The sequence below is a fragment of the Notolepis coatsorum genome (genome assembly GCF_963971535.1).
Source record: "Notolepis coatsorum genome assembly, chromosome: 5".
NCBI classification, from domain to species: Eukaryota; Metazoa; Chordata; class Actinopteri; order Aulopiformes; family Paralepididae; genus Notolepis; species Notolepis coatsorum.
The window spans coordinates 55,423,567-55,567,745 of NC_140169.1; the positions used below are offsets into that span (position 1 = coordinate 55,423,567).

The 144,179-nt window shown below is 44.5% G+C and overlaps 2 protein-coding genes across 2 annotated transcripts; both read left to right on the plus strand.

Annotated features, from left to right (window-relative positions):
- Positions 1-51,463: 51,463 nt before the first annotated feature.
- LOC311229088 (uncharacterized protein) lies at positions 51,464-119,551 on the plus strand. The gene is made up of 16 exons (XM_084315097.1): positions 51,464-51,546; positions 81,980-82,086; positions 95,859-97,509; positions 97,709-97,882; positions 106,911-107,084; positions 107,384-107,557; positions 108,458-108,631; positions 109,791-109,964; positions 112,976-113,149; positions 113,272-113,445; positions 113,531-113,577; positions 113,880-114,504; positions 114,625-114,798; positions 116,780-116,953; positions 117,039-117,085; positions 117,388-119,551. Exons 2-16 carry the CDS (start codon positions 82,044-82,046, stop codon positions 117,921-117,923), a joined length of 4,515 nt encoding a protein of 1,504 aa, XP_084171223.1. The 5' UTR covers positions 51,464-51,546; positions 81,980-82,043; the 3' UTR covers positions 117,924-119,551.
- A 22,826-nt stretch (positions 119,552-142,377) lies between these two features.
- LOC311228198 (rho-related GTP-binding protein RhoG-like) lies at positions 142,378-142,970 on the plus strand (the record flags this gene model as incomplete). Its single annotated transcript, XM_084314109.1, has 1 exon — positions 142,378-142,970. The coding sequence occupies exon 1, from the start codon at positions 142,392-142,394 to the stop codon at positions 142,968-142,970; it is 579 nt and encodes a 192-aa protein (XP_084170235.1). The 5' UTR covers positions 142,378-142,391.
- Between the last annotated feature and the right edge of the window lie 1,209 nt (positions 142,971-144,179).

Here is a 144,179-nt window from a genome sequence, read left to right on the forward strand (position 1 = left end):
TGTTAAATGTTAGATGGGCCAAACACCATGGAAATATGTATCGTCCAGGTTTAGTTGTTTGCCTTAAAGTTCTTAGTGAGGTTCCAGTTTTTCACAAAATCCACCGTGTTGTTCTTAAAGATGAGAGGTTACTGTTGTTTACATTTGCACTACAAACCGTGTCTCTGGATGACCATTTTTATGCATTTAAAGTTGTGTGTACTACAGATGGACCTCATGTAGTTGATGTCAAAGAGCTTTTGTTTTACAAAGCATTCGATATACAGATGTCATACAGTGATGACGATTCAAGCTCATTTATTGTTCCATACTGTTTCCTGTGATTTTAAAAAGGAAAAGAGAAAATCACTAAGCTCTTGAACTATTGCACTGGGGATGAACACTATTAGTTTTCTTTTATTTCTTTGGGGTGAACAGATGCTGCTGTCACTTTATATAGAGGCCAAAATGTAATTGATCGATTACTCTCCCCATGAAGCCTTAATTGAAGTCATGGTGATTTCTTTTTGTTGCATTCCTGAGCCAATAATTTGATGACTGGCTTGAATTATTGGCTCAGGAATGCGACAAACAAACAAATCTCCATGAATTCAAGGATTCATGGGGTGTGTAATTGGTAGATTTCTTTTTTTGGGTGAGCTATCCCTTTTTAAAAGGGTGTACAGATGCTGCTGTCACTTTACAGAGGCCAAAATGTAATTGATCGATTACTCTCCCCATGAAGCCTTAATTGAAGTCATGGTGATTTCTTTTTGTTGCATTCCTGAGCCAATAATTTGATGACTGGCTTGAATTATTGGCTCAGGAATGCGACAAACAAACAAATCTCCATGAATTCAAGGATTCATGGGGTGTGTAATTGGTAGATTTCTTTTTTTGGGTGAGCTATCCCTTTTTAAAAGGGTGTACAGATGCTGCTGTCACTTTACAGAGGCCAAAATGTAATTGATCGATTACTCTCCCCATGAAGCCTTAATTGAAGTCATGGTGATTTCTTTTTGTTGCATTCCTGAGCCAATAATTTGATGACTGGCTTGAATTATTGGCTCAGGAATGCGACAAACAAACAAATCTCCATGAATTCAAGGATTCATGGGGTGTGTAATTGGTAGATTTCTTTTTTTGGGTGAGCTATCCCTTTTTAAAAGGGTGTACAGATGCTGCTGTCACTTTACAGAGGCCAAAATGTAATTGATCGATTACTCTCCCCATGAAGCCTTAATTGAAGTCATGGTGATTTCTTTTTGTTGCATTCCTGAGCCAATAATTTGATGACTGGCTTGAATTATTGGCTCAGGAATGCGACAAACAAACAAATCTCCATGAATTCAAGGATTCATGGGGTGTGTAATTGGTAGATTTCTTTTTTTGGGTGAGCTATCCCTTTTTAAAAGGGTGCAGATGCTGCTGTCACTTTACAGAGGCCAAAATGTAATTGTCTTTTATTTATGACCTTTTTTCTATCGATTACTCTCCCCATGAAGCCTTGAAGTCATGGTGATTTTTGTATATAATGGAGTTGTTTGCAGAGGGGCTCACTGAATCTAACAATCACGTAGACATATACCAAGTGTGATTAGCAAGAGAGGAATGTTTGTGACAAGTGTAATGTAAAAAGATTAGGAAGGATCCACACCAAGCAAGTTCTTCCTCAGACGTGTTTTTTTTTTTTTTTTACTATGTTACATTACATTGGGCGTATAGAAACAAAGATCATTTCAAAGTACAAACATATACAGTACCTGTGTGACATTTTGGATGAGGCTAGGCTCCATGTTAATAAGCAACTTGGGGTGAACAAATCTCCAACACACCCATGTCTGGTTTCTTTAACTGAAACGCCTCCTTGTCGACTTCAGTGTTTTAAGTCATCATAGACCTTTAAGTCCAAGGTACTAGGAATTTCAAATTTCTTGGCAACTGAAAACAAAGATTGCACAAGCTTATTGATGAATCTTATTTTATTAATGACCTTTTTTTCTTTCTATCGATCGCCCCTTGAAGTCATGATTCTCACACGCTGTTGTAAAACTGTTTGCATCCCAACTGAAACGCCTCCTTGTCGACTTCAGTGTTTTAAGTCATCATAGACCTTTAAGTCCAAGGTACTAGGAATTTCAAATTTCTTGGCAACTGAAAACAAAGATTGCACAAGCTTATATTGATGAATCTTATTTTATTAATTTTTTTTTCTATCGATTGCCCCTTGAAGTCATGATTCTCACACGCTGTTGTAAAACTGTTTGCATCCCAAAGGATATGCCTGCATGTTGCAAATAAAAGTGCATTGTTAAATACTGATTTCTGCTTTGCCCCCGTTTATTTTAAATGTATTATTCCAGAGTAAATTATTATTTAATTCTATATTGAGTGAAATATGATATTCTATATTGAGTGAAATCTATTCTATATTGAGTGAACTACAACTCCATATTGAGGGAATTACAACTCTATATTGATTAAAATACCACTCTATATTGAGTGAAATATGATATTCTATATCGAGTGAAATCTATTCTATATTGAGTGAACTACAACTCCATATTGAGGGAATTACAACTCTATATTGATTAAAATACCACTCTATATTGAGTGAAATATGATATTCTATATCGAGTGAAATCTATTCTATATTGAGTGAACTACAACTCCATATTGAGGGAATTACAACTCTATATTGATTAAAATACCACTCTATATTGAGTGAAATATAACTTTAAGTATCTCTATATTGAGTGAAATATAACTTAAAATATCTCTATATTGAGTGAAATATAACTCTATTGAGTGAAAATATAACTCTATATTGATTAAAATACCACTCTATATTGAGTGAAATATAACTTAAAATATCTCTATATTGAGTGAAAAATAACTCTATAGATGTTAGAGTTGTTTTTACTTTATGCTAAATGGAGTAAGTTGGTATTTTGTAGAGTTAAATGTTAACACTAAATGGAGTAGAAATAACTCTGAAGATTTAACTCTGTGACAAGAGTCATTTTCACTCTATCTGGAGTCGGAGCCAATACTGTCTTTTTGGGAGTAAAATTTTACTCAATTTGAGTAAATTTGACTCTGCGAATTTTCCTGTGCAGCTGCTGCTCTGACTGTACCTGGCTGTAATATATTTAGAGCGACCTGAAGGGAGATGGGGAGGTGTGATGTTTTATGTTAAAGAGAACATCCACTGTACCCAGCCAGATCCACTTTTCAGATGAGGAATTCGAGTGTCTTTCCAAATGTCCTTTACCCTCCTAGGGCTGTACCGACCACCAGACTCCAGGGCCCTCATTCATCAACGTGGACGTAGAACTTGACCTACTTCCACACGTAAGCACGGAATGTAGAACTAGCGTACGCACAGGGAAGTCGGCATTCATCACACGTGCGTACGCAGGCTCTATGGTCCTCCGTGTTGATGAATACCACTTTGTTCTACCGTCAATGCTCGTGCATGATTATCCATATATGGTCATGAAAATGAGGAAACACCCCCCATGGGATGTGAAATAATGGACGGACCCGAGCGGAACCCTGAGAAACTCCTCGAAGATTGTTCACTGCTGTCGAACCAAGAAGACACTATCGCGTATTGTGGGATAAATAAAAGGCGGACTCGTAAACGGTGATGTCAGATATCAACGGCTCCCTAAGACCATTGCTGCAATTCTGCCTGGACAGCTCAAAATACTAATAAAGACCGTTCGTTGACCACTGTTTGGCGTTGGTTGTGTGTCATTATAACCGTGCTGTAATATGAATGCCTTTATTAGTTGTGTTCGATTGGCTATATGATTTTTAGATGCATCTATTTTGTTGTCGGCTAATAAAGACCGCGCTGGAATATGACTGCCTTTTCCCGTGTTGTTTGATTAATACCCCAGGGATTAAAGTTCTCCTCAATTTGATTCCAAATCGCGATGGATCTCCCGTCAATCTTCTACCTGCTGCATATGATTTCTAGAGGCATACTACAATCTATTTTGATGTCAGTATTGGGTAGCCTATATAAACAATATAATACGAGAGCATATACAAGAACAATAAATCTCACTGCATGTATGATAGCCTGCCTTTCAATACATGAACTTGAATTCCATCATGTCTGTGTGCGGGTCACTGCGGGAACTCACACGGCTGTTGTCACAATGTAAATAAGAACGTGCACTGAAAAGTTACAGTATGTAGTTGGTTGATCATTTGTATGACAGTCAGTAAACCCTTGCAAAAAGTATCCGTTTCATTTAATGAATTGAAAACATTCAGCATCGCCTTCCTCCCGGCATCCAGCAATAACATGTATCAGGTAAATGCGCATCGCAACATTGACTGAGTGGAATCCCTTTCTATTCACATAACTGCATTTGTGATGGAGCTTTGACAGCTACAGTAACAGTCTATTGGTCGATCCATCTCCAATATCACGATGGACCGTGCCGCGGTGGCAAAGACCCGAGGGTGGAGAGGATCTTGAATGAATTCCATCATCATATATATATGTTGTGTGTCTGTCCACTATGTTTGTTACTTTGTTATTCCCCCCCCCCTATCTATGTAAAGCGACCTTGGGTCTCTTGAAAGGCGCTATATAAAATGAAGCTATTATTATTATTGTTATTATTATCACATCTGAGCGGGAGCTCACAAATAGACTGTTAGTCTCAGTGAAGTTTCAACGGAGGTCATCTATTCTAACCAACAAATTGAAGTAGAAAGCATTTCGTGACCAATCTTATTTGGAAACATGAAACACAAAATAATTAGCTTTTTATTTGAAACAATATTCAATCGCGTTTGGAGGTTGGTGTTTTGCGTCTGCCCCCCCCCGTGCCAAACAAGCAGGCCAACCTCTTGTTCGTGTGTGAGCCCGTTATAATTACACTACTGTCGCTATTTTATAATGAACTATAATGAATTACGGGTCATACAGAAGTTGAACACTAATGCACGGAAGCTTATTTCCGCCTTGAAACTAATGCAGAACTGAGGAGCGCTTATGCCGTAGTAACAATGTTCTACCACTGGGCGTCAGCTAAGTGTGCTCCGAGCTGTGCGTACACATAAGCACGGAGTCAAGTTCAAGTTGAAATTGATGAATCCCACTCTTTGCTTAGAAATGGTCGTACGCACAGGTTAAGCACAAATCTGTGCGTAAGTCGGGTTGATGAATGAGGGCCCAGAGCTATATTTTCTGACCAGCTGAACACCATATTTAGAGAGTTCAACTTTGATAAAGAACTACTTTTGATGGGAGATTTCAACATAAACTGGGAAGATAAACGTGGTAGAAAAGCCCTCAAACAAACGAAATTCAATTTTGTTCAGATGATTAAAGGGCCAACTAGGATAAGACTCAAATCGACCTAGTGTTTAGTAACAAGCCAGAGAGGATTACTAAATCATTACATTTAGTCACTGGCCTATCTGACCTTAACGCTTGTATCTAGAAAACTGTCTAAGAATCGATTTAATCTGACTACCACCAGAAGCAGACCAGGCATCTCTTTTTATTGGCATAATCAATGAAGCAAATGGAAACAGTAAGCTTATTTGGGATCATATTGTAATAGAAAGTGGGTTACACCACAAGCAGGAGAAACTGCTAGTTAGCAGGGGAAGCTGCTGTTTGTCAAAGCCCTTAAATAATCAAATGCACAACCTGGGGTACAAAAGGTAACAATCTTTATTGGATGGTTAGCATAAATAATGAGACCAAAGTCTATTTATTTATTTTATTAAGCCCAATAAACTAGCTTTAGAGCACACCACTAACCACGGCACGCTAACACCCTCTACAAGAGACACTGTACACCAAACAATGCACACAATCAACCAGCTCTGCAACCGACCATCACTGGTCCAACGTGAACACGGGGGACCACCTCCTGGTACTAGTTACCCCTCCCTCTCTGCTTTCCCCCCGTCACCCTCCAATTCGTTAACATGTAACAGGCCTGAAATATACCTGGAAAGAATATTCCTTTCCCACATCTTGAACGATAGATACACGATGTCAAATGGGCCATAGTATTGCATATATAGCTATACTATTTAAATAATTATAGCCCTGTAAACAAGGTGAGCGACTCGCACCGTTTACAGTGCTGGCGTCAGCTGCTAAGGATGAGGCTAATCCCCGGCGGTCAATGTGTTACGAGACCTACCTCAGGTTTAGCAGCCTGATGGCCTGGGAATAAAAGCTTCTTCTGAGTCTTTCTGTGCTCGCCTTAAGACTCCGGTATCGCTTGCCTGACCGCAGCAGTTCAAAGAGGCAGTTGTTCGGGTGGCTGGAGTCCTTTATGATTCTCTTAGCCTTCCCCCTGCACCGCTTGTTGTAAATGTTCTGGAGGGTGGGAAGCCCCCCTCCAATTGTGCGTTCGGCTGAACGTGTCACTCATTGTAGTCTGCTACGGTCTTGTGCAGTGCTATTCCCAAACCAGGAGGTGATGTTGCCAGTCAGGATGCTCTCTATTGTACATGAGTAGAAGTTCCTAAGGATCTTCTGACTGACTTGGAACTTCCTTAGGCGCCTGAGGAAGTAGAGGCGTTGTCGTGCCTTCTTCACAACACTGTCAATGTGTGTGGTCCATGTCAAGTCCTCGGATATGTGGGCTCCGAGGTACTTGAAACTGTTCACTCTCTCAACCGGTGCCCCGTCGATGCTGAGGGGGCTGTAGTCCTTGACCCCCGACCTCCTGAAGTCCACAATCATCTCTTTTGTTTAGCTGACGTTCAGGGAGAGGCAGTTCTCCTGACACCACTGTGACAGATTCTCTACCTCTTCCAGGTAGGCCCTCTCGTCGTTGGCAGAGATCAGGCCCACCACTACTGTGTCATCAGCAAATTTGATGATTGTGTTGTTGTTCCGCTGTGCCACGCAGTCATGTGTGTACAGGGAGTAGAGGAGGGGGCTCAGAACACAGCCCTGGGGGGCCCCCATGTTGAGCGTGATGGATGAGGAGGTGCAGTTGCCTGCTCTTGCCACCTGGGGTCTGCCCGTCAGGAAGTCCAAGACCCACTGGCAGAGTCATAGTTCAAGCCCAGGTCCCTGAGCTTGGCTATGAGTTTGGAGGGGACTATGGTATTGAATGCTGAGCTGTAGTCGATGACAGCATTCTCACATAGTTCCCCTGCCTCTTGTCCAGGTGTGATGCTGCCGTGTGCAGCACATGGGCTATGGCGTCCTCCGTGGACCTGTTGGGGCGATATGCAAATTGCAGGGGGTCCAGGTCGATGGGGAGGGAGGAACAGATGTAGCCCTTTACTAGCTTCTCATAATTATGAGATAATTATGAGAGTTTTGTTTGTTATGCAGATCAGAAATAAATGATGGATTCATTGTATACAGCCAAACGGATGGATCAAACTATTTATTATGTGCACGTAGACTATGCTATTCCCGGAGTGGAAGTGGCAAGTAAGAAATACAAAATTGTTTGTAAATTACCACTATACACTCCATGTCCATAGCCTAACCTTAACACTCCATGTCCATAACCTAACCTTAACACTCCATGTCCATAACCTAACCTTAACACTCCTTGTCCATAACCTAACCTTAACACTCCTTGTCCATAACTTAACCTTAACACTCCTTGTCCATAACCTAACCTTAACACTCCTTGTCCATAACTTAACCTTAACACTCCTTGTACATAGCCTAACCTTAACACTCCATGTCCATAGCCTAACCTTAACACTCCTTGTCCATAGCCTAACCTTAACACTCCTTGTCCATAGCCTAACCTTAACACTCCTTGTCCATAACCTAACCTTAACACTCCTTGTCCATAACCTAACCTTAACACTCCTTGTCCATAACCTAACCTTAACACTCCTTGTCCATAACCTAACCTTAACACTCCTTGTCCATAGCCTAACCTTAACACTCCTTGTCCATAACATAACATTAACACTCCTTGTCCATAACATAACATTAACACTCCTTGTCCATAGCCTAACCTTAACACTCCATGTCCATAGCCTAACCTTAACACTCCATGTCCATAGCCTAACCTTAACACTCCTTGTCCATAACCTAACCTTAACACTCCTTGTCCATAGCCTAACCTTAACACTCCATGTCCATAGCCTAACCTTAACACTCCTTGTCCATAGCCTAACCTTAACACTCCTTGTCCATAACTTAACCTTAACACTCCTTGTCCATAACCTAACCTTAACAGTCCTTGTCCATAACCTAACCTTAACACTCCTTGTCCATAGCCTAACCTTAACACTCAATGTCCATAACTTAACCTTAACACTCCTTGTCCATAGCCTAACCTTAACATTCCATGTCCATAGCCTAACCTTAACACTCCTTGTCCATAACCTAACCTTAACACTCCTTGTCCATAGCCTAACCTTAACACTCCTTGTCCATAACCTAACCTTAACACTCCTTGTCCATAGCCTAACCTTAACACTCAATGTCCATAACTTAACCTTAACACTCCTTGTCCATAACCTAACCTTAACACTCCATGTCCATAGCCTAACCTTAACACTCCTTGTCCATAACCTAACCTTAACACTCCTTGTCCATAACCTAACCTTAACACTCCTTGTCCATAGCCTAACCTTAACACTCAATGTCCATAACTTAACCTTAACACTCCTTGTCCATAGCCTAACCTTAACACTCCTTGTCCATAACCTAACCTTAACACTCCTTGTCCATAACTTAACCTTAACACTCCTTGTCCATAACTTAACCTTAACACTCCTTGTCCATAGCCTAACCTTAACACTCCTTGACCATAGCCTAACCTTAACACTCCTTGTCCATAACTTAACCTTAACACTCCTTGTCCATAGCCTAACCTTAACACTCCTTGTCCATAACCTAACCTTAACACTCCTTGTCCATAGCCTAACCTTAACACTCCTTGTCCATAACCTAACCTTAACACTCCTTGTCCATAGCCTAACCTTAACACTCCTTGTAGCCTAACCTTAACACTCCTTGTCCATAGCCTAACCTTAACACTCCATGTCCATAACCTAACCTTAACACTCCATGTCCATAGCCTAACCTTAACACTCCATGTCCATAGCCTAACCTTAACACTCCTTGTCCATAACCTAACCTTAACACTCCTTGTCCATAACCTAACCTTAACACTCCTTGTCCATAGCCTAACCTTAACACTCAATGTCCATAACTTAACCTTAACACTCCTTGTCCATAGCCTAACCTTAACACTCCTTGACCATAGCCTAACCATAACACTCCTTGTCCATAGCCTAACCTTAACACTCCTTGTCCATAACCTAACCTTAACACTCCTTGTCCATAACTTAACCTTAACACTCCTTGTCCATAACTTAACCTTAACACTCCTTGTCCATAACCTAACCTTAACACTCCTTGTCCATAGCCTAACCTTAACACTCCTTGTCCATAACTTAACCTTAACACTCCTTGTCCATAGCCTAACCTTAACACTCCTTGTCCATAACCTAACCTTAACACTCCTTGTCCATAACCTAACATTAACACTCCTTGTCTATAACCTAACCTTAACACTCCTTGTCCATAGCCTAACCTTAACACTCCTTGTCCATAACCTAACCTTAACACTCCTTGTCCATAGCCTAACCTTAACACTCCTTGTCCATAACCTAACCATAACACTCCTTGTCCATAGCCTAACCTTAACACTCCTTGTAGCCTAACCTTAACACTCCTTGTCCATAGCCTAACCTTAACACTCCATGTCCATAACCTAACCTTAACACTCCATGTCCATAGCCTAACCTTAACACTCCATGTCCATAGCCTAACCATAGCCTAACAAGGAAAACGTCAATAGAAGCTACAAAAATGATAACATGTTGACTAGGAGATCTGTGGCCACCACCAGCGTCCATCAACAAGGTCCTCTGTGTCTCCAGTTACAATGTCCACTCTTCAGTTGTGTGATGGCTGAGATGTGTGTCCTGCATGGTGTTTACCGTTCTTCTACTGGATACAGAGAAACACTACAAGACAAGTCCCATCCATAGGTCCCATCACATGCTTGAGTTGTGTTGAAAATGGAATCCAATAATGAGTGCTACAGTGACACCTATTGGTGTGGAGATGTTATAGCCAGGCTATTGGTGCAGCATAGTGATAGGATTTTATCCCAGGGACCATCTGAGAAGACTGTAGTTAGATGTGATTCTGTCCAGAATTAGTCCATAACCGTCTGTACTGTAGGGCAGATAACAGCGTGAGTGAATCCTATACGATCTTAATCGTCATTCATTGGGATTAATTTCTAGTGAATGAAATTATAGTGAAATTAAACTACTTTGTTGGGGACCCCATGGAACCCTCGGACGCCATCTTGAGAAGCTGTAAAACACACAAACAAGCAACACTCTATACTAACACCAGCCAGGAAGGATGTGGTCTGTTACGCCCCCTGAATACTGACACCAGCCAGGATGTGGTCTGTTACGACCCCTGAATACTGACACCAGCGAGGTCTGTTACGACCCCTGAATACTGACACCAGCGAGGTCTGTTACGACCCCTGAATACTGACACCAGCGAGGTCTGTTACGACCCCTGAATACTGACACCAGCGAGGTCTGTTACGACCCCTGAATACTGACACCAGCGAGGTCTGTTACGACCCCTGAATACTGACACCAGTGAGGTCTGTTATGACCCCTGAATACTGACACCAGCAAGGTCTGTTACGACCCCTGAATACTGACACCAGTGAGGTCTGTTACGACCCCTGAATACTGACACCAGCGAGGTCTGTTACGACCCCTGAATACTGACACCAGCGAGGTCTGTTACGACCCCTGAATACTGACACCAGCGAGGTCTGTTACGACCCCTGAATACTGACACCAGTGAGGTCTGTTACGACCACTGAATACTGACATCAGTGAGCTCTGTTATAACCCCTGAATACTGAAGGTTTTGTACCTCTGTCTGCATTTGTACCTCACTGTTTACTCATTTTTACTCATTGTTCTTAGGTTGTACTTTAGATTGTATATTGTATTGTATATTCCTCTTTTACTTACTTTTTAACTTAGTTTTTTACTGTATTAAGCACACTCTCAGGGGCTCATACAGAACCAAGCATTTCACCGTAAAGTACATGTATTTTATTGTGACAAATAATAAACAAACTTGAACTTGACACCAGCGAGGTCTGTTACGACCCCTGAATACTGACACCAGCCATTGGTCATCCAATTCGGTAGGTGGCGCTGTCGCGAAAAAACTATGGCATCCTGGGCTGCAGCCACACGCTACGTTCCCTTGGTTGAAAAGAACCCGATGGTTGGTGACGTCACCTCAGTATCAGCCAATAGGGTCCAGCTGCAGCCCCGGAGATTGTTCTCTCACGGGCAACTTCCGCCAGCCACACAACATTTCTGCCGCTGACAGGACAATGCGCTGATTGGCGGAAAGTACGGAAGTATCTCGAAGTACGTCTGACGTTTCTCTACGTCCGTTAGCGAACGTTAATTGAACGTCAAAAGCAAGTACGTCTGCGCTGACGTGCAGTTGTTGAGTGATTGATTGAAGAGTTCCTTGTTCCATGAGAGGGGGGGGGGGGGGGCTTGTATTGATCAGGTTAGTAGATATTGTACCGATCAGGTATTACAGATCATATCCGCATGAAATAAACTAAAATGTTAAAACCCATTTAGACTGTTTCTCATTCCTGTACTGTTGTTTATACTCTGCTCCTGTGTTGTAACCCAACCCCCTCCAATGTACAGTAAATTACCAAGTATGGTTTTGTCAATATTCCAATGTACAGTTTTGCTTGTACAGTTGTACAGTGTCCCCCACCCACCCCTCCTACCCTACCCGACCCCCCCCCCCCCCCAACCACCTCCAATGTACAGTCCCCCCCCCCCCCCCCACCTACCCAACCTCCTCCAATGTACAGTTTCTACGTCAAATGTATATACTCTCTTTTCTGGACTCTTTTTGTATCACAAACAATACTGTATTTGCAAATCTGGTATGTCATAAATGTATAGATGTAGCAGTACTGTCTATCTGTATGTCGTGTATGTCATATATGTTATGATGAATTGAAAATGGGGGACCCTGATGTAAACAAGATGAAAGTCTTTCTCTGGATTGAAAATGGGGGACCCTGATGTAAAGAAGACGAAAGTCTTTCTCTGGTCTGCATACCCTTAACAATTGTGTGTATTGAGCCGTACTGTATTGTACCCATTCTGCAATCTGTTAATACAATTTTCATCCAATCAATCACTTGTGCGGTTCCTACATTGTATAGGAAATTAAATTAAGAAAATAAACATTTAAACAACTGTGTCTTTATTGTATTATTTATTACTGTATTGTATGGGCAGGAAAGGAGGAAATAAATCATCATCAACTGAAAATAAACAAACATGTCAAACAAAAAAAGGTTACAACTGACACTTATTATTAATATACAAATATTTTAAAAGAACCATTTCAACCCCCATTTACTTTACCAAACCAATCAATAATATGTAGAAATTATAAAGAAAGAATAATGATTAGAAATAATTCTACAGAATACAAATCTTAATATGAACATGATGTGGTGTAGGGGCAACATAATGCTATTCCTTCAACACCTCGTTCACCACTGAACAAATAGGTTACTGGTGCATATCAGACACATAATGCTATTCCTTCAACACCTCATTCACCACAACTATAGTATTATTATATGGTCCAAAATGGTCTCCCTTCCTTCATTTGTTTGTTGATCCTCCGGTCAAATTCCTCCACCTCACTGAAACAATACAAAAGGACAACATAATACATTTTATTTATATAGCACTTTATTAGAAGTCATCTCGAATTGCTTCACAAAAGATACATGCATAATGTACTATAATTATGTGACCTGTACCTCTATGTCTTCTACTACCTGTACCTCCCCTCCCCCCTCCCCATGCTGCTGAATTTATCTTATCTTATGAATGCAAGGTAATAATAAGGCTTACCTTGTAATTGCATTTCTCCATCTTTGTTTGCTGCGTGCTAACTAACTGCATCTGCTTTTGACGTTCAATTAACGTTCGCTAACATAGAGAAACGTCAGACGTACTTCGAGATACGTCAGACGTACTTCGAGATACTTCCGTACTTTCCGCCAATCAGCGCATTGTCCTGTCAGCGGCAGAAATGTCGTGTGGCTGGCGGAAGTTGCCCGTGAGAGAACAATCTCCGGGGCTGCAGCTGGAGGCTACTCATATCAGCGCTTCCTCCAGTGAGTCTCTTGGCTGCTGCCTCCTCTGTGCTGCTCATGTCCTCTAGTGGGACCGACATGTGAGCCCCGTCCTCCTGGTGATGGAGGCTCGTCAGGTAGTGACTGACATGTGTTTTCTAGCTGCATGTAGAGAGTGTTTGAGGGAAGTTCTCCGCTCTTTCCAATAGGGGGTATCTGCAGAGCCGCAGAGCCAGGCTGGACGCCTATTGCTTAATAACAGCGGAGCAGTGCTGCCGTTGCTTCCGCGTTTTCCCTGATTGGCTGCGACACGCCCCGCGGCAGGCGCGGCAACCGCAGAGTGGAGCGGCAGAGCAGCGGAGCGGCAGAGCTTGCGGCATTATGTAACCGCCCTAATCCGCCATGATTTTCATTCGAAGCTCAGCTCACCTGGCAGCGCAGCGGTCCTGCGGTCCGTTGTTGACAAGTTCGAATCCCATACATTTTTTTTTAACGTGTATTCTTTCGCCGGTTAAGGTTAGGCATGGTTAAGGTTAAGGTTAGGCATTGTTTCGGAGTTGGTTAAGGTTAGAACGGTTACACTTTTAGTGCCACTCACGAGATTTCTCTGGTTTTTTTTATAGGTGGTTGCATGCCACTCACGAGATTTCTCGGAATTATTATTATTTTTTTTTGCGATCTGAAAAATTATTGCATCACCCGAGCCTACCCGAGTATAGCCGAGGGGCGCCGGCGATCACTGTGGAAAAAAGCGCCCCCTGTCGTCTCCCAGATGACATAAGTGATTTTGGAATGGACTCAATGAAAATTAATGGGGAAAAAAATCCGGTACTCCACATTTTCCAGTTCACTGATCCAGCCGGGGTTACTAGAGTTCATTCTGGAGCCTCAGATCCCCGCGGATCATGGAGTTCTACTGTATCGCGTTGGATCCATACACGTTTTTTTTGATAAAATGTTTTATTATTAATTACATGAAACAGGACAACACAATAACCACAGTAACAAAAAACATAACTTCACAGGAGAATAACAAACAATAATAATACAGAATAATAAATTATAAAGACAAAAAGAAAAAGAAACAGCGTCCAACCTATCAAATATAGATGGCTACTTCAATAACAAAAAGGGTCTTCAAAACATGGCAACCTTCCCCACCTTTACAAAGTGGAGTGACTTAAAAGATTGTTTATGAGAGTGTTGCCGCAGATTTACTGTAGATAGCCTAGGTCCCTTACACACGTTCAAGACTGCCAAACTCGCCGAAGGTAAAGTGTAAGAAGAAAGAAATTCTTCCTCCAAGTTGGTTGACAGGTCAATCAGTCTGCCAATATTAGTCCCTTGGGGAGATGGCATGTGAATTGACATATAGCGCAGAATAGCTAAATACCAACCCCCCCTAAAATCCCCCCAGTCAAAGTTAAGAAGGACAAGACAAAAACCAAGACAGACAAGACATTTCCTCCTCCCCCTCCCCAGAGACCGCCGGACCCCCCCGATCAAGCGCCCCAACCCCGCTCAGCCGCACACTGCGGTCTTTACCTTCTCAGCTGCTGCGAACCACAGGTCAATTCCAGCCTGCCCTACCCCAATCACCCGGGCTGTGGATATCTCAAGATAAATCACATCCAATAGAGTTAGGGACCAGTTAATCATTGTAAGCTTCTCAGGCTCCTTCCATCTCATTGCTATCAGCTTCTTCGCTGCTGTGACGCCCGCTAGGACAACCCTTTTCAGTTGTACGGAAGCGGGTAGTGTCGTTATATCGTTCAGGAGTAGCGTAACAGCTGTGAATGGGATAGTTAAGCCACACAGATCTGAAAGTTTGTCCGTTATTGACCTCCAGAAGCGGGCCACTGGTGGGCAATCCCAATACATATGCATATAAGTGCCTGTGGCCTTTTGAGAGCACAAAGTGCACCGAGAGTCGGTTATCAGTCCCATAGCATATAGCTTCCTAGGTGTAAGATAGGTCCTATGAATATAATTAAAATTAATTTGCTGGTGATTGGGGTTGCGGGAAGATAATGCCACATTTGCCCAAACATCATCCCAGTCAAACTCGGGGTCCAACTCCGGGATATCCACACGCCAGATTGTATCCAATGATACATTTTTATACGTGGATTGAATTAAGAGCGTATAAAAGTCGGAGACAAACCCTCTGGATGTCGTCCTGTCCACTATGAGCCTGAGGAAGGGGTGTGGGTGCAAGGCTTGAGCCCACGGTACGCCATGCGCCCTCAGCGCTGACCTTAGTTGAAGGTAAAGAAAGAAGGACTCGCCGGGAAGATCATAAAATTCTCTTAAGTCCTGAAACGCACGGAGGCCGTTCTTATCATAAATATCCTCCAGAGTATGCACTCCCCTCCTTTGCCATTGAGGAATATTAACCGGCTTGTGTCCAACAAGTAATTGCTGGTTATTAAAAATTGGAGAGTCCAGGTGCCAAGGGCATTTAACCCCACACGACCTCTGTACATTACGCCACGTTTGGATCACGTGAGTTATGATCGGTCCATACCTCAGCCGGCATTTCGAAATAGAGACAGTGGAGTACACTACATCCTGCAATCTTAGCGGAGATACCGCCACCGCTTCTAAGGAGCGCCACGATACAGCCTCTACAGGGTCTAGCCAGCACATCAGAGGTCTCAGTGAAAAGGACCAGAAATAAAGTTTAAAATCAGGGATTGCGAGGCCCCCATCTTGTTTTCTACGTTGAGTAGTAGCCCTTTTGATTCTCGGGCGTTTGTTATTCCAGATAAACTTAGATACCATCGATTGTACCTTGCGCCAGTGGTCTATTGGAGGGGGCAGGGGGAGCATTGAGCTAATAAAATTTATCCTAGGCAGGATGTTCATTTTGATTATGGAAGTCCGGGCTTGTAAGGAGTTAGGAAGGGACGACCACCTGTCTAGATCCTGGCGTATTTTATCATAAGTACCCGTGAAGTTGTACTTAGTAGTTTGGTTCAGCGTGGGGAATATCTCTATGCCCAAGTATTTAAAATGTTCTACTATGGGGATATCAGCTGGTAGTCGTACCGCCTTGGCCAGTTCATTAAGAGGTAGGCAGGCTGATTTGTTCCAGTTAATCTTAAAGCCTGACAATTTACCAAAGTCGTCGATTATCCTCAATAATTTTGTGGCCGACCGGGAGGGGTCGTCCATGAAAATCAGCAGGTCATCCGCATAGAGAGCAACTTTGTGTGGAGTATTATTGACCATTATGGGGACGATGTCCTCCGATTGCCTAATAAATTGGGCCAAAGGTTCGAGGGAAAGCGCGAACAGTCCTGGGCTCAGAGGGCAACCCTGTCTAGAAGATCTGGAGACTGGAAAGAGTGTGGAACAGTTTTTGCCTGTCAGTATCATCGCAGACGGCGAGGCATACAGGACTTTAATCATATGAATAAAACTCTTTCCAAGACCCATGACCTCAAGTACCTTCCACAGGTATGACCACTCAAGTCTGTCAAACGCCTTCATGGCATCCAAAGACAGAACTGTGGATGGAGTTGTATTGTCTTTACTGTTATCGATTACATGCAACAGCCTCCTAAGATTATCTGCAGCCAGACGCCCCGGGATAAAACCAGTTTGATCGCAGTGTACCAATACAGACATAAATCTCTGCAGGCGACGGGCCAGCACCTTGGCAAACACCTTTAAATCGGCCCCGAGAAGACTCAAGGGTCTATAGCTACCACAATCATTGGGATCTTTGTCCTTCTTGAGAAGTAAAGAAATCAACGCCATATTGACATCTCTTGAGAACTCCCCTTGTTCGATAGCGTAATTGATCATATCGAGCATCAATGGACCCAGTTGGTCCCAGAAAGCTAAATACACTTCGGGTGGAATACCATCCCAGCCTGGTGCCTTACCCCTCTGCATTTCAACAATCGTCTCCCTCAATTCTACGAGAGTAATCGGTCTCCCCAGTTCCTTGGCCTCTTCCTCAGAAATGTGGGGTATCTCAAGCCCGCCAATGAACGATTCAAATTTAGAGTCATCAAGATTACCCTCTGAGCTATATAACTGTGAGTAAAACTCTTTAAAAGTGTCATTGATCTTTTTCGAATCAGTAGTGACTGCACCCTGGCTCGTCCTAATCGAGGGGATATCCGAGAAATGATCATTTGAGCGTATTTTCATTGCCAATAGATGGCTAGGTCTGGAGCCGTGAAAATAGTAATTTTGTCTTGTCCTATGTATCAAGAACTCAGACTGTTGTTTAAGTATGGAGTTTATTTCTTTTTTGACTATCTTACGTTGTGTGTTTAGTCGTTCATTATAGTTAGTTTGCAAGGATGCGTATAGGTCCGCATATAATGATTCCAGTCCTTCTAGCTTTTTTGACCGGGATTTTCGCAAATTGGAGGCAAATAGTGTGACATGACCCCTGATAAATCCTTTCAATGCGTTCCACAGGACCCTAGGGTCTTCTACTGTGCCAACGTTGATCTGCAAAAATTCAGCTAGTTTACTCCTGAACTCAGAACAGAAGTCATCGTTCTTTAGCAAGGTCGAATTAAAACGCCATCTGGGAGCTCTTGCGGAGAGCCTGCCAAAGGTTGCCGTAAGGAAAATCCCCTTGTGGTCTGAGAGAGCCAAGGGAACCAATGAGACATCGAAACTATCAAACATATTAGGGGACGCGAATGCATAGTCAATTCGAGAGAAGCTTTTGTGTCTGGCTGACAGGTGAGAGTAATCTTTGAGGGTGGGGTTGCATAAGCGCCAAAGGTCTGTGAGCCCCGTGTCTTTGGCCCACATCCTAAGGGCCTTAGAGGCCCGTTTTTGGTCGCTCGTTTCAGAGGGCCCGGACCTATCCATCTCTGCATCCCAGCACGCATTAAAATCGCCACCCACAATGAGAGCGTATCCATTAAGTTCCAACATATTCTTCGTGATTGTATTATAGAACGCTGAATCAAATGTGTTAGGAGCATACAATGCTATTATAGCCATCTTCCTATGCAAGAATTCAACTTTTGCTATAGTAATCCTTCCCTCTGTGTCTTGTAACTATGACTACTCCTTTCGTCTTATCATCGGCTGAGGATGAGGAGATAACGTGATATTGCCGATTTGCCAGTCTTGACACGTCACCTACCAATAAATGCGTCTCACTAAGGAGAGCAAGGTCAATATTTCTCCTCTTCAATAGCCAAAGGACACTGGCACGCTTGTGTGGGGCGTTAAGCCCTCCTGCGTTCCAAATTAAAATATTCAATTTAGCCATGGTCGAGCTTGTATAAATGCGTAGAGAACATACCAGTGCAGCCAGGCTGAGTACAGAGGCGCTGATCCCGGCGGGCCCGGACGGTCAATCCCAGGAGTTCAGAGGAGGAACAATTACACACATATAAGACAACAGTACATAAAACACATAAAAATACCACCCCAGCTACAACCCCCCCTCCTTCTACTCTAAACCCTAACCCACCCGTCCTATTATAAGCCCCCCTATACCCACTCTCCAATCCCCACCCTAGCGTTGGATCCATACACGTATCGATTTTTTCGAATGGTGATCAGGAATTGGAATATACCAGTTGGATACCATCTGATGTCAGGTAAGGACTCTATGTTATCAGTGGTAGGATAATCAGAGTAAGTTTGATGAAGTTATAAGCTGTTTTGTGAAATGTCTTCTTTTGGTTTCACTGTAAAAGTCTGTGAGGAAATCAACGGAGCGATTATCAGTGCGCGGCCGTAATGTGCGTGCGTGCATGTATAATATTGATCATCTAGCGTTTATTTTAAAACGATTCATAAAAAGGCCGACGAATATCAACGTTGTGGAATATTCCACTAAAAGACGATTTTCATAGAATGCTCCAGAATGAGCTGTTTTTTATATCAAAACGGGGGCTTTTCTAACTGCTCTGAAACGGCAACGACGCGATAAAAAAACAATCTGCCTTCACAGCACTGACTGGAAAATAGTCTTTGATAATGCGATGGGCAGATTAGACACATAGCCATAATTTAAAACATAGATTAGGCGATATTAACGTTAACATTGGCGCCGATGGTGGCATTCAAGCGGTAAAATGGAAAACCAGGCGTGGCGCTGAAAGTGTTAAGGTTAGAGTTTGTCTTAGAGAATGGCAATATTCTTTCTATGGTTAAGGTTAAGGTTAGGCATGGTTAAGGTTAAGGTTAAGGTTAGGCATTGTTTCGGAGTTGGTTAAGGTTAGAACGGTTAAGTTTAGGCGCTGTTAAGGAGCTGGTTAAGGTTAGCGTTTGTCTTAGAGAATGGCAATAGACAGCCTATTTCCGCACTGCCGCTCTCCCGCGTTGCCGCGGTCACATGGTCAAATTGTCACATTCTTGCACTCCTCCGCTGTTAGAAAGCAACACGCAGGCTGGACGGGTTGGAGGCAGGGCTTCGTGGTCTGGACAAGTATTAGTGGTCTGGACAAGGGTTAGGGTTAGGGTTAGGGTTAGGGTTGATTGATTGATTGATTGCAGAATGGGTACAGTACAGTACAGCTCAATACATACAATTGTTAAGAGGATGCAGACCTGAGAAAGACTTTCGTCTTGTTTCCATCAGGGTCCCCCATTTTCAATTCATCATATGACACACACGACATACAGATAGACAGTACTGCTACATCTATACATTTATGACATACCAGATTTTCAAATACAGTACTGTTTGTGATACTAAAAAAATCCAGAAAAAGATTGTATTTACATTTGACATAGAAACTGTGCATTGGAGGAGGTTGGGTAGGTGGGGTGGGGCTGTACATTGGAGGTGGGGGGGGGGGGGGTTGGGTAGGGGACACACACACTGTACATTGGAATACTGACATACATTTGACATAGAAACTGTACATTGGAGGAGGTTGGGTAGGTGGGGTGGGGTTGGGTGGGGCTGTACATTGGAGGTGGGGGGGGGGGGGGGTTGGGTACATTGGAATAATGACAAAGCCATGCTAGTTTACATAGATCCCCCATTTTCAACTTACCTTCCCCCATTTTCAACTTAACTTTCGTCTTGTTTACATAGGTACATACATAGACAGTAATGTTACATCTAGACATTTATGACATACCAGATCTAGTAATAATAGAGTAAACTTGTACATAGACAGTACTGCTACATCTTTTTTTTTTTTTTTTTTTTTTATTATTGCAAAACAAAAATTATTAAAAGTCAGTACTCAACACATAATGCATAATGAAACTAACAGACAAGGTGGCTAAAATGATATGCAAGTACAGAAACAGAAAACCAAAAAAAAAGTCTATAATAATATTTTAACGTATATAGTGTATATCCAACGAAATTACCAATTATACAAATGCCTTATACAGGATATACCCCTAATACCTATTTTCTAAAACCCTACACACATATGCTCCAGCTCGAACCCCCCCCTCCCGCACCCCTCCTTGGATAGTACCTCCATTATCCCTCACTCTAACCAGACACTACCATTATAAGCTAGCTTTTATTCTCTCCACCACTTCTAACCACATTGACATTTTGGATTCGTTGAGACCCAGAATTCTTGCTGTAGATATTTCTTGATAAATCACATCGAGATATGTAAGAGACCAAACCTTCCTGCACATTTTTTCCGGTTGAAACCAGCGTGATGCGATCAGTTTTTTAGCTACTGTGATACCCGATAAAACCAATCTCTTTAGCTGTGGATTTACTGCAAACTCAAAAACATCATTTAGTACTGCTACATCTAGACATTTATGACATACCAGATCTAGTAATAATAGAGTAAACTTAACTTTCGTCTCAGTAACAATGTTCATAAAGTGTTGAGTGCTACAGTGTAGGTTAGTTTATTAGGACAAGTGCATGACAGTAAGGTTAGTTAGGGTTAGATCTTTTTTATTCAGATAATGGTTGAAGAAGTGAGTCTTTAGTCGACGGCGAAATAATAGAGTAAACTTAACTTTTGTCTCGTTTACATAGGTACATAGACAGTAATGTTACATCTAGACATTTATGATTAGCCGCCGCTTTTATCGAAAGCGACTTACAAGTTCTGTACGACAAGCCATCAGGAAGGGCACAACTCTATCAGCTGAGTAACAATGTTCATAAAGTGTTGAGTGCTACAGTGTAGGTTAGTTTATTAGGACAAGTGCATGACAGTAAGGTTAGTTAGGGTTAGATTTTTTTTATTTAGATAATGGTTGAAGTAGTGAGTCTTTAGTCGACGGCGAAAGATTGGACGGGTTTCAAAAAATGGACTCTTTATACTCTCACGTGCTCCAGTCCACACGCATGCGCATACACATTGCACACTCCAACACATAGCGAGAGAGCCCCCCCCCCCCCCCCTCCCATCCGCAATACTTGTCCAGACCACTAATACTTGTCCAGACCACGAAGCCCCGCCTCCAACCCATCCAGCCTGGCTCTGCGGCTCTGCAGATACCCCCTACTCTGCTTCTTTGAAGTGAAGAGTTTTATCGCCGGCCACTGAAGTGTTATCGAGACAATGAAGACAACGAGTTGCAGACTGGACTCAAGTTTACTTGGTTGACATAGCGACGCTCATACAACTGGTGCACTCTCATATATCGTCCGGGTTGCACACTGGCATTATATGGTACCTACTGCATATCACTACATCCCCCCCTGTTTAGCAGCATCGCCCCATATAATTAGCGGAACACTCTTATGTCAATAGTCCACTGAAATCACATCACCAAGTGCAAATCCTCCCCCTTATTTAGGTTTACATTCACCCCCCAATACCATAATGATAACAAAGCACCAGAGTCCCCATGATGACCCAGCCTTGTGCTCCTGGTGTTGTTCTGGCCCTCTGTAGTGGGCATCTTCCGTGCAATAATGTGTGCTCAGGTCACATAGTCTTTGTAAAAATCTGGTCTGTTCACAACCCTCCCACATCTTGTGCGTCTTGGTCCTGGGCTATTGGGCACCTGTGTAGTACAGGGTGACATCGTAGGTGTTTCCGGTGGGTCACTCTGCATTGTAGGTGTTTCCGGTGGGCCCTCGTGGGTGTCCTCTTGAAGCTGTGGCACAACAAAGTGTGTCTGTGTTGGACTTCTCTGCATCTGTGGGATGTATAGCTCACGCAGGTGGCTCCTGCACCGCCTGACCTGGTTGCCATTTGGTGTTTGTACAACATAGCTTCTTGGCTCATTGCATTTTTGTACAATGATAGCTGGATGCCATGCATCACCATATGGGGCGATGCTGCTGTCTGTGGTAACTCCTGGAGGCCTGTTGTCTGTCCTGTCTTTGTGGTGGTGGGGGAGACTTGCTTCTTTGGCTTTGACCGAAGCGTTGTTGTCCCTGCCGCCTGCTTTTCCTGCAGCACTTTGCCCAGTGGCCTCTGGTACCACAGGCAGAGCATTCATCGTTGAATGCAGGACATTGACAGGGTTTATGGCTCCTGCCACAGTTTTGGCATATTCGCCCTCTGTCCACTGCATGTATTTTCTCACCATGTGACATACCCAGTTGGTGTAACTGTTCATTGCCTGCTGATAGGGCTTCATATTTCCGCCCCTCTTGTAGCACCTCTTGTAGAGGATGGCCTTTGGGTTTGCTGTACAGGTCATTCCTCAGAGCATCGTGTGGTGTGCTGGCAATGATCAGCTCCATTAAACGTTCATTGAGCTCTTCATCAATAAACTGGCATTTTTTAGCTAAGGTCCTGGCTCTGGTCACAAAATCATCAATGCTTTCGTCTGTTTTTTGTCTATATTGCATTAATTGGAGCCTATGGATTCTAAAGTTAACATTCAATTTTAACTGACCTTCATAGAATTCCCATAGTTTGGCTGGCTTTTTCTTGTCAGCCTCACTGAGCCCACTAGCATTCAGCCGTTTCAGTCCTTCATCTCCAATGCCACGACATATTTTTCGTGCCTGTTTAGCATCGTCCTCTATTTCCTCATCTTCCAGGTAAAGAGACATTTTTTGTTTAAACAATGAAATAGCCTCACCCTGATCCGGGTCGGCCCAATTCATTGTTGGCAAATGTGATGCCATGACGTCCTCTTATTTGGGTTGCGCTTCCAGCGTGTGGACTGCTGCTGTCAGTTGTCAGCTGTCAGATTGCTTCATTAGCGCCGAGTTAGCGCTGCCGCTGACGGAGTGACGGGTTTCCTACGTCAGGGTGACCAGGTGTCCCCCTTTTGGTTGTACTGTCCCACCATTTGACCAAATGTCCAGCGTCCCTCATATTGAGAGGATGTCCCTCTTTTCGAAGCCAAAAAAAACATGTGTCTAAAAGCCCCTCCCTACAGACAGTAAACGTAGCAACCCGCCTCTTGTCCACACACATTGCTCTGATTGGTTATAGTACTTTAGCGCGCTGCTTGCCTGCTTGTGACGTGACTGAGACTGAGTCGTGACGCTACCTCATATCGCAAATCTGATTGGTCAAAAAAAACACAACAACATTACAAGCAAACTAGTTCAAGATGGAAAGCAGTAAAAATAAACGGACCTGCAGTTACAACCAAGACTGGTGTAGCAGAGTGAAGTTGTTATGCTAGATCATGGACAGAAATTTTTATCTTTCATCTTAAATAAGTAGGTCAAGACGGAAACACTCTTATTTTGAAGGAACAAAGTGGACCGAGCTCACTCGAGTGTTTTGGAGGGGTGTCTTGGTTATTAGTTTATATTAATTTCCTCATATTGAGTTACTGATTCTCCAAACGAAATCCCTTTTGGTCTTTTATAATGGGTTTAGAGAGGATAGGTCATCTTTCCAGTTGAGTATTTGTTGTATTGTAAATACTTTAAATAATGTAAATAATGGTTTAGCCGGTTCGACGGCAAGAGAAACGCCGGCGGAAGTGATCTGCCTCTTTGAGTTTAACGTGAAGGAGAACGGAGGTATGCACTTTCGGTTACCTAATAATTGGTTGAATTGCTAGGTATAAATTGTAAAATTGATTTATGTTTTGGTTTTGGTACTGAAATCGTCCTGTGTGTGATGACATTAATTCGCCCTGTGTAAAACAGCCACAGTACCGTTGTGTGCTAACTAGTATTCTGTTAACAATAACAGGTGGATTCCACCGGCTATGACGGTAGCTCACCACCATCTTGTTGTGCTGTTTTTGGTTCGATAACAGGTATGAACCGTTGTTTTTGTATTTCGGTTTAATTAATGCTTACACACTGTCTTTCATTTCATATTATTTCATATGTTTTTGCTGAGTTTGACTTGTATTGAGTTACATGTATTTGGTAGTAGCCAACAATTGCTGTAACTGTGGATGGCGCACTGTTTTGAGTGTGCGTGACGCTCTTTGAGTTTAGCGTGAAGGAGAACGGAGGTGGATTCCACCGGCTATGACGGTAGCTCACCACCATCTTGTTGTGCTGTTTTTGGTTCGATAACAGATCACCAATAAAACCAGATGTCAATTGAGTACCGTTGTCGGAGTCTACTTCTACACAACACCAGACACAACGCAGATTGGATCACGCTACAAACTGGTGCCGAGACAACCCGGATCAACTGGTCAGCGGAAGCCGACCACCAGTGTTGCTGGAGAGACGTGGAGGCTTCATGTGCGGCCTGGACGCGTGGAGGCTGCCGGCGCGGCCTGGTCACGTGGACGCTGCATTCGCAGTCTGTTCCTGAGGAGGCTGGAGAGCACTGAATCCTTTGAAAAAGATATGGTCTCTCATCAAGTTTATTGATTTTGAGTGTGTTACCTAAAACAAGTAACGGTAAAAGTACCATTTGATACTGAAAATGACTTTGAACATAGGAAACACTCCTACAGGGAGCTTGACTGTGGGGAGAGGGAGAGGGGCTCTAATGTACACACCGGTTATGCAGTCTACTCCGGCGAGTCCAGGTTTTTCAGGTCCCTCTAGTCCTGGAAGGGAGAGTGTAGAGGGTCCCTCTGAGAGAAATGCCCCACCTTTAATTTTCACCCCGGTTGTTCCCTCACCTGGTGAAATGAACAACACTAGTGTTGAAACATCCCCCAGCCAAATGGCCAATTTGATTAAATCCATTGGGTCAGAAATAGGGGAAGCTATTAGAATGACGTTAATGCAGAACACAACCTCGGGGACTTCACCTGCATTAGCTTCTCAAAATCCTCAACAAATGTTCCAACCTGACCAATGTGGGAATACCGTGATTAGGCCTGTCACGATAACACATTTTGCTGGGCGATTAATTGTCCCAGAAATTATTGCGATAAGTGATATTATTGCGGTTGAGAGAAATAATTTTTTTGAGAAATGTATTTCCCAAAAGTTTTCAATCAACTTTTTTTTTTACTAATATAATGATAATAGCATAATAATGCAAGGAAACCGTTTCAAAGTGCAATAAACCTTTATTTAACATTGGAAGACATTTTAAATATCCAAAATTACTACCTAACCAATCAGATATGAGGTAGCGTCAGAAGCAGAGTAAACTCGTTCCCAGTTTTATCTCCGTGAGAGCAATGATAAAACGAGCAGAGCAATGTGTGTGGACAAGAGGCGGGTTGCTACGTTTACTGTAGGAAGGGGCTTTTAGACCCATGTTTCTATTTTTTGCTTCGAAAAGAGGGACATCATCTCAATATGCGGGACGTGGGACATTAGGTAAAATGGCTGTGCAGTATACAACCAAAAGCGGGACACCTGGTCACCCTAACTGTGGCTCGCGTTTGTTTACTGTGGCTCGCGGATTATGTGATGGGCAAGCTACTTGGAAAATGTAGTAAGCTACACTACCAGTTACTCTCAATTAAAATATAGCTCAACAATAATCAAATAAACACAAATATATACTATCTCTATTGGAATGGAGACTTTTCAGCACAGGATAAACTAGGGATGGGCAAAAAAAACAGATCGATTGATCACATGATGTACTTGAGTACTCGTGGAGGAAAACGCTGTACAAAATAAACGTCTTTTCCGGTGTTTTAGACTTTGCACTTTTATTTTGAAACCCACCGACCGGAAGTATTGTTGTTATTATCCTAGCAGAACCTATGAGCGGACAACTTGTGTCGTCCGGTTCTGTGTTTTTGAGCTAATGATAAAACAAATGTTGAGATTGTTGGTGAACAACTAACTTTAGGTTAGTTTTAACGTTAGCTACTAACGTTAGATGCAGCTACTACAGGCAATCAACGATGAGGAGGAAGCGTCATAGCATCAACACTAGATCTTTAATCTTTATTTAGCAGTCCAGTTTCTCCGGGCAGTAGCGTATAGCGTTTGTTCACGCTACATCACTACTTGGGTCTAAAAATAGCTACACTACAAAGAACGCTACTTGGTTCAAAAGGAGCAACGCTACCATCACGCTACTGAGAAATGTAGTTAAGCTATGTAGCGTTGCTACTGCCCAACATACGCATGGTGCTCACAGGAGCTCCCGTGCTGTACTCTGTAGTAACGCCAGCGGCCCGCCTCCCCACACGGAGAGGTACTGGTTCCCGCCTCATTAAAACAAACACGCAAATAGCAATTAATTGCGCCCATCAAAATCATTGCATTCATTTTCATTATTGCGCGATAAATTGATTTATTGCTTATTGCAACAGGCCTAACCGTGATTGATGCATCCAAAATCAATCTTGTGTTACGTTCAGATGCAAATGCCCCACCCTATTTTAGAGGGGACAGCACAGATAAGTGCTCTGTTTTTGAGTGGGAGGAACTCATGAGGACGTATATCAGAAAGAAAAATAACTGTACTGGGGCTGAACAAGTTGAGGAGGTTATGAACAAGCTAATAGGGAGGGCCCGGGACGTTACCAAAGTATGGATGCGTAGCAACTCAACTGTCAGTGAGGTGGGTGTTATTTTTAGCATTCTGAGGCAACATTTTGGTGATATTATTCACTCAGATCTTCCATTAGCTGACTTTTATGCAGTCAAAGCATATGCAAGCAAGAATCCTCTTGACTATTGGATTAGGCTTAACAAAGCAGCAGAAGCCACAGAGCAGTGTCTTCTTAGTAAGGGGGAACCTCAGACTAGCCTGAGCCAGCATCTAGTTCTCATGTTCATCCGTAACTGCCCTGATAAGGAGTTGTCCTTAGTGTTCAAAAGTAAGCCATCTCGTGAGTGGACAGCATGTGAGGTGCAGGAACATTTGGATGAATATTTGAGAGAGCACAGAGCGAGTCGAGGTCGGTTGACACAACATGTGGTCGCCATTGAGTCATCACAGGAGAGGGTGGTTGTTAATCACGAACAAAGCGTGTCACCTATTGCTGTCAGTAGCCCAGAGTTAGAGCAGCTGTCGTCTGTATCTGAGAATAACACAATGGATAGAGTTTTGAGAGTGTTAGAAATGGCTTTAGGCAACAACACTCAGTCTGTACAAAATGGCCCCTATGTACAAAATGGCCCCTATGTACAAAATGGCCCCCATAAACAATTCCCCAAACATTCTCAAGAATGTCAGGTTTGTGGCAGTTTGGAGCACAACACTAGGACGCACTGTAGGACGCACAGGCTGTGCTTCAAGTGTCTGGGTCCAGGGCATATCGGTATCTATTGTGGGCAAACCACTCATAGACAGCCCCCTGGTCAGAGACAGACTGGTCCTCCTCAGGAAAACTAGACGGCCCCCATTCAAAGGAGGACAATGTGGGCCCCTATGGTTTTTCCTCCAATTGTAATGATGATATTCAGTCTGTATATACGTCCGTTTGTGAAGCAGCATCCAAAGACAAAACAGTAATTATGCAGAATGTGACCAGAACATCCCAAAGTGACAGTTTATTTTTCACCACTGTATTAACAGGAGACAAGGTTGAGTTACAGGGGATGTTAGATAGTGGATCCATGGCTACTTCTCTGCGTGCAGATGTGGTTCCTCGGCTGAGGGAGGCAGGAGTAGTAACAGGTGACTTGATATCTACTACCAATGTTGTTCTTGTGGGTTGTGGTGGGAAACAGACTAGTCCGGTGGGAACGTGTGAGCTGAAACTTAAGCTTTACGGTTTTGAATACATAGTACCAGTCCTGATAGTTGAGGGTCAGGTTGATGAGCTCATTATAGGCACAAATGTGATGAAGCCCTTAATCAGACAGTTCAAATCCACTGGGGCCTACTGGCGCATATTGGGAAAAGCTGAGTCACCATGTCAGGATGAAAACAGTCAGTTTATCAGGTTCATGGCCAACCTTGAGAGATGGAGGGGGGAGGAAATTCCTGACAAAGTGGGAACAGTCAAGTTGAAACAGGCCGTGACACTTGAACCTATGAGTGAGCATGTAGTGTGGGGTCGTCTCCCACCCAGGACAAAACTTTCTATGGGAAGTACGGTTATTGTTGAGCCCAGCGCCTCTCGTTGTGTGCACCGTAACATACTAGTGGGCAGGGTAGTTACACCTCTCTGGGGGGATGGGTGGCTTCCTGTCAAGATTATAAACCCGACTACCAAATCTATCACCTTGAGAAGGAATGCAAAAGTGGCTGACGTGTATCCATGCATTGCATTAGAGGATTTTGACAGTGATACGAACACGTCAGTCCACCAGAATGCCGGTAGAGTGAGTAGTGGCAGCTCTCACGGCAGTCTTACAGCTAGGAGTTGTGCTAGCAACAATGTAGTTAGGGGGAATGATAGACTGGCTAGTCTAGGGCTCCAGAACCTGTCAGTTGATGACTGTCAGGTCTCACCAGTCTGGAAAGATAGACTGACTGACCTAATTGAGAACTATGAGGATGTGTTTTCTAGACATCGGTTGGATTGTGGTGAGGCTAGTGGCTTCTGTCATCGTATCCGACTGACTGACGATCGGCCCTTTCGGTTACCATACCGGAGGCTCTCCCCCGCCCATTACCAAAAGTTGAGAGAGACTCTGAACGAGATGGAGGACAGGGAGATAATTAGGAAGTCGAGTAGCGAGTATGCATCCCCACTTGTTCTTTGTTGGAAAAAGAATGGTGATTTGAGACTGTGCACAGATTTCAGGTGGTTAAATGCTCTCACGGTGAAAGATGCACATCCCTTACCTCACCAAGCAGATGTACTTGCAGCGTTGGGAGGCAATGCCTTTTTCAGTTCTATGGATTTGACATCCGGATATTACAATGTCCCACTGCATGAGGATGATAAGAAATACACTGCTTTCTCCTCTCCTCTCGGTTTACATGAATATAACCGTATGCCCCAGGGGCTTTGTAACAGTCCAGCTACGTTCATGAGAATGATGCTCACAATCTTTGGTGATCAGAACTCACTGAGTCTTCTCTGTTACTTAGATGACCTTCTGGTCTTTGGCAAGTCTGAAGAAGAGAGCTTGCAGAGGCTGGAGATGGTATTTCAGCGTTTACGAGAACACAACCTGAAGTTGTCTCCATCTAAGTGTCAGTTTCTGAGAAAGTCACTGAAGTTTTTGGGACATATTGTTTCTCGGGAAGGGATAGCCACAGACCCTGATAAGGTGCAGGCTATAGTGGGTGTGACGGAGAGCGATATTATGGAGTCGGATGGTGTCACCCCGTCTGCCAATAAGATCCGGTCATTCTTAGGAATGGTGGTGTATTATCAACATTACATTGAGAACTGCTCTGTAGTTGCAAGACCACTGTTTCAGCTGACCACGGGTGTGAAAAAGCCACGGAGAGGCAAAGTTAAAGGGAAGAGAGCCGCCCCCCTTCGTAAGCTTAGTGCAGCAGACTGGACTGTGGAGTGTAGGGAGGCCTTTGAGGCGTTAAAAGCCGCATTGGTGGGACAAGCTCTGTTGGCTCACCCTGACTTTTCTCAGCCATTTTTATTGTCTGTAGATGCATCCACTAGTGGACTGGGAGCTGTGCTTTCACAAGTGCAGGAAGGGTGTGGCACAGCCAGGCCCATAGCTTTTGCTAGTAAATCTTTGAATCATGCTCAGTCTAAATATCCAGCTCATAGGCTTGAGTTTCTCGCCATGAAATGGGCTATACACGACAAGTTTAGCCATTGGCTGCGAGGACATACATTTACAGTGTGGACAGATAATAACCCACTTAAGTACATCCTCACAAAGCCAAAACTTGATGCATGCGAGCAGAGATGGGTGGCTAAGCTGGCACCTTTTGATTTTGACATTCAGTACATTCCTGGGCCTAAGAATACAGTAGCTGATGCACTGAGCAGGGAGCCTTTTACTCGGCCTAGGGTGATGCACAGGCTGACAAGGACCTCGTATGATGTCTTGTTGAGGGAGGCTAAAGGTTTGGAGGTGGATGACGTGCAGAACATGTTCCGTCTTACCTGTGAGGAACCAGAGGTGAGGAGGAAGGGCCTAGGGTTGTCCACCCAGAGTTCCCTTAAGGCCAGTGGTGAGGTGGGTAGTGACAGTGGGAGCATATCCCGTGAAGAGGTATCTGCTGTACTCCACACACATCGCTGTTGGGAGGATGGCGCAGCTATGAGAGCAGTCTCTCATGTGCAGCAGTTAGAAAGGTTGGTGTCCATGGGACAGAGCCCATTGCCGGTCATCACTCATGAGGAATTGTACGACAAGCAGTGCCAGGACCCTGTTACTAGTAGAGTCAAATTCTTTGTAGATAGAGGCCGCCGCCCATCTCGAAGAGAGAGAGTTCATGAGTCAAAAGAAACAAACCGCACACTGAGACAGTGGGGAAAACTCACAAACAAATTACGAGTGTTGTACCGTGTTTCAAAACACGCTGTGAGTAAGAAGAAGGTCTTTCAATATGTTGTACCGAGCGCTCTGAGAGGACAGGTGCTGAAAGGGGTACATGATGAGGCTGGTCACCAGGGCCAGCAGCGCACATTGTGGCTCACTAGACAACGTTTCTATTGGAACTCCATGGAAAAGGATGTCAAAGAATATGTGAGTCATTGTAAGAGATGTGTGCTGAGCAAAGCACCGGAGCCTGAGGCTAGAGCTCCGCTGGTATCTATAGTCACCACTGCACCGCTGGAGTTGGTGTGTATTGACTTTTGGTCGGCTGAGGATGCCAATAATAAGTCCATTGATGTGCTTGTTATAACTGACCATTTTACCAAACTAGCATGTGCTTACCCGTGTCCCAATCAATCTGCCAAGACAGTGGCCAGAGTGCTCTGGAATAATTTTTTTTCTGTTTATGGTTTTGCAGCCTGCATTCATAGCGACAGAGGGGCTAATTTTGAGAGTGCACTCATAGCAGAGATGCTTCAGATGGCAGGGGTTGAAAAATCCCATACCACGCCATACCATCCTATGGGAAATGGACAGGCAGAACGTCTAAACCGCACTTTAGGTAATATGATCCGTGCTTTGCCACCTCGTTCCAAGGTGAAATGGCCTCAGATGTTGAACACATTGACGTTTGCTTATAATTGCACGGTGCATGAGACCACAGGGCTCCCACCCTTCTTTTTGATGTTTGGTCGCACCCCAAGATTACTTGTCGATGTCATGTTTGAGAGTGTCCTTTTGGATGGAGATACGGTGGATGTGGATAAGTATGTCCAGTCACTGGAAAGGATCTGAGGGAAGCAATGGCACTTGCTCAAAAGCATGCTGAGAAGCAACAGACCAGGCAAGCTGAGGTGTATAACAGACAGTTAAAGGGACATTCGGTAGAGAAGGGGGATCGGGTCTTACTGGCAAATAAGGGGGAGCGAGGCAAGAAAAAGCTAGCTGACCGCTGGGAGAGTGCTGTCTATACTACATGTATCTGACCATTCCTTCATATCCTTCTCACTAACTCTCATGCTTAACCGAAAGGTCTTCACCCCAACTCAAACAGTCTCACTCAGACGCAACCTGCCCTCCCTATCCCCCTCCACCCTCTCCTCTGACATACTATCCGCTCTACCTTTGAGTGACACCTTCTCTGCTCTCTCCACAGAGATGGCAACCTCCACCCTCCTTTCAGCCCTTGCAACCTCCTTCGACAAGCTCTGTCCCCTCGTTGAGAAACCTGCCCGCCGTTCCCCACCCAGTCCATGGCTGACAGATCCAGTGAGAGAACAAAGACAGGTCCTGAGAGCAGCTGAAAGGAAGTATAGAAAGTCACGCCTCACTGCTGACATCGACACATATCACAACCTCTTGTTAACATTCTCCAAAACCATCACTAATGCCAAAGCTTCTTTCTTCCACCATAGGATCGAGGCCTCTGCCAAGAATCTTCGCAAACTGCATGCTACCATGTCCTCCCTCCTCACTCCCCCCCCACCCCCCCCTCCCTCATCTTTCTCTGCCGAAGACTTTGCGATCTTCTTTGAGGAAAAAGTGGAGAACATCCGCAGCTCCTTCTCCCAACCCCCACCCATTCCAAATGCTGAATCGAGAACCTCATCCTTCACTCTGTCATCTTTCTCTCCCATTACAGAAGCAGAGACCCTGACACTGGTAACGTCAAACCGTCCGACTACTTGCCAGCTGGACCAGCTACCCTCCCCACTCCTCCAGACCATAGCACCAGACATCCTCCCATTCCTAACTGCAACCATCAACTCCTCACTCAACTCGGGGGTGGTCCCCACCTCCCTAAAACAAGCCAGAGTCACGCCGCTCATAAAAAAACCAACCCTGAACCCTACCGTCATAGGCAACTACCGTCCTGTCTCTCTTCTCTCCTTCCTTTCTAAAACACTTGAACGTGCTGTATCCAACCAACTTACTGCTTATCTCTTACAGAATGACCTCCTAGACCAGACCTGGGCATTGTACGGCCCGCGTTTATGATAATAAAAAAAAATAAAAAAAGAATAAAAAAAAATATTTATTTAATTTAATTTATTTATTTATTTAAATAAAATGTGGAAATATAACAAGTGAAATGGGACACTTGATATTTTTTTTTCTTTTTTTTGCACAGTTCTGAAAACATTAAATGTTTAATATAGGCATGTAAAGTAAAAAAGGCTACAAAACTGGGACACTTTTCTTTACACAGTTCAGTGACATGTCTTGTTTATTTTTGCTATAAGATGATGTGATGTCTTTAGAAAGCTAAGAAAATCCTTGTTTCAATAGTATATGAAACTCAAAATGCCCTTTGTTATTAATGTTTCACATTTTGTTTATCATTTTGGAAATAAATTCTATTTGAATAAATTATATTTTTGAAAGCTAACCGCACCTTTTAATTGCCAAATAATAACATACACTCTTACCAGGGGTCAAAAGTTTCAAAACAATGCCATTTACTGCTTTTTATATAGAAATAAAATGTATATTATGCATAATTGAGTTTGGAATTTTGGCCCGGCCCCCCAACATATTTTCAGTTGCTCATTCGGCCCCCCGGGAAAAATAATTGCCCACCCCTGTCCTAGACCCTAATCAGTCAGGCTTCAGGACTGGTCACTCCACAGAGACAGCCCTCATTGCGGTCACAGAGGCACTTCACTTAGCAAAAGCGAAAGGCCTCTCCTCTGTCCTGATTCTCCTAGATCTATCTGCAGCCTTCGACACAGTCAACCACCAGATCCTCCTTGCGGCCCTCGCAGGAATGGGAGTGGCTGGCTCTGCGCTGACATGGCTGTCATCATACCTCAATGACCGCTCCTACCAAGTGTCATGGAGAGGGACCCTGTCGGCCACCCGCCCCCTGCGGACGGGTGTCCCCCAGGGCTCGGTTTTAGGACCCCTTCTCTTCTCCCTCTACACTAAATCACTGGGTAACATTATCACGTCTCATGGCTTCTCCTACCATTGTTATGCCGACGATACTCAACTCTTCCTCTCCTTCCCTCCCTCAGATATCCACGTCTCTGAGCGGATCTCGGCCTGTCTGTCCGACATCTCAGCCTGGATGACGTCCAACCACCTCAAACTGAACCTAAGCAAAACAGAATTGCTCCACCTGCCGGCCAAATCCTCCCCCCTAACCGACCTTTCAATCACAGTCGAGAATACAGCTGTGACTGCGTCCCCGACCGCCAAGAACCTTGGTGTTGTCCTCGACGACCAGTTGAACTTCTCTGCTCACATCGCAGCGACGACCAGAACCTGCCGATTCCTCCTGAGCAACGTCAGAAGGATACGCCCCTTCCTGACAAAAGAAGCCACCCAACTCCTCGTCCAATCAACAGTCATCTCCCGCCTCGACTACTGCAATGCACTGCTCGCTGGCCTCCCGGCCACTGCCACTAAGCCTCTTCAACTCATTCAGAACGCAGCGGCCCGCCTGATCTCAAACCTACCGAAGTCGGCCCATGTCACCCCACTTCTTAGGGACCTGCACTGGCTCCCCATTGCTGCACGAATCCGCTTCAAGGCCCTCGACCTAGCATACCGTGCGGCAAAGGGAACCGCTCCCGCCTACCTCCGGTCAATGGTCTCTAACTACACACCCTCAAGACCCCTACGCTCTGCATCTTCTGGCCGCCTCAGACCTACTCCTATCCAAGCTCCGGGAGGGTCATCAAAGAGAAGTCGCCTATTCTCAGTCCTTGCCCCACAATGGTGGAATGAACTACCCACCCCAGTTAGGACAGCCGAATCACGTCCAATCTTTCGCCGTCGACTAAAGACGCACTTCTTCAACCATTATCTGAATTAAAAAAAAAAAAAAAAAAAACAATAAAAAAATCTAACCCTAACTAACCGTACTGTCATGCACTTGTCCTAATAAACTAACCTACACTGTAGCACTCAACACTTTGATGAACATTGTTGCTCAGCTGATAGAGTTGTGCCCTTCCTGATGGCTTGTCGTACAGAACTTGTAAGTCGCTTTGGATAAAAGCGTCAGCTAAATGACTAAATGTAAATGTAAATGTAAATGTATACTGTAGTGTGTAAAAACAATGTGCTGAACATATACAGTATCCGTCATCCTGTCACAGGGAGGATTAAGACTGTTCATAGGAATTTGATTATGCCCGTCAATTTCCTGCCTCTGCCGTCATGGGATGAGCCAGAGATTGAGGTGTCTATTCCTGGCACTGTTCCGAGTGAGGAAATGACAGATGATTCTGATCAGGATGAGCTGAGAACTGCCCGGTGGGTTGCTCATCTTCCTGAGTCCAGTGTGGAGGGGGTAGTAGATACCATGACAGGGACGGGTATATCAGAGCCAGCAGAGGTGCAGCTGGGAAGTATGGGTAGTGATCAACATCATAGAATTACACTTGAGACACATAATGGTGGGGAGCAGGAGTGTAAACTGAAGAAGCCACGCCATTTTTGGATGGAGGGACCAGATGCAGATGTTGAATCAGAGGAGTCATACTCTGTAATTGTTTATCAGGATAGTGATCAGTCGTCAGACACGACGACTGTGGAATCAGGCACTGAGGACATGATGGCTCCGGGGAAGGCCCCCTGTAGTTCATCCTTACTTGTTCCAGTGTGTGAACCTGAGTCGGCCATTGTCACTGTCATACCGAGTGTAGTTGGGGTACCTCAAGGGGTTTACACTAGGCTGGGGAGGTTCATCAGGCCAGTTAACAGGCTCATTCAGACAATGGCTGTACAAAGAGTCAGGGCTCTGCTGTCATCTTAAAAGATGACACAATTTTTTTTTTTTTTTTTTTAGTGATTCTTTTTATTAATAATTTTTTTTCTTTTCTTTCTTTGATTTTGCTGTTTGATTTTCTTTGAGTCATACTGGTAGTTATGGTTGTCTATTGCATTAGACATGATTTAGTAATTTTGGTGTATTCCATGGTATAAATATGTACATGGCATGTTTTTTTCTATGGTTAGATGAGGGATTAGCTACCCTTTATTTTTCCTGATCCTTCATCGGATAGCTTTTGAGCTGGTCAACCTGTTTTCTAGGTTTGGGTTAAGGGAATACACCGAGTTACATGTGACGCGTTGACTCATTGTGATTTTTTTTTAATTTTCTATTTCTTTGGTTTATACTTGCGCTGTTGAGTTAATTGAACACTGTCCATAATCTGGCATAAAACAGTAGGGGTGAATGTAGCAGAGTGAAGTTGTTATGCTAGATCAGGGGTCGGGAACCTATGGCTCGCGAGCCATATATGGCTCTTCTGGTGACAACATATGGCTCCCAGAATTTTTTTTTTTTTTTTTTTTTAATACTTGTGATATTTCTTAATAATACTGTGTCATTTAAAAGTAAATAGAAATTTGTTTTGAAGATACAGCTAATAGTATCTGTAGATGAAGATATAGCGAGCAGAGCTGGCGAGGGAACACAAGTGGACAGAAATTAAAAATCTTCAACCTGAAGACCAGCTGATTCTTAAAACTTGGAACAAGCTTCCTGTGACATACCACACAATGCAGCGTGAGTATTGCCGTATTGACCATGTTTGGCTCTACATATGCATATGGGCAGTCATTCTCGCATATGAGGAACATTAAGACCAACCTACGCTCACGTTTAACTGATGGAAGCCTCAACGCCTGCATGAAGCTCAACCTCAGCACGTATGAACCAGATTACAAGGCCATCAGCAAAACCATGCAGCACCAGAAGTCGCATTAAAAGTAAGACATATTTAATTTATTATACGTTCAAAATACTATATGGCTCTCAATGAAATATATTTAGAAATATTTGGCTTTTATGGCTCTCCCAGTCAAAAAGGTTCCTGACCCCTGTGCTAGATCATGGACAGAAACTTTTATCTTTCATCTTAAATAAGTAGGTCAAGACGGAAACACTCTTATTTTGAAGGAACAAAGTGGACCGAGCTCACTCGAGTGTTTTGGAGGGGTGTCTTGGTTATTAGTTTATATTAATTTCCTCATATTGAGTTACTGATTCTCCAAACGAAATCCCTTTTGGTCTTATAATGGGTTTAGAGAGGATAGGTCATCTTTCCAGTTGAGTATTTGTTGTATTGTAAATACTTTAAATAATGTAAATAATGGTTTAGCCGGTTCGACGGCAAGAGAAACGCCGGCGGAAGTGATCTGCCTCTTTGAGTTTAACGTGAAGGAGAACGGAGGTATGCACTTTCGGTTACCTAATAATTGGTTGAATTGCTAGGTATAAATTGTAAAATTGATTTATGTTTTGGTTTTGGTACTGAAATCGTCCTGTGTGTGATGACATTAATTCGCCCTGTGTAAAACAGCCACAGTACCGTTGTGTGCTAACTAGTATTCTGTTAACAATAACAGGTGGATTCCACCGGCTATGACGGTAGCTCACCACCATCTTGTTGTGCTGTTTTTGGTTCGATAACAGGTATGAACCGTTGTTTTTGTATTTCGGTTTAATTAATGCTTACACACTGTCTTTCATTTCATATTATTTGTTTCATATGTTTTTGCTGAGTTTGACTTGTATTGAGTTACATGTATTTGGTAGTAGCCAACAATTGCTGTAACTGTGGATGGCGCACTGTTTTGAGTGTGCGCGACGCTCTTTGAGTTTAACGTGAAGGAGAACGGAGGTGGATTCCACCGGCTATGACGGTAGCTCACCACCATCTTGTTGTGCTGTTTTTGGTTCGATAACAGATCACCAATAAAACCAGATGTCAATTGAGTACCGTTGTCGGAGTCTACTTCTACACAACACCAGACACAACGCAGATTGGATCACGCTACACTGGCAAACGACACATGACTGGGTGAGGCAGATGGCAGGCAATCCGCAGCAGGCTTTCTGTGTTTTGTGTCATAGTTCATTTTCAATTGCGCATGGAGGAGAATACGACTTGAAGCGACACAGTGGACGTGAGCAGTGGTGCGTTATTGAAATCATCTGGGGTGACACGCACCACGTGCACGCGCGCTCCCGGCGCGTGCGCGCGCTCCCGCGAATGCGCATTTAATGTCCCCTCGCTTGGGCACAGACTAAAGACAGTGCCTAATTTGCCTCTACGAATGGAATGTAACACGTCTTCACAACAAGTTAGGTGTGAATGTGTCTGAGAACGTATTTAACACACCTGACGACCGGAGCTATTGATATGCAAATAGCGAGTGAGCTTGCACACCGTGCTACCCCGTCCCATGAACAACGCATGCCTGGACGTGAGTCTCACTTGAAAGTGGCTCACCAAAAAGAAACATACGTTTCTTTTTAAACCAAACAATGATAGCCAGACGGACAAGGTCACTGCAGCTGAGATAACAAGTGTCTATCACACAGTACAACACTCCCATTCATACAGGTCAGCCGACTGTGGTAACCTTTAACCTTTGATTTAAATCTATTCGGTGAAGACCATGGCAGTTATTCTAATATAGAAACACAATTTATTTGTATTATTATTTTTGTATTATACTACACTGTTTTCCCTAGTTCTGTGTTAACAGGGAATATCAAACACAAGACATTCCTGTCAAGTGATGACGTTTGAATATTTAAAACAGATGTTAGGTGGTATTTAATTTGTATTTATTTTGATTTAACCTTTAACCTTTGATTTAAATCTATTCAGTGAAGACCATGGCAGTTATTCTAATACAAAAATTTACATTATCTATCTGTCCCACTTTGTCCCACTTTGTCCCACCAAAATCTTACTGTTGTCCCACTTTGTCCCACCAAAATCTTACTGTTGTCCCACTTTTGGACTTTTTGCATCTGGTCACCCTACCTACTAGATGGGAGGCCGAAGGTCTCTAGAGGCTTCCGTTAATGAAATGATTGATCTGGTTAAACAGACTATATGTTATTGTAATATGAACTACATAATATACTATAATAACACATTTCCGTTTGTTGGCAACGGTTGTTGGGTCATATCTTTATGAAATTAATGTGTTGATAAGATAAAAACGACCTACGTTTGTGAAAAGGGGCGTTGCTGCGGAACCAATCAAAACGCGTTACAACGTCAGGTGACTTGATTTCTCCCAATGACATTCTTCAAGCCCTGGAACCAGGAAGTAAATATTGCTACTCGTCTGTTCACAATACTGGATAGCTCTGCATTCGGTATGAATGAATGAATGAATGAAAACTTTATTTAACAGATTGCAGAATGGGTACAATACAGTACGGCTCAATACATACAATTGTTAAGGGGATGCAGACCTGAGAAAGACGTTTGTCTTGTTTCCATCAGGGTCCCCCATTTTCAATTCATATAGACATATATGACATACCAGATTTGCAAATACAGTACTGTTTGTGATACAGAAGGAGTCAAGAAAAGGGAGTATATACATTTGACGTAGAAACTGTACATTGGAGGAGGTTGGGTGGGGGGGGTTGGGTACATTGGGATATTGACAACCATACTGGGTAATTTACATTGGTTGGGGGGGGGGGGGGCGGGGGGCACACTGTATAAACAAGTAACACTGTACATTGAGGGGGGGGGGGGAGGAGACACTGTACAAACAAACACAATTGTACATTGAACTATTGACAAAACCATACTAGGTAAATGACTGTACATTGGAGGGGGTTGGGTTAGGATATTTACAGGGGCCAGTGTTGAATTGCAGTCTCCCGTAGGTGTCCCTTGAGAGAGGTTTTGAAAGTGGGTAGTGATCCACATTCCTTTACAGCTTTGGGTAGGGCGTTCCACATTGATGTGGCATAATTGCGAAACGTGTTTAGTCCCTTATTTGAGCCGAATCTGGGTTTAACATGATTTGTGGAGCTCCCTCTGGTGTTGTGATCGTGGTATTCACTGACCTTTGGGAAGTATTTTGACATGTACATGGGTACCTTGGTCGTGTAGTGTATCTTGTAGACCAGGCCCATTGCAAGTTGTTGTACTCTGTCGTCTACTCTAAGCCATCCTAGGTTGTCAAAGTGGGCAGGGGTGAGGTGGGTTCTAGGAGTAAGGTCAAGCAGTAGTCTGACCAGTTTGTTTTGAGATGTTTGTAATTTTGTTTTTAGCGCCTTTGAGGTGCTTTGGTACCATGAGGTGCAAGCATAGTCGTAGTACCCCTGAATGAGTGCTCCTGCCAGAGTCTTCAGGGTGTTCTTGTTTACCAGAGAGGAGATCCGGTACAAGAATCGAGTTCGTTGGTTGACTTTTTTTATTACATTGGATGCCATTTTGTCACAGGAGAGATTAGCCTCTAGGATGGAACCCAGGTAGGTAATTTCATCTTTCCTTGTGACAATATTGTCACCCACTGTAACTGAGAAGCCGTCGGTCTTGCTGAGTTTGTTATTTGAACCGAAGAGAATGGACTCTGTTTTGCCCATGTGTAATGATAGTTTGTTATCAGCGAGCCATATGCAGATTCTGCCTAGTTCCGAGCTGAGGGTTTTTTCAACCTGTAACTTGTTCTTGTCAGAGACCAGCAGGGCTGAGTCGTCCGCAAACAGGAACAAGTTGCAGTCACAAGCTGACGACATGTCATTTGCATAAATTAGGAACAGTAGCGGTCCTAGTATGCTTCCTTGTGGAACACCACAGCTCACTGTGAGGGGGGGGGATAGGGTACCGTTTACCTCCACCATCTGTTCCCTCCCCTCAAGGTAGGATTGCATCCAGCTCACTGATAGACTATCAAAACCAATTGCTTTTAGCTTATCAATCAGAATGGAGTGATTGACCGTGTCAAAGGCCTTTTGTAGGTCCAGCATGACCATGCCGCAGTATTTGCCTGCGTCCACCTCTTGTTTGATGTGGTCATTCAAATAGAGAAGGCATGTGTCAGTGGAGTGGGATGTTCTGAAGCCAGATTGGAATTCGTAGATTAGATTTTTTTCCGCTAGGTACTTTTCGACCTGTTCGTAGACTATTTTTTCCATGACTTTCGAGATGGAGGTGAGAATAGAAACAGGGCGGTAGTTGCCTGGGTCTAATTTGCTGCCCTTTTTGTGCAGAGGGGTCACCCTCGCAATTTTGAAGTCCTTGGGGACGTGTCCCTGTTTTATGGAGAGGTTTATTATGTGTGTGATGATTGGTGTGATGGCGGCTGCTGAGTCTCTGAGGAATTTGGAGGGGATGTTGTCATGGCCAGTGGCCTTGTTAGGTTGGAGGGCGCTCAGTTTATTGAGTACCTCATCTGTTGTTACCATTTCCAGCTTGAAGTCGTCCTTGCGGACCCCTAGGTTTTTGTAGTAAGCTACTATGTGTTCTACCCCATAAAGCCCTGAGTGGGAGGGTAGTTTGTTTACCAGTGTTGTGGCTATGTTTGTGAAGAAAATGTTTAAGTAATTGGCTACATCCAGCTTGTCTGTGATGAGCGTGTTGTCCGTTTTTATGTTTATGTTTGAGAATCTGGTTTTAAGTTTTTTACTGCATCCTAGTTGATTATTGAGTAATTTCCAAAGTTCACGTGGTTTGTTTTTGTTTTCCTCAGTTTTGTCATTGATGAAATTCTTTTTTGCAGTTTTGATCATGGAGTTTACGTCGTTTCTTAGTCTGTTTCTTTCTAGTTTGAGTTCAGTCACGTGGGCTTGGAGTTCACTGCTCGTGCTTTTAGTAAGCTTTGACTGACTTTTACGAAACTCAGAGCATTTTTTGTCTCTGGTTTTCATAGCGGCCAGTATTTCGGAGTGCATCCACGGCTCAGCGCGATTTTTTACCCTGGTGGTTCTTAGGGGGGCCATGTCGTTTAGTATTGCTGAGAATTTGGTTTTGAAACCAAGCCATGTTTCGTCAACCAGTGTACCATTGAGTTCATCTGACCAGTCCAGACTCTCCAGTTCAAGGTTGAAGGCCTCGCTAGAGTAGGTTTTGAGGTCTCTAGATGTGACTGTTTTGTGGCAGCCAGCCTTTTGTTTTAGTTTTTTTCTGGTACAGAATATCATATAATGATCACTTAACCCTCTCAATTCATTAAGCTCTCAATTCAATACTATTAATATTGAAATGCATTTTTACTTAACTTTACAGCATTATTCAAACGTGATAGGAAGTTATGAGTCATCAGCAGTTTATATGTTGTCCGTTTTGACGTCCGATTACACATATAGGAAAATATTGTAGCCAGCTCACAAAGACTAACGTTACTAACGTTAGCATTTTAACTTTCTCAGATAGCAATCTAACATTACGATAGTGTAAATCAAACAACTCTAACCCAATACTAATAATAGTAACTTGTTTCACATTCTTGCTGTGTGTTACACTATGGTAATAGCGGTCTTTGTTGTTGCCTGTGACGTTAAAAATTTGACGTTGTCACAACCGTTACATGTACAAAATATACTGTCTCATAAATATACTCTTCCAATATATAAATATACATATAAATATATTGTTTTAGATGCTGTTGTCACTATGAATTACAAATGGGGGGCCCTGATGTAAACAAGACAAACGTCTTTCTCTGGTCTGCATCCCCTTAACAATTGTGTGTACTGAGCTGTACCCATTCTGCAATCTGTTAATAACGTTTTCAATCAATCAATCAATCAACATTTATAACACAATAACAAGTGTGAAAATAACATGTTATTTATTTTAACAGTAACATGTATTACAAAAACATATTCCCTGTTGTCCCAAATTACTGCTCCTTAATGATGATAATTCTTTAGCTTGGCAGGAAGTACTGCTGAGAAAAAAAATTGGCACTTTGATGGCAAGCTCCACATTCTCTGCCCTTTAATCACTGGAAACAGTTATTAGCTGATGTTGTAACAATGGAGCTTTCTACAGCTAGATTAAATGGTGCAAACTATCAAACAATAGATAGCTGGAACCAACAATGTGCATTGTATGCCTGTACCTGTGCCTTCCAAAAAAGAAATAAAATATATGGAAAAAAAGAAGATACAGTGTTCTGACAGTCCAAACACAGACACATGTCTGTAGTACATGGTAGGTTGTTTGATTTGCATGTGCATCGCCCCTTCATGCATTGTGTTTTTTTTGCAGGAGCAGTATACAAGTTCCAGGATTGCGACTGGGGCTGGAGGAAATCTCGAAGAAATCTCTGGACTGTTGATCACCACATGGGAACTGTATTGAGAGACATGAGCACAGTGAAGCAATAGTCGGGTGTCTGCTTCCTCCTGTATTGAGAACAGTGTTTGTAGTGGTAACACCTCCACCCCTGTGCCATGAGGGACTTCAACTATGGCGGGTGGATTTACTGATCCCTCGAGAAAGTGCATTAACTTGGCTTTATCAGTTTTCACCATAGAGCCATCCATGTTCGCTATGGCTGCAGGGAAGGGTCCCAGACTGTAGACTAACATTTCCCCGATGTCAATCTTCCTGACTGTTCCCACCACTATAAGCCTGGCGAAGAGGTCTCGGTCTGCTTTCAGGGCCATCTCCTTGCCTCTCACCTTGGTAACACTTGATGTTGTTGTGTCCTTGAAGGTTTTGAGTTTCATCTTTTTTACAGGAGCATGGAAGTCCACCTCATCTGTTAGGAGACGTTGTTTAAAGAAATCGCCAAATGCCTTCTCACTGTACTAGTTACACATTACACACATACAAATGACAATAACACTATGTAACAACCATCAAATGCACTCACAGCACACACATCCACACGCACACACTCACTTTAAACAAACAACTCACTGCAGAACCCACTTTAGAACACCTAAACACACTTTATATTTATTGGCAAAGAATATGCACTACAACCCATACCTCATTACACCTTACTGTAAATTGTACCTCATCCCATTTTTGCATTGTACTGTATAGTATATTGTATTGTAACTCAGTTACTTTTCTACTCTGCATTGTACATTGTATGTATATATTGAACACTTGTCTACGTACTTGACTTCTATTTTTATCTAGCACAATCTCTGGAGCAAAACAGAAAGAAGCATTTTATATAAAAGTATTCTGTACTTCTGTATGACAACTAATAAAGAAACTTGAACATCAAAAAATCAACATTCTGTTCTCTATGCCAGGCTAGATCTGACCTTGACTCATGTTACAGGATTAATACACACTTTATACACAAATTGCATATAGCATTCTCTTTGGTAGCATTCATTCTGTGTTTATTGTGTCATACCGGGGAATAATATTAATATTATTATGTCCTATTGGGGACATCATTTTAAATTCTGAGCAATTTAATCGTTTTTTTTTTATAGACGTCTGACATTGATTGAAAACGGTTAACAGATTGCAGAATGGGTACAATACAGTACAGCTCAATACACACAATTGTTAAGGGGATGCAGACCAGAGAGAGACCAACAAAGTGAGGTATGTAATACTTCGAATCAAATTGTGGTCGGTTAGATCTAACGTTAATATCACGTTATCCATCTAATGGATAGCAAGCTCACCTGACGTCGGTATGGCTTGCGAAATACAATCTTATAGTAAGAAACAAAACACAAGTTGAACATAGTTTTGAACGTTTTATTACAATAGTATTTAGGTCGGACCGTCGGATAGATAGCGTTAATATCAAAACGTTAACCATCTAAAGCTCATCTGTGACGTCGTTATGGTTAATACAGTGCGAAATACAATCTTATATAGTAACAAAACAATACACAAATTGAACATAGTTTTGAACGTTTTATTACAATAGTATTTACTGTCTTATGTTGTGTATAATCAGCTAATAATATAATCAGTCATTTACCTAGTATGGTTTTGTCAATAGTTCAATGTACAATTGTGTTTGTTTGTACAGTGTCTCCTCCCCCCCCCCCTCAATGTACAGTGTTACTTGTTTATACAGTATGCCCCCCGCCCCCCCCCCCCCCCAACCACCTCCAATGTAAATTACCCAGTATGGTTGTCAATATCCCAATGTACCCAACCCCCCCCACCCAACCTCCAATGTACAGTTTCTACGTCAAATGTATATACTCCCTTTTCTTGACTCCTTCTGTATCACAAACAGTACTGTATTTGCAAATCTGGTATGTCATAAATGTATAGATGTAGCAGTACTGACTATCTGTATGTCATGTATGTCATATATGTCTATATGAATTGAAAATGGGGGACCCTGATGGAAACAAGACAAACGTCTTTCTCAGGTCTGCATCCCCTTAACAATTGTATGTATTGAGCCGTACTGTATTGTACCCATTCTGCAATCTGTTAAATAAAGTTTTCATTCATTCATTCATTCATTCATTCATTCAGCTAGCGTTCCAGTCAGATGCATTCTCCGTTGTTCATGTTGACAATTTTGGGGTCCCGAAATCCCGTTTCTGTATCCTGATTGGTTTATCAGCTAGAGGTGTCCAAAGATATGCATGAGCAAACATGTAATTTAAATGTAAGATTACGAACACCGATGACCAACAGACGGCTGGCCAACAAACGTATTTTGACTCAACATAATAATTAGATATTACACACAAAGAATTGTGTAGTCTGCCAACATGGATCAATCAAGTTCACTTTAGACTGACTCGGCCTCCCATCTATACGTGCCGATGCAGAATTATCCTCAGACAATCTCCCGTCCTGCTTGTAGCAATCCACTACTGTTACCGCTGTCACCATGAAGTGTTATCGAGACAATGAAGACAACGAGTTGCAGACTGGACTCAAGTTTATTTGGTTGACATAGCGACGCTCATACAACTGGTGCACTCTCATATATCGTCCGGGTTGCACACCGGCATTATATGGTACCTACTGCATATCACTACAGCCACTAGAGGGCAGCGTCTCACTGCTATCGCTGACCGGATATGACGTGCCTTGATCCAGTGTTGCCGAGCGGCCATTTTAGTTTTAACGTTATTCTATCCATAGATATATCTATGATTCTATCACTCCGCCTCGAGTCGAGACGTGCATTCACTCATTCACGTGAGATTGTTTACATTACTATTTAGTGTGTATATACTTGATATATCATTATATATATATGTGTTATGTTAGTGATGATGACATGCATACGTTGTCAGCTTATCTGCTGTACTGTTCTGTTTCAGGGTGTCCGTTTCAGGGCTGTACGTTAACTTTTTTTGCACATAGCTCCGGTGCTACAGAGGTTGATAGTTTTGTAGCACAGGCCAAACTCTTGTAGCACAAGTATAAAACGTGTTATATTTGTAACAGTAACAAATGTGCCTATTGTATTTGTGTTGTTTAGTTGCAGTGCCATGTTTGGTTGTCATTTTCCTGCTGACAAGTCACACAGCCACTCAGCCAGACACGTTACGTGTAAGGAATTATAGGATTTGGTGTTGGATGTATGGACTCTACTAGGGGTGGGAATCACCAGTTTCATCACGATACAATATGATATCGATTATTTGGACAACGATACGATATTTGCCGATATTTCATTTCAACCTTTATTTAAAATCGTAAGCATCTGAGGTTTCCCTCATTTACAGAAACGACGATTGTACAGTACATAATAAAAACAATATTCACAGAAATTTAAACACCAGAGTAAAAAAAATTAAAAGCGTTTAAAAATCATTTTAAAATATCAACTAAAACAGTTACAGGTAGTCACACAATGGTCTGAAATCATACATTTAAACATTCCAAGGGAAGGGAGAACCTCCAATTTTAGCGTGAGTTGAAGGACATTCCATGAGTTAGAGGCATCAAAGGAAAAGGCTGACTTCCCTAGCTCAGAACAAATCTGAGGAACCCTAAGAACCATCCAGTCATTCGATCGAGTTGAATAGGTTCCAATATTCCAATCTAACAGTGAGGAGATATAAACAGGTTGTTTACCAATAAGGGCTTTAAAAATAAATAAATACCAGTGTTTGTTGCGCCTTTCTGCAAGAGAAGGCCAACCCACCCTATCATACAGGACACAATGGTGAGTATCATATCTGTCACCAGTTATAAATCTGAGAGCTGAGTGATATGCAGAATCCAGAGGTTTAAGAGTTGATGCCTATAAATTACATCACCATAGTCCAAAACTGATAAGAAGACTGACTCCACAATTCTTTTTCTACTAAATAGAAACGATACAATACAATGCAGGTGCCTGCAATCGATATGAGATGATATCATAAGCCAATTTAACACAATCAGTAACATCAACTCAAAAAAGGCAACGGAAATATCATTTGAATTTTGTTTGACCTCTTCCAGACTTTTAAAGGAAAAACAATCTATTGTTTTTAATACAAATATACCTCCTGTTCACTATAAAGTGCCACGTTTTGATATATTGAGCTTTCAACTTTAATTAAGTATATTTTCACTCACAACATGCAACCTAAAACCCCTTCCTCTCTCAAACCGTTCCTGCAATTGTTTTATGTTGCATGATGATCATGAATACATTTATTATGTATTGTATTTTTTATGTTTAAATATCAACATTATCTGTCCACCCTCAGTACATTTACTATCAATATAATATACTCTTTCCAAACGCACACACACACACAAAGAAGGGAGAATGCCTGCCTGCCCCCTCCTTCCCAGTCCTCACTCTGCCCGTCTGCTGTTCTCTCTATATGGCTCTGAACAGCTTGTTGTTAGCTTACGCTAACGTAACGTTAATTTTGATCTTTAACACAACGTGGTCATAAAGGAATGGTGAGGATTGCAAAGCATGTTAGATGCATTTGACCCCCTTGCGGAATAAAACAGCAGGGATTTGTTTTGGGTCGCGAAATAGGCACACTAGCCTTGATATGTTGCAATGTGTGTTCCAGACGCTACTGCGCTGTCTTGTGAGCCGAGCGGATACGACTCTCCCACGGGATTTTCAAAATAAGAGTATCGATATGAACCAAACGTTGTTAGCTGCCGGAGCCATAGATATTATGGCTGGAGCGGCGCTTCTGCAGAGATGAGACTTGCCACAGGATTTAAAAAATAAGAGTATCAATATGAACCGAATGCCTATCGCACCAGTGCTACTGAAGTAAATCCATTTATCGCACAGACCGATGTTGCTGTAGCACGTGCAACATATATCTCGCACTGTACAGCCCTGCATTGAGGAGTGTGTTTCTTCAAAAAGGACCCTAAAATATCATTTGACATTTACATTTTTGAGCTCTTCCAGGCATGTAAATGAGAAACAATCTATTTTTTTTAATACAAATCGACCTTTTTTTTTAGTACATTTTAAAGTTAAATTCATCAATCTGGTGCACTTTGAGAGCAAAATAAAGAGGCTAGATCTATGATGAACTTTGTGCTCAAAACACAAAATCGACTAGACTAGTGCTTCCCAATCTTCTCCTCGAAGCACCCCAGCCATTCAATGTATTTGTTAAATTCCACCACCAGCACACCTGATTCAACTTAACTAGCCCTTTATTAGTTGAATCAGGTGTGCTGGTGGTGGAATTTAACAAATATATGGAATGGCTGGGGTGCCTCGAGGAGAGGTTTGGGAACCACTGGACTAGAGCGTACATTTGAGCCATCACAGAAATGAAGCAAAAGTGGTTACCTGTGTTGAACTGGTTTATTTTTTAGAAAATAAAAAAATATAGTGGATTACTTTTACGACTACTACCACTGCCAATACTACTGATACATCCATATTGGCAAACTTTATATTTAAAAAAATAGAAAGAAAAAAAAGAATAAGAAACTTGAAATTGGAACTCGCAACCTAAAACCCCTCCCTACCTCTCTCCCAAACCGTCTCTACAACAATTGTTTTATGTTGCGTGATCATGTATATCATGTACCTGCACTTGTCCAGAAGCTTATGGGGATAATCCCCTCAATAATCAAATGGTTCTATTTAGGGATGCCCCGATCACGTTTTTTGCCACCGATCGTCGTGAGCCATATCGGCCGATACCGATCCGATACCGATCGTTTTTGATTAAAAAGAAATTAAAAATTATTTTGTATACATTTTTTTTTTATATAAAATATACATATTATATAATTAGACTTGTACTTGTATTATCTGCGAGACATCGCCACCACGCAACAAGTCAAAATGCTCACTATCTGCAAACCGCGCCACTGTCTGTGTACTCTAGTAGCCTCCAGCTCCAAAAAGGATTCTCCGGCGCTGCAGCTGGGCCCTATTGGTATAACGTTACTACTGTCACATTCAGCAAGCCCTCAGCTCGAATACGCATTCAATCAATGTTATAAGACATTGATATCAGGAGCTATCTGTAGCTACTGCTAGCCGGCTAGATGACGTTAAGACAACTATTTAGTTCAATCGGACATTTCGTTTTGAACTGTGAACTAACGTCAGCTAACGCAAGCTAACGGAGATATCAACATGGACTACTAGACTTCCTGGGGCATTTGTTGATATCCGGAGCTATCAGTAGCTAGCCGGCTAAATACCGTTAGACAATGCCTACTAAAAGTGAATAGTTGACTGGGTAATTTTGTTTAAACAGTAACGATAGCTAGGTAGCTAACGTTAGCTCAGGTCGAATGCACTATCTAGACTCAGCAGAGGAGCCGCCTCCTCTGTGTTTACAAACTCTACACGGGTACGGGCGGGGCTAGGGAGGAGGAGCAGTTTGCAGGTCCTGTGCGTCTGAGACAAGCGAAGCGAGTGAGATATCCACTTGATCAGTTTCCGCGATCGGCGAATATGACTCATTATCGGAATTCCCCAATCTCATATTTATACTCAATATCGGCCGATACCGATCGCTGGCCGATCGATCGGGGCATCCCTAGTTCTATTCTCTTCTTACCAACAGGACACAACAAGTCAAGGTGAATGACACACACTCTGAGGTCAAATTCTGCAGCACCGGGGTGCCTCAAGGTGCGGTGAGCTCCCCTCTCCTACACCAATGAGTGTAGCAGCAGTCGGCCTAACAATCATGTCTGGACATTTTCAGACGACACACTTATTCTAAGCCTATTGAAGGCTGGCGACTGCCCCTCTACCCTCAGCTCTGAACTAGGCAAAATCTGCATATGGCTCGCTGATAACAAACTATCATTACACCTGGCTAAAACAGAGTCCATTCTCTTCGGTTCAAATAACAAACTCGGCAAGACCGACGGCTTCTCAGTTACAGTGGGTGACAATATTGTCACAAGGAAAGATGAAATTACATACCTAGGTTCCATCCTAGAGGCAAATCTTTCCTGTGACAAAATGGCATCCACTGTAATAAAAAAAAGTCAACCAACAAACTAGATTCCTGTACCGGATCTCCTCTCTGGTAAACAAGAATACCCTGAAGACTCTGGCAGGATTACTCATTCAAGGGTACTACGGCTATGTTTGCACCTCATGGTACCAAAGCATCTCAAAGGTGCTAAAAACAAAATTACAAACATCACAAAACAAACTGGTCAGACTACTGCTTGACCTTACTCCTAGAACCCACCTCACCCCTGCCCACTTTGACAACCTAGGATGGCTTAGAGTTGACGACAGAGTGCAGCAACTTGCAATGGGCCTGGTCTACAAGATACACTACACGACTAAGGTACCCATGTACATGTCAAAATACTTTCCAAAGGTCAGTGAATACCACAACCACAAATCATGTGAAACCCAGATTTGGCTCAAACAAGGGACTAAACACGTTTCGCAATTATGCCACATCAATGTGGAACGCCCTACCCACAGCTGTAAAGGAATGTGAATCACTACCCACTTTCAAAACCACTCTCAAAGAGCACCTACGAGAGACTGCAATTTGAAACTGGCCCCTGTAAATGTCCTAACCCAACCCCCTCCAATGTACAGTAAATGTCCTAACCCAATAATACACAAGACCCTCTTCTTGGGACCAAGTAAAGTTTCGTCGATGATTCCAATGTACAGTTACCCCCCACCTACCCAACCCCCCCCACACACAACCACCTCCAATGTACAGTTCCCAACACCTACCCAACCCCCCCCTCCACCCCACCTACCAACCTCCTACCTACCAACCTCCTCCAATGTACAGTTTCTTCGTCAAATGTATATACTCTCTTTTTTAGACTCTTTTTGTATCACAAACAGTACTGTACAAGTTTGTAAATCTGGTATGTCATTAGGGATGGGTACCGTTCACATTTGAAGAGTTACCGGTACCTGTGAATCGATACCGGTACCCAACGGTAACTTTTTTCTGTACTTTATTCTCTAAAATTTTTATCTACCTACCTCAGTAGTGAAAGAAAAAAATCCAAACTTCAAATAACTACACTTTCGCCCGTTTTCGGCTTGCCATTGCCCCGACTGCTTTGTTGTTGAATCAAGTCAAATCCTAGGTTCGTATATTGTGCGTGTGAACGTTGACATGAAAAGAAAAAAGGTTTACATTTTTTTTTATCTCACGTGAATCGATACTCGGTAGTACCAACGTGTTTCGGTAAGTACCTTTAAAAGTACAGAATTCGGTACCCATCCCTATATGTCATAAATGTATAGATGTAGCAGTACTGTCTCTGTATGTCATATATATGTTATGATGAATTGAAAATGGGGGACCCTGATGTAAACAAGACTAAAGTCTTTCTCTGGTCTGCATCCCCTTAACAATTGTGTGTATTGAGCTGTACTGTATTGTACCCATTCTGGAATCTGTTAATAAAATTTTCAATCAATCGACTTACTTTAAAGAGATCGATTCCTTTCAGGTCTGGTGTGAGAGCATAGCTGTCAACCCTACCGGTTTTTCCGGTATTCTCCTGTTTTTTCAACCCTCTTCACGCGCTGTTCACGGCTCACGGATTGGTACGTATTTTGTACTTATTATTTTTTACAAAATGGCTGCAATTCCCCTCCGTGACGACAGGTGGCAGCAGTGTAGATTAGAACGTTATCACAGGAAGTCAGACCGGGAGACGGTTGCAACCCGAAGAAGAATAAGGCTGCGGTTACACCTTTCGTTTCATTTTCGTATCATTGTCATATGCGTTTCGCCGCGACGTCGTGCGCCTCGAGTCACACTCGTTTTTTTTCGTTTTTGTCACCTGAGCACACTGATGTAGTACACTGCCAAAGCAGTAGGTGGCAGTATGTGGCAAACATGAAAGCAATTTCAACCAATCAGAACCTGAATGTGCCAATACACTTCCTGGAAGCTCCAGCAAAGAAAATGTCAACAAGGCAGGCGCCTATGCCGCGCCACCATCTTGCCTATTTACTCAATGCAGCAATTCTTTTTCAGCAAAGCCTAATAAAAGTGCAATAAACAAAACGGATACATTCACTGTGTGTTCTGCCTGTCATTTGTTGATGAAACAAAACTAACATCAACACAAGTGACCACCAAGAGCGGATAGTTTAGTCTAAAAAAAGATCGGTAGCATTGTTAGCTGCATGCTAACGTCAATGGAATTTGCCATTATAACCGTATAGCATTGTGGCTAGAAGCTAACGTTAGCTCACGCTACTTAGCCAGCACCAAACTGATGATATCGGGAGCTATCAGTGGTTAGATAACATTAGAGACAACGCTGTGTGTATTAAACAAAGGTGAATAGATGACTGGGCCATTTTGTTTAATGCTTGTTAAGTTGAAAGAGGAGCTTTGAGCTAACAGGGTTTGATAGCTAACACTAGCTCATGTTATCCAGTGGCAGTGCCAATCGGTAATGCTAGCAGAATGAATGGATGTAAACTTTCTTTAACATATTGCATATGGGTACAATACAATACGGCTCAATAGTTCAAGTTCTCAAGTTCTTTAATAGTTGTCATACAGAAGTACAGAATACTTTCATACAAAATGCTTCTTACTGTTACGCTCCAGAGACTGTGCTAGACAAGATAGTATCAAATAACATAATAACATAATATAGCATGAATTTAGAAGAAGAAAATGAGGTCACAGTGTTCGGTATAGACATATGTACAATGTTCTGAGTTACCATATAATATACAATACACAATACTATGCAGTGTACTAATGTACAGTACTATCTAGTGCAAAGCAGAAATGAGATGAGGTACAATTTTAGGTACAATTTACAGTAAGGTGTACGAGTTGTAGTGCAATCCTTCATCCATAAATATAAAGTGTGGGGAGTGGGTGCTACAGTGTGTTTGTTTAAAGTGGGTGTGTGCTATAAGTGTGTGGAGTGGGTGCTACAGTGTGTTTGTTTAAAGTGAGTGTGTGCGTGTGGATGTGTGTGCTATGTGCGTTTGGTGGTTGTTGTTGTGTAGTGTTCATTCATTGTTCGTTTAGCAGCCTGATGGCCTGGGGATAGAAGCTTCTTCTGAGTCTTTCTGTGCTCGCCTTGAGACTCCTGTATCGCTTGCCTGACCGCAGCAGTTCAAAGAGGCAGTTGTTCGGGTGACTGGAGTCTTTAATGATTCTCTTAGCCTTGCCCTTGCAACGCTTGTAGTAAATGTTCTGGAGGGTGGGGAGCCCCCCTCCAATTGTGCGTTCGGCTGAACGTGTCACTCTTTGTAGTGTGCTTTGGTCTTGTGCAGTGCTATTCCCAAACCAGGAGGTGATGTTGCCGGTCAAGATGCTCTCTATTGTACATGAGTAGAAGTTCTTAAGGATCTTCTGGCTGACTTGGAACTTCCTTAGGCGCCTGAGGAAGTAGAGGCGTTGTCGTGCCTTCTTCACAACACTGTTAATGTGTGTGGTCCATGTCAAGTCCTCGGATATGTAGGCTCCGAGGTACTTAAAGCTGTTGACTCTCTCAACCGGTGCCCCGTCGATGCTGAGGGGGCTGTAGTCCTTGACCCCCGACCTCCTGAAGTCCACAATCATCTCCTTTGTTTTGCTGACGTTCAGGGAGAGGCTGTTTTCCTGGCACCATCCCGCCAGGACCTTGACCTCTTCCAGGTAGGCCCTCTCGTCGTTGGCAGAGATCAGGCCCACCACCACTGTGTCGTCAGCAAATTTGACGATTGTATTGCTACTCCGCTGAGCCACACAGTCGTGTGTGTACAGGGAGTAGAGGAGGGGACTCAGAACACAGCCCTGGGGGGCCCCTATGTTGAGGGTGATGGATGAGGAGGTGCAGTTGCCTGCTCTCACCACCTGGGGTCTGCCAGTCAGGAAGTCCAAGACCCACTGGCAGAGGTCATAGCCCAAGCCCAGGTCCCTGAGCTTGGCTATGAGTATGGAGGGGACTATGGTATTGAATGCCGAGCTGTAGTCGATGAATAGCATTCTCACATAGTTCCCCTGCCTCTTGTCCAGGTGTGATGCTGCTGTGTGCAGCACATGGGATATGGCGTCCTCCGTGGACCTGTTGGGGCGGTATGCAAATTGCAGGGGGTCCATGTTGATGGGGAGGGAGGAGCAGATGTAGCCCTTTACTAGCTTCTCGAAGCACTTCATGGCTATGGAGGTGAGAGCTACAGGGCGGTAGTCGTTGAGGCAATACAAACAATTGTTAAGGGAATGCAGACTGTTGTAGCTTGGACTGGGGTCCTTATAACAATAACTTGACAACACATAGTAGCTGCATCTATTTGGTTTGGGACAGCTCTCTGTCACCGGAAGGGCACGCAGATGGTATCTACTGCGCATGGGCGTTTTCGCAACAACGGCTCCGTGCTGACTACACGCTGTTGTCGGCGCGTTTTTTAGCGGTTCTCCAAAACGCAAACACAATTTAGCGTTTCAGCCGTATCCACAAAAAACGCATTTCTGTGTAATAGGGACATGAAACGTATTCAAAAACGTATAAAAAAACGCCACAAAAACACTAGTCTAACCATGGCCTAAGAACAGAACAGCGAGCGGATTTGCGCAGAGCTCAGGGGAGAGACTGATGCGGCACCGAGGGTGTCAAATCAACTTAGCCAGTGTCTCTTGATTGCCCACTCTGTGGCTTTTGTCTCTGGAACAAAGGGTTTGCAAATCTTCTGTGGATAAAACAATACAAAGTTACTGTGTATGTGATGCAGGAATGTGTAAATGTCTTGGTGAACAGCCGTTTGCTCTGCGCCTCCCCTGTAAGGTTCACGCGTCCCCCTCCTTCACTCCGACGCCCAATTTCCTGAATGCGATTTATAAATAATAATTGATCCGTTTTAAAAGTTGTCATGAATTGTCATGGTATGACAAATACAGTTACTGGTAACTCGCAGGCATTGCAGAGATATTGAGGAAAAACACAAAATCGCATTGGCTTTTTTTCTATCTCACATTTCTCTAGACACACACACTGTTCCAAAATGATATTACCACTGCTAAATTAATGACCATAGGTATTTTTTTTATAGCTTTAACGAGTTGTAGTATTAATATGTAGCCTACAGTGATGAAGGTATAAAGACACTATGGTAATACATTGATTGATTGCTTTTATAGTTTCACAAACACATCAAGACAAATCACAAACACAAAGAAATAAAAAGAACAATAGTATGTTGCCAGACACTGTCACATCAATGAACAAACATACACCATGTCATATGCTATACACTAAGGAGGACGCAAGGGGCTGATTCTCTGACATATATACACACATTACATATATACACATACACATATATATATATATATATATATATATATATATAATATATACACCAGCGCCGCCAATAGATAAAAAAAAATTAACTAATCGATCTCACAATTTTCTGTAATCAATCTAGATTAATCTAGATTAAAAACGGCATTTTTCTACATAAAACCGAAGCTTGTAACAGATATTTACTTGAGTAAAATCATGGAATTAATGTAAAATCAACACAAAGAAAGTATATTTAGATTCAAAGACTATTTTAATAGCTTTCTTTGAATACAGTTTCTCTCCTGTGAAATACAAATGTTCAACAAAACCATAATTTACATAGCATTTACACTCTAAGTAGGAAAAGTTTACCCTACAACGAATGGCTGGGTACATACAGGTTTTGACCAGCAGATGGCAGCGACGAGGCAGCTCCATTGGGAGGGGGCGGGGCCGGGTGGGAGGGGGCAGGGCCAGGAGAAGGGGCGGGGCTAAAACGTGCATGTTTTAGCAAATCGTAATGTTGACAGCTATGTGTGAGAGACATCATCTCATTCTCAATACGACCAAAACTAAAGAGATTATCTATGACCCCAGAGAAGTGAGAGTCCATGACCCTGTGGTAATTGGCGACTGTGATATAGAGCAGGTTGCATCATATAAATACGTAACCTAGGAATCCACATAGATAATCGACTGAAATGGGATGTACATGTTGATGTTCTGTGTTCCAAACTAGCCCAACGACTGCACTTCCTCCCTAGTCTCAGACTGTTTGGTGTGAGCACAGCGATCGTGACCACATTTTATAAAGCTGTCCTAGAGAGCCTGATGAGATATGGGATGGCAGCGTGGTTTTGTACGCTCACAGTACAGTGTAAGTCGAAGATTGAAAGGCTAGTGAGAGCAGCGATGAAGGTGACCGGAAACACCATGTATTACTTTAGGGGTGTAACGATGCATCGATTAATCGAAATGCATCGATTCTAAATAATAATTTGTTTAAAATAAATAAAAAAAAACCCGAATGTAATCTCTTTGAAAGAGATGTCCTTTAAAGGTTCATGCTTCTCCCCATCTCTGGCTGACATCACCATTGTGATGCATAATGGTTTGGCGCTTTGTGTTTTCCTCAAGTGAGGGATTCTCTTTTGTCGGGTCAGCAGCGTTTTGTACTTGCTGAAGCTTCTCTCTGTATAATTATTATAACTTTTTTTTAAACTTTGACCAGTCAGCTGGTTCTTTTTAGCGTTTATCGCTTTTTCTGGTCAAGCATGACCGACAGAAACAGGTTGAATAGGATATAGATCGGGGGAAAGACACTCTGAGAAAATACGGCGAGTCCGGGAGTCGAACTCGTGTACCCCAGATCCGTGACGCGCACGGTTGTCCCCGACGCCGAAATAGCGCCGAGATACGCGGTGAGCTACTGGAGCTCCCCTGTATAATTATTTTTTAAGTTTAAATATTCTTTTTTAAGTTTAAATATCAACATTATCTGGCCATCCTCAGTAAATACTATCAAACTCCTCTGACCTCATCTGCACACACACTATAAAAACAAACTGGATATTTGGACTAACGTTTGGCTACTTGAGAGAGAGGGAGGGAGAGAGAGAGAGACGCACGTCTGACTATTACGGAGCGAGCACTGCGTTCTGAGAGAGAGAAAGAAAGAGACTCATTTACTGCGTTCCGTTGTCCCAGAATGGATTTGGTAGCTGTCATTTCATCACTCCATGCAGTAGACCGTGCAGCGTCACCGCTTTAGAGTCGTAGTGAAGATTGATTTATATGAAAACCGATTTATGTATAATTTAAGCAAATTCCACACCATTCCGCGATAATTCAGAATTCTGTGAAATCCTCTGCGATCGTGGATTCCATAGGGCCCTACTTTACACCTGTATCACTGTACATTATAATAAAACACAAGATACTTGTGCCCTAATGATGACGATAAATTAACGCTCAATTAACGACCGAATTCAGTCGTATACATTCAAAACATTCTTGGTAAATGTACCTGACGGCACTAATTCTAATGTGATGATTCAACTGCATCAATTTGAAAATGTTAGAATCGATTATAATTGAAATTAATCAGGGGGAATATATATATATATTTTTAAATGTTTAATGTTTTTTATTGACCTATAGTCCATTCATGCTGAGTGAATCAGTTCCCCCAGCCACATTTGTGTATTCAAATTTTTTTGGGGAATTAACTGATAGAAAATGAATCGAAAATGAATCGAATTGTGGTCAAATGAAGAGATTTCATGATGCATGATGCAGTGGCCAATCACGGGAACCCGGAAACACACAACTGCGTTGGGTAAAGCATACACGCGTGTAGGCCGGCTCAGCTAGGGAGACTGCTGGTGAGGCGGGAACAGGAAGAGACTCATATAAGCCTGTAGGGCCTAACAAAATTAATAGTTGGTTTCAGGTTGCCGACCGACCCTGCCGATTTAGGTGCGACCCAATATATTTTATGAGTTTTTAGAAAAAATTATAAAAAAAAAAATCATTTTTTTTTTTTTTTTTTTTTTTTTTTTTTAATAAAGTTTCATAGAAATCTTAGTCAAACATTTAGTATTATGGATATTAAACATGCTGGCAGAGTACATGCATCCATGTTGTTGTGAACATTTTAATTAAATAAAGAAATGTCCTATCCATAGTCGCCGTGGGAAAGAATAAAATAAAATAAATTCCCTACCTACCCATGGCCAAACTGACAACCAACCTGAAACCAACTATTAATTTTGTTAGGCCTAGGGACCTGCTGACAGATGGGAGAGAAAGGCCCTGGCTGTGGCTGTAACAGGACCCCCCCCCCCCCCTCCAGGCTTGCGAGCCCCAGGCCACCGCCCCGCGAGACTTGTTTCCCGTGCGCCCCAGACCACCGGGCGGTGGTCTGGGGCTCGCGGGACAGTCCACACACCGCTATCAGTGTTCTTCTTCCCCGCCAATGAAGTATTCACCCAAAGACCCAATACCGTGGCAACAACTACCGCACTACCGGTAGAATAAGTGCCGAGAACCGTGGGAAGTGATGCAAACTGTCTTGTCGTGTTTTGAACATTCATGTTGTGTTGATGGAATCACGTTAATATAGAGAGATGAGGCTGCAGGCTGTTAGCAGAACTAGCGTAACTCGCTGTTTGGGCGTAGAGAGAGCGTATGTCAGTCGCCAATCAGATCACGCAAACCGAACGCGGAAGTGCAACTCCGTCAGGGAAAATATACACGCTTCCGGGAAATATAAAGCAGAAGAAGAAGAAGAAGAAGAAGAAGAGTGATGCATTGTGGGATGTCTCGGTGGTCAGAGTCTCCGCGGGAACGACAGAGAGAGGTCGAACTTCATGTGTGTGGAACGTTAGTCAACAACATTCAGAATAGAGAGCTGTTGTCAACCCTGCAAACCGAAACAAATGCACAGTCCTTGAGAGAACGGTTTCCTGGTTTACTGTGGGGAATTATTAGCCCGAAGTGTGTTGTTGTGGTGATGTCGGGAGTCGCGCTGTTTCTATGTAAACTGCGCACAACGCGTCCAATAAATGCGTCTTTAACATGCTTTATATCCTTATTTACTATATGCCGCGGTAAATCACTGAGTGATCTAATATACATATTATTTGCGTGTTGTGATGATGTCGGGAGTCGCGCTGTTTCTATGTATACTGCGCGCAACGCGTCCAATAAATGCGTCTTTAACATGCTTTATATCCTTATTTACTATATGCCGCGGTTAATCACTGAGTGATCTAATATGCATATTATTCAGAGCGAGAGGGGGGGGGATTGTGTTAATCACATTGACGCTGTCTGTCTGTCGCGCGTCTACTGTGCCGAGTCAAGCGAGCACATTCAGCTGGGGACTAGAAAGGTGCGCTCAGTAGAGCACAGATGTCCGCTGCGCAGCCAGAGAAAAGATGGAATTAATGTACTGTATGCATTCAGAAGTGCTGAATAAATGTTTTATGGACCCATAATAGTGATTATTTATTACTTAAGTTAAGTTTAGCCATAATCATATATTTTTCCATAATCATAATGTTCCACAACATTGGTAAAAAAAAATCTATTCTATGAATCATTTTCGGCCTTTCGGTTTTCGGCCAACTGTTTTCTATTTTCGGTATCTGTTTCGGCCAAGAATTTCCCATTTGGTGCATCCCTAGTGTTTACATCTGTCTGCTTGAGAAAATACCATGTTCTGCATGCACTGCACTTCCGGGTCACATGGAGGTCACGGGGGGGGGGGGGGCATGAAACTTTATTAACAGATTGCAGAATGGGTACAATACAGTACGGCTCAATACACACAATTGTTAAGGGGATGCAGACCGGAGAAAGACTTTCGTCTTGTTTACATCAGGGTCCCCCATTTTCAATTCATAGTGACATTTATGACATACACAACATACATGACATCATGACATAGGGACATACATGACATAATAGTACTGTTACATTTGTGACATATACGATAATATGCAAATATACAGTACAGTACAGGGGGTTTGGATGGTGGCTAGTTTCAAATTGCAGTCTCCCGCAGGTGCTCTTTAAGAGCGGTTTTGAATGTGGGTAGGGATCAGTGCATGTGAGCGGATCGGAGCGCGAGCGGCGCGGGGCGCGGAGCGGCCGGTTTTGACGTGAGCGAGGAGTGGGTTTTAAAATGAGTCGGCGGGACGTCCGGAGCGAGAGTTCTCCTCCGCTCCAATCCACTCCAGGCCGCTCACAGTGGTTTAACACTGATGTAATATATACATGCAGTACAATGCCAAAGCAACAGATGGCGATGTACAAACATGAAGGCCATTTTCAACCAATGAGAAGGGTGAACCTGTGATAGGCTGTTCGTTCAGGCTTTGTCACTGTAGAGACGCCCACACTCACTCTAGTTAGAAAAAGTATATCGACGCCATTGTTGTTGACGTTAGCTTACATGCTAACGTTAATGGCAGCGACCATAGCATTGTGGCTCGGCTAGCCTATCATCGCTTAATAGAGATAGTGAATGGATAAACAACGTTATTTAACATTGCAGAATGGCTACAATTACAATGCGGCTCAATACAAACAATTGTTAAGGGGCCCAGGGGGTGTAGACTGTTGTAGTTTGAGCTCATTTACACCATGCTCCAAAAAAAGAAGAAAAAAAACTGCCGAGCGATCTGGAGCGGGGAGCGCTCGATTCAAGGTGAGCGGGGAGCGAGCAGAGAGCGACTTGGGGGCGGGGTCAACATGAGTGATTAGCGGAGCGGACCAAGCTTTAAAGAGCGAAGAGCGGATTTCTCGGCCGCGCCGATCCGCTCACGTGGTCTGGTAGGGATTCACATCTTTTTACGGCTGTGGGTAGAGCTGCCGCGATTACCGCATTACCGCGGTATCGCTGTTACATCACGGCCACCGCAGAGTAGGCTGAATACCGCGTCACCGCTGTTTTTTATAATAATAATAATAAATTACCCTCCTCTCGTTGGGCTTGCGGCTCTGCAGATATACCCTACTCATCTATCGAGGTTCCAAGCGACCCTATTGGGTACCAGAAAAGTCACGTGAAACATTGCAGACCACTGATTGGTCAGAAGAGAGACGCGTCACACGTTGTAGCGTCATGCAGTGTGTTACCACCAATCGGCAAGCGCGTATTAGGTTTTTACTTCCTGAATGTCAGATCATCACAACACGGCTAATAACGTTAGCTTTAACTCTCCGCCGGAGTGGACTACATCGCTCCTAAGGAGTACTAAACGAGACATAATGATTTTACTGTCTGCAACGAATGTTATAATAAAAGCCCTTCGTTCTATACACTTGTCTGATTGAAAACTTTATTAACAGACCGCAGAATGGGACAACTCAGCACGCTCTGAGCAAAGAAAGGAACTGAGATATGAATAGAGTATTGCTTGCCTTGCTATTGTCCGGTAAATACGCTGATGTTATTGAACGTATAACTATATAATGTTAATGCCACAAAACGAATGCCTTTATTATAAAGTAGTAACTTTATAGTAATAAGAAAGGGTCGGGGGGGTTAGGGGTAACCACCCCTGCCCGCGACACCGAGTGAACGGCGCACGACCAGAGTGGAAACTTCGAATCCGTGTTTCACTTTCAATAACTAATGCGTGCTTGCCGAATCCCAAACAATATTCATGCTGCAAAGTCATCCTCTAAAAATAGACATTTAGACTAGAGGCTGGCTATATGCTATAAAGAGTAGACTACTACTAAAAAAAAAATGCATTCAAACTTTTTTTTTAAATTTTTTGTGTGCATGCGGTAATAACCGCGGCGGTAGGAAATATTTTGCAAATTTGTGCGGTAAGGAAATAATCAATACCGCGGCAGCTCTAGCTGTGGGTAGGGCGTTCCACATTGTTGTGGCATAATTGCGAAACGTGTTTTGTCCCTTGTTTGTGCCGAATCTGGGTTGCACGTGATTTGTGGAACTCCCTCTGGTGTTGTGGGCGTGGTATTCACTGACATTTGGGAAGTATTTAGACATTTAGTATTTAGACATTATTTGAACAGGATGCCACTCGGTTGCAAAAAGCTTTTAATTCTTCCTCCAACAGGTTACAAACCTTGAAACAAGACACACATTCAATCAATAACTACCACAATACTACTATCATTCTTAAAACAAATCGCTTACACACATCCACTCACCAGTTCTCAATCGTCTCCCTTCGCTGCTGTCAAATTCCCCGCAACTTCCTGTTTACTAGTTTCACTGACACCACATGACGTATCTCGACCAATTACAGCTAGGGATGCACGATATTGCTTTTTTGACACCGATAACTTTATGCTCCTCAAGCCGATAACCGATATCGATAACCGATATTTATTGTATTATAATTTTTTTTTTAATGTATATATTTTTTTTTCAACATGAAACAAAACATATCACAATACAATAATAATACATAAAAAGACTTCCCAGGACAATAACTTAACACCAACTTAAATGTGACCTAACCAGAGACAACAGAAACAAAAGCCAAGACAACAGTTTTGACTGATAAAGTGACCATATTTATTTTTCCAAATGAAAATTCACAATCAGTCAACAGTTTGTGGTGCATCCAACCTAAGACGCTCGAAGCTTTTTGTTCTTCTTTTTTCAAAGCGGAGCCTTGAAAAAGAGGCTTTGAGTGGACACATCACCACCACAACAACGGGTCACCTGCGGCATCACCACCGCCACGGTGTTGGGGGCCCGCGACGACGGCGCGAGCACGCTTGTACCTATATTGACGAGTCGTTTGCTAAATTAAAGAAGTTTGACAGAAATGACCCAAGGTAGGGCTGGGCGATATGACCAAAAACGTTATTGCGATAAAATTATAAAATTATTTTCATATAACTCGATATTGATAATTATCGTCGATATAATGTCTGTCAAGTTTAATTAACTTATTATGCCCGGCGCCGATACGTGGGCTGACTTGTTTTGCTGCTGTGAATGTCTCGAGAGTCGAGTTGATGTCGTCATCAGTCCGCGCACGTTAGCAGTTAGCCAAAGCAAGCGGAGTATCTCATGATAATGTACTAAAAATGACCCTAAAATACTCTGTTCCGCCCAATTCATTGCAACGACGTCCACCGTATACCCCACACTACTATAACAGTTACCCTCAGAATTCAAAACACACACCAACTCGGCAGGTAACCTGTAAAATAGCGCCGTGCAAGCTAATTAGCCATAGCCAGCCTCGTTTCCGAGCGGAGTATCTTATGACAATGTACTAAAAATGACCCTAAAATACTCTGTTCCGCCCAATTCATTGCAACGACGTCCACCGTATACCCCACACTACTATAACAGTTACCCTCAGAATTCAAAACACACACCAACTCGGCAGGTAAACTGTAAAATAGCGCCGTGCAAGCTAATTAGCCATAGCCAGCCTTGTTTACTGAATCCTACCTCCGCGTCTCCTTCCGGGTCTCCTTCCGCTATCGGCCATCTCCTTCACTGATTGGTTGTTAGTGCGTGTGCTCATATCCAAGCTTGGAAAATCGATATATCGAAACTTTGCGACCACGTTTCATGTTTATTTCGAGGAAATAATTTATCGCGATAGTTATCGTTATCGTTTTATCGCCCAGCCCTAACCCAAGGGCTCAAGCCGCTAGCTTTTAAGCAGTCCTTGGTGGTGCAAATTAACCTGGCTACTACGGAGCAATAAGTGACTGCGTATTCAACCAAGGGTTGCATCACAGCCACGAAAGGGGCTAGCTTTGCTTAGCTCCTCGCGTCGTCGTGGGCTTCTAAGTTAACACAATAACACACCGTCGTGGCGGTGGTGATGCCGCAGATGACCCGTCGGGCTGGATGTATTGCAAGTTGTTGCCCTTTTCCCTCCTTGTGGAACTTCTGCATTGCATTTATTACAAATAGCAAGCGAACTTTTTCCTCTGAAATTCCGAGTACCGACACGGCCATCTTTGTTGTTAACGTCCGCGCTGCTTCCAGAAACTTGCGTGGCTACGTCACAGCCAAGAAAGGGAGCGCTGGATTTGTGTAAAACGCCCTGTTCCTAAACCACACGCTGTCAGTCGTACCACAGTACTGACAAAACGGGAGGAGCCTACAGTCAAAACAAACGCACTTCATTCCAATTCACCCACACCGCATTTTTTTTTACCAAAAAATATATTATATTATCGGAGCTATTAATAACGTTATCGGGTTTATCGGGATGACGTCATAATTGCTGATAATTATCGTGCATCCCTAATTACAGCCCACTCCTCGCTACGTCCCTGGATCACATGTGAAATGACTACATCTCCATTCACAACTTTAACCAAGCATACAGTGCCTCCATACATCCGAAAATGAAAACATAATTATAATCATAGCTCAACTACCACTAATCAACATTCACATAAACGCACAGCATAAAAAACAACACAAAAAACATTACTTATTTACACACACAGACTAAAGTGCACCTAAACTCCACCACCACAATAGAAAGCTGCACACCTCCCACTTGGTATCCTGGACTCTAGACCCAAGGAGACCACAACAAATAACCGCTCTCCTTTGGCGGTGGAATCTTCGGATCAACCTTCTCATGGGGTGCTGTTATTGCTCTTCTACAGGTAAGAGCAATAAGAGACGTCTCTGCTGAGGACAATAGAGAGTCTATGATCGCTGCTGATCTTCTCCGGACGCTTGCCCGAGGCCACTGGACAGCTGGGGCACGTTCTCACTTTGACATCACGGACGACCCCATTCACATCAGGGGCCACCTCCACAACCCGGCCCAGTCTGAACTGAGTCGGAGGTCTGCCGGAAGAGGATGGTCCCACGTGTCTTTCTTCGAGCCCCCTCCCCAAGCCACCTGGAAAGCTCGCCTCACCAGAATGGCCCCTTTCTCTTTGACCGGGGTAGCAAGCCCGATAGGGTCATAGAGCCCTGCCACCTGACTCAGGAGCTCCCTTCTGGTCAGAGGATCTGGCGTCTGCTCTCTGACCTCCCCCTCAAGAAGGTCGACCCCTGTCCTCATCTTCTGCTTTCTTTTGGAGAAATTTATCGAGACCATCAGGAAGAGCCTGTCACTATCAACATAGTAGCCAACGCCGAGGGCCTTGTTGTCTTCCTGCCCTAGCTGGTTGGGCAACACCAGGGTTTGGAGCGCCATACTCGGAGTCTCAATAGATTGCTTGGGCTGACTTCTTTCACGCCTCCCACTTTGACCGGACCGAACCCATGGCTTGAGAGAAAAGCCTCCAGCGGTGAGGATCTCTTCCACTCCTCTCGTGATCTTGTCCAGCTTCCCTCGGTCATTGTGGGATGTGAGGATATCGTCCACATAGCTGTCCTCCTCAAGGACCCTCCTCTCCTCATCCATGTGAGAGAACTTGGGAAGCCTCGCCGTTTCCCTCATAGCCAGCTGTGCTATGCAGTGTGCACCCAGCTGGCCTGTCTCCGATGTTGACCCGAGTGATGGCGAAATCTTTGATCTCTTCCTCTGGTGAGTCCCTCCAGAGGAACCGATGAAGGTGGACCTCTCTTTCATTTAACCACACAGAATTATACATCTTTCTAATATCTCCTATGGCCGCATGCTCTCCTGTCCTGAACCTGAGCAGGACCGCCCGGATGGGATTTAGAACATCCGGACCCTTCAGCAGAATGCTGTTCATACTCGTCCCTTTGAACTCCTGGCTGCTGTTCCAGACAAGGCGCACTGGCATAGTGACAGAATGGGTTTGGTGCGATTAGATGACTCACGTACCAAACAGGCCCTCTCCAACTGCTGATCATGTTCTTCTCCAACTCGATGGCTGCTCCTCTTTCCACCATCTCATGAACTTGTGCTGTATACGCCGTTCTCCATAATGGGTCCTTCATGATGCGCTTTTCGGTCCTCAGGAACGTCTCTTCCACCACCTTCCTGTTGTATGGAAGCGAAACAGGATCTTCTGTCCAGGGGTATCCTGCATCCCAGTGAGGTGAGTTGCTATGGTTGTCAGTGGTCACATAGGACAGACCTTCTTTGATCTTTTCTAGTTCCCTTCTACTAGAGTCATCTCCTTTCCCCCTGGCTGGCAAGTCCCGCACCGATATCCCCCGCACTTTGGCTCGCAGGCGGCTCCGATGCTATCCCACCTCCACCATTCAAGAACTTCTTTGCTGGTCGTGGCTGTGTTTCTGACCTCACTTTCTTGCTCCGGGCCCTGAGCCCCTTTTTTGGTGATTACCAGCTCACAGGAGATCTCTTCCACCTTGACTGCCTTTGTTCTCATAGAGCGTGCAAAATGAGTCCTTGAGTTGTGAATTGACATCTCCATCTCCTCAAACAGATCAGGGTGCGCTCCCCCCACAGTCTTCCCTAGTGGGCCGTCCCACAGCACCAGGTCTCCCACTCTTTTCATCCGCTGTGTAGCAAGCCGACCCTCCCGGTGGCTGATCAAGAGCTCGATCTTCTCTGGCCGGACCAGCTCCTCTGTCTTGACCTCTGGGAAGAACTTTTGAAGCTGCTTTGGGCTAACGACCTTGCCTGCTCGGGCGATTTCATCCAGGCCATAACAGACTATCTGGTGGGGACTCCACATGTCCTCTGAAATGCGCATCCTGACCTTGAGCAGGTACCTTTCAGTCTCGACTCTCACCTTCATTCCTCCGACCCCATGCACGACCAACGTTATTTTCTCCCCTCTCAGTCTGAGTCTTTCGGCAGCTTGGTGGGTTATGTAGTTAGTGTCGGACGCAAGGTCTACCAGGGTCCCAATAGTTTGCCCTCCGTTTGTCGTGACCTCCATGATCATCATAAGCACAGGATGCTCCCTCAGGCCAATCTCTTCAAGGAGACTACCACTCCTAGTGTTTGTACTCATTGACACCGTTGTTTGGTTGGTGAATGCCTTTATAATCTGGTCTGCTGCTTCAGGGGAGATATTAGCAAGCGCCCTCTGTTGTTCATCTGAGAGCGTTCCCGCGTTTGCGCCACTTGTTTCCACCCTTTGCCTTCCCCTTTTCCTCTCCTCTCCTCTCTGCCCCCCTTCCGCAGAGCACATGAGGTAGTGGTGGTCGGAGGTCTCTCCCTTTTGGCAGCACTTTTTCCTGCAGAGGAACCTGTCGCTGCATTCTCCATCCTCCTGATGGGATGCCAAACATCTCTGGCAGGCTTCATTCTTTTCGACAATGTCTCTCTTCTCAGCCAGACTGAGCGCTTTGAACTTTTTACAGAAGAAAATCCTGCCTCCGTGTTTCTCATCCCCACACGTGCTGCATTCTTCTCCAGCCGCATCCTTTCCTGTGGCCCTTGTGAACGCCTTCCACTCTGGCTTGCTTGGCTTCTCGAATACCTCCGAGGGTCTTAGCTGCACCAATGCCTCAAGGACTACTTCTTCATTTTTTAGAAATTTTAGGAGAGCGTCAAAGTGGCCTTCAGGGGTGACATTGTTCACAGGTGCAGGTTTAAAGGTGAGCCAGCTCCTCAGCTCACATTCAGGCATCTTGCTCTCAATAGATTTGATAACAAGTGGATTCTTTATAGCATCAATGCTCCCTAAGTCTGTCAGGTCAGTAAGGGCCTTCTCAACAGCTTGGATGAGCTCTATTGTTTTCCTCGGCTGGTTACCTTTTGCCACCGGCAACTTCTCCAACTCTTCAATTATTTGAATAGCGATGGTGGTCTTATTCCCGAACCGGTTTTCAAGGACCCTAAACATATCATGAGCTGTGTCGTAGCTTGAGAGCCTAACGCCACTGACGACTCTCTCCTCCACACTGTCTAGGAGCTGGAATTTCTTCACTTCGGCTGACTCAGATGGATCTCCCTGTCGCTGGAGGTTTTCCCAGTCTCTTCGCCAACGGTGAAAGTCTCGCATGCAACCGTTGAATTTTGGTAGTTTTATTGGCTGGAGCCGAACTCTTGGTTAGGCTGATGCTTGTGAGCCTCCTGCTCCCAGGCTCGCCAGGCTAGCACTCTGTGCTTCCTCCCATGCTTTCAGCTGCCCCTTGGCCAGCTCGGCACGCTCTTCTGCGGCGGCCTCTGCCATTTCCAACTGAATCCCAGCTGCCTTTTCTCTGGCCTCTGCGGCCCTCTCCTCAGACCCAGCGCTAACTTCGGCTGCCTTAAGCCTGGTCTCGGCGGCTCTTCTTTCAGCCTCAGCGGCTCCCTTTTCAGCTTCTGCGATGTCAGAGGTGGCCTTTTGCCTGATTTCAATGGCTCTATTAGCCTGCTCTTTCTGGACCCTGCCGAAATCAACTACCCACCTTTGCCAGAGGTCAATTCTCTTGTCCTCCAGCACTTGCAGCTTCTTACTAACCTCGCACACAGCGCCTTCAGGGATCCACCCTTCCCAGACAGCTAGCAGACTTTCTGCCTTGGTGATGAGAGATTCCAAGAGTGTGACTTGTTCTTTACCATTTTCGTAGGTGATTGTTTCCAGGTTAACTTCTCCCGCACCTTCATAGCTTCTTTCTGCCCGTCCAATGGCTGCTTTTAGCTCGGTCTCTGCATATTTTGACCAAAGGTTGGAATGGATTGCCTGCTTCACCTCTTTTAATGTTGTATCACACTCTATGGTTACCCTCTCCAAGTCTGCTTTGGCTTTATCATCCACAGCCTCCATGTCGCCTGCTTCATCAATCAGACAGGCCTCACAAACATAATTAGCTGCATGAAGCCTTTCTGCGTCCTCAGAAAGGGATTTCCACTCACTTTTCAATTCCTCTCGCAGCATAGTTGGCGCCATTCGCAAAATGCTGTTGGCCTTTCTTGTGAAAGCTGCCTTCACTTTGGCCCTCTCTTTCTTTAATTGATCCATTTTTATTTATTTATTTTTATTTATTTATTATTTATTTGACCATTGATGCTAATTGAGTGTACCCGTAACTCCTTATCTACCTTGTGTCTTCCGCCCTCTCTAGCTGCCTAAACTAGCTCAGAAGCTTCTTCCCTGACTATCCTAGCCTAACTAGTCTTCAGCGGCGTTACCGGGCTCACCAGAGGTCCCCCGGGGATACCTCCCAAAAATGGAAAACAATACAAATAAACAAAGTGGAGTAGGTTTCACCTTCTCCCGCCGGCTTGCCACCCGGGTACACTCAAACTAAGCTAAAGGTCTTGACATTAGAGGGCTACTAAATCATCTATACCTAAATAATATAATTGGCACCATCACAGGGCTAGTAATGAGCTATAGCTTTTATCTTTAGCTGCCTTCATGTTTGTCCACGTTAGCGTTGGTATGCTATTTGATAGCTAGTTTCAGTAGCTTGGCATTACTCCTGATCGCATTTGAAGTTAGCACTGACATCTGTCAAACAACGTTTTCATTCATTCACTCATTCAGCTGCGTTAGCTTCCTTAGCTGTGTTAGCTGCTTGTATTAGCATTTGAACCAGGTGAACGTTCCTGCTCGCTGACCCGTATGGCCTGATGCGCGAGTTATTTCATTTACAACGACACAGGAGTACCTCATATCCCTCGGTTATTTTGTCCTTATCTGACGGCGCGTTCAGCCACTCTTCTGCCACCGCCCGTGGTTTGTAACTGTGCTGCTTTACTCCCGCTGCTGGGGTGAAGGGAATTACAGGATGCCACTCGGTTGCAAAAAGCTTTTAATTCTTCCTCCAACAGGTTACAAACCTTGAAACAAGACACACATTCAATCAATAACTACCACAATACTACTATCATTCTTAAAACAAATCGCTTACACACATCCACTCACCAGTTCTCAATCGTCTCCCTTCGCTGCTGTCAAATTCCCCGCAACTTCCTGTTTACTAGTTTCACTGACACCACGTGACGTATCTCGACCAATTACAGCCCACTCCTCGCTACGTCCCTGGATCACATGTGAAATGACTACATCTCCATTCACAACTTTAACCAAGCATACAGTGCCTCCATACATCCGAAAATGAACACATAATTATAATCATAGCTCAACTACCACTAATCAACATTCACATAAACGCACAGCATAAAAAAACAACACAAAAAACATTACTTATTTACACACACAGACTAAAGTGCACCTAAACTCCACCACCACAATAGAAAGCTGCACAGGTACCTTGAGAGCCTTGACGTAAGTGGTTGTACTAGCTACCATAGATGATCCAATATACTTTAATAATAATCTCCTAAACACGGAGATACCAATCTCAAGTCGATCTGCACCTCCACGACGAGGTAAATAGAATACAAGCGGCGAACGTTAACGCCGCCATTTTGGTGCTGGGTGATTTCAATAGCGCCAATCTGAGAAAGGTATTACCTGACTTCTATCAGCATGTGACTTGCAACACCAGAGGCGGTAACATCCTAGATCACTGTTACACGCAATTTAAAGGTGGCTACAAGGCTCATTCTGATAGTGGCTTTGGTAAGTCAGATCACGCGTCCATCTTTCTTTCACCAATGTACAAACAGAGAATCAAAAGTACTCCTGTAGTCTCGCGAGAGGTGCAGAAATGGGATTTGACGTCGGGGGAGACGCTCCGGTCTGCGTTTGACTGCACAGACTGGAATGTGTTCCGCGACACAGATAACATTAATGTCTACACGGAGACAGTGGTGGACTATGTGTGTACTTTGGTGGAAGAAACAATCCCCACTACCAAAATGAGAGTTTACCCAAATCAAAAACCCTGGGTAGACAAATCCGTCCGTGAAGCTCTGAGAGAGCGCACCAAAGCATACAACGACGGCCTAGTGGCAGGCAACATGAATGACCACAAGGTGGCGCGATACAACGTAAGGAGAACAGTGTCAGAGGCCAAACGGCGCTACAGGGATAAAATTGAACTCCAGTTTGAACAAGCTGACTCTAGAGCTATGTGGCAGGGGCTCAAAACGATGACAGACTACAAAGGCGCCTCCCTCAAACTGAACAGTGACATCTCCTTAGCAAATGACCTCAATACCTTCTATGCGAGGTTTGATGCTGGTAATAACAACACCAGCTCACAAGCCACGGCAATGGGGGGGGGGGGGGGGGGGGGGTCGGCTGCTGATGGAGGCGCAGTGTTCAGGGTAACAGAGCATGAGGTGAGGCGGACCTTTAAAAAAGTGAATATCAGGAAGGCAGCAGGTCCGGACGGCATCCCCGGCCGCGTCCTAAAAGTCTGTGCCGACCAACTGGCCCCAGTATTCACTGACATATTTAACCTGTCCTTAGAACAGGCTGTCATCCCCACCTGCCTGAAGAAGTCCACTATTATCCCTGTACCCAAAAAATCCAAGCCTGCTTGCCTCAACGACTACCGCCCTGTAGCTCTCACCTCCATAGCCATGAAGTGCTTTGAGAAGCTAGTAAAGGGCTACATCTGCTCCTCCCTCCCCATCAACATGGACCCCCTGCAATTTGCATACCGCCCCAACAGGTCCACGGAGGACGCCATAGCCCATGTGCTGCACACAGCAGCATCACACCTGGACAAGAGGCAGGGGAACTATGTGAGAATGCTATTCATCGACTACAGCTCGGCATTCAATACCATAGTCCCCTCCATACTCATAGCCAAGCTCAGGGACCTGGGCTTGAACTATGACCTCTGCCAGTGGGTCTTGGACTTCCTGACTGGCAGACCCCAAGTGGTGAGAGCAGGCAACTGCACCTCCTCATCCATCACCCTCAACATAGGGGCCCCCCAGGGCTGTGTTCTGAGTCCCCTCCTCTACTCCCTGTACACACACGACTGTGTGGCTCAGCGGAGTAGCAATACAATCATCAAATTTGCTGACGACAGTGGTGGTGGGCCTGATCTCTGCCAACGACGAGAGGGCCTACCTGGAAGAGGTCAAGGTCCTGGCGGGATGGTGCCAGGAAAACAGCCTCTCCCTGAACGTCAGCAAAACAAAGGAGATGATTGTGGACTTCAGGAGGTCGGGGGTCAAGGACTACAGCCCCCTCAGCATCGACGGGGCACCGGTTGAGAGAGTCAACAGCTTTAAGTACCTCGGAGCCTACATATCCGAGGACTTGACATGGACCACACACATTGACAGTGTTGTGAAGAAGGCACGACAACGCCTCTACTTCCTCAGGCGCCTAAGGAAGTTCCAAGTCAGTCAGAAGATCCTTAAGAACTTCTACTCATGTACAATAGAGAGCATCTTGACCGGCAACATCACCTCCTGGTTTGGGAATAGCACTGCACAAGACCGAAGCAGACTACAAAGAGTGACACGTTCAGCCGAACGCACAATTGGAGGGGGGCTCCCCACCCTCCAGAACATTTACAACAAGCGTTGCAAGGGCAAGGCTAAGAGAATCATTAAAGACTCCAGTCACCCGAACAACTGCCTCTTTGAACTGCTGCGGTCAGGCAAGCGATACCGGAGTCTCAAGGCGAGCACAGAAAGACTCAGAAGAAGCTTCTATCCCCAGGCCATCAGGCTGCTAAACGAACAATGAACACTACACAACAACAACCACCAAACGCACATAGCACACACATCCACACGCACACACTCACTTTAAACAAACACACTGTAGCACCCACTCCACACACTTTATAGCACACACCCACTTTAAACAAACACACTGTAGCACCCACTCCCCACACTTTATATTTATTGATGAAGGATTGCACTACAACTCGTACACCTTACTGTAAATTGTACCTAAATTGTACCTCATCCCATTTCTGCTTTGCACTATATAGTACTGTACATTAGTACACTGCATAGTATTGTATATTATTATAGGGTAACTCAGAACATTGTACATATGTCTATACCGAACACTGTGACCTCATTTTCTTCTTCTAAATTACATGCACTATGTTATTTGATACTATCTTGTCTAGCACAGTCTCTGGAGCGTAACAGTAAGAAGCATTTTGTATGAAAGTATTCTGTACTTCTGTATGACAACTATTAAAGAAACTTGAACTTTCTCTATTGGATCATGTCTCCAGCACCCCCACAGCCGTAGCTACAACCACTTAGTTAGGTTAACTTACCACCACCGTAAAGCGGACAAAGGGCACTAGAGAACACTTATAAATTCACACACTTTAATGAAGCAAACAAATGCCTTAATAATTAAACTTTATTTGTTTAGAACCTTTCATACAAGAGTTGCAGCTCAAAGTGCTTCACAGCAGTAAAAAAAGACAGGCATAAAATTGGCACGGACACATACACGTCTCACGACTCAGTGCATGTGTGTGTGTTCCTGTGGGTTGCTCATCGCACGTGTGTGTGTTAATCTGATGACAAATAAAGACTTATACTTATACGTATACGTACTGTATAGTGCGAAATAAATCGTTCAAAAGTAGCGGTCCACACACCGCTATCAGTGTTCTTCTTCCCCGCCAATGAAGTATTCACCCAAAGACCCAATACCGTGGCAACAACTACCGCACTACCGGTAGAATAAGTGCCGAGAACCGTGGGAAGTGATGCAAACTGTCTTGTCGTGTTTTGAACATTCATGTTGTGTTGATGGAATCACGTTAATATAGAGAGATGAGGCTGCAGGCTGTTAGCAGAACTAGCGTAACGCGCTGTTTGGGCGTAGAGAGAGCGTACGTCAGTCGCCAATCAGATCACGCAAACCGAACGCGGAAGTGCAACTCCGTTAGGGAAAATATACACGCTTCCGGGAAATATAAAGCAGAAGAAGAAGAAGAAGAGTGATGCATTGTGGGATGTCTCGGTGGTCAGAGTCTCCGCGGGAACGACAGAGAGGTCGAACTTCATGTGTGTGGAACGTTAGTCAACAACATTCAGAATAGAGAGCTGTTGTCAACCCTGCAAACCGAAACAAATGCACAGTCCTTGAGAGAACGGTTTCCTGGTTTACTGTGGGGAATTATTAGCCCGAAGTGCGGCTAGTTGTAACCAGTAGGTTAGGAGAACGCTCCCCTGTACTCTACTACGGTGCAGAACAATGCAGGTGACAATGTGGACAGTTGGGGGTTTTGTTTGGTTGCTACTGTTATTGCTTTGTACTAGTGTTGTCAAAAATATCGAAAAATCGATACATATCTATTCTGAATATTTAAAAGTTTCAATACTCGTTTCCCGAAATATCGATATTTAATTATTCATTAAAAAAATCGTATAAGGGAGTTGCATTGTTCATTTCAATACCTGTAATTAGAGATGTTCTGATACCATTTTTTCCATTAAAAAAAGAATCATAATGTCCTGTGAAAATAATTCCCTCTAAGCACAATTTGATTATTTGAATTGTATTAAAATAGACTAAAATTAAATAGCCTATGCGATGAACGAAACAATCATTACATTTGTTTCATCTTTGCTTCACCAAGCAGCCGGTCTAGTAATGACACCGCTGTGTCAGCGCGAGCTGGCTGTTGTTAGATTTACGTGAAGCATGGAGCTGCAGACCGACAGAGCAGCGGTGTTTTTAGGTCCGGTCCGGTCTGGGCTCAGCAGCGCCGCCCACCCAACAGCTGAATTGCCAATGGCTGGATTGGAGTACTGCATTCTGTGGGGCTGCAGATGGATGCTTCTCACAAATCTAGGAGCAGCAAGCTCGCGCTGACACAGCGGTGTCATTATTAGACCGGCTGCTTGGTGAAGCAACGATGAAACAAAATGTAATGATTATTTCGTTCATCGCATAGGCTATTTAATTTTAGTATATTTTAATACAATTCAAATAATTTTTTTTTATTTTTATTTTTTTTTATTATTGCAAAACAAAATTATTAAAAGTCAGTACTCAACACACAATGCATAATGAAACTAACAATTAAGATGGCTAAAATGACATGCAAGCACAGAAACAGAAAGCAAAAAAAATATATAATAATATTTTACCGTATACAGTGTATATCCAACGAAATTACCAATTATACCAATGTCTTATACAGGATATACCCCTAATACCTATTATCTAAAACCCTACACACATGCTCCAGCTCGAACCCCCCCCTCCCGGACCCCTCCTTGGATAGTACCTCCATTATCCCTCGCTCCTAACCAGACACTACCACTATAAGCTATTTTTTATTCTCTCCACCACTTCTAACCACATTGACATTTTGGATTCATTGAGACCCAGAATTCTTGCTGTAGATATTTCTTGATAAATCACATCGAGATATGTAAGAAACCAAACCTTCCGGCACATTTTTTCCGGTTGAAACCAGCGTGATGCGATCAGCTTTTTAGCTACTGTGATGCCCGATAAAACCAATCTCTTTAGCTGTGGATTTACTGCAAACTCAAAAACATCATTCAATAGTAATACAGAGGGGTGTACTGGTATATTCCAAGATACGAGTTTTGATAATTGTTGGGTCACATCTTTCCAGAATGCCTTAACTGGTGGGCAGTCCCAATACATGTGCATAAATGTCCCTTCGTCTCCATTTGTACATTGGGAGCATTTGGAGTCTTGTTTAAGACCCATTCTGTTCAGTCTTATAGGAGTCAAGTATGTCCTGTGAATATAGTTAAGATTGATTTGTTGATGGTCCGGGTTCCTTGATGTAAGTCGGACATTTGCCCATGCTCCTTGCCAATCAAAGTCACTTTCCAGGTCTGGTATATCCCTCCTCCAGACAGAGTCTAGTTGGAGGGTTTCATACGAGGACGTTAGTAATTGATAATAAAAACCTGAAACAAAACCTCTCGATGTCTCTCTTTCATAGAAGAATTTGTGGTATCTGTGGTGTTCAACTGGTATGTCTAATGGAACACCGTGAGACTTCAAACATAGCCGTAACTGTATGTAAAAAAGCCATGTGGACTCGGTGAGATTAAATTTTGTGCATATTTCTCCATAACTACAAAAACCCTTATTGTTAAAAACATCCCCTAATGAGTGTATGCCTTGCTCTTGAACTTCCCATATAGGGAATCTTATAGGACGTTTTTCAATTAAGAGTGCATTGTTATTGAATAAGGGAGTGTGATTGTGCCATTTTTGTGGGTTAGGATATTTTTTTTGAGTTTCACGCCATATCCGGATCGCATAGTCCTTCAGTCTATGTGGGGCTACTATGTTTTCTTCCAATTTTCTCCAGGATACTAATGCTTGGGGATCAAACCATGTTGTCAATGGTCTTAATGTGTACGCCTTAAAATATTGGAAAAAATCTGGAAATGCCATGCCACCGTCTGCTTTATTTCTCTGTGCGGTGGATCTTTTTATACGTGGTGGTTTGTTATTCCAAATAAATTTGTATGTGGAGGAGTGTAATCTTTTCCAGTAACCCTCTGGAGGGGGTAACCGTAGCATTGAACTGAAGAAGTTGATTCTAGGTAGTACATCCATTTTAACTATTGATACCCTTGCCTGTACTGAGTTTTTAAGTTTTGCCCACCTGTCAAGGTCGTCTTTGATTTTGTTTTGTATTTTTGTGTAATTGTGCTTCACCGTTTGTCTTATGGTGGGAAATATTTCCACTCCCAAGCATCTAAAATGTTTTACCATAGGTATCTCACCTGGGAGGGTTATATCTTTTTTTGCAGGGGTGTTAAGTGGAAGGAAAGCCGACTTCGGCCAATTTATTTTAAATCCCGATAAATCACCAAAGTTCTCAATCAACTTGAGTAGATGAGGCAATGTGGTGTTGGGGCTTTGCATGAACAATATTACGTCATCCGCATATAAACTAATTTTATGTTGTGTGCCCTTGATTACGATTGGTTCTATGGATTGGGATTGTCTTATATATTGTGCTAAAGGCTCTAATGATAGATCGAATAGTCCGGGACTAAGAGGGCAACCCTGTCTGGCTGAGCGTGATACCGGAAAGATTTTGGAGATGAATGTACCTGTTGTAATCATGGCCGATGGGTCTTTGTATAATACTTTAATCATATCAATGAATCCTTTTCCTAACCCCATCCTTTCTAATACTGCCCATAGATACGACCATTCCAGCCTGTCAAAGGCTTTCATAGCATCCAGGGACAGCATCGCCTTAGGTATGGTGTCGTCCTTGTCTGCATCTAGTAGGTGCAGTATTCGTCTTATGTTATCAGTGATCAGGCGACCTCTTATGAAGCCAGTTTGGTCCGGATGAACTAAAGACGTCATATGCTTTTGTAATCTGATGGCTAATACCTTAGAGTACAGTTTGATATCGGTTCCGAGGAGGCTTAAGGGTCTGTAACTACCGCACTCGGTGGGGTCTTTGTCTTTTTTGAGAAGGACAGATATGAGTGCAATATTGTCGTTTTTATGGAAGTTCCCCTCCTTGACTGAGTATAAGATCATATTTAGTAATAAGGGTCCAATTATGTCCCAACAAGAAAGGTACATTTCTGATGGGATACCGTCTCTTCCAGGAGCCTTACCATTTTGCATTTCGGATATGGCCTTCTTGAGTTCCTCTAGTGTGATCGGTGTTTCTAACTGTTTAGCGTCATCCTCTGAAAGTTTAGGGAGAATAATTTGATTAAGATATGTGTCCATTTTGTTTTGATCGAAGGTCGTTTCTGATTTATATAAGTCGGAGTAGAATTCTTTGAATGTATCGTTTATTATTTTGGGGTCTGTTTCAAGTACTTGTTGTGCTCTAATGGTAGTTATATCTGCAAATTTTGCATTAATTCTTAATCGCATGGCTAATAGGTGACTAGGTTTAGAACCTTGGGAGTACTGCTGTTGTCTTGTGCTGCGTATTTGTATTTCCGATTGTTGTCTGTATATGGCATTGATCTCTATTTTTAGTACGTTAACTTGATTTTCTAGTCTAGTTGAGTTGTTGTATTTTAAAGAATTAAATAACGTTGAGTAAAGCGTTTCCAGTTCAGACAGTTTTGTGCATTGATTCTTGCGCATTTTGGAGGAAAAGCTATCAGTGAAATCCTTGATCATTCCCTTTACCGACATCCATATTATTCTGGGGTCTTGCACCGAGTTCGCATTCTCCCGTAGGAATACTATAAGAGCTTCTTTGAGTTGTGTAATGAATTCCTTGTTATTAAGCAGCATCGAATTAAAACGCCATCTTGGGGCCCGGGAAGTTAGTATACCAAATGTTCCTTTTAGGAGTAAATAACAGTGATCTGATAGTGCATTGGGTATCATTTCCACTTCATATTTATCAAATAGTCTCGGGGATGCAAAGACATAATCTATTCTGGATAATGTGTTATGTCTCGCCGATCGACAAGAGTACTTTCGGGTCGTGGGATTAAGTGAACGCCATAGGTCATTTACACCTGTAATCTTCGACCAATCCTTTAATGCTTTAGATGAATTCTTTTGTTCGCTGGAAAAGGCGAGGTAAGACTTGTCCATCCTTGGATTCCAAATGGCATTAAAATCTGCACCTATTATAAATGAGTAATCGGGAAGGTTTAACATTGCATTGGTTAGTGTAGTGAAGAAACCCTCTTCGTACAAATTTGGGGCATATACCGCTGCCAACGCTATTTTCCTGTTATTGTGTACAATCCTAGCTATAGTTATACGCCCATCTGCATCCGACCATACCCCCTTTAATTCAATATTTAACTTACGTCTGACGACTATGGCTACACCTCGAGTTCTCGTACCAAAAGAAGAGTGACTAATATTATGATATGTGTTATCCGCTAACGTATCTGTCAATTCAAATAATCTAATTGTGCTTAGAGGGAATTATTTTCACCGGACATTATGACCGGAGAGATTAAATATGTCGGACTTCAACAGATTTTGCCGGTCAAATACCGGTAATTACCGGCTAACGGAAACGCTGGGTGCTACAGTGTGTTTGTTTAAAGTGAGTGTGTGCTATAAAGTGTGGGGAGTGGGTGCTACAGTGTGTTTGTTTAAAGTGAGTGTGTGCGTGTGGATGTGTGCTATGTGCGTTTGATGGTTGTTGTTGTGTAGTGTTCATTGTTCGTTGAGCAGCCTGATGGCCTGGGGATAGAAGCTTCTTCTGAGTCTTTCTGTGCTCGCCTTGAGACTCCGGTATCGCTTGCCTGACCGCAGCAGTTCAAAGAGGCAGTTGTTCGGGTGACTGGAGTCTTTAATGATTCTCTTAGCCTTGCCCCTGCACCGCTTGTTGTAAATGTTCTGGAGGGTGGGGAGCCCCCCTCCAATTGTGCGTTCGGCTGAACGTGTTACTCTTTGTAGTCTGCTTCGGTCTTGTGCAGTGCTATTCCCAAACCAGGAGGTGATGTTGCCAGTCAGGATGCTCTCTATTGTACATGAGTAGAAGTTCTTTAGGATCTTCTGACTGACTTGGAACTTCCTTAGGCGCCTGAGGAAGTAGAGGCGTTGTCGTGCCTTCTTCACAACACTGTCAATGTGTGTGGTCCATGTCAAGTCCTCGGATATGTAGGCTCTGAGGTACTTAAAGCTGTTGACTCTCTCAACCGGTGCCCCGTCGATGCTGAGGGGGCTGTAGTCCTTGACCCCCGACCTCCTGAAGTCCACAATCATCTCCTTTGTTTTGCTGACGTTCAGGGAGAGGCTGTTTTCCTGGCACCATCCCGCCAGGACCTTGACCTCTTCCAGGTAGGCCCTCTCGTCGTTGGCAGAGATCAGGCCCACCACCACTGTGTCGTCAGCAAATTTGATGATTGTGTTGCTACTCCGCTGAGCCACACAGTCGTGTGTGTACAGGGAGTAGAGGAGGGGACTCAGAACACAGCCCTGGGAGTAGAGGAGGGGACTCAGAACACAGCCCTGGGGGGCCCCTGTCACAGTGTTGTTGATAAATTACGTCATATGGTATGTATCGGAGGCTACCCTTTCGGCATACTCGCTGATACCAGCATTTTAGGCAGTATCGGAGGCATTTCCGATACTGGTATCGGAACAACTCTACCTGTAATAGTACAGTAGTCCACACACACACACACATGTGCATTCAGTTAAGTCGGAATATGACTGTAATACAAACAGTTCAGTTTGTCAGGTACATGCAACACAGATTACAGTGTTTACATCTGTCTGCTTGAGAAAATACCATGTTCTGCATGCACTGCACTTCCGGGTCACATGGAGGTCCGGGGGGGGGGGACATGAAACTTTATTAACAGATTGCAGAATGGGTACAATACAGTACGGCTCAATATAGGGCTGGGCGATATGGAAAAAAATCTTATCGCGATAACGATATGATAATTTTATTTTATTTCTCGATATCGATAATTATCGAATTGTTATAAGTATAAACATTTTTTTTTTTTTTTTTTTTTTTTTTTAACAACAGATGTATGTTTATTTTGCAGCAATTCTTTGTCATTGCCGCCATCTTTAGTGTTACATCCCCTCACACTCCAGTTCTCAGGCTGCAGCTGGTTTAAAAGCTAAAGTAAACCGGCTTTGCTGGCTGTGGCTCCAGAGGAGTTGAACAGTTCTGGCTCTGCTAGTTTATTTTCGATCTTTTGGCGCTTTTTTGGTGGACAAACCACCGCACATGTGCACTGTGACTCGTGACTGGAGTCTAGTTCTGCTAGCACACATAGCCTACTGTGTACAGACGGTTTCAAAATGTATTTTAAATTAGAAAGCAAACAAAATAAATGGACAAGAGAAAAAGAAATCTGAATTTGGTCAGTATTGTCATTTGGACAAGCAAAGCCATTACTTTAAGTTGCAGGCAAGAAATACAAGTCTGTCCACTGTCTCTGGTTTTAAAACTGCCCTGTTGCAGGTAAAAAAATTAAAATAATAAAAAAAAAAAAAAAAAAAAACGATTTTTCGATTTTTTTTTAATTTCGATATTCGATATCGATTATTAAAATATATCGCGATATTTATCATTATCGTTATATCGCCCAGCCCTAGCTCAATACACACAATTGTTAAGGGGATGCAGACCGGAGAAATACTTTCGTCTTGTTTACATCAGGGTCCCCCATTTTCAATTCATAGTGACATTTATGACATACACAACATACATGACATCATGACATAGGGACATACATGACATAATAGTACTGTTACATTTGTGACATATACGATAATATGCAAATATACAGTATTGGATGGTGGCCAGTTTCAAATTGCAGTCTCCCGTAGGTGCTCTTTAAGAGCGGTTTTGAATGTGGGTAGGGATTCACATATTTTTACGGCTGTGGGTAGGGCGTTCCACATTGTTGTGGCATAATTGCGAAACGTGTTTAGTCCCTTGTTTGTGCCGAATCTGGGTTGCATGTGATTTGTGGAACTCCCTCTGGTGTTGTGGGCGTGGTATTCACTGACCTTTGGGAAGTATTTAGTACATGGGTACCTTGAGAGCCTTGACGTAAGTGGTTGTACTAGCTACCATAGATGATCCAATATACTTTCATAATAATCTCCTGAACACGGAGATACCAATCTCAAGTCGATCGGCACTTTCTCTATTGGATCATGTCTCCAGCACCCCCACAGCCGTAGCTACAACCACTTAGTTAGGTTAACTTACCACCACCGTAAAGTGGACAAAGGGCACTAGAGAACACTTATAAATTCACACACTTTAATGAAGCAAACAAATGCCTTAATAATTTTTTTTTATCCACTTTTTCTCCCATTTTCTATATTTTTCTCCCATCCCAATTTCGTATCATCCAATTCAACCCTCCCCTGTCACGAACACTATTTCTTGCCTCCCACAAGCCGGCTGCAATGTGGACTAAGTCATATATAGCACAAGTCCCCTCCAGTACTTGAGGTAACAGCAGTCGCATCTTTTCACCTGCGCAGCTCGATCTCTCAGTGGCGAGGAGTAACACGTGGGAGGCTCACGCTGCCCCCGACACTTCCTGTAGGAGTCGCTGTCCACAACGCCCGATCCCCACCCATCAGTTTCCCACCCCCTAATACGGCCAATGTGTATTAGTATGAATGACCAGCTAAACTGAAAGCAATGTGGAGTGCTGGGCTCGAACAGGCGAGCCCAGCGTCTCCAGCATTTGTGGCGAGCGCCTTGCCCACTACGCCACGTAGCCGCCCATAACAAATGCCTTAATAATTCAACTTTATTTGTTTAGAACCTTTCATACAAGAGTTGCAGCTCAAAGTGCTTCACAGCAGTAAAAAAAGACAGGCATAAAATTGGCAGATCAAGAGCAATGCATAACGTGCAGACATAAAATAAGCATAGATTAGTTGATTAATCTAAACTATTAATTTACCAGAAAAATCAACAATTGATTATATTTGCAATTTAATATTTCTAAATGTTTAATGAGTAACACAGCCTAGGGTGTAGGCAATGGAGTCAGAGTTCAGAGTTTGTATGGTTGCAGACGAGTGCAAAGTGCCCATAGTGTGTATCTATGTTCTATCTGTGATCATCTGTCTTTGTTCAGGTTCCATCAGGAGAGACCAGTCTCCCCTGTACCCAGCTGTGTGTTCATAAAGAGTGACTGGTCCATGGATAAACCAACTTCAAAGATGGACACCAGTCACAAGAGAGGTCAGATCTCATGACATATTCAGTCTCTCAGTTCCAGATGTATTTCTATAAGGGACCAGTGCTCTGCATGCTGTACTGTTTACCATGTATGTTTTCTGAGAGTTTCACATCTGTGATTGAATTGACACTTTCCTCAGATGTTGTTGATATAGTGTATTAGTAGTAGGGGTGTAAAACGGTACGTGTATTCATCACGTGAATTTACGGTATGGGCGTTACGGTACATCCAGGCATACGAAGAATACGTCTCATACCACTAGGTGAAACTAGGGTTGCACATTTGACAAATGTATGCTCAATGGGCCTCATTCAACAATACTCTCTAATTATTTTTCTTATATTCTTGCTTACCTGTCTGTTAAGAGAACAATAAGAAAAGCCACCACCACATTCATCAAGCCGTTCTTAACGTCGAAATCTGTGCGTACCCAGGAGGTTTTCATGGTGAATCCCACTCATTCTTAAACTCAAAAGCGCGTTCGCTAAAATCATTTGCATACAGACACGCCCACATATCTCCTTATAAGGCGAATGAGGCTGGTGTAAAACAGCAGAGTTTCGCCATCTGATCCCTGTCTGATATATTCAACAGGAAGAGCTTTGCGATATCAAAATGACACACACACATACATGTCTCACGACTTGCGACTCAGTGCATGTGTGTGTGTGTTCCTGTGGGTTGCTCATCGCACGTGTGTGTGTGTGTGTGTGTGTGTGTTAATCTGATGACAAATAAAGACTTATACTTATACGTACTGTATAGTGTGAAATAAATCGGTCAAAAGTAGGCTTTGTCAATACTGAACGACTGGCTGCACGCTTGTCAAGAACCAATCGCGGCGCACAGTATACTGATATATATATGCCGCTGATCCATATGCTCTCCTTTCAGAGAGAGATGTCATCTCTCTCTGAAATGTCCGTGGCTAAAACTCAGAGTGCGCTCAGAACTTTAGGTGTGGAGTGGAGCAGAGTTTTGATTGATTATTTGAACATTTTATTAACAGATTGCAGAATTGGTACAATACAGTACAGCGCACAACAACAACAACAACAACAACAACACACAATTGTTAACACTTTCAGTGCCACCAGGTGGCGCCAGAGTTAGCGCTTGAATGCCACCATCCACTTTAATGTTAACGTTAATATCGCCTAATCTATGTTTTAAATTATGGCTATGTGTCTAATCTGCCCGTCGCTTATCAAAGAATCCTTTTCCAGTCAGTGCTGTCAAGGCAGATTGTTTTTTTATCGCTTCATTTCCGTTTGAGAGCATTTTGAAAAGCACCCGTTTTGAGGTAAAAAACAGTCCATTCTGGGCCATTCTGTGATAATCGTCTTTTACTGGAATATTCCAGAACGTTGATATTTGTCGGCCTATTTATGAATCGTTTTCAAATAAACGCTAGATGATCAATATTATACTTACACGCACGCCCATTCGAGCCGCGCACGGATAATCGCCGTGTTCATTTCCTCATGGATTTTTACAGTGAAACCGATAGAGGACATTTCACAAAACAGCTTATATCTTCATCAAAATGAGTCTGATTATCCTAACACTGATAACATAGATTCCTTACCTGACATCAGATGGTATCCAACTGTTATATATTCCAATTCCTGATCACCATTCGAAAAAATCGATAAGTGTATAGATCCAACGTGTGTACAGTAGAACACATGATTCCGCAGGGCTCAGAGGCTCCAGAATGAACTCTGATAACCAGTGGTGCAGTGCTGGTATAACTCGGTATAACGGCGTTATACCTCGGTCACTGAGGCTGAAGTACGCGCAATCGCTTTTTACATGGCATTATCCAACCGGACTCCCGGAGAAGCATGCAGCTGCAGAGCCGCAGAGCCAGCGGCGCTCTCTGGGCCGCGCGCTGACGGCCGCGCTGAGGCAATAGTATCCAGCTGCAGGACGAGAGCAGCCAAAAAAAACTGTGCATGCGCACGCGCGTGGAGCGTTTGACCTACTGTCAATTTGCCACTGGACCACTGCTGATAACCCCGGCTGCATCAGTGGACTGGAAAATGTGGAGTACAGGATTTTTTTCCCCATCCATTTTCATTGAGTCCATTCCAAAATCCCTTATGTCATCTGGGAGACGATAGGGGGGCGCTTTTTTCCACATCTGATCGCTGGCGGCTCTCGGGTAGACTAGGGTAGGCTCGCGTGATGCAATATGATTTCAGATCGCTAAAAAAAAAAATTCCGAGATATTAATAATTCCGAGAAAACTCGTGAGTGGCATAGAAAGTGTTAAAGGGATGCAGACCAGAGAGAGACTTTCGTCTTGTTTACATCAGGGTCCCCCATTTTCAATTCATCATAACATATATGACATGCATGACATACAGATAGACAGTACTGCTACATCTTCATCTATACAGAGAAGAGGAGAGAGGAGAGGAGAGGTTGTAAATATGCGTTATATGCGTACGGCCTGGGCAGCCAGCATCTAACTGTTCTAACAGCAATATATAATCCATTTCAGAAGCAGAACGCACGCAATAAGTTATAATAATAATTATTATTGAAAAGTTCAGCATGGGTTTATAAAGTCATATTTGGGGGCAATTGACCAATGGTTTGCTTAAATTCAACCCATGAACTCCTTCCTCTCTCACCATTTTATATATATATTTTTTATTTTATCTACTAAAACTGTATTGTATTATATTGTTTGTTTTGTAAAGTGTCTTTGAGAATTAGGAAAAGCGCTATATAAATCTTATGTATTATTATTATTATGAATGTTAGGCTTTTTAAAATGTTTCTCATCTGGGTACGAATTTCTTATTTCGGTACGAGTGCTCTAGACCACTCTTATAATTTGTTCTTGCCTGAGAAAAAAGCAACAATAAGAAAACTTTGCTGAATCCCAGGTAAGAACAAAGTAAGAGGAAATGCTAGTTAAGAACAAAATCTGTTCTTATATTGCTTCATGCATGAAGCCCAATATCTTTACTTTACTTTACACTGGCTTACTAACAGTCTTAACACAGAAGGTCATTCATTTAACGTTGAATATCAAGCTTGTATTGCCACATTTAGATGATGAATAAAATGTTGAAGCTTGTAAAGGCAGGATGACAAGCCGACATAACAAATTAACCGCACACTCTGCACTGGGCTGTTTCCTCCCCTCCCCCCTCCCCCTTACTACAGGTGTCACTGAAAATAAAACCATGAATAGGGTTGGGCACCGAAAACCGGTTCTAATAGGAACCGGTTCCTAACTTCCGGTTCTGGTTATTTGCATTTCGATTTTTTTTTTTTTTTTTTTTTTTACTTTGTTAATTAATACCCTAGTTACACTACATCAACCAAATTAAACTGTATCAAGTCAACTGAAAATGTGAATAGTATGAAAAAAATTCAAAGAATCGGAATCGAGAATTGTTTAGAACAAGAATCGATATGGAGAATCGGAACCGGAATCGTTCAAATCCAAACGATGCCCAACCCTAACCATGAATGAATGATATGTTTTTTTTTTTATCCACTTTTTCTCCCATTTTTTCTTTTTTTCCTATATTTTCTCCCATCCCAATTTCGTATCATCCAATTCAACCCTCCCCTGTCACGAACGCTGTTTCTTGCCTCCCACAAGCCGGCTGCAATGTGGACTAAGTCATACATAGCACAAGTCCCCTCCGGTACTTGAGGTAACAGCAGTTGCATCTTTTCACCTGCGCAGCTCGATCTCTCAGTGGCGAGGAGTAACGCGTGGGAGGCTCACGCTGCCCCCGACACTTCCTGATTCTACTAATCGTTTAGAACAGGAATCGATATGGAGAATCGGAACCGGAATCGTTCAAATCCAAGCGATGCCCAACCCTAACCATGAATGAATGATATGTTTGTAATGTAACACAGCAGCAGGGTCATTACACAAGGCTGAAAATTCATTATTTTCTTGTTTGCCTAATAATGTTAACCAATGGAAAGACACACACGCACGCGCACACACACTAACGTGTGCCAACGCTACTTTCCCTTCACAGTTGATTCGAGAGAGAAAAAAATGCAAACATGCTTTTTCTGATCTGGACTGGTCCTCTGAGCTCAGGCATTAAAGCGTTCCGTCTTGAGACGGATATCCGTCCATTTGATTAGGAGATTCCGTCATTTGATTCGGAGTCGTGACGGAATTTAACCTGAGCCAATCAGAGGCGTCAAATATCATTTTTTTTCCTGCCGCGCCAAGCAGTCATTTTCGAGCAATCGGCAAATTCTCAGGCAAATGCAACCAACCAGAAGACGAGATTGTTCTGAGTTTACAGCGCTTTCACCTGCCTCCGTGTGCTCAGCACCAATGGGAAGCGCCCATATGCTTTTTGAGTTTCTGAAAGTCCGCCAATGCTCTCTAGCTCTACTCGAGAGTAAACTTGATTTAACAACATTGACATGCGGCAACTTTTCAGAGACCGTAAGTTCATTTGACTTATTCTAGTCTAAAGAAACATATATATTACTATTGCTATTGATAAATCTAGGTAACGTGAATGCCACAAAACGAATGCCTTTTGTTAATCAGAACGTTATTTACGCGACAACAGGTGTGTTGTTGTTGTTGCGTGTGTGTGCTTGCGCCGCTCGATTTCCGTGTATGATAAATGTACATATGAATGTTGATAAATCTAGGTAACGTTAATGCCACAAAACGAATGCCTTTGTTAATCAGAACGTTATTTGCGTTATCAATTGTTTTTAAGCTCAAACTCTTGACCGGAATTTCTCCCATTTGTCCGGGAGATTGAAACAAGACGAACGTCTTTCTCTGGTCTGCATCCCCTTAACAATTGTGTGTATTGAGCCGTACTGTATTGTACCCATTCTGCAATCTGTTAAATATTGATTGATTGATTGATTGTTATTAACAGATTGCAGAATGGGTACAATACAGTACAGCTCAATACACACAATTGTTAAGGGGATGCAGACCAGAGAAAGACTTTCGTCTTGTTTACATCAGCGTCCCCCATTTTCAATTCATCATAACATATATGACACACATGACATACAGATAGACAATACTGCTACATCTATACATTTATGACATACCAGATTTACAAATACAGTATTGTTTGTGATACAAAAATAGTCTAAAAAAGAGAGTATATACATTTGACGAAGAAACTGTACATTGGAGGAGGTTGGGTAGGTGGGGGGGGGGGTAAACTGTACATTGGATTATCGACTAAACCTTACTTGGTCCCAAGAAGAGGGTCTCGTGTATTAAATAAAGTTTTCATTCATTCATTCACTCTGGATCTGGTAAATCCAGTAGCAATACACACAATTGTTAAGGGGATGCAGACCAGAGAAAGGCGTTTGTCTTGTTTACATCATCAGGGTCCCCCATTTTCAATTCATAGTGACATTTATGACATACACAACATACATGACATCATGCCATTTGTGACATAGGGACATACATGACTTACAGGTATATAGTACTGTTACATTTGTCACATATACGATATGCAAATATATAGTACTGAGGAGGAGACTGTACATTAGGAGGGGGTGGGTGGTAAAAAATATATACAAATGGTGGGGAGGAGACTGTCCATTGTTGTTGTGGCATAATTGCGAAACGTGTTTAGTCCCTTGTTTGTATGATAACAAGCCGTTTAGTTCATGGTTCAAAGTAATGGGAAAAGGGTGCTAGCTCGCCATCAATCAGAAGCTAGCCACAAGACTTGCATTCACACTCTCCAGCACACAGCCTCCCTGCCTGGCACAACAACCACAACAGTAGGGTATATAGTCACAGTCAGGACAGTAGGCTCTACAAGTAGGCTCCCTTAAAACGCTAACGCTATTAAAAAAAAATACAGTGGAGGTTAAAATAAGAATATGACTTGGCCAGAAAAAAAGTTCAATCAGGAGAATTTTTTTTGCTTTAATCCCCGTCTGAGCTCCTCCAGTTAAGCTGCAGTGTTTAAATCCAAAATATTGATAAATCCTCTGCCATTGTTGTGTAACAAGGTCTCTGCTTCACGTGAAGTAAAATGTACTCTAGAAGTGAAAGTATAGACCAGTGGGGGAGGGGCACTAGGCAATTAATTTACTCAAGTGGATTCCTATTTTTCCTGTTGTACCGAACAGTGACCCCAAAACCGAGGTACATACCGAACCGTGGCTTCTGTGTACCGTTACACCTCTAATTAGTAGTGTAATAGAATAAACATGGTCTTAATAATAAACTGAATCTTAAATTAGATTTAAATGTATTGTCATTATACAGCACAAGTAGAGTACAATAAAAAGAAGTTTGTCATGCAACCAGAGTGCAAATGTAACAGTACAGTGCAATATACAATGTACAGGTGATTAAACTTGGTAGAAAATATATAATTTAGTTCTATTGCGTGTTGTACTAATCGGATGTATGTACAGAGTTGTAGTATTAAATATGTACAGTGATACAGGTATAAAGACGGTATATTAGTAGTAGGGATGGGACTTTCTAGCAAAAGTGCTATTCGAAAATCACTGGGCACTATTCGAATTATCTTCTAAATTCGCCCACACGCACACAGAGCAGGCATTTTCTGCCCCCTCAGTTTTGTATGTACCTTATTGTTCTGTGGCTGCGGATGTCGCTGCCTAGGGCTGGGCGATATAACAATAACGATAAATATCGCGATATATTTTAATAATCGATATCGAATATCGAAATTAAAAAAAAAATCGAAAAATCGTTGTTTTCTTTTTTATATATATATATATATATATCTCTTTTTTTTTTGTGGCCTGCAACAGGGCTGTTTTAAAACCAGAGACGGTGGACAGACTTGTCTTTCTTGCCTGCAACTTAAAGTAATGGCTTTGCTTGTCCAAATGACAATACTGACCAAATTGAGATTTATTTTTCTCTTGTCCATTTATTTTGTTTGCTTTCTAATTTAAAATACAGTTTGAAACCGTCTGTACACAGTAGGCTATGTGTGCTAGCAGAACTAGACTCCAGTCACGAGTCACGGTGCACATGTGCGGTGGTTTGTCCACCAAAAAAGCGCCAAAAGATCGAAAATAAACGAGCAGAGCCAGAACTGTTCAACTCCCCTGGAGCCACAGCCAGCAGAGAAGCCGGTTTACTTTAGCTTTTAAACCAGCTGCAGCCTGAGAACTGGAGTGTGAGGGGATGTAACACTAAAGATGGCGGCAATGGCAAAGGATTGCTGCAAAATAAACATACATCTGTTGTTAAAAAAAAAAAAAAAAAGTATAACAATTCGATAATTATCGATATCGAGAAATATGATAACATTATCATATCGTTATCGCGATATGATTTTTTCCATATCGCCCAGCCCTATCGCTGCCCCAACGTTGGTGTCTGCTGGGTGTTTGGCCCTCAGATGCGTGTGCATAGTAGGGGTGGGCGTGAGTAATCGATTGATCGATTACTCGCGGCTATGAGAACTCGAGCCAGCTTGTGAGAATTCGTTGTAGCCAGCTAGCGTTGATGCTATTCAATGCTATCAACATTAGCTAAATAGCTAACCAACTAAATACAATGACGGTACCCAACTAACGTTAATGCCATTCAGAATGTATAACATAGCTACAACACACAATAACGTTAACACTTTGGCTGCCATGGGTTAAATTCATTATCAACCGTAGGTTGCCGGCTCTATTTGTCTATAGAGAAAGTCCCCTTCTTTGCAGGGCTATAACTTTTTAAATTCTATTGCTACATTGCCATTATTAGGGCCCATTCAAAGTCCTATATGTATTGTTCATTGTGTAGCAACGTTAAACTTTTTCATTCACATATTCATAGTAAAGTATGGTCTAATGTATAAGTATGTTTTCATCTCTTTCTGCAGCTTTCTCCAGAACGTGATCTATAGCCCCAAATACATTATATTGATGATGCAATACAGTTTTATGGCAATCAGCGCGATATAAAAAATTCCAACTAGACGTACTTCTAGAAGTTACTACACGTCATCTGATGTTGACCGGATGGGCTAGGGGGCGTTTATAATTCCGTGGGCAGCGTTATACCAATCATCTAATGTGGGTCAAATGTTGATAATAGCAGTTAGTATCGAAGACGGTAACTTTACACGCTAAAACTCACCCCAGTCTCCGCGCGCCGTTGGGCGATCATCGTAGAGTAGAAATTTTATCATTATGGGATGGCGATTTACCCGGTCCATCTCCAGCTTGTATAATGGTATATACGTCCAAATCATGTTGTTTATTGAGTTATTGGCAATCGATCGCTATGTAGTGTGTCGAGATCGAGTCCCGGAACCTATATCGAGTGCCCAGAAGTAATACGGCCGACCAGCACAATCTCTATAGCACTTCCTGTTAAGCGATTGCGCCGATCGGCCACCAGATGGCGCTCCTGAACCGCCAGAGAGCTCAGTGGGTCCTCCTGGTGGATCTCAGGCCAGCGGAGGGGACATATGAATCCGATCCCAGATTTTTGAAATATTGATATTAAAGACGCTGTAAGGCGTCTTCGACAACTTGAGCATGGCCGGGAATGACGTGTTTAGGCGTTTCCCGGCACCCAAAGTGTTAATACAATTACATCCATCATTGTTTGCAGTCGAAAGGACTTGCAGGGCTCCAGACTAACTTTTTACATTGGTTGCACCAGCACATCATTTGGGTGCACCCAAAAATGTTCACTGCGCCTTTTGACGCTGCAATAATACATTTTAAGTGTTACCTTTACCATTACCTTTTTTGTCAGTTCCCATACACATTAGTAATTTCTTAAGATGTTATGTAAATTATTGTAAAAAATAACATTGTATTACAGTTAGCTCGCAAAGTCCAATCCTTCACTTGTTTGTCTATTTTAACACATTCAGCTCAGCTCAGCTCCAGTTAGAGCTGTCCCCAAGCCTGTTTTTGGGATTCGAACATTCGCCAGGGTTTTTCGAACGGATGTTTGAAACATCGTTTTTAACCATGCAAATGTTGATGCTTTATTTGTTTTAAACGAGACAATTTAGAAATGGCCGGAAACGGCACTCATGTAACCACTACATCTCCCTATACTACTAGTCTTTCAGGTATTTTATTTTGGAGAGCAGTAAGAGACTGTCTTCACTAGTTTAATATGATGATATGTCTCTGGAGAGCAGTAAGAGACTGTCTTCACTAGTTTAATATGATGATATGTCTCTGGAGAGCAGTAAGAGACTCTGTCTTCACTAGTTTAATATGATGATATGTCTCTGGAGAGCAGTAAGAGACGCTTCTTCGCTAGTTTAACTTGTATTTAACTTGTATTTTTTCCTTTGGATTTAAGTTTAACCAAAAAAAAACAATACAAAAATGTGTTTTTAACTACCGGTAACTTTAACACTTTAACTGCCAGAAGACGAGTTTAGGCGTCCTTCCCCGCCATGCTCAAGTTGCCGAAGACGCCGTAACTCGTCTTTGATATCAATATTTCAAAAATCTGTGATCGGATTCATATTTCCCATCCGCTGGCCTGAGACCCACCAAAAAGCCCCACTGAACCCTCTAGCGGTTCAAGAGCGCCATCTGGTGGCCGATCGGCGCAATCGCCTAACAGGAAGTTACTTGGACGATGTGCTGTTCACCCATATTACTTCCGGGCACTCGGTATAGGTTCCGGCACTCTAGCTCGTCACAATACATAGCGATCCGTTGCCAATAACTCGATAAACAACATGATTTGGACGTATATACTATTATACAAGCTGGAAATGGACCGGATATTTTTACATCCCATAATGGAAAACTGTCTACCCCACGCTGATCGCCCAACGGCCCGCGGAGACTGGGGTGAGTTTTAGCATGTAATATTTCCGTGTTCGACACTAACTGCTATGATGAACATTTTACCCACATTAGATGAATGGTATAACGCTGCCCACAGAATTATAAACGCCCCCTCGCCCATCCGGTCAACATCAGATGACGTGTAGTAACTTCCAGAAGTCCGTCCAGCAGGGTTTCCGTTAGAATTTTTTTTTGCAGGTCTGAGTGTCCGGTAGATTTCACTCTACCGGACAAATGGGATAAATTCCGGTCAGAGTTTATTGAGCTTAAAAACAATTGATAGGCCTATATAAAGAATGACATCCTCAAGGCATTTATAATATTTTAACTTAAAACTAGGCTACTTTTGCGTATATACAGTCATTAATATATTCCAAATAAAATAAGTCCCTCGAGACTTCGTGCTGCTGCCGACTTGAGGTGTCTGTGGGCAGTCTGCCCGACATTAATAAACAGCAGTCTGTTATAATCACATTTTTATGAGCTAACGAATTCCGTTATATTGGACATTTGTATTAATTATATCAAGCGAAGAACTGAGAAATTTGGCAGAGAGAGACGGCAACATTATCGTGGGTTTGCGTGATGTATATCTCCACCTCCCAACGACTTGGTGCTGGTCATAATGTCCGGTGAAAATAATTCCCTCTAAGCACAATTTGATTATTTGAATTGTATTAAAATAGGCTAAAATTAAATAGCCTATGCGATGAACGATTAATTACATTTGTTTCATCGTTGCACTTGCTTCACCAAGCAGCCGGTCTAATAATGACAAAGCTGTTGTCAGCGCGAGCTTGCTGCTGCTAGATTTGCAAGAAGCATCCAGCTGCAGACCCGCAGAGCAGCTGTGTACTGCACTGTGCCAGCAAAGCTGGTGGGTTCTGTGGGTCTGCAGCTGCATGCTTTTCGCAAATCTAGCAGCAATCTCTCGCTGACACAGCGTCGTCATTAGGCTTGTTCAAGATGGGATAGGCGGACGCAGATCTGCGCAGGTTTTACTACGGCCTCGCCAAGCGCGTTGCATGACGGTTAGAATGTTGTCCGATTTGCTCTGAAATTCTGACGAGGCGAGGCGCGGAACTCCCGCGGGAGCGAGCCGCGCGCAGCATTCAGAGCGAGGCTCCACAGTACCTCTCAGCCGGCTGCTGCCGGCTGCGTGTAACTGTTCCGCAACAGTAAGTGACTTCCGGGGTAGGCCTGATTGGCCCCGACAGGCACGTGACGCGCAACTTTCTCTGCCGCGCGGCACGCTCCGCAGAGCGGAGCGGCAGAGCTTGCGGAATGATGTAACCGTCCAAATCCGCTATGACTTTCATTCGGCGCTTTAGCTCACCTCGCAGAGCAGCGGTCCTGCGATCCTGCGGTCCGTTGTTGACGAGTTCGAATCCCATCGAATTTATTTTTTTTAACGTGATTTTTTTTTTAACGTGTATTCTTTCGCCGGTTAAGGTTAGGCATTGTTTCGGAGTTGGTTAAGGTTAGAACGGTTAAGTTTAGGCGCTGTTAAGGAGCTGGTTAAGGTTAGAGTTTGTGTTAGAGAATGGCAATATTCTTTCTATGGTTAAGGTTAGGCATGGTTAAGGTTAAGGTTAAGGTTAGGCATTGTTTCGGAGTTGGTTAAGGTTAGAACGGTTAAGTTTAGGCGCTGTTAAGGAGCTGGTTAAGGTTAGAGTTTGTGTTAGAGAATGGCAATAGACAGCCTATTTCCGCGCGACAGCTCTCAGCAGCCTCGTTGCGCGTCCTGAGTTTGCCGCGTCACGTGCCTGTCGGGGCCAATCAGGCCTACCCGGAAGTCACTTACTGTTGCGGAACCGGTACACGCCTCCCGGCTGGGAAGCGACTTGCTACGGTCGCGCAAAGCGCCTATTGGCTCAGAAAAGTTGTCAGTCACCAGCCATGTGACAGCCAGGGAGTTATGAGACGTTTGATTGATTGAAAACTTTATTATGTTATGCGTTATCAACTTATCATCATGATAAACTTCAAGCTGTCAGACACACACACACACACACACATACAGCAGTGTGTTGTGTGTGCGTGCGGCCAGGAGCGCGCAACAAGATGGTATACATTATGGTATATGAATAGTATATTCCACTGTAGCAGTATGGTGTGCTGTACATTTTAATCTGATCTAATTTTGCACACGGCCATCGCATTATGATGAGCTGGACAGGTGTGTAATGTGTGTGTGGTGACGTGAAAGCGTATCTGCCGCGCGAGACTAGGCGAGGGGCTCTCGTGAAATCGGCAGTGTCCGCCCTCTTAACTCCTCCCCCGGCTTCACTCGGCTACTCTCGTCTACTAGTCGAGGCAAACCGAAATCCATCTTGAACAAGCGTACTATTAGACCGGCTGCTTGGTGAAGCAACGATGAAACAAGTAATGATTGTTTCGTTCATCGCATAGGCTATTTAATTTTAGCCTATTTGAATACAATTCAAATAATCAAATTGTGCTTAGAGGGAAATATTTTCACCGGACATTATGACCGGAGAGATTAAATATGTCGGACTTCAACAGATTTTGCCGGTCAAATACCGGTAATTACCGGCTAACGGAAACGCTGCCGTCCAGTTGGATTTTTTTATATCGCGCCGATTGCTATCAAACTGTATTTGATCATCAATATAATGCATTTGGGGCTATAAATCACGTTCTGGAGAAAGCTGCAGAAAGAGATGAAAACATACTTATACTTTAGATCATATTTTAGTATGAATATGTGAATGAAAAAGTTTAACGTTCATACACCCTGAACAATACATATAGGACATTGAATGGGCCCTAATAATGGCAATTTAGCAATAGAATTTAAAAAGTTATAGCCCTGCAAAGAAGGGGAACTTCTCCATAGACAAATAGAGCTGGCAACCTATGGTATATCATGAATTTAGCCTTAGGCAATCAAAGTGTTAATAACGGTACATCTGCCGTACAACAGTGCCAGTGCAGTTCAATGAATTTTTTTTGTTCAGTTCAATGCAGTTAAACTGCCAGTGCAGTGCAATAACTAAATAATACAAAATAATAATTTGTTTAAAATAAATCAGAAAAAAACGAATGTAATCTCTTTGAAAGCGATGTCCTTTAAAGGTTCATGCTTCTCCACATCTCTGGCTGACATCACCATTGTGATGCATAATGGTTAGGCGCTTTGTGTTTTCCTCAAGTGAGGGATTCTCTTTTGTCGGGTCAGCAGCGTTTTGTACTTGCTGAAGCTTCTCTCTGTATAATTATTTTTTAAGTTTAAATATTATAATTTTTTAAGTTTAAATATCAACATTATCTGGCCATCCTCAGTAAATACTATCAAACTCCTCTGACCTCATCTGCACACACACTATAAAAACAAACTGGATATTTGGACTAACGTTTGGCTACTTGAGAGAGAGGGAGGGAGAGAGAGAGAGACGCAAGTCTGACTATTACGGAGCGAGCACTGCGTTCTGAGAGAGAAAGAAAGAGACTCATTTACTGCGTTCCGTTGTCCCAGAATGGATTTGGTAGCTGTCATTTCATCACTCCATGCAGTAGACCATGCAGCGTCACAGTTTTAGAGTCGTAGTGAAGATTGATTTGTATGAAACCCGATTTATGTATAATTTAAGCAAATTCCACACCATTCCGCGATAATTCAGAATTCTGTGAAATCCTCCGCGATTCTGCGATCGCGGATTCCATAGGGCCCTACTTTACACCTGTATCACTGTACATTATAATAAAACACAAGATACTTGTGCCCTAATGATGACGATAAATTAACGCTCAATTAACGACCAAATTCAGTCGTATACATTCAAAACATTCTTGGTAAATGTATATATTCCCCAGTTAGACATGGACATTTCCAGTGGTTATTCTGATAAAACTAGATTAGTTAATGTAGGTATAAAATGCTTAGCACTCAAATCTACCATAGAATTCATTAATTGATGTCCTGTTTTCTATCTTCATTCAGAAACACTTCGTGTGAAGTGTCGTCGTAAACTCAAATCTAGGTTGAAGACGAGGTTCCAGTGTTTGTTTGAGGGAATCGCTAAAGAAGGAAACCCAACCCTTCTGAATCAGATGTACGCAGAGCTCGACATCTCAAGGGGAGGGAGTGGAGAGGTCAACACTGAACATGAGGTCACACAGATCCAAGCAGCATCCAGGAAACCAGTGAGCCCAGAAACGCTGATTACAAGGAAAGACATCTTTACAGCCTTATCTGGACAGGATAAAGCAAACCGAACAGTGATGACAAAGGGAGTGGCTGGCATTGGTAAAACAGTCTTAACACAGAAGGTCACTCTGGACTGGGCTGAAGGAAAAGCCCACCAGCATGTACACTTCATGTTTCCATTCACGTTCAGAGAGCTGAACCCACTGAAGGGGAAACAATACAGCTTGGTGGAACTTCTTCATCACTTCTCCTTGGAAACCAAACAAGCAGGAATCTGCAGCTACGATGAATTCACAGTTGCGTTCATCTTTGATGGTCTGGATGAGTGTCGACTTCCTCTAGACTTCCACCACAATGAGGTCTGGACTGATGTCACAGAGCCAACCTCAGTGGACGTCCTGCTGACAAACCTAATCAAGGGTCATCTGCTTCCCTCTGCTCTCATCTGGATAACTTCCCGACCTGCAGCAGCCAATCAGGTTCCTCCGGAGTGTGTTGACATGGTAACAGAGGTACGGGGGTTCACTGACCCACAGAAGGAGGAGTACTTCAGGAAGAGATTCAGAGATGATGAGAAGCTGGCCAGCAGAATCATCTCGCACATCAAGACATCAAGGAGCCTTCACATCATGTGCCACATCCCAGTCTTCTGTTGGATCACTGCTACAGTTCTGGAGAACATGCTGAGAACAGATGAGAGAAGAGAGCTGCCAAAGACCCTGACTGAGATGTACGAACACTTCGTGGTGTTTAAGTCCATACAGGGGAATAAGAAGTACCATGGGAGAGTTGAGACAGGTCCACACTGGAATGAAGAGAGCACTCCGACTCAGATCATTCTGTCTCTGGGAAAACTGGCTTTTGAACAGCTGGAGAAAGGCCACATGATCTTCTATGAAGCAGACCTGACAGAGTGTGGCATTGATGTCAGAGCAGCCTCGGTGTACTCAGGAGTGTTCACACACATCTTCAGAGAAGAGAGTGGGCTGCACCAGGAGAAGGTGTTCAGCTTTGTCCATCTGAGCATTCAGCAGTTTCTAGCTGCTCTTCATGTCTTTCTCTCATTCATGAACAGTGGTGTCAATCTACTGTCTGAACCAGAGTCAACCTCCTGGTGGTCGAAGCTGGTAAAACACACATCTGCTGTGGACAAGGCCTTACAGAGGGAGACTGGACACCTGGACCTGTTCCTCCGCTTCCTGCTGGGTCTCTCACTGGAGACCAATGAGCTGAATGACCACTCTCTGGTGAAAGAGATCCAACAGTACCTGAGCTCAGGAAGGCTCTCCACTGAAGAACTCTCCCCTGCTCAGTGGTCAGCTCTGGTCTTTGTGTTGCTGACATCAGAAGAGGAGCTGGACGTGTTTGAGCTGAAGAAATACTCTGCTTCAGAGGAGGCTCTTCTGAGGCTGCTGTCAGTGGTCAACGCCTCTAATATATCTCTGTGGGTACATTTATATGTTAATACATTGTATTCTCTTAATGCTTATTATTATTACTATTATTATTATTATTATTATTATTATTATTATTATTATTATTATTATTATTATTATTATTATTATTATTATTATTATTATTATTATTTATTAAGAAATAATACACCACTTTTCAACAATTAATTGTATCTATTGCATATCCAGACTTGGTGACTGTAACCTCTCAGAGAGATGCTGTGAAGCTCTGGCCTCAGTTCTCAGCTCCAAGTCCTCCAGCCTGAGAGAGCTGGACCTGAGTAACAACGACCTGCAGGATTCAGGAGTGAAGCTGCTCTCTGCTGGACTGGGGCGTCCACACTGTAGACTGCAGACTCTCAGGTCAGTGTTCCTGGACCAGTTCAACAGACAACCATTTAAAAACATATTTTAAAAACATCAGATTAAAAAGAAATATGTACATCTTTTAAAAACATCTTTTATTACAGTGCACAAACACGCACATCAAATCAAATCAAATTTATTTATAGGGCCCGACAACACACGTTAATGTCCCCATGGGCCGTACAGATCTTCTTTAAACAAGTCAAGAAGAAAACATAACAATAAGTCAAGAACAGAACAAGAACACCATAAGGTGCAAACATTTTTAGATGAATGCAAATAAATGAAAGAATGCAAGCACTCCCAGACATACCCCACGCGAAGGTAAGGAAAAACTCACTAAAACCTAACAATAGGGAAAAAAGCTCCACAGGCAGTGTGGAGGAGAGAAACCTTAGAAGGGCCATTCAAGGGGGGATCTCCCTTCTTAGATGTTGGTGATAGTAGTGTTGCAGACGGACAGTTGGTAAGCATGCACTCATGTGTGTAGTGGAACACCGATGAGTGCATGCAATAGCAACTGTACATTTTGAAAAATTAAAGATAGAGCTAATAGCAATAGCAACTGAACATTTTGAAAGATTAAAGATAGAGCTGATAGCGAATCTATTTGAGGCACAGGGGCGGCGCAAAGAGGGTCACGTCCAGGGGAGGAAATTAGGCCACTTTACTGGCCAAATGCTGGTATTTTTTACGTTTGGCTGGTAAAAAAAATCAGATACCCGCCAGTTGGCTGGTAAGCCAAAAAGTTAGTTTCCTCCCCTGCTGGCGAGTATACAAAAAAATAAAACATTCTGCAATCACTGCACTGGCAAACGGTGCGCGTCTTCTGAGTGTTCGCTTTAGTTGACAGTGCCACGAGAGCACTGCACAAGACCACCCGCGGACATATAATGTTTAATAAACGTTTGCGCAGTACTGGCCAACCCGCGGACATATAATAATAAAAGTCCCGCGGTACTAGGCTAGCAATCAGGAGCACTCGCAAACAGATAACGTTAAACACAGCAGAAGATGGAAAACAGACAGACTGACCAACGGGGAACTGCATCCAACCCTAGTACAACCCTCGAGTATAAGTTACTAAGGACACATTTAAATCACAGAGGTGTAATGTTAGTCTACTGGAACTGTATACAGTGGTTAGCTTCTATAGCGTTTTAGCTATAGCTGCTTGCTAGCTAACGTTAGCCCTGTGTGCTCAAAGCAGCCAGCTAGGTGTATCTGTTATGACTATAATGTTTCCAAAAAAGCACCGGACTACGACGTAAGGTTAGACATTTTATTTCATGCTCAAAAGCCCCTGGCTTGCACATCGCAGTCACGAAAGGGGCTAGCTCAACCAGTGCACTGTGCACAACAGCACACCAACCCAACTGACATTACCACAACACTTGACGGTACTTCAAGTTCACAGCACTGTCGTAAGACCACTGTGCTGTCTTAAAGGCACAGTGTGCCTACCCAGATGCATACACAACATTGACACGGCTTGACATACAAAGAAGTAATTATCACAATTAGCGATTTTTTTTGTCTGGTAAAAAATCTGTTTGGCTGGTAAAAAAAATCAGATACTCGCCAGTTGGCTGGTAAGCCAAAAAGTTAGTTTCCTCCCCTGGTCACGTCCTCCCCGTCTTAGTCAAGGGACATTTAACACTCCGGTCGTTGCTCAGGGACAGCCGGAGACAGGGAGATAGGGGGCGGCGCAGAGAGGGTCGCGAACTCCCCGACATCATCGCGGGACATCCGGCACTCCGGTCACCACTACGAGACCTCCGGAGACAGGGGGGCACGCAGAGGGGGTCGCAACCTCCCGGCCTTCGTCACGGGACGTCCAACACTCCGGTCAACACTCCAGGACAGCAAGTCATAGGGAGACAGGGAGACGGGACAGGCGTTAGACAGCTCATGAGATTGTAGTAGGCGGACATAGCAATAGATACAAGTGGTAGGCATATATGTGAATGGAGTAGATATATGAAGTAGGCGTATTATGTGAATAGAATAGAAGTACTTAACCCAGCAATGAAACCGCATTGACTGTTAATCTGTTAACAGTCTGTTAATACTGTTAATCAGTTGACAGGACCACGGACAGACGGCGGTGAATAACTGATCCAAGGCCTCGGAGGTGCATGTAGAGCAGTCACTACAATCTTGGCCAAGACCCCGAGGCATCCATCACCTTAGTCAGCGCCAGGAGACGGGCACTCAGAGAGAAGGGGGGGGGGGGGGGGGGGGGGGGGGAAGAGGGGGTGGGGGGGAAGAGTTAGAGAGTTCCCATGTTTGTGGTGCTGCAAAGGAGCAGACATGTAGTACCATGTAGTACCCCGTAGTGCCATGTAGTACCCTGTAGTGCCATGTAGTACCCTGTAGTACCCTGTAGTGTCATGTAGTACCCTGTAGTGCCCTGTGGTACCCTGTAGTGCCATGTAGTGCCACGTAGAGCCATGTAGAGCCATGTAGTGCCATGTAGTACCATGTAGTACCATGTAGTACCCTGTACCCTAACTAAACTACCCTGTAGTAAACTACCCAGTGGTACCATGTAGTACCTAACTAAACTACACAGATTAATCTAAAGGTCAGTCCCCGACCAGGTGAGATCAGGGTAGGTTGAAGGAGAGAGAGAAAAGATGAGTCTTAAGCAGGGATTTAAAAGCTCGACAGAGCAGGCGCCCCTGATGACGGCAGGTAATTTGTTCCACAGGTAGGGAGCGCGGTAGACAAAGGCTCTGTGGCCGGCGGATTTCTTTTTAACCCTAGGGGTCGATAGAAGCCCCGCATTTTGTGAGCGCAGAGCACGAGCGGGCGAGTATCGGGAGATGAGATCGGATAGATAGAGCGGTGCAAGCCCATTTAAAAACATCAGCTTTTCTGTAAGTGTTATTTAAGAATGTGTGAAGACTGTCTGTATTACACACAGAGGGAACTGTCTGACCACTTTCAAACTAAGTACAGAATAAAAAATACTTCCAAATAAACTTTCATGATCATGAATATGGAGGCTACATGTCAAAAGGGCAATACGTTTTGTTAATGTAATCTACTTGCACAGATGTGTGTTATATAGCCTAGTACTATTCTTACTGGATTAAACATACATTTAAACAATTCATCTTTTGTGGTGGCTCAACATAATTCACGTTTGTGCAATAATACAATAATAAGAATCCAATAGGATGAGAATGCGACATTTGTGCAATAATACAAGTAATAAGAATAAAGACATATCAGGTATATGTACATGAGTTTTACAAAAGCATGGTAAGACATGCTAGGTCCTGCAATACACTGTTAGCTATGGATGAGGCACTGGATCTTATGTACACTACTATACAATGCTATACTATACATCTACAGTTATACTATGTGTCCTTATGCTAGCTTGCAATCTGTTTACTATACAAGAACCACTCCCGTTCTTGTTTTTAAAGTGACCTTTCATTGTGTAAAGTGACCATGAGTGTGAGCGTGTGCAGCATGTGTGTGTGTGTGTGTTCATGTTAAAGTGACTGCTAGTGTGTGAGCGTATACAGTGTGTGTGTGCTCATGTGTGCTTGTGTGTGGAGAGTTCAGCGTTCAAGACTCTGATGGCCTGGGGGAAGAAGCTGAGCCGAAGTCTCTCTGTCCTAGTTGCTGGTGTTCGCAGGCGTTTGCCTGACCGCAGCAGCTTGAACAGGCTGCTGTTGGGGTGGTGAGGGTCTTTCATTATTCTGCAGGCTCTGGATTTGCACCTCTTGTTATATAAGACCTGCAGGGGTGGTAGTGCAATACCCGTAGTACGCTCAGCTGAGCGTACCACTCTCTGTAGGGCCTTCTTGTCCTGTGGTGTTTCCATACCAGGCAGTGATGTTTCCAGTCGAGATGCTCTCTACAGCTCCGGAGTAGAAGGACTGGAGTATCTTCCCTGATACTCTGAACTTCCTTAACTGTCTCAGGTGGTAGAGGCGCTGCTTCGCCTTCTTTACGACTGAGTCTATGTGTGTTGTCCATGTCAGATCCCCCAGGTACTTGAAGCTGCTCACCCTGTCCACGGTAGCCCCGTTTATCCTCAGTAGTGTGTGTGTACCCTGCTGTGTTCTCCTAAAATCCACGATCAGCTCCTTGGTTTCACCAATGTTCAGGAGCAGGCTGTTGTCCTGGGACCAGCGTTCCAGTACCTCAACCTCCTCCCGGTAGGCCTTCTCGTCGTTGTCAGAGATCAGCCCCACCACCACTGTGTCGTCCGCAAACTTCACTATGGAGTTGGAGCTGAACTTGGCCACACAATCATGTGTGTATAGTAGGGGTGTAACGGTACACAAAAACCACGGTACGGTACGTACCTGATCTTTTTCCCCCTCCTTTTTCCTCCGATTTTCTCCCATCCCAATGTTGGTCGTTATGCCAATTCCCAATCCCCTTCCTGGTCGCTGCGCACTTACCCCCCACAGTCGGTCTGGGAGAGTGGAGGCTATCACGTGCTTCCTCCGACACACGTCCAGCCAATCAACCGCTTCTTTTCACCTGGCAGCGCGGACTCTCACTGAGTGGGCGTAGCGTGTGGAAGGATCACACTATCCCACTTAGATCCTATCCGCGCTTAGCAGGCGCCCCGACCGAACTGTAGGAGTCGCTGTTTACAACGACCCGGACCCACCCCGCCAGCTTCTCCCACCCTCTAATACTGCCAATTGTATTAGTGTGAACGGCCAGCCAAGCTGGCGACAACCCCGGAGCTGTGAGCTGGATTCGAACAGGCGAATCCTAGCGTCTCCGGGGTTGGTGACAAACGCTATCTCCGCTACGCCACCTGACCGCCCGGTACGTACCTCGTTTTGAAGTCACTGTTCGGTACGCGTCTACCTTAATGATAAGCAAGCAGTGCAAAAATGCGGAAGCATTCGTCACCGCACGCCACTACGGTAAAGCGCCTTTCTTTTCAGGCCCGCTTTGGGAGCTGTCGCGCGGAAATAGGCTGTCTATTGCCATTCTCTTTGACAAACTCTAACCTTAACCAGCTCCTTAACAGCGCCTAAACTTAACCGTTCTAACCTTAACCAACTCCGAAACAATGCCTAACCTTAACCTTAACCTTAACCATGCCTAACCTTAACCATAGAAAGAATATTGCCATTCTCTTTGACAAACTCTAACCATAACCAGCTCCTTAACAGCGCCTAAACTTAACCGTTCTAACCTTAACCAACTCCGAAACAATGCCTAACCTTAACCTTAACCATGCCTAACCTTAACCGGCGAAAGAATACACGTTAAAAAAAAAATCACGTTAAAAAAAATATATTTTATGGGATTCGAACTCGCCAGCAAACGAGCTGTAGGATCCACAGCCATGCAGTGTTGCCAATTGAGCTATTTATCGATACTGAATAAGGGGCGGTGACTTATATATATTGAGCTCCGCTCGTGTCGAACCAAGGCGGGATCTCATGCGCATGCGCGGGCACCTCGCGCGAGCACGCCGGCGCACGCACGCACCTGAGCGAGCACGCCGCCGCCGGTGCACGCACCTGGGCGCTGGGCGGCGGAAAATGAAAGGCGCATTACCGCACGCCACTACGGTAGAATGCTTCCGCATTCTTGCACTGCTTGCTTATCATTAAGGAAAAGGGGTTCGGTACGGGTTTTCAGTACAGTGGGGGAAAGTTTGGCTTTCCATGTTCCACTCAGGGGTGATGTAGTGTGCAGTAACTAATTGTACTTGTAGGGCTGTCAATGAATATTCTATATTGAAATTAATAATAGACTTGTACATTTCTTTTTAAATAATAATAATTATATTAGATTGTGAAAAAAACAGGGGGGTCGTTAGTGGTTAACATACCGTTGTATTCGTTCGGTACACTACACAGCCGTTCGGTACGGTATGGTACACACTGAAACCAGGGACCGAAACTAGAGAGCGCCCCCCGCCATTTGCGGGCAGTTTTTACGTTTGGCGCCTCCCACTTAGAGGACTGACCGCCGTGTGGCGGCCAATCAAATGGTCATGTGAAAACCGAAAATCATGATCCAATTCTGAGCGGAGTTCTCACTCGCTGTCTGAGCGCATTGCTGCTCCTAAACCTCCCCTACCTGTTTCTGTATGCTGCATGTAAACACACAGTCACCGTGACTGATGTTAGTCTACTCTAGTCAGAGAGACCTCCGTGAGCTGATGTTAGCTACTGTTACAAAATGACCCAGTCAACTATTCACTTTTAGTTTAATACATGAGGCATTGTGTAACGTTATCCAGCTGGCTAGCTTCTGATAGCTCCTGACATAAACAACTGCAAGTGTCCAGTTACATCACATGAGGGCTGCAGCGCTGCTGACTAGGGTCCAGGTGCAGGGTAGGAGAATCCTTTCATGCTGAATGTAAGAGTTTAGGGTCCAGCTGTAGCGCCGGAGAATCCTTGCTGGAGCTGGAGGCCACTAGAGTATACACACACAGTGGAGCTGTTTGCAGACAGCGAGGTGGCGATGTCTCGCAGATAATACAACTACAAGTATGATTATATAATATATATATTTTATTAAAAAAAAAAATATATAAAAAAATAATTTTTTTTGTATCAAAAAAAAGTTGGCAGGTAAGAAATCTGCTTGGCGGGTAGATTCTTCCCATCTACCCGCCACTGGCCGGTGAGTCAAAAAGTTAATTTTGCTCCCTGACTGAAACGGTTCGGTTCGGTACGGATACGCGTACCTTTACACCCCTAGTGTATAGTGAATACAGCAGGGGGCTCAGGACACAGCCCTGGGGGAACCCGATACTCAGGGTGATTGTGTTGGAGGTCTGACCCCCCACCCTGACCGCCTGGGGCCTTTCATTCAGAAAGTCCAGTATCCAGGCGCTCAGAGCAGAGCTCAGACCCAGCTCGATCAGCTTGTCCACCAGTCTGGTGGGGACTATGGTGTTGAACGCTGAGCTATAGTCAATGAACAACAGTCTCACATAGCCCCCCTTCTGACAGTCTAGGTGAGAGAGGGTGCTGTGCAGTACTTGGGAGACCGCATCATCAGTGGACCTGTTTGGACTGTATGCAAATTGCATAGGGTCCATATCGCTGGGGAGGGAGGCACAAATGTAATCCTTGACCAGCCTCTCAAAACATTTCATGGCCACAGAGGTGAGTGCCACCGGTCTGTAGTCATTAAGACCTGTTGGGGAGGATTTCTTTGGTACCGGGATTATAGTAGACACCTTGAAACAGGCAGGGACCACAGATTCCGCCAGGGATAGATTAAATATGGTGGTGAACACTGGGGCTAGCTGGTTAGCACAGGACTTAAGTATACGTCCTGTTATCCCATCTGGGCCAGCTGCCTTTCTGGTATTCACCCGCATAAATGCTCTTCTCACACTGTGTTCCGTCAATGAGAGTGCCCCCGCCCCCCCGCGGATGCCCCCCCCTCCACGACGGCCCGCGCGTCAGTGGCGTTGTTAGCCGGTGAGCTAGCGTCGCTACTGTCTGCACCAAACCGAGCGTAAAAGGAGTTGAGCTGGTCCGCGAGAGAGGCGTCGGCACTCCCCCATTGAGGGGTCGCTGACTTTGTAGTCAGTTATCGTCGGTAGCCCTCGCCATAAGCCTCTTGTGTCATTCTGTGCCATTTGTGCCTCCATCTTGTCAGCGTATGACCTCTTAGCAAGCTTTACAACCTTGCGCAGAGTATAGACTGTAGCCTTATACTACTCCATGTTTCCTGACTCTCTGCCCAGGTTGTAAGCAGTGGTGCGAGTTTTCAGAGCCGCTCGGATAGTACTGTCAACCCACGGTTTCTGGTTTGGGAAAACCCGCACCTTCTTTGTGGGGACAATATTATCAGCTAGTGTTGCTATAAAGCTAACAACAGCATCCGCGAACTTGCTGACGCCGCTGGAGCTAGACTGAAACATACCCCAGTCGACGTCATCAAGTGCGTCCTGTAGCGCTGCCTCTGATTCGTCGGACCACATCTTTACCTCACGTGACACGACAGCGTCACGTGATCTCTGCCTGTAAGCAGGAATGAGCAAGATGGAGTCGTGATCCGATGTGCTTGTGGCTCCCGCTAATGGCGGAGCCGGTATTGCCTTGTACCCGGCTCTGAACGGGGTGTAGCGATGATCCAGCGTATTTCCTCCCCTGGTGGAGCAAGCGATGTGCTGAAAAAAGGTTGGCTTCACTTTCTTCGCCTGATTGAAATCGCCGGCTACTATCATGGCTGCGTCCGGATGTTTGATCTGGTGGATGTTGAGATGCCCCTGTAGCTCCGCCAGGGCCCTGGCGGTAGTCTCTTGTGGAGGGATGTACACCGGCGTCATGATAATGGCAGTGAATTCTCGGGGGAGATGAAACGGTCGACATTGAATGGACAGATGTTCCAGGTCCGGGGAGCATGAACTGGAGAGTATCTTAAACTCCTTTGGGCTTATCCAGCCGCTGTTTGTGAGGAGACAGACACCCCCTCCAGAGCTCTTACCGGAGGCTACTGTACGATCCGCTCGGAAGACGGAGAAGGAGTCCGAAGGAGACGCGGTGATCCGGAGTCGCTGGTTTCAGCCATGTCTCCGTGAAGCACATGATGTTACAGTCTCTCACCTCTCGCTGGAATCGAACCCTCGCCCGAAGATCGTCCATCTTATTTTCCAGTGAACGTACATTTGCCAGTAAAATGTATAGAATCGCCGGTCGGTAAGCAGAACTTTTTAGCCTAATTCTGATTCCGCTCCTCCTTCCCCTGTTTCTTCCTTGTCCCACCACCGCCTTTGGTCCCCTTCTTTGCCTTTGTCCCGCCTGATCTCCGATGGCCAATCTTGGCATAAAGTGTCGCTAAACTCCTCCTTCAGTCCGGAGTTCAGGTCCATAAGTGACTGGTATGATGTCCCCGCCAGTGTAGTTTTCATAAAAAAGGTATTAAAAATAAACATAACTAAAAGTATGCACTATGCACAATCTTCGCGGAGCAAAACCGACGGCGACTGACCTGGGTCGCACCATCTCAGTATTTGTAGCCATATTATATTCTCTACTGTTCTATTAATCTTCTTCAGGTTGAAACAAAACAGCCTCACAGTGAAATGCTGTAAGGAGTTATCATCAGTTCTCAGCTCCAAGTCCTCCAGCCTGAGAGAGCTGGACCTGAGTAACAACGACCTGCAGGATCCAGGAGTGAAGCTGCTCTCTGCTGGACTGGGGAGTCCACACTGTAGACTGCAGACTCTCAGGTTAGTGTTCCTGGACCAGTTCAACAGACAACCATTTAAAAACATATTTAAAAAAAACATCAGATGAATAAGAAATATGTACATTTGGTGTGTTGGTTAAATACAAGTACCTGTGTGTTTGTGTGGTTTTCACTGCGTGTGTGCTTGCGTGTGTGTATATATATATATATATGTGTGTGTGTGTAATATATATATGTATAAATGTGTGTGTTGCAATATATATATATATATATAATATATATAAATGTGTGTGTGTAATATATATATATATATAAATGTGTGTGTATATCTGTGTGTAGGCTGTCAGGCTGTCTGGTCACAGAGGAAGGCTGTATTTCTCTGGTCTCAGCTCTGAGCTCCAACCCCTCCCAACTGAGAGAGCTGGACCTGAGTAACAATCACCCAGGAGACTCAGGAGTGAAGCCGCTCTCTGCTGGTCTGGAGAATCTACACTGGAGACTGGAGACTCTCAGGTAGGATGTGGTACTTTAGGGGTTAATAAATATATATAATAAATATTTTTTTCATCCATACATTCCAGTTTTATACCGTGGTGAATATGAGTATAGTTTTAGAGTAATTCTGTGTAATCCCAGGAAACGCCGCTAAACAGCGTTTAGTGCATTTCACTAGAAACCGTGCCATTCCTCGCCTGGATCAACAATCAATCTGAAATCAACGCTCTATTATCTGTATTATGTTTCATCATGCATGCATGAAAGGGTGGGGGGGGTTCTATGCTTCGATCGTCACCAACGGCATACGTTGTGGAGTAACGTTACAGGACACACGGATCACAACGAAGACATGCTCGGATCAACGCAAGATTGATACCATATAGCACTTACCTTGACTAGGATGTACTGCAAAAATAATATTCCAATTATCTGATTGCCATTCCAAGTATTGATGTCGATCGTATTGCCAACATAATCCACCAAATAACATGAATCGGCGGTGCTTGATTCTCCCCAATCCATGTGTTATAAACGTTACTACTGCCCGACTAGGAAAACCCGGACCGGACTTTTTAGATCGCCGTACAGGCTGAGCCAGAGAGATTCCAAGGATGTGCAATACCGGCCGAAAGGCGTTAGGCGGCGGTATTGAACGCTTGCGATCTCAGACCCATTCCCAATGATAACATCAGGCTGGAGGGATGGATTATGAATGGAAATAGCGAATAAAAGAGATAACGACCAAAACCCGACTTTTCTCGGGTTTGGCGCTCAAGCGATGGCGAGTTAACCCGACTTATCTCGGGTCTGGTGTCCAATGTGTTAATACATTGTATTCTCTTAATGCTTTTTATTATATATTAATAAATATACCACTTTTCAATATAATCAATTGTATCTCTCTTGCATATCCAGACTTGGTGACTGTAACCTCTCAGAGAGATGCTGTGAAGCTCTGGCCTCAGTTCTCAGCTCCAAGTCCTCCAGCCTGAGAGAGCTGGACCTGAGTAACAATGACCTGCAGGATTCAGGAGTGAAGCTGCTCTCTGCTGGACTGGGGAGTCCACACTGTAGACTGCAGACTCTCAGGTTATTGTTCCTGGACCAGTTCAACAGACAACCATTTAAAATAGGGATGCCCCGATCACGTTTTTTGCCACCGATCACCGATCGTCTTGAGCCATATCGGCCGATACCGATCCGATACCAATCGTTTTTGATTAATAAAAAAAAAAAAAATTATATAATTTTTTTTTTTTTTTTATAAAATATATATATTATATAATTAGACTTGTACTTGTAGTTGTATTATCTGTGAGACAACGCCACCACGCAACAAGTCAAAATGCTCGCTATCTCCACTGTCTGTGTGTACATACTCTGCTTTGATCAAATCACATTCGGCTCTGCAGATTTACCCTAGGCTCTGCAGATATACCCTACTCCCTCAGCTATCCCCGTTAGTGACTGCGACGCAAGCCGGGCTTCGAATATGCATCGAATGAGTGTTATAAGACATTGATATCAGGAGTTGTCTGTAGCTACTGCTAGCCGGAAATATAACGTTAAGACAACGCCTCAGTGAACTATTTAGTTGAATGGGACATTTCGTTTTGAACAGTGAGCTAAGCTAACGTGAGCTAACAGAGGTATCATACACTAGTACTAGATAACTAGACTATTGCTGGAGCATTTGTTGATATCAGGAGCTATCAGTAGCTAGCCGGCTAGATACCGTTCAGTTAGACAATGCCTCATCATGTATTAAACTAAAAGTGAATAGTTGACTGGGTCATTTTGTAACGGTAGCTAACGTTAGCTCATGGAGGTCCCGTCCCACTAGACTAGACTAGACCCGTGTTTACATGCGTCTGGGAGGAGCTGGAGGAGGAGCAGACGCGCAGCACTGTGTGCAGCTCCCGGTGTCTGAGACAGAACTCAGCGAGTGAGATCTGTTTTGACGATCGGCGAAAATAAAGCATTATCACCGATCACCGATCGCATATTTATACTGATTATCGGCCGATAACGATCGGTGGCCGATCGATCGGGGCATCCCTAATTTAAAACATATTTAAAAAACATCAGATTAAAAAGAAATATGTACATTTGGTGTGTTGGTTAAATACTAGTACCTGTGTGGTTTTCACTTTGTGTGTGTGTGTGTGTGCTTGCGTGTGTGTGTGTATATATATGTGTGTGTGTAATATATATATATATATAAATGTGTGTGTATATCTGTGTGTAGGCTGTCATACTGTCTGGTCACAGGGGGAGGCTGTGCTTCTCTGGTCTCAGCGCTGAACTCCAACCCCTCCCACCTGAGAGAGCTGGATCTGAGCTACAATCACCCAGGAGACTCAGGAGTGAAGCTGCTCTCTGCTGGTCTGGAGGATCTACACTGGAGACTGGAGACTCTCAGGTAGGATGTGGTACTTTAGGGGTTAATGGATGGTCAAAGACTAATATATCTCTGTGGGTACATTTATATCTTAACACATTCAGCGCCAGATGTCGCTGTGGGCCGTATGGCCGTGTATGCCAGCGCTTTAATGAATGGGGCTACATGCCGGTGTTTGCACGGCTAAAACTATATTAACACATTGGTCGCCAAAATCGCTTTCCAGCGTTATTGGCCGCCATGCGTTGTCTGCCAAGATCGCTGTCCAGCGTTATTGAGATCAATATTTCATTTTTTCGCCATGGCATTCATAATTCATATATACACCCGCAGTGCTGCAGCTGGACCCTATAGGTGACTGCAACGACGGCTCAATACCGCCGCCTGGTGGATGGTCGGGTGAGTTACACTCGCCAACAGGATGTGCCCATCAGTGCATCGATGAAACTAATCCAGCAGTCACAACTCGTTACGGGACTCCCGACAGACACTATGTACATAATGGATCGCTTTCTAAACTTAATAATCGATATGATTTCGGCGTTTATTGCGACATACAAACCGGAAATGGACCTAGGCGATCGGCGTCGTATACTTGGGATCTTTCACCGCCAGTCTCATTGACCCACGGTAAGAGGAATATAACGTTATTTTCAACACGATTGTGAGTTTCCTTGTTTGCAAACCATCTGATCAATATATCCAACCAACCTACATAAAGCATTTACTGATGATCGGGGAATTATAAACGACCCCCCCCCCTTTCCTCCGCGCATGATGAGGCATAATGTATACCGATCATATACATTTGAGTTTTTTGGTGTAGCGTGTATGAGGGGGAAACGGCAATCGATAATCTATATAACGCGTTTGGGCCTATAACTAGCGTTTTTGGAATTACAGCAGAAAAGATTAAAAACATACTTATATTCTAGAAGGTATTAACACAACAATGTATGAATGAAAAAGTATAACGTTCCCACATCCTGAACGATAGATAATCGATGTTGAATGGGCCATAGTAATTGTCAATATAGCAATAAAATTTAAAAAGTTATAACCCTGCAAAGAAGGTAAACATCTCCATAGACTTACAGCGCTGGCAGAGAGGGTACTTTGATGGGTACAATGGCTGGCACAGAAAGTGTTAAATATCATAGATATGGGTATAAAACTATTGCCCATTTTACATCGAATATCTATTGTTCAATTTGTGAAAAATTAATTTTTTTTTCATCCATACATTCCAGTTGTATACCGTGGTGAATATGAGTATAGTTTTAGAGTAATTCTGTGTAATCCCAGGAAACGCTGCTAAACAGCGTTTAGTGCATTTCACTAGAAACCGTGCCATTCCTCGCCTGGATCAACAATCAATCTGAAATCAACGCTATATTATCGGTATTATGTTTCATCATGCATGCATGAAAGGGTGGGGGGGTTCTATGCTTCGATCGTCACCAACGGCATACGTTGTGGAGTAACGTTACAGGACACACAGATCACAACGAAGGCATGCTCGGATCAGCGCAAGATTGATACCATATAGCATTTACCTTGACTAGGATGTACTGCAAAAAGAATATTCCAATTATCTGATTGCCATTCCAAGTATTGATGTCGATCGTATTGCCAACATAATCCACCAAATAACATGAATCGGCGGTGCTTGTTTCTCCCCAATCCATGTGTTATAAACGTTATTACTGCCCGACTAGGAAAACCCGGACCAGACTTTTTACATCGACGTACAGGCTGAGCTAGAGAGATTCCAAGGATGTGCAATACCGACCGAAAGGCGTTAGGCGGCGGTATTGGACGCTTGCGATCTCAGACCCATTCCCAATGATAACATCAGGCTGGATGGATGGATTATGAATGGAAATAGCGAATAAAAGAAATAACGACCAAAACCCGACTTTTCTCAGGTTTGGCGCTCAAGCGATGGCGAGTTAACCCGACTTATCTCGGGTCTGGCGTCCAATGTGTTAATACATTGTATTCTCTTAATGCTTTTTATTATGTATTAACACATTCCCTGCCACGCTTATATCCATCAATGTTTGATCACTGCCACCAGTCTAAGCCTATGGAGATGTTTACCTTCTTTGCAGGGCTATAACTTTTTAAATTGTATTGCTAAATTGACATTACTATGGCCCATTCAACATCGATTATCTATCGTTCAGGATGTAGGAACGTTTAACTTTTTCATTCATAGGTTCATACGTAAATACCGTCTAGAATATAAATATGTTTTTATTGTTTTCTGCAGTAATTCCTAGAACGTGAGATATAGGCATAAACGCATATATAGATTATCAAATGCCATTTGTTGGCGATACACACTATATTAAAAATGTCAACTGTACATGATCCTAAACGTTATGACTGATCATGCTTGGGAAACGGGGGGGGGGGGGGTCGTTTATAATTCCGTGATCGTTGGTAAATGCTTTATGTAGTATGGGTGATATATTGATCGGAGCAGTTTGCATGGATAATAATAAGCAAACGCGCTGAAAATGATGTCAGTGTCCTCTTACCGTTGGCCGATGAGACTGGAGCAAAAAGATCCCACTTATTTGATGGCGATCGAGTCGATCCATTTCCGGTTTGTATAATAATAATAACAGCCCAAATCATGTCGATTATTGAGTTATGGCAGCGATCCATATACACGGTGTGTGTCTTGAGTCCTGTGACAATATGCGAGTGCCGGACGCATTTCCAAGACGCACCGAGATCGACTCGTCCATTTCCGGTTTGGCAACAAGCCGATCATCCACCAGGGGGCAGTATTGAAGCGTTGCAGAGTTGTGCATGCTCCCACTGCATCAGACGAGGCTCTGTGAGGGAATTATGAATAACATGGCGAAAAAATGAAATATGATCTCAATAACGTCGTACACCGTGGATTGGCAGAATTCGCATGAACTTGAAACACGTCGTACAACGGTATTGGCGCAGAATGTGTTAAGAAATAATATATCACTTTTCAATGTAATTAATTGTATCTATTGCATATCCAGACTTGGTGACTGTAACCTCTCAGAGAGATGCTGTGAAGCTCTGGCCTCAGTTCTCAGCTCCAAGTCCTCCAGCCTGAGAGAGCTGGACCTGAGTAACAACGACCTGCAGGATCCAGGAGTGAAGCTGCTCTCTGCTGGACTGGGGAGTCCACACTGTAGACTGCAGACTCTCAGGTTAGTGTTCCTGGACCAGTTCAACAGACAACCATTTAAAAACATATTTTAAAAACATCAGATTAAAAAGAAATATGTACATTTGGTGTGTTGGTTGAATAATAGTACCTGTGTGTGTGTAGGCTGTCAGGCTGTCTGGTCACAGAGGAAGGCTGTGCTTCTCTGGTCTCAGCTCTGAGCTCCAACCCCTCCCACCTGAGAGAGCTGGATCTGAGCTACAATCACCCAGGAGACTCGGGAGTGAAGCTGCTCTCTGCTGGTCTGGAGGATCCACACTGGAGACTGAAGACTCTCAGGTAGGATGTGGTACTTTAGGGGTTAATGGATGGTTCTGTGTGTGTTTGTGTGTCTCAAGGTCTCTTGTGTCTACCTCTCCTACAGTGTTGACCATGGTGGAGAGTGTAGGATGAAACCAGGGCTCAGGAAATGTAAGTTGAGCTTGTTGTTCTGCACATTTACAGACTGAGCTTCCCTTCAGGATATGGAGGCATTTCATTAATAACAGAAGAGCTCAGCTGATCAATTATACAATAAATAGAACGGGTTTATTCAGTTGATGAAGTTAAAGCTGCATTAACTGTTTTTGAAACGAGGACCATGTAGACTCAACCACATATCTTCTACATGATCCTCGTGTCAGAAACGGTTGATGCGACTTTAAACATTCTAATGTGAATGAAGATTATTATGATGTATTGTGTGATAAATCGTGTCATGTTCTCTCCATCAGATGCCTGTCAACTCACACTGGACCCAAACACAGCACACAACAGCATCTCTCTGTCTGAGAGGAACAGAACAGTAACAAGGGCAGAACAGAGTCAGTCGTATCCTGATCACCCAGAGAGATTTGACTCCTATCCACAGGTGTTGTGTAGAGAGGGTCTGACTGGACGCTGTTACTGGGAGGTAGAGAGGAAAGGAGTGGTTGGTACAGGAGTTACATATAGAGGCATCAGAAGGAAAGGAGAGTTTGCTGACTGTTTTCTTGGATTTTATGATAACTCCTGGTTTCTGGTATGTCATGATGATGGATACACTGCCAGGCACAATAAGAGAAGAACAGAGATACGTGACCCCCACTCTGGCTTCACCAGAGTAGCAGTGTATCTGGACTGTCCTGCTGGCACTCTGTCCTTCTACACAGTCTCCTCTGACACACTGACCCGCCTACACACCTTCCACTGCACTTTCACTGAGCCCCTCTACCCTGGGTTTAATGTTTCGGATGAAGGCTCCTCTGTGACCCTGTGTCAGAAAGAGAAGCTGGACGTGTTTGAGCTGAAGACATACTCTGCTTCAGAGGAGGCTCTTCTGAGGCTGCTGCCAGTGGTCAAAGCCTCTACTATAGCTCTGTGGGTACATTTATATCTTAATACATTGTATTCTCTTACTGCTTTTTATTATTATTATTATGTATTAATAAACAATATACCACTTTTCAATATAATTAATTGTATCTATTGCATATCCAGACTTGGTGACTGTAACCTCTCAGAGAGATGCTGTGAAGCTCTGGCCTCAGTTCTCAGCTCCAAGTCCTCCAGCCTGAGAGAGCTGGACCTGAGTAACAACGACCTGCAGGATTCAGGAGTGAAGCTGCTCTATGCTGGACTGGGGAGTCCACACTGTAGACTGCAGACTCTCAGGTTAGTGTTCCTGGACCAGTTCAACAGACAACCATTTAACACTTTCAGCGCCAGCCATTACCCTTATCCCTGTAGCTAATGTGCCAGCTTTCTAGGGGTGGGGGAAAATATCGATACATAGTAATATCGCGATACTTTGCGTGGCTTTACTGTATCGATACAGTGACGCCAAGTATCGATATTTATTTATTTATAAAAAGATTTTTTTTTTATAATATATTTTTGTATAAGGAAGTTGCATTGTTCATTTCAATACCTGTAATTGTACAGTAGTCCACGCACACGTGTGCATTCAGTTAAGTTGGAATATGACTGTAATACAAACAGTTCAGTTTGTCAGGTACATGCAACACAGATTACAGTGTTTACATCTGTCTGCTTGAGAAAATACCATGTTCTGCAATAAAAATGATTGAAGTGAGATGAACAGACTGAACTTTATTTTATTAGATAAAACATGTTGACAAAGTTTTACTTTGCAGTTGAAAAAAGGTAATAAATCGCAATATATTGCAATATTAATATCGCAATACTCAGCATATCGCAATATATTTAGTATCGCAATACTATCGTATCGTGACTCAAGTATCGTGATTGTATCGTGAGGCCTCTGGTGATTCCCACCCCTACAGCTTTCCATAGCCTAGTTTCACTGCGTCACTATGTTTCGAGAGCTATATTCTATATTCTAGCTATGGAGACAATACTATGGTCATTTGACAGTGACTTTCTCCCGTCGAACATGCAAAAAAGAGATTTTTCATGTATACGTTTGTGCGTTATCCCGCGGTGGATATTGTATAGTTTAGAAGTGATCCGGGCTAATTCTTGTAAAGCTGAGTTATAGGGCGCTACGTGAATTTTGCTATACGCGTTGGCATTTCTCGCCTGGACACGCTACTATTTCCAAATCAAATGTATATACCGTACTTTTCGGACTATAAGCCGCGGCTTTTTCCCCCATTTTTCGACCCTGCGGCTTATATAACGGTGCGGCTTATACGTGACTCGACGTGACCAAACCCGAAAATGTAAAAATCTAAATATTGCTTTTTTGACTGCATTGAAATGTTATTTATCTGTTCCCTTATTTGCTAAACTTAACACAACTTGTAAATGAGTTAATTCTTGTTATTTGTCCGACAGTATTGTGTCCCAATGCTAATTACATATGGTAATTAAACATTAAAACACCTGCGGCTTATAGTCCAGTGCGGCTTATATATGTACACATCATTCAATTTAGCTGCTGCGGCTTATAGTCAGGTGCGGCTTATAGTGCGAAAAGTACGGTAATAGGTATTATGTTTCTGCATGAAGGGGGGGGGGGGGGCGGCGTTTTTTGATTCTTTGATCACCAGTAACGGCATTCGCTTTGAACACCACACACGCTGATCAGCTGAGCTGGATCGACCTGAAATCATTGTAGGATCAAGGTGGAATTGACGTCCGATAGTCCTTACCTTTGATCGGGGGTATTCCAAAAAGAATATTCCAATTGTCTGATCACGATCTCCAGTATTGGTCCCCGACATAATCCGGCACAACGCATGCATCGAGTGTCCTGGACCCGTTCCAATGTGATCGAGTGAACCGCTAGACTTGCCTGTACCAAAATTATCTGACCGGAGGAAATTAGATGTAACACACGGTGTGAAATACGGTTTCAAAGGGTGGGTGATACTGCCACCTAGCAGGATGCGGCCGGTATTGCACTCTAGCGATCTCAGAATGATTTCCTATGGTAACACAGAGGTCCATGAACCTGTAATGAATTAAAAATAAAAGTTCCAAAAACGAGTTTACTTGTCCTTGGCGCTCAACGCATGTCGGCCAAAAAACGAGTTAACTCGTCCATGGCGCTGAATGTGTTAAAACATATATTTTAAAAACATAAAAAGAAATTTGTACATTTGGTGTGTTGGTTAAATATTATTACCTGTGTATCTGAATGTGTGTGTGTGTGTGTGTGTGTATGTAGGCTGTCAGGCTGTCTGGTCACAGAGGAAGGCTGTGCTTCTCTGGTCTCAGCTCTGAGCTCCAACCCCTCCCACCTGAGAGAGCTGGATCTGAGCTACAATCACCCAGGAGACTCAGGAGTGAAGCTGCTCTCTGCTGGTCTGGAGGATCCACACTGGAGACTGGAGACTCTCCGGTAGGATGTGGTACTTTAGGGGTTAATGGATGGTTCTGTGTGTGTGTGTGTGTCTCAATGTCTCTTGTGTCTACCTCTCCTACAGTGTTGACCATGGTGGAGAGTGTTGGTTGAAACCAGGGCTCAGGAAATGTAAGTTGAGCTTGTTGTTCTGCACATTTACAGACTGAGCTTCCCTTCAGGATATGGAGGCATTTCATTAATAACAGAAGAGCTCAGCTGATCAATTATACAATAAATAGAACAGGTTTATTCTGTTGATGAAGTTAAAGCTGCATTAACTGTTTTTGAAACGAGGACCATGTAGACTCAACCACATATCTTCTACATGATCCTCGTGTCAGAAACGGTTGATGCAACTTTAAACATTCTAATGTGAATGAAGATTATTATGATGTATTGTGTGATAAATCGTGTCATGTTCTCTCCATCAGATGCCTGTGAACTCACACTGGACCCAAACACAGTACACCGCTTCCTCTCTCTGTCTGAGAGGAACAGAACAGTAACATGGAACCAACAGAGTCAGTTGTATCCTGATCACCCAGAGAGATTTAACTTCTATCCACAGGTGTTGTTTAGAGAGGGTCTGACTGGACGCTGTTACTGGGAGGTAGAGTGGAAAGGAGTGGTTGGTATAGGAGTTACATATCGAGGCATCGGAAGGAAACGTTTGGCTGCTGACTGTTGTCTTGGACTTAATGATAAATCCTGGAGTCTGTATTGTAGTGATGATAGATACACTGCCAGGCACAATAAGAGAGGAACAGAGATACCTGCCCCCCCCTCTGGCTTCACCAGAGTAGCAGTGTATCTGGACTGTCCTGCTGGCACTCTGTCCTTCTACACAGTCTCATCTGACACACTGACCCGCCTACACACCTTTCACTGCACTTTCACTGAGCCCCTCTACCCTGGGTTTCAGGTTTTGGTTGAAGGCTGCTCTGTGACCCTGTGTCAGATAGACTAGGTAGAGTAACTTCCTGTGTCAGATAGAGTAGGTAGAGTAACTTCCTGTGTCAGATTAGGCTGGTAAAGCTATGCCTCCTAAAGTGTGAAAACGGAAGTACAGGAACTACAGGCTTTCCGGTTTCAACAAAACAATTATAGAAACGTGTGAAGTGCACAATATTTCCTCATTTAAGCCACTGCAACGGCTTTGCCTGAAGAATTTACTACATGACCGGGACGTTCTAGCTTGTTTGCCGACAGAATAGGGAAAAGTTTGGTCCGTTCGGAGGCAGCTTCCAGGGGAAGTACATACACCGGAAATTCTACCCCATACACACTTTTGGCCGTAGTGCTTTACCAGTCTTTAGCTCACGGAGGAGATAAAACTGGGAACGAGGTTAGTGTCAGATAGAGTAGGTAGAGTAGCTTCCTGTGTCAGATGGAGTAGGTAGAGTAGCTTCCTGTGTCAGATAGAGTAGCTTCCTGTGTCAGATGCAGTAGGTAGAGTAGCTTCCTGTGTCAGATGGAGTAGGTAGAGTAGCTTCCTGTGTCAGATAGAGTAGCTTCCTGTGTCAGATAGAGTAGCTTCCTGTGTCAGATGGAGTAGGTAGAGTAGCTTCCTGTGTCAGATAGAGTAGCTTCCTGTGTCAGATGGAGTAGGTAGAGTAGCTTCCTGTGTCAGATAGAGTAGCTTCCTGTGTCAGATAGAGTAGCTTCCTGTGTCAGATGGAGTAGGTAGAGTAGCTAGTAGCTAGTAGTAGGGACAAAGGACCCAGACGGCGAGGAAAGAGAGCTGGAGTCCGTAACAGGCTGAGAACCAGGCGGCACAGGACACCACTACCCAGTATATTGCTAGCCAATGTACAATCAATAGACAATAAACTAGACGACATCCGAGCAAGGATTCAATTCCAGAGAGACGTTAGGGACTGTAACGTTCTCTGCTTCATCGAGACGTGGCTGGCGCCAGAAGTCCCAGACCACGCCATCCAACCGGCCGATCATTTCTTCATTCACCGCAAGGATAGAACAGCAGAATCCGGTAAACAACGTGGAGGAGGTATTGCCTTCATGTTGAACAAAAATTGGAGTGACCCAACTAACGTGAAGGAATTATCCAACCACTGCTCCCCAGAACTGGAATATATAACCATCAAGTGTCGTCCTTTCTTCCTCCCGAGGGAGTTAACGGCGATCGTCCTGGTCGGAGTGTATATTCCACCTCAAGCCAGCAACAAGGTTGCGCTCTCCAGACTACACGACGAGGTAAATAGAATCCAAGAGGCGAATGTTAACGCCGCCATTTTAGTTCTGGGAGATTTCAATAGCGCCAATCTGAGAAAGGTATTACCTGACTTCTATCAGCATGTGACTTGCAACACCAGAGGCGGTAACATCCTAGATCACTGTTACACGCAATTTAAAGGTGGCTACAAGGCTCATTCTGATAGTGGCTTCGGTAAGTCAGATCACGCATCAATTTTTCTTTCACCAAAGTATAGACAGAGAATTAAAAGTACTCCCGTAGTCTCGCGAGAGGTGCAGAAATGGGATGTGACGTCAGAGGATACGATCCGGTCAGTGTTTCACAACACAGACTGGAATGTGTTCCGCGACACAGATAACATTAATGCCTACACGGAGACAGTGCTGGACTATGTTTGTACTAGGGTGAAAGAAACAATCCCCACTACCAAAATGAAAGTTTACCCAAATCAAAAACCCTGGGTAGACAAATCCGTCCGTGAAGCTCTGAGAGAGCGCACCAAAGCATACAACGACGGCCTAGAGGCAGGCAACATGAATGACCACAAGGTGGCGCGATACAACGTAAGGAGGACTGTGTCAGAGGCCAAACGACGCTACAGGGATAAAATTGAACTCCAGTTTGAACAAGCTGACTCTAGAGCTATGTGGCAGGGGCTCAAAACGATGACAGACTACAAAGGCGCCTCCCTCAAACTGAACAGTGACATCTCCTTAGCAAATGACCTCAATACCTTCTATGCGAGGTTTGATGCTGGTAATAACAACACCAGCTCACAAGCCTCGGCAATGGGGGGGGGGGGGGTCGGCTGCTGATGGAGGCGCAGTGTTCAGGGTAACAGAGCATGAGGTGAGGCGGACCTTTAAAAAAGTGAATATCAGGAAGGCAGCAGGTCCAGACGGCATCCCCGGCCGCGTCCTAAAAGTCTGTGCCGACCAACTGGCCCCAGTATTCACTGACATATTTAACCTGTCCTTAGAACAGGCTGTCATCCCCACCTGCCTGAAGAAGTCCACTATTATCCCTGTACCCAAAAAATCCAAGCCTGCTTGCCTCAACGACTACCGCCCTGTAGCTCTCACCTCCATAGCCATGAAGTGCTTCGAGAAGCTAGTAAAGGGCTACATCTGCTCCTCCCTCCCCATCAACATGGACCCCCTGCAATTTGCATACCGCCCCAACAGGTCCACGGAGGACGCCATATCCCATGTGCTGCACACAGCAGCATCACACCTGGACAAGAGGCAGGGGAACTATGTGAGAATGCTATTCATCGACTACAGCTCGGCATTCAATACCATAGTCCCCTCCATACTCATAGCCAAGCTCAGGGACCTGGGCTTGGGCTATGACCTCTGCCAGTGGGTCTTGGACTTCCTGACTGGCAGACCCCAGGTGGTGAGAGCAGGCAACTGCACCTCCTCATCCATCACCCTCAACATAGGGGCCCCCCAGGGCTGTGTTCTGAGTCCCCTCCTCTACTCCCTGTACACACACGACTGTGTGGCTCAGCGGAGTAGCAATACAATCGTCAAATTTGCTGACGACACAGTGGTGGTGGGCCTGATCTCTGCCAACGACGAGAGGGCCTACCTGGAAGAGGTCAAGGTCCTGGCGGGATGGTGCCAGGAAAACAGCCTCTCCCTGAACGTCAGCAAAACAAAGGAGATGATTGTGGACTTCAGGAGGTCGGGGGTCAAGGACTACAGCCCCCTCAGCATCGACGGGGCACCGGTTGAGAGAGTCAACAGCTTTAAGTACCTCGGAGCCTACATATCCGAGGACTTGACATGGACCACACACATTAACAGTGTTGTGAAGAAGGCACGACAACGCCTCTACTTCCTCAGGCGCCTAAGGAAGTTCCAAGTCAGCCAGAAGATCCTTAAGAACTTCTACTCATGTACAATAGAGAGCATCTTGACCGGCAACATCACCTCCTGGTTTGGGAATAGCACTGCACAAGACCAAAGCAGACTACAAAGAGTGACACGTTCAGCCGAACGCACAATTGGAGGGGGGCTCCCCACCCTCCAGAACATTTACTACAAGCGTTGCAAGGGCAAGGCTAAGAGAATCATTAAAGACTCCAGTCACCCGAACAACTGCCTCTTTGAACTGCTGCGGTCAGGCAAGCGATACAGGAGTCTCAAGGCGAGCACAGAAAGACTCAGAAGAAGCTTCTATCCCCAGGCCATCAGGCTGCTAAACGAACAATGAATGAACACTACACAACAACAACCACCAAACGCACATAGCACACACATCCACACGCACACACTCACTTTAAACAAACACACTGTAGCACCCACTCCACACACTTATAGCACACACCCACTTTAAACAAACACACTGTAGCACCCACTCCCCACACTTTATATTTATGGATGAAGGATTGCACTACAACTCGTACACCTTACTGTAAATTGTACCTAAAATTGTACCTCATCCCATTTCTGCTTTGCACTAGATAGTACTGTACATTAGTACACTGCATAGTATTGTGTATTGTATATTATATGGTAACTCAGAACATTGTACATATGTCTATACCGAACACTGTGACCTCATTTTCTTCTTCTAAATTCATGCTATATTATGTTATTATGTTATTTGATACTATCTTGTCTAGCACAGTCTCTGGAGCGTAACAGTAAGAAGCATTTTGTATGAAAGTATTCTGTACTTCTGTATGACAACTATTAAAGAACTTGAACTTGAACTTGAGCTTCCTGTGTCAGATAGAGTAGCTTCCTGTGTCAGATGGAGTAGGTAGAGTAGCTTCCTGTGTCAGATGGAGTAGGTAGAGTAGCTTCCTGTGTCAGATAGAGTAGGTAGAGTAGCTTCCTGTGTCAGATAGAGTAGGTAGAGTAGCTTCCTGTGTCAGATAGAGTAGGTAGAGTAGCTTCCTGTGTCAGTGCCCACCCCCCCACACACACACAGGAAAGTGAGAATATTGATGTGCATATATGTAAAAGGATTTACCACTTATTTTAAGACTTAAGACATATATTTGGAAAATGTAATAAATTAGATTTGTATTGACAGAATCCAGATATTGTTGTTCAGCTGAGCGTTCATGATATTTGTGATTGACTGATTAAAATATATTTTCTTTCAACCTTTGTTTTATTTGGTATTTTTCACCCAAGTATCTCTTTATTTCTAGAATAGTTTCCCATAATTACAGGTTTAAAATAACAGAATGAACATAACGTTTACCTACTCATAGCTGGATGTGAAGTTTATGTGAATACATATCAGAGGTGGGACCAAGTGTTTACACTCAAGTCCCGAGTCAAGACTGGCAAGTCTCAAGCAAGTCACAAGTCTGAAACGTTGGGTTTCCAGTCCTGAACGAGTCCTAATGCATTCTTTACAAATGTAATGCCATTTCCAAACGGTAAGGTCAATTTGTATAGCGCTTTACAGGCAGTAAAAGGTTAATCAAAATAACATAACCACAATAATATATATTGAATGAAAACTTGTAAAAAATACTTTACGGGGAGCTCCAGTAGCTCACCGCGTATCTCTGCGCTATTTCGGCGTCGGGGACAACCGTGCGCGTCACGGATCTGGGGTACACGAGTTCGACTCCCGGACTCGCCGTATTTTCTCAGTGTCTTTCCCCCGATCTATATCCTATTCAACCTGTTTCTGTCGGTCATGCTTGAAAACGCTAAAAAGAACCAGCTGACTGGTCAAAGTTTAAAAAAAAAAACTTTACAATAAGTTAATTAAAAACACTGGCGGCTAGGTGGTGCAGTGGGCAAGGCGCTCACCACCAATGCAGGAGACGCTGGGTTCGAGCCCAGCTCTCCGCATTGCTATCAGCTTGTCTGGTCGTTCATACTAATACAATTGGCAGTATTAGGGGGTGGGAAGCTGATGGGTGGGTGTGGATCGGACGTTGTGGACAGCGACTCCTACAGGTCGGTTGGTGCGCCTGTGCAGCAGAATCAGGAAGCGACGGGGGCGGCGTGTCCCTCCCACGCAGACCCCCGACGCTGAGAGATCGCGCTGCGCAGGTGAAAAGATGCGACGGCTGCTTCCTCGAGTATCGGAGGGGACACGTGATGTAAGGCTTCGTCCACATTGCAGCCGGCTTGTGGGAGGCGTGGCCTAACAGCGTTCGAGACAGGGGAGGGTAGAATTGGATGATATGAAATTGGGTTGGGAGAAAAATAGAAAATGGGAGAAAAAGTAGATAAAAAAAAAAGTTCATTAAAAACAACCACATACACAAATGTTACACCAAATAGATGATCAATTATAGGCCTGACTATATCGAAAGGTTTTAAGACTCCGTTTAAAGGACTCCACACTATCGGCAGACCTGATTCCACAGTTTAGGTGCTACGGCTGAAAAAGCCTGGTCACCTTTGGTCTTAAGTTTGGTCTGGGGGACAACGAGCACCCCTTGGTCTGAGGAGCGGAGAGCCCTACTGGGGCAGTAGGGGGTCATGATGAGCTCACTAATGTAGCTTGGAGCTTCACCCTTTAAAGCCTTGTAGGTGGTGAGCGCCATTTTAAAGCCAACAGAGTAATAGTTAGTTAGTATATCAAATGTAAATCATAACTTCCTTCTCTGCTCACGCAGCCTGATTGGCAGCTGGTGGATTGGTCCAAAGTGGAACTGTAATCAGGGACATTAAGTTGACTAGCTTTATACTTATTATGGCATAATTAATTAACATTTTGGGCTTAGGGAGAGTATGGAGTCTTTCAAGTCTCAAAGAGTCAACAACTACACATTCATCTGTAGTGGTCATTAGGGTAATAGCTAATGAACCGTTTGTACCACGTTGAAATAAACAACACTGATATGTGCTTTAGAAATAGTGTCTGTCAAATGAGCCATACTATTGTCTCCATAGCTATAATATAGAATATACACAATAGCTCCGCAAAGATCGTGAAATATCGTGAAAATGGTCAAGAAAAGCTGGCGCTAGTCATTGCAGATGGGGAAAAGGGCGTGGCCGTCAATGAGTTAAGGAGTACAATGCACATACCTTATTAGGACTGATCAGATCAAAGTGTTCCCACATTTGAGAACAGTTTCTCTTCTTAGCTGACTCCATGGTGATCAAAACGACTCAATAACAACTACGCACTTCTACTACAAAACCCCACATTGAGTGAAATGTTTTGGCGTTTTTGTAGAGTAGAATGCTGGATGGTACCACAAGGCGCACTCACGATGGATTTCAGATGTTGTGAAGGTGCTATGGGTTAAACTAACTCTCACTCTCACCCATAAAAGACACATAGACACGTTGCAAAGCAGTGAATTCACCTCTTGGTACCATCCGTTACACATCATCTATTTATAAGAAATGCCATTTCAAAATAAGAGCAAAAAATACAAAACCATTCAACTTTTCATTAAAAGCAGCAGACCACGGGTTCGGAACTCCCTCGGGGCATCGAAGTTTAAGGTGACGATATGACTACCGTTTGATTGATTGAAAACTTTATTAACAGATTGCAGGATGGGTACAATACAGTACAGCTCAATACACACAATTGTTAAGGACCAGAGAAAGACTTTCGTCTTGTTTACATCAGGGTCCCCCATTTTCAATTCATCATAACATATATGACATACAGATAGACAGTACTGCTACATCTATACATTTATGACATACCAGATTTGCAAATACAGTACTGTTTGTGATACATTTACAGGGGCCAGTTTCTAATTGCAGTCTCCCGTAGGTGTTCTTTGAGAGTGCTTTTGAAAGTGGGTAGTGATTTACAGCTTTGGGTAGGGCGTTCCACATTGATGTGGCATAATTGCGAAACGTGTTTAGTCCCTGTTTGAGCCAAATCTGGGTTTAACATGATTTGTGGAGCTCCCTCTGGTGTTGTGATCGTGTTATTCACTGACCTTTGGGAAGTATTTTGACATGTACATGGGTACCTTGGTCGTGTAGTGTATCTTGTAGACCAGGCCCATTGCAAGTTGCTGTACTCTTGTCGTCTACTCTAAGCCATCCTAGGTTGTCAAAGTGGGCAGGGGTGAGGTGGGTTCTAGGAGTAAGGTCAAGCAGTAGTCTGACCAGTTTGTTTTGAGATGTTTGTAATTTTGTTTTTAGCGCCTTTGAGGTGCTTTGGTACCATAAGGTGCAAGCATAGTCGTAGTACCCTTGAATGAGTGCTCCTGCCAGAGTCTTCAGGGTATTCTTGTTTACCAGTGAGGAGATCCGGTACAAGAATCGTGTTCGTTGGTTGACTTTTTTTTATTACATTGGATGCCATTTTGTCACAGGAAAGATTAGCCTCTAGGATGGAACCCGTTACATATGTAAATGCTACCTTATTGTATATAGTTGTGCTGCAGCCTATTTTTCCACTGGTGAACAAAAGGGGAAATAAAAACAAACCACCGGGTGATGACAATCTGCCTCAGACTCACTTTTTCCACCACTTGGCCACATCCTAACAACAATGTTGAGAGTATTGAATGTACCATAATTAAGGAACTTGGACTGTCAGAACACATAGCCTCCCCAGTCCCCATTACCTGAGTCCAAGTCATCAAGGTTGAGCCTGAGCTGTCATACAAAAAAAACCTCAGAGCTCACCTGAGTATAAATAAAGGTTTCAAATCAAATCAAATTACACAGCGGTCACCATTTCAAAGGGAGTTTATTTACTTTGTTAAATAATGTTACGGTATTAAATTAATATAGCCATCAATGTCTTATGCCAAATGATTAGGGCATATTACAAAAATATTTTAAAATAACTATTTATCAATTAACAAGTCTGAGTCCTTGTCTGCACTTTCCGAGTCCGAATGCAGTCAATGCTCGAGTCCAAGTCGAGTCACAAGTCCTGAAGATCACGCGTCCAGGACTCAGTCACGAGTCCTACACCGCTGGCTGTCACGCTTCTTAAGCACCACTCAAAGGCCTGGAACGCACAGACTTTCTAACAGCAGGTTGTGTTGAGCCACCTGTGGGACGACATGTTCCCGTGTGTTTTGACTTCATGTTAAAGTTTCCATGAAGGTTCATCGCTGCATAGAGAGAAAATATAAATATGCTCTATTCTCCATTCACTACAACGTATTGATGACATAAGAATTTTTATTACATTTATTTTTATTTTTTTTAGATGTAATTAAGATTTTTGAGATGGTGTTTCTAATTTCTCCATAGCATAATACATGTTCGTGGAGATTGTTTATTGTCGAGTAATTTCCTTACAGTGCACATGTACAGTGTTATTTATAGTCGGATGTTTTCATCTACTGTAGTTTCACTCAGCTGACAGAGACTGGAGGTGTGTCCATTTGGTTTTGCTGATTGCCCCATCAGACAGGTTTTTCTGTTAAATACCAGCTTTCTCTGTGTGGGAATCATTTTGATGACAAACAGCAGAGAGGGTAGGACCATTTAACTGAATATACTTGTGTACATCATTTTGAAGTGTGTAACTAGGAATTTACAGCTTTGGGTAGGGCGTTCCACATTGTTGTGGCATAATTGCGAAACGTGTTTAGTCCCTTGTTTGAGCCGAATCTGGGTTTTACATGATTTGTGGAGCTCCCTCTGGTGTTGTGATCGTGGTATTCACTGACCTTTGGGAAGTATTTTGACATGTAGAGAAAGACTTTCGTCTTGTTTACATCAGGGTCCCCCATTTTCAATTCATAGTGACATTTATGACATACACAACATACATGACACATCATGACATTTATGGCATAGGGACATAGATGACATACAGGTATATAGTACTGTTACATTTGAGAAAATAAATTAAATTAACTCGTTATCACTTGAAAACGGAGTAAATAAAATGTATGAATGTACGGCCTCTTAGGGCTTCCGTAGGTACCCATACTTTATATAAATATAATTTCTTATTGATTTCTCAACGCAACTGAGTCACACCAGCTGGTTACTGGGAATGGGAGGCGCGCTGGTGGATGCGGCTCGGCCAGCAGGGGGCGGCCTAGGGCCACGCTCGCTATTCACATCACAAAATGAACTCCCCACTCCCAAAATGTCTCATTTATATTGTCATTTTCAAAATGATAACCATTGCCCAAAAGCTGTGGCCAGGTAGAAGTCAATTGGGCTGCTGATGAGAATGAGATCTCATTGGGCGAGGGCGAGGCTCGGCCGTTGCACTCTGGTTGTGCTGACCGCTGTGAGCCGTTGCTGTCGCCCTCTGGTGGTAGAAAGGTGAACTATAAACTTTCCACAAGAGGGAAGTCAATGGAGGATGCTGGAAAGGAAATCCCCCAAAATACTTCCCCTTGCCTGACGTGAAACATATTCCCAGTACATGCTCATCCGTGTTCCTCTGTTAAGCAGCCTCACATCAACTAGTCTGAATGTTCATACATTTTCCACAAAACATATTATATTCCACTGTATCCTCATTCTAATTTAGTGTATACTCTACTACATCCTGCATACAACCCTGTCCTATATTCTATTCTATTGTACTTTTTAGTTAATATATTCAGACTATTTCAGTCTGAATTCTCCTCCCCTTCTGCGACACTATTTCACAAGGACGCCGCCCACGATGATCGTGATTGGTTGGAAGAAATACAAACAAACCAGTGCCCCCCCCCCCCCCCCCCCCTATAGTGGAATGATAACCTGAACTTGTTGAAACCTGCAGGAACTCAGTCTCTGACTGAGCACGACTAGAAGTGGATGGAGTTGTGAAAGAACGTCTCCTTCTTGCTCACAGGAGCCTCTTCCTCCTCCTGGCCTCTTCCTCCTCCTCGCCTTTTTTTGGCCATATCGCCCAGCCCTAGAGCCAATCACTACCTTGACCCACTATTGTGAATATTGTATCTCAGTATAGCTGCCTTGCCAGGGTAGTCAGACATGTCAACATACTTGTGTAAAGCCAGATTCTTGTGTGCCTGCTTGTGCATAAAGCTGTCATTCCCATGATTTTTGCTAACCTAACTTCAGGTTTCAGGTTATGCGCTTGTGCCCCGAACCACAGTGGTTTGTACCAATCGGCGTCCTCTGTGGAACTACTGGCGGCTACAGACATGGTGTTCCATCCAATCACCTGCCAAGTATTCTAGTGCCCGCCCTATTCCAAACCGTTTCCAAGGAAGACTTCCCAGGTGGTTCTGTGTAACAGACTGTCGGGCAGGCCATGTTAGTTTAGGTTTTTGTTCCAGACATTAGTCATATCCAGGGGTGCAGTGCTCATGCCACGCGGTACCACGCCGTTCCACCACCTTTCTGAGCAGAAGCACGTGCACGCACATGCACGAGTGTGCACACAAAAATGCATTCACAACTTTCACTCGACTCGTTCGTGCCGTGCGGCAAGTACCGGTACTCACCTAGCTACTTGTCTTTGCATAACAATAGCATACCAATAGCATAACAATAGCATACCAAAGAATGAGAAGAGCAAAACCAAAATACAAGCCCTGTTACGAAGGATCAGATTAAACCGAATATATATATTTATTACTTGATATATATTGTATAGCATTTGAATATCGTCTGATATCCTTTGTATATTCTTTGTACATATACACGGAATATCCCTTTTACCTAGTACAGACCATAATATTTCGTTCTCCTATTGGACAGCGATCCACTAGGCGCCACGGCCATATCCCCAATGTCTAGTTCAAAGTCACCGCCAAAGACATGCCTGGACATGCCCGGTTCTGCGCAAGAATACGAGACAGAAATAAGGCTGGTACTAGTTTGTTCACCTAACGTATAAATACGGCGCAGGTGAATACAGAAGTACTGTTACCCAATAAGTTGAAGCCTCACACCACGATACAACGTGCTGTGAAGTGGGCCCGTTTTGCCCCAAAATAGAGCCTTGAGACCGCGTGCGAATTGATAGCTGAAGTGTCAGAGTTTAACGCTGTACCGTCGAGTTCGACCTATTCTATTATTCAGTAATAGTCTATTTATGTATAGTGTATCGTGCGGCTACCGTTCTACAGTGACCAGCATTACCAACGCTTCCTCGTACCTAGCTAGTGTGCTTATCCAGGCTGGGCGGCTTAACCTGGTGCCGTCATCCGAGGAGCCCTAGACGAGGACCGTGTGGATATGTACACTGGATAACCTACCCGACGACTACAGAGCCCTTTTCGGCTGGATTATATTTGCTTTGGTCCTGTATCTGATGGAGCGGAGAATCGTCTACACCCACAACTGTGTGGGATTTACCCTGTGAGGAGCATCGTCGAGCCCGCCTCTAGGACGCCTGAGGCTGGCTAGCTTTCCTCCATGCTGCACCGCATACCGGAGAATAGCTGTTGTTCGTCTGCGGATCAAGAGATTATTGCACTGTCTCCTGTACCTGGAGTCTCCTTATTCTTCGTTGACCCAGACTTTCGTTACCGACAAATCCTCTCCCCTGCTGGCCTACAACCGGAGGGACCCTACTAGTATCTCCCACTGCCCTACTAGTGTACCATAGATATAATTCCTATGATACAGGTGGTATTCATTATCTCCTGCGTAATATTCTAATGGACTTACGCTCTTGACCTATTCATGCACATTCTTCGCCTTACAAGCGCGACTCTAATTCTCAAGTAATGTAAGATAATCTTCGTGCTGCTAATAAATATTATTCTAACCAATATTTGTTGTGGAACCGTGTCATTGTGGAGGTGTTCATCTCATATACCTGTGTACTGTATGGCCAGTAGTAATATACATAAGACAGTAGTGGTTTAATGATACCATACTTATTCAATACAGTCAGGGAATTGTACCCCTCAGTTACAATTGGTCCTTCGAGCCGGATGGTAATTAGCGTAATATTAATATAATATTAATATTAACATGGCCAATGATGAACACTCCACAAACGGTTCTCCTAAGCTAGATCGCCCGGAGCGCAGACGGCAGCCACCTCTTTACCTAGAGGACTACGCTGCCAGTCTACTACCTAGCTTTATAAAGAAGTTAAATACGGATAAAATAAATAAAGCGGATAGTCAAAGCATGTCAAACCCTACCGACCAGACGACCCTGCCAGTAGAGACCCCAGTGGGTTCTAACGTAACTGACCAAGCTCACGGGGGGGACCAGGAGGGACATGACATGACTTTACCCCCCGACAACGCCAACGGGACAGCCCCCGGAGAGCTCCAGGATAAAGAAAGCGCTCCAGGGACAGAACCCGACCCACTACCAGAAGAGAAGCGCGCCCAGGAGACGGACCTCGAGGCGCGCCCAGAGAACAGATCTCCAACGAGCACTGCCAGAAGCCGATCACCTCCGCCGGTGTCTTCCCCCAGCGAAGCGGACAAGATGCTGGCGCAGGCACTCATCGCCACCCTGGCAGCCTCCACCGAACGTGATTGACTTCAAGTGCAACAGACGAGCGAGCGCGAACAAGCTGCAGACCAACGAGAGCGCCTTCACGCGCAACTCCAAGCGCAAGCCCTCAGTGAACGCGAACATTCTGCAACCGAGCGAGAGCGCTTCCAGGCGCAACAAAGGAGTGAAGACGACCGCATAAGACTGGAGACCAGACGCCTTCAGACGGAAGAGAACATTGAAAGAAGCCGCGCCGATGCACAGCACGCCGCCGCCAATGCACAGCGCGACGCCGCAAATGCACAGCTCCACGCCGCCCATGCCAGCGCCAATGCACAGCGCGACGCCGCCAATGCCCAGCGCGAAGCAGTGCGCAACGCCGCCCATGCCCAGCGCGAGACAGAGCGCGACCGGCTGCAGGCGCAGATGATGGACAAATTGATTGCCATGGCGACACCCCCTCTCTCCGCACGGAGCTCCCGGAGATCATCACGACAAGGGTCTAGGACACATTCCCCTACCCGACCAAGCGACCCGGGACCCCGCCAACAGGAGGATCCTGTCCACGTCTCCGAACCCCCTCCCCGGCCGGTCCATACGAGACCCAGCAACCGGGAAGAACCAGACCACGCCGAGAGACTGAACAGAAGACTCCAGGACCTAGCAGAGGAAGAGGAAGAGGAGGAATGTCAAGCCGACCAGCAGCAACGTACTCTGGACCAGGAGGCCCAGTACAGCCCGACCAGCAGCAACGTACTCTGGACCAGGAGGCCAAGTACAGCCCAGACGTCAGCCCCGAGGCACTGCGCCACAAACCCCCGACTCAACTCACGGGTGAGTTTGACGCACCGTCAGCACCGAGGAACAGCACCTGGGTACCCGACCCCTGGTACCCACCAAGTACCAGTCCACGACGACACGTACGGGGAGACTCGCCCAGGAGGCCTCTCCCCCAATGCTCACCGATGTGCCAGCCATCCATGGCATCGTACCTTGGCACACCGACGTTCCCGGACTTCACACACGAGAACAGAGCACAGTACACAGAGCTACGAATGTGCTTAGAGACAATGATGTCCGATGTACCAGATGAAACGTACAAGTATGCTATCCTACTCAAGCACCTGAAGGTGCCCAGAGCGCACAATATAGCGCTGGCATATTCCAACTCTACTACCCCATACACCGCGGCTCTAGTAGCCCTTGACCAACGTTATGGACGCATATGGGACTACGTGATACAGGAGATAAGAGACATTGACCGTCTCCCCCCAGCCAGAGACAACAGAGCATTGGATGACCTCTCTATCAAGGTACAGTCCCTGGTAGGGATGCTGGGGTCCCAAAAGGAAAAAGGGATATACGAACTGTACGCTAACTCTAATGTAGAGAAGCTCCCTCCCGCCCGACAAGAGCGTTTTCGGCGGCAGAGAGACCACCGCGACGGTCCAGAGGCATCCCTCCTAGACTTGTCTGATTTCCTCGCCAGGGAGATCAGCAGCCTACGACTGGACACGTTCGTATGGAGTGGACCAAGCCCAAGACCAGGACCTCGGGGATCAAATGATAACCGCCGGTCGGTGACCGTTATGCACCAAGCCGAATCAGTACCGCAGCACAAGAACCACAACACCCCCTCGACGAAAGAGGAGTGGAAGATTGAATGCCAGTACTGTGAAGGAGAACATCGGCTGTATCAATGCGACACTTTCGGGAAGCTGACCACGGATGAGGTGAGTCAGTGGATCAAGGACCACCGCCGCTGCTTCCGCTGCACGCGCAGCCACATGGCAGCTGAGTGCCGCTTGAAGAAGAAGTGTAGCAGGTGCGGCGGCGCCCACTTGGAGGTCCTGCATGACATCAACAGGCGTCCGCCAGGACAACAAAGTGGGCCCGTCACGGTAATGTACCAGGCCGAGTCGGTGGCACCAGTACCAAAGATCCACCAGACCGCTCCCTACTGTCCCGACTGCTACAGCAGACACTGGGAGTCACGGTGCTACTCGGACGACCGCGAGTCGGCACCACTCCAGAAGATCCAAAGCAACCGACTAACAGGAGTGCTCCACATTGACCAGCATAGCGGGACCCCCCGAGTGCTCATCAAAGTGGTCAGAGTGCTCCTGAGCTATGAGGACAAGGTCCTGGACACTTACGCCGTCCTGGACGATGGGTCTGAAAAGACTCTCCTCCTCGCTTCCGCCGCAGCCCAGTTGGGCCTGCGGGGTGCCAAAGGTACCATGACCATACGCACCATCAGAAGGGACCAGAAGACCATAAAAGGTGAAAAGGTCTCCTTCAAGATAGCAGCGGTGGACCAGCCCGAGAAGCAGTATAGTATTACCAACGTCTTCACCAGCCACGACATAGGCCTATCACAGTACACCTACCCCATCCCACAGCTGATGGCGAAGTATGTGCACCTACGTCAACTACCTATACCGCTTATCGACCGCGCCACACCGACCCTGCTCATCGGCTCCGACCACGCGGACCTCATTCTCCCAATTGAGGCGGCCCACATCGGACCCAAAGGATGCCCAGTCGCGGTTCAGACCCGACTGGGGTGGCCGCTCCAGGGCCCCCTCTACGGACTTGACAGTCAACCCACGTCTACACGCTGCCTACACACAAAGGCGAGCGACACCGGCCACTCCCTCGTACAGCCCGTTGAGAGGCTATTGACATTAAGCGAGAGGCCTGTGAGAGAACCGTGGGCACAAGAGGGAGTTCGGAACTCCACCCCCTCAGCTGCGCTCCAGACGTAGCTGACCTCGAACCCAGCACCCCAAGCGACTCCTTGATGGGGCGGCCGGAACCGGCCCCTCCTCAGACGGGGTACAGAGCAAACAAGAGAAACAGACGGAGGAGGTGGAGGCGCAGCCAAGCACAGATCAAAGCAGTCTCAGGCCCGCTTCCTCCTAACCCCCCTACTATCCCTTCCAGCCCGTCAGAAGCGGGTCAAGGACGGGGACAACTTAAAAGTGGACACAGTCGTCATGATTATCGACCAGTCACTACCCCGAGCTATGTGGCCGGCCGGCCGCGTAAGCAAAGTGATCACTGGTGCCGACGGAAAGGTCAGAGCGGCAGAAGTGCTCGTCCAGGGGCGGACATACACCCGACCCGTGGCGAGGCTGATAGAGTTGCCAAGGCTCCCCGACTCGCTTAATGACGACCATGACCCACTGACTTTGTGAATTGCCCTACCCTCACAACGGACATTGAGTAGTGGACAGTGCGGTTAATTCTTTCTCTGCTTATCTAATTAGGTGCGGACTAATTAGGAGGCGGCTGTTACGAAGGATCAGATTAAACCGAATATATATATTTATTACTTGATATATATTGTATAGCATTTGAATATCGTCTGATATCCTTTGTATATTCTTTGTACATATACACGGAATATCCCTTTTACCTAGTACAGACCATAATATTTCGTTCTCCTATTGGACAGCGATCCACTAGGCGCCACGGCCATACCCCCAATGTCTAGTTCAAAGTCACCGCCAAAGACATGCCTGGACATGCCCGGTTCTGCGCAAGAATACGAGACAGAAATAAGGCTGGTACTAGTTTGTTCACCTAACGTATAAATACGGCGCAGGTGAATACAGAAGTACTGTTACCCAATAAGTTGAAGCCTCACACCACGATACAACGTGCTGTGAAGTGGGCCCGTTTTGCCCCAAAATAGAGCCTTGAGACCGCATGCAAATTGATAGCTGAAGTGTCAGAGTTTAACGCTGTACCGTCGAGTTCGACCTATTCTATTATTCAGTAATAGTCTATTTATGTATAGTGTATCGTGCGGCTACCGTTCTACAGTGACCAGCATTACCAACGCTTCCTCGTACCTAGCTAGTGTGCTTATCCAGGCTGGGCGGCTTAACCTGGTGCCGTCATCCGAGGAGCCCTAGACGAGGACCGTGTGGATATGTACACTGGATAACCTACCCGACGACTACAGAGCCCTTTTCGGCTGGATTATATTTGCTTTGGTCCTGTATCTGATGGAGCGGAGAATCGTCTACACCCACAACTGTGTGGGATTTACCCTGTGAGGAGCATCGTCGAGCCCGCCTCTAGGACGCCTGAGGCTGGCTAGCTTTCCTCCATGCTGCACCGGAGAATAGCTGTTGTTCGTCTGCGGATCAAGAGATTATTGCACTGTCTCCTGTACCTGGAGTCTCCTTATTCTTCGTTGACCCAGACTTTCGTTACCGACAAATCCTCTCCCCTGCTGGCCTACAACCGGAGGGACCCTACTAGTATCTCCCGCTGCCCTACTAGTGTACCATAGATATAATTCCTATGATACAGGTGGTATTCATTATCTCCTGCGTAATATTCTAATGGACTTACGCTCTTGACCTATTCATGCACATTCTTCGCCTTACAAGCGCGACTCTAATTCTCAAGTAATGTAAGATAATCTTCGTGCTGCTAATAAATATTATTCTAACCAATATTTGTTGTGGAACCGTGTCATTGTGGAGGTGTTCATCTCATATACCTGTGTACTGTATGGCCAGTAGTAATGTACATAAGACAGTAGTGGTTTAATGATACCATACTTATTCAATACAGTCAGGGAATTGTACCCCTCAGTTACAAGCCCTGTACCAATTGGTGGGGGGTTGCTTGAGCTGTGGAACCTCTCACTATGTGACAAATGGTCCCGACTGGAAGGATGAGACATTTCTTAAGTTGTGCTTCAGAAGGAAACTGTCCTTCTGTAAACTGTAAGTTACATTGTTAATTTAGTTTGTATTTACTTTTCTAGTTTAATTTAATTCAATTAAAGAAATTGTAACTACAATATTGTATCTACAATATCACTCACTTTAGACAAACAACACACTGCAGCACCCACCCTCCACACTTTAGATCACCTAAACACACTTTATATTTATTGGTAAAGGATTTGCACTACAACCCATACCTCAGTACACCTTACTGTAAATTGTACCTAAATTGTACCTCATCCCATTTCTGCTTTGCACTATATAGTATTGTATATTAGTATATTGCATAGTATATTGTATATTGTATGGTAACTCAGTTACTTCTATTCTGCATCGAACATTGTACATATATGTATATACTGAACACTGTGTCTATGTACGTGACTTCTATTTTTACTTCTATTTTTACATGCTATACTATTTTATTTCATACTTATCTTTTGTCTAGCACAGTCTCTGGAGCGTAACAGAAAGAAGCATTTTGTATAAAAGTATTCTGTACTTCTGTATGACAACTATTAAAGAAACTTGAACTTGAAACAATTACATTTAAAACATTGTTTGTTATTCAACCATATCTGTTGACAATATAATTTATTTATATATTGAATGCTACATCCTGCTACCTTTTTCAGCTTCTCTATTTCAAGGCAATATTTACAAAAACTAAACTAAAACTAGTAATTTCCTATACAAACATGTTTCCTACTATTTATGCATAATAATCATTCTAATCATAATGCTGGTCGGAGATGGAACATTTATGTGCATGCGCGAGAGCGCACATGCACGTGACGTCATTAAAACACTGTGCAACCACTTATGAAATCATCACTGGTCATATCATGAAAGAACAAGGACACACAATGTCTTTGACACTGGTCTTACACAAAGTGCATTACCTGTGAGCTGCCACTAGGAGCCACTCTAGTGAACTGAAATTACTCTGAACGCTATTTCTTCTCTCTTCGGGGCGCCCCGGGTTCTATTCCCAGCTGCCCTCTGACTTCGCTATAGATGTGTTTCTCGTCCACGTCAGACTCAGTGTAGCGCACGCATCAAGGCGGCAAAAAGGAACGTAATCCTGGTCAGAACAACGTGGGCGGACTACAACATATTTGCATTTGTTAGCCATGCTAGCGATCTAAAAACAATCAATCCATGCCAAAGCTAGACGTGCAAAAGGTGAAAGACTCACTATTACGTAACCATTGACTACAGGAAGGCTCGTTAACTTGTCAATGTTACACAATAAGGAGACGGCAGCCAAAGTATCTAAATAAAGAATATTTTAATTAATAGTTACCATGGTTTTCGTAACTGAAATGAACCTCAAATAATAGACAGACAAACACAGGGCTATACAGACAGGATCAGCACCAGACGGAAGGGATGACAGACTACTTATACACAAGGGAATGACGAGACAACACACACCTGGGGTAATGGTAATTGGGTACACCTGGGGGGAAAACAATAGGGACTACACACCATGACAAAGGACTACATCTAGACATGACACATCACACTAGGAACGCCTGATCAGGGCACATGACACACATAACACCCCCCCCCCTTAAATTTATGGCCATAACCCCAGAATAAAAATGGGGAAATGGACATAAACAATAAAAGAGAAAAAAATACCACACAAAATAAATAACGAGATAAATAGTGCGCTTTGACCCTTTGAACCTCCCATACCAGGGCGCAGTTCCTAGGCTAGGTCTCTTCCCACCCCTAGGCCTGACCATCCAGACCCCTCTGGACAGACAGACCATAGCCTTCTGCTTCCCGGTGTTTTCTTTTCAAACCCACCGATCACAGAAACACTACTCGCTTACTAGCTCACTCGGTTTCAGCTTATAGTGGCCTGACTGTACATTGAGCCGAACGCGGCGGCCCTCACCATGTGAGGTCTTACTGCCATATGCGATCCGACCGGCAGGTGACCCAGTCGATAGCGACCCCAGACCCCGTAGTGGTTATTGGCCACCCAGGTAGGAACCGACGGTCTGATCCCCACCCCACTTTGCTATGGGTATGGAAACTTTGACCGTTTTCACCCGCCTTGCCTGTTCACAGAGAGAACACCCCCTGCTAGGTGTGGACTGTCATCCACGTACCACGTGTTGCCCCCACACTTGCGTGTGCGACACACACGCCGACTAGACGGTACCACGGTGGTATGTTGATTCATACCTCATCAGACACGGGGGCCCTTCAGTCTCTCCCCAGCACTATAGTTCCTTCTTAACGTGCCCTCGGGACTTCGCAGTCCCACCGCCGCCTGTTAGCGGCTAGAGGTTCGGAGTGCCCACCTCCTCCCTAGCCACTTCTAAACACGTCTCAGACAAACTTCACAGACTACGATATTGCCGCTGCACTAGAACAATGTGACATCGATCGGCACTGCACTCTGCAATCTGTCAATAACGTTCTCCATCGATCAGGCAATCAGTCAGGACGAATGGGCAGCCCCAGCCCCACTCCTCACCAGCCCGACCCGCCCCTGGAAAACAGAACAAAATTAACAAAGAGAAACACAATAGGTCAAAGTGCACTCCCGCAGAGTATATTTAATACTTCAGAACAAAATCTCTGATGTTATTCTGAAGAATCTCCTCGCTTTTAGTGTTCATTCTATTGTGTGCAATACGTCTTTAAGAGGAGCCGTGGAGACTCAAGACGGGCTGGAGCTGGGCTCCGCGATGCCATTAGCGAGCATACATTCCACTTCTTTTGCAACCGTGCACGTTTGTGTGGATTCACGTGATACGCGTGCTGTTTAATGGGCACTGCCTCCCCCACATCAATGTCATGGTACAAGACACTCGTGCGCGAAGGGATATCCGAGACAAGTTCGCCGTGAGTCCTAACCAGGCCCATGATATCAGCTTGCTGTAGCTCTGACAGATGGCCCGGCCGACAGCCAAGAGTGACTACAGACTCCGTGTTTGTACGACGGCCCTCCACTACCACTTTAGACGGGATAATCACGTCATCCTCCAGCCCACCAACGCCATCTGAAAGAAAGAGACTGTCATTACTCATATCGACACTAGATGGGGCCAACACACAAGCCGACACCGGCGTAGCGGCCGCCACAGTACTGGCCACAGGCCCCCTTGTATGAAGCGGCTTAATCATATTAATATGACCCAAAGATTCCAAAGATTCCAGTACCACTTCCCTTGCGGCAAACAACATCAAATGAGCCCCCTCATCCCAATCCTCCTCTGTATCATGACAGAACGCCCGAAGCATAGTCTTTAACGTGGAGTGGAATCTTTCTAACGCCCCCTGTGACTCCGGGTGGTATGGACTAGAGAAGCTATGTGATATATCCAGCTGTTTCAAAACCCGCGAGAAGATACGAGACAAGAAATTCGTCCCTTGAGCGGATTGGACCACACGAGGTAAACCGACCACAGAGAAGAACCTCACCAAAGCCTGTGACACCGTCTTGGCCGTTATCCGTTTCAACGGAATCGCTTCAGGGAAACGTGTGTTGGCACACATAATGGTCAAAAGAAAACGATTACCTGCCTTCGTTCTAGGGAGCGGTCCCACACAGTCAATAATAACCCTCTCAAAGGGTTCCCCCACTGCCGGGATAGGATAGAGCGGCGCCCGTGGAATGACGTCACTGGGTTTCCCCACTATTTGACACGTAGAACATCCCCTGCAGTGCTGCGCCACATCCCGTTTTAACCCTGGCCAAAAAAAATTACGCAGCACCCTGTCGAATGTCCTGTTGACCCCCAAATGCCCTGCGAGCCTATGATCGTGAGCCAAACAAAGGATATCATGACGGTACTTGAACGGAACCACAACCTGCGTCACCACATTCCAATCATTCCCCAATGACGCATCCGGATCAGGGGACCCTTTACGCAGCAACACCCCGTCTCCCAGGACATAACAGCTTTTAAGACCCTTACTCTCTCCTTCCCCCACATCAGACGCAAACAAACCCAACAGGCTTGCATCCCTACCCTGTTCTGCGATAAGTTCCTCACGAGCGGAAAAAAACTCAGCCGCGCTACCGGCAACTTCCGAGGAAGTAGTGTTCAGCAACGAACCGGCTGAAACAGAAGAAACAGCGTTATCCGACTCAAGTTGGTCAACTGTAGGGGCAAGCTGAGACAATAACAACGAGCCAGGCTGCCCCTGGAGCGCCCCCTTCTTCCCAGGCTCGTCGCCGTCAGCCACTACTATGGTATCGAACAAGTCCACCTCGCCCCCTTCCTCGGCCCGAGCTCTAACAACCCTGGCTCGCGTCACCGCACATGAAGAGAACACTCTCGGATACGCCTCTGCCAGGGTGTCTACCGCCCCAGACTGTGCTGGCACACAAGTCACGTCTGCCTTCACGAGGACCCTACCCCCTGCCAAATCGTTCCCGAGGATTAGTGACACCCCCGCAACCGGGAAGCAACTTTCTACCCCAATGACGACCGGGCCCGACACCAACTCAGATGTCAGGTGGACAATATGAAGCGGGACCTTCATCACATGCATCCCAAAAGACCTAACTGTTACCCCAGCATCCACTTCTGAACTACTGTCGAAAGGCAACACATCCCCCCGAATAAATGACTGGGATGCAGCCGTGTCCCTTAATATGGTCACAGGAACCCTCACCCCATCACTAGCCAAGGATACAAAACCCCCGCTGATAAACGGTAGGTAAGCTTTAATATCCTCACCCTTTTTGTCATACTCAACCGATGTGCGTGTGGGTGCCATCACCAACGAAATCTGCCTACTGGGACGAGTAAGGGCAAAACAATTTTCTTTTATATGACCTCGTTTTCCACAGTTAAAGCAATCGCGTGTCTCAGACCTCGCAACCCGCTCAATCGCCTCGCCCCCACTGCTACCACCCGTGCCCACCGTCTTGTCGCCGAAACCCCACCTCGGCTTACTCTCCATATTGCGTACAGGGTAACTTGGCGTAAAGAGTGTCTTGTGCGTCAGCACAAACTCGTCCGCCAGGCTCGCAGCCACCGAACACTCAGTCACCTTACGCTCGTTCATGTACATGCAACATTTTCGGGCAGACAATACGACTTGAATTCCTCAAGGAGCACGAGCTCTCGCATCTTAACCAGGGTGTCCACCTTCTCCGACGCGCACCACCAGTCAAACAACAGCTCTTTCTCATAAGCAAACTCCACATACGTCTGCGAGCTGCCCTTCCTCAGAGCCCTGAACCGCTGCCTGTACGCCTCAGGCACCAGCTCATACGCCCTGAGAATCGCAGCTTTGACCGCCTCGTAGTCTTGGGTATTCGGGCACAGGGACGCATACACATGCTGGGCTTTTCCCGTAAGGACACTCTGGAGCAGCAAGGTCCAGTGTTCGGCCGGCCATCTCAGTGTCGTGGCCACAGTTTCAAACATGGAAAAATATTTATCCACATCTTTTTCCAGAAACTGTGGCACGAGACAGAGATATTTGGCCACATCAAACCTATCTTCGACGTGTGGGCGCACCTCTGCCCCAAGCCTCCTGAGTTCGAGTGTGTGTGCGCGATTGCGCTCCGCCTCAGCTTGGTCACGGTCCACACGCTCCAACTCGCGCGCATGCACCCGTTCCGCCTCCGCGCGCACACGGTCCGCCTCCTCATGCTTGAACCTGAGCTCTTCAAACCTAAGCTCTAACTCCAACTTGCGCAGCCCCAGAGAGCCATCGGAGCCTTGGTCTAACTCCTCATCGGTGTCGTCATGCACCACCTCTTGGGTGGTCAGAGCCTCTACCAATGTGCCCCGCTGCTGTGCTTTTCTACCCGGGGCCAGTTTAACCCCATAATGGTCCGCTATTCCCGCCAGCTCATCCTTCGTGCACACGCCTAACAACCCCACTGTCGGCCTGCGCACAAAGTCTGCCACTGTCACTGGCATTTCTGAACCGGGCAGAAACAGGGAAGGAGAAAACGAGGGATACCCACAAACACAACCACCATATAACAAAACAAACGAAAACAATCAACCCCTAACTAACCACAACAAACAAAAGAAAAACGGCTTCACCCTAGCGTCTGTATAGCCCTGGTCCCTACCTACTTTGGCCACCGCTCCACTACCAACCCTGGTACTGTATGTACGATATCTAAACAAGCGCTGGCACGACCGCCTAATGCCTCCACACCTAGAGGTATTCGCAAATCAACCACTGTCATGTGTCAAAAAAAAAAAAAAACCCATCCCCAAACGCTCTCAACCCTCACTATAGTACCCCTATATAAGTAACTACTATACACACGCCGGCCTAGGAGGAGCCTGACAGGGTCCTTCTAATACCCCGACCGCATGTGGTGTGTCCCCAGGCGATGGAAGGTACCATATATAAAATGTTCGAACTGCCCTAGCTGGTTGAGAACGCTCCCTATTGGAGAAGTATTTGCCAAGGGGGTCTAAAACATGGGTCACACACACGACAATGCCAACCATACCTCACAGTGTGGATCCAGCCCAGCGGCCATCACCAATGCTTGCTCCTAGTCGTTTGGCCGAGCCCCCATATTACGTAACCATTGACTACAGGAAGGCTTGTTAACTTGTCAATGTTACACAATAAGGAGACGGCAGCCAAAGTATCTAAATAAAGAATATTTTAATTAATAGTTACCATGGTTTTCGTAACTGAAATGAACCTCAAATAATAGACAGACAAACACAGGGCTATACAGACAGGATCAGCACCAGACGGAAGGGATGACAGACTACTTATACACAAGGGAATGACGAGACAACACACACCTGGGGTAATGGTAATTGGGTACACCTGGGGGGAAAACAATAGGGACTACACACCATGACAAAGGACTACATCTAGACATGACACATCACACTAGGAACGCCTGATCAGGGCACATGACACACATAACACTCACACTCACAGCCGTGCTGATTTTGGCAAAATGACATCCAGCCGTTTTCGTTTGAAACAACTTTTTAGTCAGGGGAGTGTCATGGTTTCTGTGCTTCTTTTGGCGCAGCAGCTCGCGCAGGTCCGAGGAGGCTTAGTCACGTGACTCAGTTGGTATTGCTGGTTGGCTCGACCACGGTATGTTTATAAACAGGAAACGGGTCTATAACGTGCCGCTTTGCCCTTGTGTTTCAGGGTCGAGAGACAGGGAGTGAAGGGAGGAAGGAAGCGGAATGGTAAACATAAAGTGTGTGCTGGTCGGGGACCATGGTGTCGGAAAGAAGTACCTGCTCTTGACCTACGCCACAAACAACTTCCCCAAGAACCCCAAACTCGCTTTCTACGACAGATTCACTGCCCAGATCACGGTAGACGGCAGGCCCGCTCGCCTCGCCCTTGTGCTCACGAACGGCCGGGACGAGTACGACCGCCTGCGCCCCCTCATCTACCCAGAGACCGACGTCGTCGTCATCTGCTTCTCCGTCGACAGCCCGTCGTCCTACGAGAACGTCGCGAACAAGTGGCATCCGGAGGTCACGCGCCACTGCCCCCCCGAGGTGCCCGTCCTGCTCGTGGGCACCAAGAGCGACCTCCGCTGCGACCGGCACGTCCTGGAGAGGCTGTCGAAGCACGACCAGGCGACCGTGACGCGAGAGCAGGGCGCCGCTATGGCCGAGCGCATAAAGGCTTGCGGCTATCTGGAGTGCTCCGCCCTTCTCCAGGAAGGACTGAAGGAGGTGTGTGATGAGGCGGCACGGGCCTTCTTCAACCATCATCCCACCACAGCCAAGAAGAACTGTGTGCTATCGTAAGAGTCGGTAGAGCTGTCTGTCTGTCTGTCTGTCTGTCTGCCTGCCTGTCTGTCTGTCTGTCTGTCTGTCTGTCTGTCTGTCTGTCTGTCTGTCTGTCTGCCTGCCTGCCTGTCTGTCTGCCTGTCTGCCTGCCTGCCTGCCTGTCTGTCTGTCTGTCTGTCTGTCTGTCGGTGTCTGTCTGTCTGTCTGTGTCTGCCTGTCGGTGTCTGCCTGCCTGCCTGCCTGCCTGCCTGTCTGTCTGTCTGTCTGTCTGTCTGTGTCTGTCTGTCTGCCTGCCTGCCTGCCTGCCTGCCTGTCTGTCTGTCTGTCTGTGTCTGTCTGTCTGCCTGCCTGCCTGCCTGCCTGCCTGCCTGCCTGCCTGCCTGCCTGTCTGTCTGTCTGTCGGTGTCTGTCTGTCTGTCTGTCTGCCTGGCTGCCTGTCTGTCTGTCTGTCTGTCTGTCTGTCTGCCTGGCTGCCTGTCTGTCTGTCTGTCTGTCTGTCTGTCTGCCTGCCTGCCTGCCTGTCTGTCTGTCTGTCTGTCGGTGTCTGTCGGTGTCTGTCTGTCTGTCTGTCTGTCTGCCTGGCTGTCTGTCTGTCTGTCTGTCTGTCTGTCTGTCTGTCTGTCTGTCTGTCTGTCTGTCTGTCTGTCTGCCTGCCTGTCTGTCTGTCTGTCTGTCTGTCTGTCTGTCTGTCTGTCTGTCTGTCTGCCTGTCTGCCTGCCTGCCTGTCTGTCTGCCTGCCTGTCTGTCTGTCTGTCTGCCTGCCTGCCTGCCTGCCTGTCTGTCTGTCTGTCTGCCTGCCTGTCTGTCTGTCTGTCTGTCTGTCTGTCTATAGTATATATCTGTCTAATCAAAATCCCTTTGAGGTGATTATAATATTAAATTTTTACATAGTGCCTTTTATGGATGAACTTTTATTTTTAAAATATATATTTGATTAGATTGGCCAGTGAGTGACAGGAAGATATCTGGGGTAGAGAGAAGGGGGGTGACATCATGCAACAAAGGTCTTAACGTTGTGATCACATGGTACGGGCCCTAGTGTGGTGAGTCATCAGGACACCCTTTTATGAATGAATTTAAACATTTCTGTCCATAGTATTTTTTTCTAATAGGATATATGTTTGTTATTGGAAAAAATGCATCAAATTGTTGCGTCATTTTCCAGTTCCTTCCACTGTATATGATTTTTAACCCTTTCACTACCACACTACTGAATGGTTAACCCTT

Bases quoted from the DNA above. Each gene is read 5' to 3' on its own strand.
- LOC311229088 (XM_084315097.1), top strand. From the start codon at position 82,044: ATGGATAAACCAACTTCAAAGATGGACACCAGTCACAAGAGAG. The intron at 116,954-117,038 runs GTAGGATGTGGT...CCTCTCCTACAG, and splicing joins TGGAGACTGGAGACTCTCCG to TGTTGACCATGGTGGAGAGT. The intron at 117,086-117,387 runs GTAAGTTGAGCT...TCTCTCCATCAG, and splicing joins GAAACCAGGGCTCAGGAAAT to ATGCCTGTGAACTCACACTG.